Source organism: Acartia tonsa, chromosome 7, assembly GCF_053477335.1.
Source record: "Acartia tonsa isolate MP-2025a chromosome 7, ASM5347733v1, whole genome shotgun sequence".
In the NCBI taxonomy this organism is placed as follows: Eukaryota; Metazoa; Arthropoda; class Copepoda; order Calanoida; family Acartiidae; genus Acartia; species Acartia tonsa.
Genome location: NC_137266.1, coordinates 52,803,474 through 52,947,652, shown reverse-complemented (window position 1 = coordinate 52,947,652; position 144,179 = coordinate 52,803,474). Strand labels below are relative to the sequence as shown.

Below are 144,179 nucleotides of genomic sequence, written 5' to 3'. Positions count from 1 at the left end.
AACAAATGAAAATCGCCGCTATGTTATGCTTTGTGCTCGATTTTTAACTTTAAAATCCTTTAATTATGCGATGTTTGTCCGTAGGTACTAAATGACACAAAAAATATCTCCTCAAATCACGATCCCCCTTTGAATGGCCCTTACTCGGTAGTTTTTCATCGTAAATCAATGAAATTTTAAACATACTTAGTTTAAGTAGTTTCTAGTACACACAAAAATTTTTATTAATATCGAAGCAATACGAAAAAAGTTATCGCTTTCGTAAAAAAGGCACTAAAAACGATAAGAAAACAGCATTATAAACTCTCTCAAAACTGGTTTTTATCTGTACCTATTAAATTAGCTTAAAAATAGCATTAAATTTGACGATTTTAACGTTAAAACAACGTTGAAAACAGCAAAAAAGGCCGTTATTCTATAGCCATTACATTACTTTAAAAGTATAGTCAAAAAAATGTTAAAAATCACGTTTTTTTATTCACCTATTGGTCTGTATTAATTCTCTATCTAGGGACTTACATCTATTGGGAGTAAAATCAAGAAAAAGTTAAAATATTTGTTTAGTTTAAAAATTCACACATAGATGTCTCCAAGTTTTAAGGAAACTTAGACTTGCCAAATTACAATATGACCATACAGGCATTAAAAACACATAACAAACACCTTTAAACAAAGGTTAAACTATTTTATCCTATACTTTTATCATTTTAATCATCTTTTATATGTGATCAGAGCCTCCTGCTACTTCTATCTAGTCCTTAACAAGGTATTAACCACTCGTAACCAACCCTTTCCCCTCTTTAAAATAGAATTGGGGTCAAAGATGATTATTAGTCTAGAGGAAATTCGCGCGAGGAATGACCTCAATAGACTTGACCCCCCCCCCCCTGTATGTGTCAGTTTTGACACCCAGTACATGTCCAAACGGACACCCCCCTACATATTGATATATAGGGGGGTGTCCATTTTGACATTTACCGGGGGTCAAAAATAACGCATACGGGGGTATCCATTTTGATACACACCGGGTGTCAAAATAGATGCATACCCCCGGGGGGGGGTTTAATTTTCATGATACCGGGTATGTCCACTCCTAAACTAGGATTATCCCAGGTATTTTTACACATTTTATCAAAAAATTTATTTTCCGACTTTTTGTACTCTAAACAGAACCGGTTTTCCCTTGTTTACGTTGTTTCAACGTGCAATTCACATACCATATTCCATTGCGTTCTACACGAGTAAACAGTGTGTTCACAATACAGTGAATTTAGTTTATAGTAATATTATATTTAAATTGTTTTTGTTTGTCTTTAGATTAATTTTACTTCATTTCTCCTAGTTTTTGCTTATTAAATACTTATTTTAGTTTTTTTTTGATAAGGAGGGAGGGTTATATTAATCAATTTATGTTTTATAAAGGATGTTTGAATCACACTTTTTTGACCAGCTAAGCTATGGAAGCCTTCCTGAACATGATTACAGCCTAGAGGGACCAAGTTTTGGGTTAGGAAGATAGTAAATTGTTAGCTTAGTTAAGTATTAGTGTAGGCATTTCTGTCATTAAATACACATTTACAGTCATTCAGTTTTATAAACTCCTATTAAAAGTGAATTTGATAAGAAAAAAAGGATCAATTAAAAAAAATATTGATCAAAGCAGTTTGTGCATCTAGCAATACTATATTTTTTGTTTTGAAGTAACACCTTGAATATTTTGGTGTAGTGAAGTAATTCCCTGATTCTTAACTTTATGGTTGAGTAGTAGATCCTTATTATCTGATTTATTACTTGGTCTAATTTTATCAAATTATTTGTATTTCTTTAGCATTTCTTTTGCCTTTAGCAAATTTAGTGTTAATAGATCTTTTAATTTGTCTAAAAACTGACCAAGTACACTGCTTGATTCAACTACTTTACCTTATTTTTATACATACTTATTTTAGGAAAACAACTGTTATACCAACTGGTCTTTCTACAAAGCTGAATAGTTTTTTTTTATCATTTGCTTATTAATTTGTTTACTATATTTTGTAATCTAATAATTTTTGGAATATATTATTTATAAAGTTATAAATTGTTTATTAATTAAATATTAGTAAATTGATTTGAACTCTTGGTTATAAAGCTACTCTATTTTACTTTGTTTTGATTCTCTTTTATGCTTTCTTTCAAATCAGCCCGTGAAACATGAACATTAAACTAACATCATGGAAGTATTGTTAATAATGAACCAATCATTTCATCTATCAAAGTGCAAGGGATATACAGACCAACCACTTCACATCTTCATGAGGTGTTCCATGCTCTCAAATTTATCAATCAAGATGTCAATGATAATGATTAGAAGATTGAAGATAATTGGATTTGAAACTACTCATGTTGCAAACAAACCTCCAAAATGAGGGCTGGTAAGATTGGACAAACTTGAAGAATTAATATAGCAGAAGCTGTGGACATTATTAGAAGATCCAGAAACTTAGTTCTTGATCTTCTTTCAAGAGTTAGATTTTTTGTTTATAATTCAAAACTTACTTTTGATTAGGTAGAAATTCATAGTGTGCAATTGTTTCTGTTTTCTTTCTTTTTAATATTAAGCTTTAACTGAAATTATTATTTTTTTTCAGTGAATTCAAACCATTTTGGAGAGAAGCTTACACTTCCCTAGACAGAAAGAAATTTGACATAAAGTTACTATGGATTCTGATACTATTGTGTCTGCTGTAAAGGATCAATAATTTGATGTATATGAAGACTTGCTACTCCTATTTTAATAAAGTATTAATCATTGCTATATTAAATACTTTTTGAAGCTTACCTAATCACAAATTCTACAAGGAAAATGGTTCTATGAGCAAAAATTCCCATGCCGGAACAATCAGATGTCAAAAGGGTTGGAGGTAACATTAAATGCAACGGATGTAATGAACAGTATTCAGTTGATTGTCTGGTACATCATGCTGAGAATTTCCTCTACCCTGCATTTTTGTCATTCATTCAGCCTATTTAATTGTATTTTACCTACTAGTGGGAAGGGAAAGGGCATTGTTAAATATTTATGTTATGCTATAAATTAAATATTTATAACCCAAATGTTTAAATGGTTAAGTTGGCATTACAATGATTCATAATTTTTATATTGAATTTTGCATGACATAGGCTTTTCATTATGACTTGCTTAAGTAATAATAAAACACTTATAGAAAATGGTGTAAACCTGTACATATCATGCCCAAGATCAAGCCTGCTGAGGAACCCAACTGTAATAATGATACAAGTAAGGTGCTGCACTACAATGTGGAAGAGAGGGAATTGAAGTTGGTGTGCAGTCCTAATCTTCCAGAGAAAACTTTTGTTAGAAAACTAATCAATAGTTTATTAGTGCAATTTATTTATTCTGAATTTATTTTAGTTTCTTCTTGTATTTTTTCATGTATGTAAGTGATTTGTGTGTTTTTTACCTGTGTAAATGAATGTATTAATTATAAATATTCCAATCCAAACAATTTCACAATGCCTTCCCCATCAAAATCATGGTCAAACAGTAAGCATAAACTTGGAATCAAGAAGTCCTAGAGAACCAAGTCTCCGTGTACCTGTTGCCCATATTGTAAAGCTCTAAGAAGAGTAATTATGGAAAACACCTACAGAGCACCATGCATCCACCTGATAAAGCAGCTGTCTTCAACCTGGATTTTAGACCTACCCACTCCATGGGACCCATAACCCTTTATTACCAGGATACCCTCATTGGGACCACCCTGCTAGCGTATTCACCCACAGTTAATGTTCTGCCCCCTGCAATTTCACCACTTCCACCCTACTACCCTTATAAATTCATCTACCCTAAGACACATGATGTCCACCCCAAGAAACAACATTAACACATAGAGAAATTTAAATACTGAGTCTTATGTTTAGATATTTACTCAATTACCTTTCTTACTTATTAACCCTATCTATTTATCTATGTTTAAAAAGAATTATATTTATGAAAATTAAAACTTATTAAAACTTTTAAAAAAATAAATGATTGTTCTTTAATCAACAGTCATCTTATTGTTTTCCTGACATTTTGCAGTGTAACACTGCAACAAGTAAATAGCATGGGAAAATGGAGACCCTGTCATAACAAAATTAATAAGGTTGTTCTGTGATAAAATGTGTTGCATCATGGAATAATTTCTTAGATCTTTCTTGGTTTTCTATACTTTTCATGCAGGTAAAATTTTAAATAATTTGTGTTTTCTCGCAAAGATTAGATGGAGGCATTCCTGTTCTGGTACTCCATGCACCTAGGCAGATTTAGGAGACAGTGCCAGAAATTAAATGGAGCACCAGTTGACAGAACATTGCAAGGAAATGTTGGAGGCCTTACCCATAGAGAGACCCTAAAATTGTCCAGTTTAGGAGTGTTTTTGATGGTAAGAACAAGCAGGAATTGAGGCATCACTATCTTAAATTGCTTAAACTAATTTGATTATTTGTATTTATATATGCTACTATGTTCATGTTGATGTTATTATTTTAATAATTGTTATTAATTATGTTTAATGACAATTCTATTTAATTTACATAGTGATGATTAGGATTTCAAGCCAGTGTTTCTTTTTGAAAATTATTATTTTCAAAACTCAACTTAAGCCCTGGTGATAGGAATGCTGGAAAGTTTTGTTCAATGTTATGTGATTATCTTATCAGACTAAACCGATGTAGATTTGAGCGCGGTGAACCATTTTTAACTATACCTGATATTAGTTATCAATTTGAGTCTTTGTAGGGGCAAAAAAAAGTTTAAAGATTTACGTATGCCTGATTCTAGTAATCGTTTCATAAACAAGATTTCAAACCAATCTCGTTCTCAAACTGCTTCAAAACAAAACCACCTAGGCCAAAAGATAGGTACTAATGAAGGTCAAATTTGCCAATATATTAATGAAGGTTCTTGTACACGACTTCAGTTGGAAAGTGGTAAGAAATGCTAGGGCTAAAAAATTCAACAGGGTAAAAATAAAGTGAAGTTAGATGTATTTTTCCACTGCAAATTAAAATAAATTCTAGCCAATTCATATCATGTTTTATTTAAAATATATAATAAGAAAAGTAATAAATTAGTATAATTCTTAAGATATTTTATTTAGTAAGTATATTAAATGTACTTCTTCAATTAAAGATTTAATATTTAATAAAATATCTTTATTTCAGTTTTATTTATAAAGATGTCGCTCCCTTCTCTCCCTAAGGAGTTTTTTGATTATTTTATTTCATTTTATAAAATCTAACATATAATTATGTGGGTTTATAATTACAAAAAAATTGGGGGGGGGGATGAATTTTTTTTTTTTTTGGGGGAGGGTATTTTTATTTTTTTGGGGGGTTGGGTGTGTCCCACCCCCCAAGAAAATAGTTATAAACCTTTCCATGACCTATGAGAAGCTACCCTGTAAAGGAGAATCTGAATGGTTTAGCGGTTAGCGAGATCCTTTGCTACAAACAAACAGACAGACAGACATCGTTCTACTATGTATTATAGATAATTATATGTTGGTTTGTATTTTTAACGACAGAGAAATAAGCAAGTCGTATATATAAGCCTAGATTACATTCATTGGTATTTGAAATTGGGAAAAACAGTTTTCTGGAACATCACGGGTAAAACATTATGGTTCATAATTATATAACATAATATTATCAGTATTATTTTAAACAATATAAACAATTTAACTTAATAAACAAATCTTACTTTTAATTCTCTCCATTTAAACAAATAACTGTCCCCATAACTATGACGCTAACTTACACTATTGAACATTGTGTGTCCTTTCCCTACCTACTAATGAGTTGCACAAAATCCCTATAAATTAGGTTGGATGAACAACATCAATGGGTGGAAGTTCCCCATTGTAGAAAAGGTTCTATGCTATAACAATAGCTAAAAGAGATTTTAGTTCTATGCGTAAATGTAACACACCATGCTTGTATTCACAAATAAACAATTACTTAATACAAATCATACAGAAACAAGCTTTTATAACCTTTGGATTTTCATTTGTTTACATTTTAATAACCGGTTTTATAATTATATTTAAGTTGGAAAATAAGACACTAATATATCACTTATTAATTGTCGGATCTTTTTTTTAATGTTTTAGTAAGATTTAACAAAATTAGACCGTATTATAACTTGATAATTATTTTACGTCTTTAATCATCAAAGGGGTAAATCTATTAGAGTTAATGACAAGTGACTAATCACAAATTATACAGCATTCCCCGAACAAGATTGGTGTCTTTATATTTTAATGGATCTTTTGGGTCATATTTGGAATCTCTATCACTCCCTCCAACACTGCCTGGAACATTTTTACCTTCTTTCTTAAACTGAATGCAAACTTGTCAAGGTGACCAGGTTCTTTTATTGACCTCTTTAGTAGGCTCCAGGCCTTCTCTGGCTATGCCAGTATCAACCTCTCCAAAACACTGTTGTTCTTTAAAACTGTATAGGATGCCAGCAGTTGATAGAAACTGTAATTGTCAGCTTTCTCCACACTGAGAACTTCCACACTCTCCTCATCCAAATCTTCGTCAATAATATCAGAACATCTTCTTGACTTCTCCCTTCTCCATTTTCTTATCATAGGAAACCTTGTCCCAGATGAGGGAACAAGGGACAGATATCAAATTTTTACAGAATACCTATTCCAGCATCTAAACCTTCTATTCTGGTGTAGTGATTGGTTGTGCTAAACACTTTGTAAGGAGGGTTCTTGTTCATGACTCCGTACACCTGTTCATATGCAGAGGGAATGAACTTGCACACATCCTCCATGCTGAGCTTAGATACTTCCTTGGTTGCATCTACATCAGGGAAATTCTGAAGTAACAGCAGAACAAAAAATGACTTGATACAATTTCTTGTACTAATAAGCAAATCACGGGTGTGCAATCTGTAAACATTTGGAAGCTTATCAAAGCTAAGATGATGGAAAGGTGAGTTTGATAGAATCTCCTCCTGGCAGACTAGACCACCTGTGAACACCTAATTCATTAATGGAACTGACCAAGCATACTTAACCCAAATGCCTGAATAACGAAACATTTCTCAAAGGTTAATAGTATATGGCTTCACTGGCTTGCCGTTAGCTACAGATATTTTCCATTGATGCATGTGATAGAGCCATTTACCAAAATGCAGACAGCATGCTTGCCTCACAGGTTTTGTATCCTGGCCCATACAATTTAGAAGAAACGCTGCAGCAAGTCAACATGGACAAACAACACTAACCACAATGCCCTGGATTGTGCCTAAGATGTACATACATTGATACACTGAATGGCAGCCAAAAACAATCTACTCTTTTCAACCATGTGTCAAAGATACCAGGTTTGAAAGAGGATTTTAATTTGGTTATCACATTCCTAGTCACTTTATAGAAAATTTTCCAGAGTCATTACCAACATGGGAAAATGAAAACCCTGACACGTAGCAGGTTCCTCATATATTGGCTGATTAGGAGGCATTTCTACAGGATACTCTGGCAGTGCTCTATGCACTTAGGCAGATTTGGGAGGGAAATTACTAGTAGGCAACAGTAAGGTGCTTCACTGCAACATGGATGAAAGAGAATTGGAGACCTAATCAACAAGAGTAAACATTCACTATGTATGAGAAGCCCATTAGTCTTCATCCTGTTAGATAATAATATATTTAATCTACATGAGAATCTGCCTACTTTTCATCAAACTAATCAAGATGTTAATGATACTGGTAATATCAAAAATATAATTTTGATATTATTAAAGAAATGATATATATAATTGTAATAAAAAACTACCTATGTCGCAAACAAACATTCAACAATAAAATCTGAAGGTGATGTTAAACCTTGCCAACATGTGAATGAGAATGGAAAATACTCTCCTCCTGAGTGCATGAAGTCCTGCCAGTGTTTCCTTGGGACAATGCCTTCACCTAATCCATAAATTAATGGACCTGCTATGCATCAGGGTCTTCATGTGGCCAAGCCACATTTCTCCATGCCTCCACCTTATTCACTAATGTTTAATGATGTTGCAGTTTATCAGTACTATAGCTGTGCCTGGCCTAAACCCTGCCATCCAACTGCTCTTGGATCATTCAACACCCTCTTCTTTCTGAGGCATTAGAGCTATTTGCATATATTATAAAAAACAAGTGTTCTATGCATCCATTGCACCCCAGCTTTTAAGAGTGATAATGTATTCTGTAGTGAAGGAATTAAGCTCTCAAAGCTGTGCATTTCTGGGCTCTCTTGAAAAAAGTTTCCTTGCTGGACAAATTCCAGACTCATTCAATAATATTTTTAAACCAATGTTATCCAACAGAGTAATGAAATTAAAAGTACCTTTACCTAAACATAAAGCTCTAGAAACTTTTCCTAATGTTTGCTTTGTTAAAATATGGAACAACCTAGACACTACTATAAGGTGTGCTAAAACTAAAAATTCCACTAAACATCTCATCAAAAAGAAAGCTTTAGATAAATATAATAGTTTTAATTGTAATAAGCAAAAATGTTCTGTCTGTAAAAATAATTAAAATTTGCCTTAATTTACTCTAAAAATTTAAATTTCTCTAACCCCACTGTATCATAGTGTAAATAGCATCATTAATACCTTACTATTTGTCATTCTATTTAAACCTGTTTATATGTATATATCCAATATAATTATCTGATTAAAATTTCTATGTAGCTAGAAACATTAAAAAATTATTTGAATATGTTTGTCTTAAATCGGTACTTCCAGCTTTTGCAATGGCCAACCCAGGTTATGAAAGTACCAAACTATGCTTAAAATTATGTAAATATTTGTAAGAAATATTATTATCATTTTGTATGCTTATGTTGAAATACATCTATCTATCTCTTCTGCCTTCCAAATTGATAAATAACATTGCACTTTATTCTTAGCTGTAGGTGCTTCTCCTGCAATTGACTTCATCCTTGCACTCATCCTCAATGGTAATCACATCAATGGGCTCATCTTATATCTCTGGTCTATAGCTTAATTCCCCCTTTCTTATCTAGGTAAACAAGGTGAGAGGGCAACTCATCCAGTAATTTTTTCGTAAATTTGTCTTGAACCATCAATCCAGATTTCTTGCATATTGGACACTTAATCATGCTGTAGTGGTTCTAGGTGAGGTAGAAGATTGTATCAGTGCTGGCCACTGTAACTAGAGTGTGTCCAGCCCAATTGCTTAGTCCAATAGAAATAGAAGAGTAGAAGAATATTCTGAACCCTTTTTTCGTCAAATCTAAGAGAGAACATTCCTAGCAGACAAAAGTATTGTTTACTTTCGACTCAAGCTGATGTGGATTCTTAAAAAATGATAGACTCGCTATTCGATAGTGAGGCAAAATTATTTTTGTGAAAAATCATCCAAAAGCACATTAAAAATCTACAAAAATTAAACAAAATCATATGTTAATAACCCTCTTAAGATTTTATTTCATTTTTGTAAATTTTTTTATTCGATTTTGGAGGATTTTTCACAAAAAATAATTTTGCCTCACCAGCGAGTTGCCAGCCTAACTTTTTTTTTAAGAATCCAACTTTGTTTCAAGCTTTCAAATTGTAAACGAAATTTTTGGGCAATTAATTCTGATTCCGCAAAGCTTTCTACTAAGAAAATATACTGTTAACAGCTGACTTTTATGTATGTATGAAATGAAAAAAAACATGCCTTCGTAGGAAAATGTGTACATAATTTCAACCAATGAGATCCAATGTAAATTCCGATGCGATTCTCCTATTGGCTCAATCAGACATTCCCTCTCTTTCTTAGTACCTTTATTCTTAGTCCCTTGTTGGATGAAGAGAACAAGATTTGTTCTTTTTGTCAGAAAGTTGTGACTTTATCAAAACCATTGGAAAATTTTTTAGTGGCAACTTAAAGATTTTTTGTGTGCTACTTTCATTTCATTAAAACAATATCTGCTTATTCTCTTTTTATGTCTTTTATAATTTAATTATAATCTTTATAGTTCTACAAATTTATTTATTTTTATCTTATAATGTGTAAATTAAATCAATATGATTTATGTCATTTAGACTGAAGAGGGTGCAATGTCCATCAAAATATATTTCAATAAACAATGACTAAAAAGTATCAAAGACTTTTTCACTCAGTGAATTTATCATATCATAATCATATTTAAATACCTACAGGGGGGGGGGGGGGTTAGTGAAATTTTCACACACTTTAAAATCCTAAAGATCTAAGACAATATTATCTAATACATTTTTTGCACCATTATTCTTTTACTGGAAATAATCCTTAACAGAACCTATAGAAGAAAGAAACACGGCCATCCAAATTATTGATGAGGATTTTGTCCACATGCCTGAAACACTCATGCTTGCATTTGATATTTTTTTTCATTGTGTCATCCTGCTAGGAAATATATGGCTAAAGAGTGGAAAAGGAGCATTTGAGGTCTGCCAGTTTGAGAATCTAAGATATCTTGGCTGGAAGATTAGGTGTCTAAATTAAAATTATAGATATTGTAGTGCATGGAATCTTTTATATGTATTAAAGTCTTAATTTAGAAAAAAAGCTATTCCAGAGATCTTAAGTGTTCATAGTGTTGTTGTAACCTGTGATTCCCTGGTGTTGCACTGTACTCCATTCACACTCTAAACAGGTGTTTTATAATTAGCGAGAAATGCCTGGCTTTCGACAATTTTCAATCTATTTTTATGAATAATCTATGTAATTTTAAATTTTAATTAAGGAAAGAAAAAACTTTATGTTAAATAATAGGTATTTTTACACATTTTATCAAAAAAATTAATTTTCCGACTTTTAGTACTCTAAACAGAACCGGTTTTCCCTTGTTTATGATTATTCAACGAGCAATTCACATACCATATTCCATTGCGTTCTACAAGAGAAAACAGTGTGTTCACAATACAGTGAATTTAGTTTATAGTAATATTATATCCAAATTGTTTTTTGTTTGTCTATAGATTAATTTTACTTCAATTCTCCTAGTTTTTGCATATTAAATACTTCTCTAAGTTTTCTTTGATAAAGAGGGGGGGTTAAATTAACAATTTGTATTTTTAAAGGATAAACCAATTCAGAAGAAGGATGTTTGAATCACTGTCTGTTGACCAGCTAAGCTATGGAGGCCTTCCTGAACATGATTACAGCCTAGAGGGACCAATTTTTGGGTAAGGAAGATAGTAAATTGTTAGCTTAGTTAAGTATTAGTGTAGGCCTTTCTGTCATCTAATACATATTTACATTAATTCAGTTTTATAAACTGTCTATTTAAAATGAATTTGATAAGAGAAAAATGATTAATTAAAAAAAACTATTGATCAAAGCAGTTTGTGCATCTAGCAATACTATATATTTGTTGTTTTGAAATAACAACTTGATGATTATTTTGGTGTAGTGAAGTAATTCCCTGATTCTTAATTTTATGGTTGAGTGGTAGATCCTTAATCTGATTTAATTACTTTATCTAATATTTATTTTAATTATTTGTATTTCTTTAGCATTTCTTTTGCCTTTAGCGAATTTAGAGTTAATAAATCTTTAATTTGTCTAAAAACTGACCAAGTACACTGCTGGATTCACCTATTTTACTTTATTATTATACATACTTATTTCAGGAAAACAACTGTTATACCAATTAAACTTTCTACAAAGCTGAAAAGTTTTTTTTTGTTATTTGCTTAATACATTAATTTGTTTACTATATTTTGTAATCTAATAATTTTTGAAATATATTATTTATAAAGTCATGAATTGTTTATTAATTAAATATTGGTAAATTGATTTGAACTCTTGGTTATTAAGCTACTCTATTTTACTTTGATTTAATTGTCTTTTTACTTTCTTTCAAAACAGCAGAATTCCAAAGGTAGGAATCAATAAAATTTTTGTTACGTTATCCCTTTTTTGCAGATTTTCAGATTTTTATGGATTTGTTGAATAGTCGCAATTTCTTGTATTGTCCAAAGAATAGGATTCCTCTTTATTTTGCTTCAGAACTATTTGTTTTATTCTGTTGTGAAATTCCGTTTATTCCTGGATTTTGGAGTGAATTGTTTCATGCCATTTCCATATAAAATGTTGACTGAGCTCTGGAAAAATCTAAATGCTGATATCAGAAAATGAAGACCTACGATTGGGACACCTTTTAGCCAGCTCTTTAACACAGCATCTCCTTAAACATGCCATAGATGGGTTAGAATGTTGATTTGTATCATGGTAGAAATGGCAATGAATAGACCAAGATATTTTCTCATTTTCTTCAAATTGGCCTATTTCAAATACACCTGCTAAGCGTCATGGTCATAACAATCTTCTAAAATAATACCTTTCGAAAGGCTAGTTTTGAGGCATAATTTGTTGAAATTATGATTTTATAATATATTTGAAACATAATTGTCTCATAATAGGTTTTCCAATTTTATAAAGTAATGTTAGTGTGCTTATAATGGATTCATGTCATGTTACAAATAAAGCTATGAGTACTGAATATTAATTAACCCTCCCCCCCATTATACTTCCATAGCTAAGCCACACACACAACTCTCATTCTGTAGAAACAAAGGATTCATAATTCTTTTCCTATGTAAGTTCGAACAAGATAATCATTGAATAATTAAGAATATAAATCAAGTTGAAAAAAATTGCGAAACCTTTCTCACATATCTCTATATTCCTATTATTTTTACTTTTTAGCATGAATGACAGACAAAATAAATAACAAACGCTTATTAGTATAGAGAATCTTCAAATTAAAATTCAGCCGTCTATCTTAATAAACAGCCAAGAAAATACAGACGATGTGCAATATAGAGTAGCTTCGGTACTATAACATTAATATCAATACAAAACACAAAACAGTAATTTAATTTTATTATTTTATGCCATAACATATAACTTAATAAAAGATTGTTATGTCTCCTCCTATTATTACCACTGTGATACCGGTGATGATTAAAAACAAGACATTCCAGGGGATCATATTTGGCAAACATTCTTATATATTTAGAAGTAACTGCTCCAGTAACAGGTTGACAGGTACAGGCACTGGTTGTCTTGCAAAACTATCACCAAGACCATTGATTCTCCAGAAAGGTACTACATATGAGTAATATGCATGTGATAGATGTGTCAAAATTACCAAGGCTAAAATATAATTAAGTTATTAATCATCATGAAAATTATAAATTAGTTAATAGTTTTTTTGTTTTAAAAATGTTTATTTTCCATCAATTCTCTGCTGTTCGCCTTGTTCCTGGTCAACAATCCCTTCAAGGTCAGGTAGCTGCTGTCATTTGCATATTCTTTAACTTTTCAGAGGATTTGAAGGCAAATGTACATTTGCTCTCTGTACATCTTTGATATCTGCGCAATATTAATAATCTTTGCAACTCTGATGTTTATTTCTATCATTGTTTTCTTATATCTTCCGTATATGAATTGTTTAAGAATGTAGGCCCTAGCTTACATAATTAAGGACTATTACCTAAAACAGTAAAAAATTCTAATTCATTTTAAAAATGTATTTACAAGATAGCAAAATATTAACCCTTAACAGTCGGGCCCCTTGCCGCACCTTAATCAGTCGGGGGGGGGGGGGGGCGTTCAACGCCCCCCCTCATTATCTCAGTTCCTATTAGAGCTAGAGAGCTAAAATTTTTTGTGCAAGTCCCCTTTGTTATGGTGAATTTCCGACCTTAAGTAAGTCAAGGTCAATTTCCGCTTTCTTCACCTTTTTATTTAACAACCTTTGTTTTTAGGTCCTTTTTTACTTAAAAATTTCAAACGGCTGTAATTTTTTTATTTTTAAAGCTAGAAGAAAATTTTTTTTGCAGAAAATGTTTATTTTATTTAAATTTTATTTTTTAAATATCAAAACATAAGTTTCAGCGGCCGCAGCTGTACTTGGCAGCTGCCAGCCGCCGCAGCCGGCGGTCGGCGGGAAAACGGCGGCGGATCTTTATGAAATTTTAATACATTATGAAGACATGTAAGAAAAGCTTAAGTTTAAAATTTGAAGTCTCTAAGTCAAAAATTGCGGCCACAGGAGCATTTTAAAGATTTCTGGAGACCTGGAGGATCAGGACCTGCAGGATCATACCTGGAACCTGAAATTGACTTGAACATTTAATGTATGTGTATGGACTGTATTTAATATGATGATGTACTACTAGAGGATATTTTAGTATTTTGGTAAGATAAAATGCTTTGTTTAAATCAAAAACAAATTTTTGTTCTTTACCTGGATGACCCAGCCAGGTTTGCTGGCATCCTGTGCCCGCCAGGATGGAGATATTCAAAAAATTCCAACTCTCAGTTATGTGTCATACCCATACCTAAAAAGTCAAGCAGTTTGGGCTCTTTATCTTTCACACACAGAAAATGAGATAGAAAAAACCGGATGGGGGACGCCCCCCCCCCCCCCCCCGACCGTTAAGGGTTAACAATAAAAATATAAAAAAAGTAAACTTTACAAATAATGGATTTTAGCAGCAAGATGAAGATAAGTGAGTACATTTAATTTATAGGGGTATTTCAGGTTAATACAGTGTGTTTTTTTATGAGAACTTTTTTTAAAGCAATTTTACCCCACTTTAATTTAATGATTAATGACTTATTTTCTTTGTTTTTTAAGGCAAGTAATAGAACAACAAAAAAATATTTCAGTTTTTATTTAAAAAGTCCAGTAAAATCTAAATTTCAAAACTTAGGTGTCAACATATAAAAATGGTTTTCGCGCATTTTTCTTAAAAAAATGGATTTCTGTAGTCAACTTTGGGGGGCCAGTACTCCCTCCCTGGTTGAGATATGACCTTCAAACTTTGATATGTTCTAGTACATGTCCCTAATAGTATCTGTATACATTTTAGCTCTATATCTCAACTTAGAAGTGTTTAGCAGCCATTCTTGCAAAAGGTTGATTATTTGAGCATAAGAAAAATGCGCTAAAACCATTTTTAGATGTTGACACCTAAGTTTTGAATTTAGATTTACTGTACTTTTTAAATAAAAACTGAAATATTTTTTGTTGTTCCATTAATTGCCTTAAAAACGAAGAAAATAAGTCATTAATCATTAAATTCTGATAACTAATAAGTGGGGTAAAATTGCTTTCAAAAAAGTTCTCAAAAAAAAACACACTGTACTAGGGCTGGCCCAACAGTGTACACTTTATCTAGGCACATAGACATAGGACATAAAAATCTATGCTTGGGTGTTATGAGTTTTCCTGTATTGAAACTCACTCTCAGTCATCTACATTTTTATCATCCTCAAATGATATATTAACCAGGTACTATGCCTGCCACTAAGACACCTGCCCTTGAAGCCTTCAACATTTCCTTTTTTAAGTGCCACTAGCAACTATTTGCATTATGTACATAAAGCTGTTCTTTCCATCCATAGCACTTGTACAGTATCCTCTTTTTTATCTGGGCTTGGTGCCAGCCATTTTGCCAAGTCAAACATCTTACAATTAGTATTGTTATGTGCTATTTGTCCATCACTAGTGGCTATGCCCCTAGAGGCCTCTAGAGGCACTTGAGGAGGGGGGAGTGGAATTTGAAAACCCAATTTCTTATTTTAGTTTTTAAAAGAAAAAGTAAAAAATATATTTTAGGGGTAAAATATTTTTTAAAAAGGGTTAAGTTTAGTTTAAAAATTTAAAAAAAATATTTTTTGTGGGGTTATTTATCATTTTTAGGGGGGTTGGGGGTGTTTCAACCCCCAAGAAAATAGATTTAAACCTTTCAGGGACAGAGAAGCTACCCTGCTAAGGAGAAAATGATCAGTTCAGCGATTAGCGAGATCCTTCAATACAGACAAACATCCTGCTACTTTAGTATAAGGATTGCAGGTCATTAACCGCAGTAGGTTGGTTGACTTTTGTGAGAGGTAGATAAATGAGGATAAGCAATACCAACAGTTTTCAAAATGGCTAGATAGAATTTGCAATAGTGCAAAAAACTAATAAAACAAGGGTAAAATTATACAAAGGTGTATCAATCTCATAAGCTATTAAAATGTAATTGTTTCATACCAAGTTTTTGAAGTTGTGCCATCAGTTCTAAGTTGGAAAAGTTTATGATTGCAATGTTTTTTTGCAATAAGGTGCCAATTAATTAATTCAGCCTTCCTTTGGTACTGTCTTAAAGGTTTAAAGTGCCATGATTAGTAGACTTTATAGAAAATGGTATTTTGGAATAGGTGCATTTCTCAAGTGCATGGATTAGCCTCCTCTTCAGCCAATTCATTATACACTGACCATCCAGGTCTTCATAAGGCCCTTGCCACAATCTAACATAGAAAACTCAGAAACCCTAAGATTCTTCCACCAAATTAACCAATGGAAAAATTCCTCTATCAAAATACAATATTGCAGTTACCAGGCAATGTGCCATTCTTAAAATGTTAGGGTTCAAAATCATTGGCAGATGCATTTAATGCATTGAGGCTTTCAAGATATTGTAAGTGATGGATTACTTTAATGAACAGCATTAATGCATGGAGATGTATTATTCTTTGAGGATTATTTGCTACATGAGCAGTTTCATTTTCATCATTCTTGAACTTTTTAGAGGATTTGTAGGCAAATGCACATTTGATGTCTTTGTACATTTTCTGTAATCAAAATTAATGTTATCTTTGTTCTTATTTCTGTTTCAGAAATGTTAGCTCTAGTGCAATTAAATAAGTTTTAATACTTAAAACATAAAACAAGTTTTTTCTTTTAATGGGAGGTATCAGAAAAAAACGATAAAAAGATCCATAGATGTTATACTATATTTATGCAAGTATTTATTCTACCTTAACACTGATAAATCTCATCTGTTGAAAGTAAGTTTTTTTCCTAAGGTCAAGCTGGGGGATCATTCCATTTTATTATCATTGAGGAGATGAAAGCAATGAATGATATATCCCTAGGACTGTTCTGTCAAAAATTTCATAGCTGATTCCATTTATGTGAAGATAATTTTATACTTCTTTCTTCAGAGACGGCAATTCATTGATTTCAATTTTGTCCCCATAATGCAAGAGATCTAAAAAGCTTATTTTAAGAATAATACTGTTCTGTGTCTAAGTGAATTGAATTAAGCTTAGTCAGTTTATACATAAAATATTTACATGATAGCAAAATATTAACAATTACTATATAAAAAAGCATAAATTAATAATTCTACCAATAAATAATAAATGAAAGATTTTATGACTGATGTAAAGGGGCAAATTGGTGCAGCATGGGACATGGAGAAGAAAGCCAGTATATTCATTATTGCTTAATATTTCTTCAATGGCCATTGTGCCAATTGCAGGACACAATCAGACTTGGCCCTCAATTCTTGCTACATGAGTAGTTTCATTTCCAATTATTTATGCACCACTTTCTTTATAATTGGCCAATCATGGTGCTATTTGAGGGGCACAATTGGGCCTTACCATCTGATCCTCATTATTCCCCAGGACTTAGGTTTGCAGTCTTATAGTCACGTTTTGCTATAATAGAAAAAGTCTATATGAAAATTTCTAGCTTGCGCTTTTTAGGGAAAATCCTCAAAATATTTTTTTTTTATTTTTGCCAAAAAAAAGTTTTCAAAAAGATAAACATTTTTAACATGCATAGTATGGTTTTAAGGTTTATTGAAAATGTGTGTTTAATTTTGATATAGTCAGTTTTTTTAGCAAATATTAACAAAAGATAATAATACTACTTAGAATGGCACAACAATTTGCAAAATAAATTACATGTAAACATTATTTTATTTTCAAAAACCTAGAATTTAAATAGCCTTCCTGTACCATGTTATGCCATGCTGAAGGCAAACCTAAGATTACCTATGGCTCTTTTATTATAGTGAGGCAACCTCTTGCTTGATGGACAACAAAGTCAACTTAAAGCTGTTCTTTCCATCCATAGCACTTGAATAGTGTCCTAGGTAATGACTGGATTTAATGCTGATCATTATGCCATTTGCAGGACACAATCTGGACAGCCTATCATGCCATCATTAAGCTCCAGGCATTCTCTTATTAGTGAAGGAATGAGGTTCTCAACACATAGCAGTTAAGAGTAGCTCTTTGACTGATTGAAGATGAAATTAATTTAAAACATTTATTAACAATATTACAAAAATTAACAATAACTATTTAAAGTATACACTAATACAAATATTAGACAATAAAAAAAATTAGAAAAATTCAGGTATTTCCCATGGCAGGGCTTTACTTGGTTGATTGTTTTACTCATAAGTAAACTCTCCACAGGTGTGATCTCTTGTGGTAGTGGATTCTCAAATTTTAGTTGTGATGAAAACATCTGTATTTTCTATTAGACATAAAAAATTCCCACCCCTTTTATTACAATTAGTACAAAAAATAAAGAGAAAAGCACTTGTTTGTCGTTTAGGACACAAAAATTTCGCCTTTGCTAGGTTTTATTCTGCCATGTTGCAATTACCAGGCACTTTAACTGTGCTTTGCTGTAACTCAACTATGAACACAACTTCTCTTCAAGCTCTAAATACTTTCTTTTAAATGAGGCATGTTGGACAATAAGGTCAATTAAAGCTGTTCTTTCCATCCATTGCACTTGAACAGTGTCCTGGTTGTTGACTTGAATTCATGCTGGCCATTGTGCCATTTGCAGGAGACAATCTGGACAGCCCATCTTCCTCATAATGCTCCAGGCATAATTGGAGGTGGGAGGTTCAAAAATTTTAAAATTTGAGAAAAAAAATTTCTAAGAAAACACTTTTAAAACTTTGGCTAATCAGCGCCTGGAAGTCAGATTCAAGATAGTTTTAGTTAAATGAATCCTCAATACTATTTCCAGAATGACATGCATAAAGGTACAACTGTGGAATTGACTATCTGCTGTTAGTGAGTCCATAATGTTATTGGGAAGACAACTAATACAAATGCACATCTAGAGTATACATAGTTTTGTTTGTCTGTTGGTCGGTCATGCTTAAAAATACATAAACAATTAGGTATTAAAAAGGTTTTTGTGATTTTTGTTGATTCTAAACATCTGCATTGAATCCCACTATGTTCGTTTGTAAATTTGTTTGCTCCATGCTGGATGTTGTCATCCTTGGTTTAGAATTATATATACTTTTCAAACGGAAAATTAACAAGTTATGTTTTATTGTTTATATTAGTAGTAGTTTTGTTTTAGATTTTAGCATGTAAATTAAATGTGAGTTTGAAAATTGTTAATGTAAGTATTAGCAAGAATAATTATGTTTAAATGAAGCGCAGAAGTAATAGTCAGTAGCCAGTAAACTCTTGTGGATCTTGAGATATCTGATAAGTTCAAAGACATTGTTTCTGGCTGATCAGTTTATGGCCAAACCAGCAAGACAGGTAGACACCTTGAAAATGGGGAGTTAGTTGTACTTCAACTACTTTTTGAGGCGCAGTAAATGAAATATTTTTGCAAGGAATTGCTCATAATACTGTACACAATGCCATCGAAGGTGATTTGACTTTTGTGTCAGAACCTGAATTGGGACATAGTGCATTTCATTACCCTAGGTTAGGTAACTTCTTTTCACTTTTCAATAAAATCTAAAATGCAGCCGTTTTTGCAGGAGGTACCATTTTCTGTGAAAATTTTAGAGGAAAATTAAACAGTTTTTAGTTAATTTCTACTTCTATTTTCAACTGAAGAAAAAATCCTTTTGTGTATATACAGAATCATTGTTGTTACTTAATCTTATCAACAAAAAAAATTTAAAAACTAACCCATAATAGCCGATTTTTCATTTTGTTCAATATGGGTAAAATAAAAATATTACCATCTCCAAAGGGTTAAAATCAAAATTTCAAAGCTCTAAAATGTTGTTCATCGAAAATAAATATCAGTTTATAAGGACTTTTTGCATCCATCTTCTCATTTAACAGGGGAAAAAACCAAAAATAGAATCTATTTTTTCAGTGTTGACATAAAAAAAGCATTTGATAAAAAACGATAAAAAAAATTATTTTTTAAAAGTGCTAAAAAGTAATACAGACTATTCAGTCTTTACCTCTGACATTGAAATAGATGTAAAAAAAGTCAATTTAGTATAGCAGCCAATTAAAATAAATTTTCTTATGGAAATTCTCATCAGAGCATTACTGATAAACCAAGGTCTTATTGGATAACATACTAAATGCTCCTTTAAAAAGTTGTATTCTATGAGAAAATCATGTTTTGAAACGGACATTTCAAATTAAAGAGTAGCTTCAAGTGACTAGCTGTTCCCAGAGTGAGAGATACCAATGTTTATTACACTAGTCCTTAAAGTTTTACAATTATGTTTCTTATTCGTTGGTTTTACAACTTTGAGGATTTTTTTTAATTGGTTAGTTTATTAAGTTGACTGTTCAAACGTTTCAACCACTAATCTTAAGCTCCAAAGAAGGTAGTTTTGTGTTTCAATATTGGGGATGTACATCAATTTATTGGCCTTTGTCTTATCCCTTTAGATCCATGAGTTGTTTTACCCTTTGACTTTAGGGCGATATTGATCTTGAAAATAGTCTAAAACCACACCAAAATAAAAGTGCAACCAAGTTGGACCAGCAATTTCCGAGAATTTTGGATACAAACAAAAAAACCTTAGTACTGTATGTATATTAGAATGACAAGATTGAATGTTTAATGTCTATTTTATAGGTAAAATTGTCTCTCTAACTCACGCTCTCTTATGCTCCCTCTCTCTCTATCTCTCTCAACCAATCTCCCTCTCTCTCTTTGTTTCTCTATCTCTTTCTCTCTGTATTCAAGGGTGATAAAAGGGAAATGCAGTTCTTCATAAAATGTTGTTTCAAGGGGTTGTATACATCCCCTTCTGCATGCTTATGATCCAAAATATTGCAGACTATATTGTAACATACCCTTTTTCCAACATGATCATGTTTATGGGTTGCACTTGTTTTTGAGAGAAGGCATTTCCCCTACTTTTACTATAAATACCGCTCATCTGACAGAGCAGCAGTAGGTCTTTATTTTGTCTTTAGTTATGAAATTTGTTTAGGCTAAGATTCGTACCTTTCTCTACCATGTGCAGATGTTGCACCAGATTTTCGTGTACTCTAATATAGTAATTCTCACGGCCAGCTAAAGTTACAATACCCCAATCCACCCCCTGGATGAACAAACTATAATAAACGAGGTACATATTAGCTAGCTAAATTGGTGACAAATTTTCCCTTGTTAATATATACATGTATTCTATATACATTGCTAAAGTAAACCAGTTTTAATAATATAAAAAAGATAAACGGACATTGGAATTATAGAGTAGCTTCGCTACTAATAATGGATATAATATTATTTGGATTTTCATGTTCTCTAATAAGGCTAAATTAACATTTCCCCCTCTACCACATTTATATCCTGCCCTCTTTCTGGATGAACAAACTGACCAATACATGGGTTTCGCACTGGTCGCCAGAAGGGAAAAGCAGTTTTTTGAAAGGGGCTATCTGAGATTATTACAGATTCTGATATATACATATTCAGACTAATGAAAAATGCAAAAAACGAAATCAAAAGCGTTCCTTCTTGGGAGAAAATCCGGGAAAAAGATTTTAGCTATTTTTTGCCTAAAATTCACATTGGCAAGCCTGCAAAAAATATAAAGACATTTTAAACATGTCATTGCTTAGCACCTAGAAGTGGTAGAAAAATGCTACACATATCATTGGAAAGCTCATAACCTCTAGTTTTCATAAAGGTATATAACCTTTTTGTACTATTATTAGTTTTTGAGCTATCCTATGAAGTATACACAAGTTTTAAAAATGCAGTTTTTTCTTGAATTTTAAGTTTGATACTTGTTACACAAACCTTTTTAAAACTATATTGCTTAGCACCTATATATTATTTTATATAGGTATATTTGTATATTTTAGGTACTTTCAATTTAAGCTTTGAAATGTGTATAGTTTTTAGTAAGAACCAAGAAAAGAGGGGGAAGTTTTTACACTAGTAAATGAAATGCAGTATAAAATTTTGCTCTGGTTTTTTTGTTGTTATAGTTATTGACCGGATTCTTTTTGTAAAATCTTTTATATGATTAAATTCACCAGTAAAACTCTAAAAATTGAATTTTGGCACTTTCCTTCTAGGGGCTAGTGGGGTAAAACCAACCCCAAAACACTAAAATTATAAGATATGAGATTATTTTCAAAGACATTGTGTTAATTTTTTTAATGTAAACATTTTTGGACATATTTAATGTCAAGCTAATTTTTTTAATGTAAATTTTTTTGACATATTTTAGTAAAGTAGTCACTAAAGATTTCATTTGGGCACTTTCATTCTTGGGGCTAGTGGGGTATTTCACCCTCCAAAACACTAAAATTTTAAGTTATGAGCCTATTTTTAAAGATATCAAGATGATTTTTTTAACTTAAAATTTATTCTCATAATTTAGATATGTAGCCATATGTGGCACTTTCCTTCTTAGGGCTTCCTGAAACATATTAAAATTAAAAGTCAGTATCAGATTTTGCCCTGGCTGTTTTAGACTTGTTGTTACAGTTATTTTTTTAAAGTTGGTTGTGCGATGTGATTGGTTATAAGATATGAGATTATTTTAAAGACATTAAGCTAATTTTTTCACATAATTGAACTAAGGAGTTATTACATATTTCATTTTGGCACTTTCCTTTTAGAGTCTAGTGGGGTAAAACTTCCTTAAAATACAAAAATTATGAGTTCTGAGCTTATTTTGAAAGATTTCATGTTGAACTTTAATGAAAACTTATTTCACATCATAGAAAAAAATAATTTAGTCCTTCAAAGAGGTGCCTAATTGAAATCTATAGTGATTATTTAGTTAAGTTATTTGAAGAAAAAAAGTTTTCATTAACAAAATCAGCCCAATATTTTTAAAAATAAGCCCAGAACTTTTTTTAGTAGTTTTGGGGGAAGTTTTACCCCACTAGCCACTAAAAGGAAAGTGTCAAACTTAATGTTTATTGATAATTAATCTTATAAGAGATTTTACAAAAATAATCAGGTAAATAACTATACCAACTAGCCCAAACATCCAGAGCAAAATTTTATACTAAATTTCATTTCCTATAAGTGTATAAACTCCTCCCCTCCCCTTCCTTGTATTTTATAACTTTACAATTTTGGGTTGTTTCACCCCACTAGCCCCGAGAAAGAAAGTGTTAAAATGAAATCTTTAGTTGCAACATAGCTCATTTATGTGATTAATTTACATTAAAAAATCAGCTTAATATCTCTAAAAGAAACCTAAAGTCTTAAATTTTAGTGTTTTGGAGGGTGAAATACCCCACTAGCCCCAAGAAGGAAGTTGCCAAAATGAAATCTTTAGTGGCTACCTAGCTAAATTATGCAAAAAAAGGAGTACATTAAAAAAATTAGCTTGATATCTATAAAAATAAGCTCAGACATTAGATTTTAGTGTATTAGGGGCTGTTTTACCCCATTAGCCCCTAGAAGGAAAGTGCCAAAATTCAATTTTCAAAGTTTTACTGTTATATTTAATCATGTAATTTTACAAAAAAAATCAGGTTAATAACTGTAACAACAAGCCCAAAAACATCTAAGGCAAAATTTTATACTGCATTTCATTTCCTATAAGTGTATAAACTCCTCCCTCCCTCCCTGGTTCTTACTACAAACTATACGCATTTCAATGAAAATTTTTAATTAAGCTAAAATTGAAATTACCCAAAATATACAAATGTACCTAAAATAAATTTATAACAATATAATTTTAAAAAGGTTTGTGTAACTAGTATCAAACTTAAAATGCATGAAAAAAACTGCATTTTTAAAACTTGAATATACTTTAGAGGATAGCTCAAAAACTAATAATAGTACAAATACGTTATATACCTTTATGAAAACTAGAGGTTATGAGCTTTCCAATGGTATGCGTAGCATTTTTCTATCACTTCTAGGTGCTGAGCAATAACATGTTTTAAATGTCTTTATATTTTTTGCAGGCTTGCTAATGTGAATTTTAGGTTAAAAATAGCTAAAATCTTTTTCCAGGATTTTCTTCCAAGAAGGAACGCTTTTGATTTCGTTTTTTGCATTTTTCATTAGTCTATATATGTATAAATCAGAATCTGTAATAATCTCAGATAGCCCCTTTCAAAAAACTGCTTTTCCCTTCCGGCGACCAGTGTTCGTGTTAGCAAGCTTAATTGACGACAATTTCCCCCTGTCATAATATCCATGTATCAGTGTATATTCTACATCCATTATTAAAATTGTGACTATTTCTAAATTATGTTTATTTGGGATTAAGTCGGACAGAAAAACATTGTTTTAAATCATATTTTGTAAAACTAGGGGATGCGCCACTAGCATCTAGAAGCTTTTAATTCAAAGGGATGGGGAAATTTCTAAAATCATTCCGGAACCAGGTAAAAGCAGTTAGTGAAAGGTTAGTAGAATAAAACCTTCCATCACATTTTCTACCGAATCCAACTTTTGAATAACATAGTTTAAATTAAGCGACACTTTTCAAGTTCGAGAGTTTAAACAAGAACTATTTATAAAATAGTCTACATTTCTAATTATATACTGCCATGCTAGTCATATATATGTCAATATAAATTCAAAAACTTTTTTATTCTTTATTTTAATTCTTTAAAGATTATATAGATTCTACTTTTTAAAAGCTACTCTACAATTTTAAATGTCCATTTGAAAACATGATTTTCTTATAGAATACATTTTTTATAGAATCTTTTTACAAAGGAGCATTTAGTATGTTATCTAATAAGTCCTTGGTTTATCAGTAATTCTTTGGTGAAAATTTTGTAAACAAATTATCATAATTGTCTGCTATAATAAATTGACTTTTTTTTACATCTATTTCAATGTCAGAGGTAAAGACTGTATTACTTTTTAGCACTTCTTTAAAAAATTATTATTTATATTTTTAATCAAATGCTTTTTTTATGTCAACACTGAAAAAACAGATTCTATTTTTGGGTTTTTTTCCTGTTAAATGAGAAGATGGATGCAAAAAGTCCTTATAAACTGCTATTTATTTTCGATGAACAACATTTTAGAGCTTTGAAATTTTGATTTTAACCCTTTGGAGATGGTAATATTTTTATTTTACCCATATTGAACAAAATGAAAAATCGGCTATTATGGGTTAGTTTTTAATTTTTTTTTTTGATAAGATTAAGTAACAACAATGATTCTGTATATACACAAAAGGATTTTTTCTTCAGTTGAAAATAGAAGTAGAAATTAACTAAAAACTGTTTAATTTTCCTCTAAAATTTTCACAGAAAATGGTACCTCCTGCAAAAACGGCTGCATTTTAGATTTTATTGAAAAGTGAAATGAAGTTACCTAACCTAGGGTAATGAAATGCACTATGTCCCAATTCAGGTTCTGACACAAAAGTCAAATCACCTTCGATGGCATTGTGTGTAATTCATGTGTTTTCATCCTATTTCATGCAGAACCTGATGGATAGTGGTGTAAGTTTTGCCAAGAAATGTTTAAGGAAGAGCTTAGTTGGAATCATGGCTAGTATAAAACTGTTAGTGCCCATCAATCTAAATAATGCTCAATATGCTTTGACTTAAATTGACCATACTGAAAAAGCTGTTAAATATTATGATAGCCTAAGATTTGATCCTGGTACCAGACTTGAGCAGCTGAAAGAGTTCTTTTCAACAGTGCTTATTAATTCAAATGCTGTGGTTGAGATAGATTTATAACTGTCAAAATATTTTAGAGTTCTATCAAGTTAACTTTTTAATCATGTCTCTCGCCATTTTTTTATTAGGAATACCTTCAAAGAAAAATAAGATGACTTCATTCATAAATAGTGAAGCACAAAAAAAAAACATGGAATAAGTTACTTATAGATCTGAAGTTCTAATGTGAACAATTAGGAAAAAAAAGTAAGAATACACAAAACTGAAAGAAAATCCCAAAACCATTATATAACAAGGTTTAAGTCTTTTGTAGCTTGAACGACAGACTGACAAAAACAATCTCTTGACTTGATGTAATGTGTTATAGGAATCTTCACTGAAAATATCAGCTTTCTATCTTCAATAGCAGCTTAGAAATCACATTTCCCTATACGATAGACTGATAAATTAAAAATTAGCTTTACCCCTACTATGCATTTGCAGAGAGAGAAAGGCGACAATGGGCTGTCCCCAAAGTTTTATAATAACGTTTCCTTTTCCTTGGCTAAACAACTTTGGAGACAAAAGTGGATAAATAAAAGGTAATTTTGTGTAATATCATTGGGGATGTACAATGTACATGATTTTATTGACTATTATCTGTCTGTTTGTTAGCAGCTTAAAAACTTTGGGGACTTTAGTGAATTTAGTCTGTTGGATCATTACGTTGAGTGTTCAAACATTTCAACCACGAATTTTAATCTACTTAAGTGAATTTAGATTGTTTGTATCTTTATTTTGAGTGTTCAAACGTTTTAACCACTTATTTTAATCTACTTAAGCGAAAATTTTGTGTATTTTCATTGAGGTTAAACATGATTGTTTGCCATTGTCTTTTTCCTTTAGATCCCTGAAACATTTGACACTATAATAAAATAGAAAGCAATTTATAAGTGGGCAAGAGATACATTAAGAGTTGGCAACTTACATAGTAGTAGGCCTGACGGGGGGGTCTACCCAAATATTTACCATACCTCCCTTGGGAGATCAAGACGGTGGGGGGGGGAAGAGAAGTGGGGAATTAAGAGAGAGAAAGGGGTGTACTACTAAGAAGAAAGATGCATTATCAAATTTTGGGTTTAGTTCGGGAGTCATTTTTCCACCCGTCGGACATATAAACCTAAACATTTTTTAGCTCAAAAACCGGTTTTTTTCAGTTATTTGTGTAAAAATAAGTGATGTTAATAATAAAAGTTAAACTATAATATTTATATTGTTTATATTTAGTTTTAAAATGATATATTTTGCGTTTTTGGGGTACCCATTTTTTTTAACATTTTTGTCCGTCTTTGTATTTCTTTATGAATGGGTGAACAATAGTAATAAGCAGGGAGGGAGGGGACATTGGGCTGTTTATTACACTAGTCCCCAAAGATTTATGATAATATTTTTCTTATTGTTGGCTTAACAACTTTGGTGACTTGTATTGAATTTCTAATAGTTGGTTCATTAAGTTGAGTGTCCAGGTGTAATCTAGAGATGGAGTAATTTTGTGTATCATCATTGGAAATTTAAATCAATATATCGGCCATTGTCTTATCCCTTTACATCCCTGGTAAACAATAGTAATAATGTATACAGTGACCGCTTTACAAGGAGGGAGAGGACAATGGAAGTTAAATATATGTACATCCCCAATAATGATACACAAAATTACACCATCTATTGATTATAATTTGTGGTGAAAATGTTTTATGAACCAACCATCTAAATTAAATAAGCCAATGAATAAGAAAATGTTATTATAAAACTTTGGGGACTAGTGTAATAAACAGCCCAATGTCCCCTTCCTCCCTGATAAAATACAATAATACAGGATAGCCTGATATCTAGTTGCCGAAAGTGTACGCAGTTTCCTGAGTGTTTCCTCATCCTAGCTCAATATTTACTACTAGCTAAAAAAGCTTCAAACTTCAAAAAAAAAAAATCAAAATTTAAAAAATTCAAATTTATAATGTATATTGTATAAATCGTTTACACATTCAAATTTTGATTTTTTTAAGGGAAGTTTGAAGATTTGTAGCTAGTAGTAAATATTGAGCTAGGATGAGGAAACACTCAGGAAACTGCGTACACTTTCGGCAACTAGATATCAGGCTATCATAATACAGTGACCGCTTTACAGGGAGGGAGAGGACAACGGAAATTAAAAAAATTTTCTAGTATGGCTTTGTAACCGAATAATATCCGCTGGATTAGAACCTGTTCTCAGTCATAATGAAAGATCATGTATATCATTGTATTACAGACAATTTTCTACGAATATAAAATAAAAATCATGTGATACAAGTTTTGTTAGCCCGGTCTAAAATTAAAAATCCTTACTACTTAACAGCAAAAATCAACAAAAGCAAAAAAATTTGTAAATAATAATACACAAAATTAGACAATTTTGGTCACTTTGATCCAAACTTTTTAAAAGTTATTTTGGAGTATTTTTAAAGGCGAAGCTTTTCTATAATTAGGGTTGGTCCGTTTATCCGTCCGTAAGTCCGTCCGTCCGAGATAGATAGCTTTTATTCGTTAATTTAGGCATGTTAGAATTGTCCTATCGATTTCAAATTTTGCATGGTGATTCCTTTAATAGTTAAGTACGATTTAGAAAGCGTAGCAACTATATAATCATCACCAAAATGTCCGTACGTCCATTTTAAACATGTTGATTTTTTTACTTTTTTAACAACAAATTGTTATGTGATCTTATTATCCGATTGATCTGATTTTTGGTATATTGATTCCTGGGACAACAAAGTATAATATTATAAGCGAACAACTCTATAATCAAAATGTAAGTATGTCCATAAACATTATCCTGTATCAAGCAGTTTTTCAACTAATTTACTTACAATTTTGCTTCAAATCTTATACATTTATATTCTGATAATTCAGTTCTGACACTGTACAAGTGTTGATGTCTGTTTGTCCTACCATTTCAGTGCTACGCTTTTATGGATGTTGTCATACTTGTTTTTCTAAACTTATCTTTATAAGATATTGATAAATATATACCCCCACTAGTTAAAAAATATTTAATAAGATGATGATTTTTGCAGTTATCTAAAGGGATAAGACAATGGCCGATAAATTTATGTATAACCCCAATGATGATACAGAAAATTATCCCTTCTCTAGATTACAATTTAAGGTTGAAACGTTTGGACACCCAACTTAATGAATCAACCAATCAAAATTTAATAAAATGTCCTCAAAGTTGTTAAGCTAACGAATTAAGAAAAGTTATTATCAGCTTTGGGTACTAGTGTAATAAACAGCCCATTGTCCCCTCTCTCTCTCTTTCTGCCAAAAAAAAAATGAAAATATAAATAAATCTTGATATATCTATATATTTCCATCTTATTGTCAAAAGTAGAATTACTTAGAGCTTTAAAAATCTCTTTTTTGGATTTTTAGAGTCCTTAATTGACAGGTTTCAAGCTATTTTTGGGAGGATTCTCCACCAACTGAATAGAATGATGTTTTTTGCCTATTTTTGGGAAGCCAAAAAATATGAAAATATAAATAAATCTTGATATCTATATATTTCCTTCTTATTGTCAAAAGTAGAATTACTTAGAGCTTTAAAAAGCCTTTTTGGGGATTTTTAGTATCATTAGATTATATGTTTGACTGTCCGTCTGTACTCTATGATAATCTACTGTTCTTATTAAGTTTTTAATAATACTAAACAGGTTTCAAGCTATTTTTTGGGAGGATTCTCCAACAACTCAAATTTCAAATTCAAACTGAATAGAATGATGATTTTTTTGTCAAAAAAATAGCTCTCTCTCTCTCTCTCTATCTCTCTCTCTTTCTCTCTCTCTCTCTCTTTCTTTCTCTCGCTCTCTCTCTCTCTCTCTTGCTACTATGGGATGTTATAACCTGTGTTTCTTTATTTAGCACTCTAATAAACTCTGTTGTGTATGTGGTACATATTTTATTCTTATTTATGCAGGGAGGGTTATTATTGGTTGATTTCAAAAATCTCAACCAATAATTTGAATCTACAGAAGGGACAATTTTGTTTTTAATAATTGGAGGATTTACATCAATTTATCGTTCATTGTCTTATCCATTAAGATCCCTGGCATCGTACTTATTTTATTCTTATTTATGCAGGGTGAAAGTGGTCATTAGACTTTTAGTTACATTATTACCCAAAGTTTAATAACTATGTTATCTTGGGTACTTTTATGAAATTTGATTTGTTGACTCAGTTCCATATAAAAATGTCCAAACTTTTCAGCAAATAATTTGAATCTATAGAAGGGTTAATTTTGTTTATCATCAATGTAGAGGATATATATCAATTTATCGTCCATTGTCTTATCCCTTTAGATCCCTGGCAACGTACATATTTTATTCTTATTTATGCAGGGAGGGAGGGGTTATATTAGACTGTTAGTTACATTAGTACCCAAAGTTTTATAACCATGTTATATTGGGTATTAGATTTGTTGACTCAGTCCCAAATAATAATGTCCAAACTTTTCAACAAATATTTCAAATCTACAGAAGGGGTATTATAGTTTATCATCATTGGATATGTACATCAATTTATCTTCTATTGTCTTATCCCTTTAGATCTCTGGTATCTGTACATATTTTATTCTTATTTATGCCAATATTTGCCACGAATTTTAGAGATATGTAAATGGGAATCAAATTATTATTATAGTTCTATAGTGGCATCAGCATTTTGGGTACTTAATTGAGTAATCCAAACTAGCAGTGTCCAAACTTTTCCACTTATAATATTAATTTAGTGGTTATATTGTTTCCAGTATGACTTCGAAACCGATTTCTATCAGCTGGATTATAACCAGTTCTCATAAAATCTCCGATATAGCTTCGTATTACAGACAGTTTTCCACGAATATTGAATTAAAAAAAAAAAAATCTTAAATTTTAATATCCGCAGTAAAATGTCTTTAATATTATACGATAAATAATTATTTAATTCTCATTTAATGGCAAAAGCATTTTTGGTCCTTCGATGTACAGAAGGGATAATATTGTTTATTATCATAAATAGGGGATTCCATCAATTTATTGTCCATAGTCTTATCCCTTAAGATCCCTGACTTTATATGATCACTCATAAGATCCATGTAGGGAGGGGACATTGGGCTGTTTATTACACTAGTCCCCAAAGTTTTATAACAATGTTCTCTTATTCGTTGGCTTAAAAATTTTTGGGACTTAATATTAGATATTTATTGGTTCGTTCAATTTGTTGAGTGTCCTTACGTTTCAATCACTAATAGTTTCTATAGAAGGGGTATTTTTGTGTATCATGATTAGGGTTAGTCATCAATTTATCGTCCATTGTCTTATCCCTTAAGATCCCTGACTTTTATATGATCACTCACAAGAGCCAGAGAGGGAGGGGACATTGGGATGTTTATTACACTAGTCCCCAAAGTTTTATAACAACGTTTTCTTATTCGTTGGCTAAACAACTTTGGAGACTTTTATTAATTTTTTTAGTGTGCTTACGTTTCAACCACTAATAGTATCTACAGAAAGGGTAATTTTGTGTATCATAAACAGGGGGTGTGCATCAAATTATCGTCCATTGTCTTATCCCTTAAGATCCTTTTCTTAATATGATCACTCATAAGAGCGATAATCAATTATATGTTAAATTTTCTGAAGTTATGGTTGTTTGTCCGTTTGTTTGTCTGTCCATTATATTATATCCCTATAACATGAAGTATAACGTTTTTTGTTTGTTTGTCCGTTGAGTTAACCATTTTAGAAAAGCTTCGCGGAAGTCGTTGAATTATTTAAAATTATTTCAATGTTGAATATAAGTATTTTAGTGGTTTTAGGCTATTTTTGTCCGCGTCTTTCTACAGAAAATCTGAATGCTAGGGCCGCAGTCGATGATTGTCATATAAAAGTATCAGGATTGCTGTATGTCTGTGTGTACAAAAGTATCTCGCTAACCGCTGAACCCATAGGGTTCTCCTTCACAATGAAGCTTTTTAAAGGTCATAGGAAGGTTAATAACTATTTTAGGGGAGAGTACCTTCACCTTCCCAAAAGAAATAACTGAATCGAAAGGAAAGCTTAAAATAGGTCCTTTGATGATTTTATTTTATTATCATATTTAGGTCGTTGGGATGGTTTCAAGCTATTTTTCAAGCCCCCTATCTGCCCCTATGAATACACATTACCTAGAAGCCGCTGGTAAATTGTAAAGTAATACAGCAAACTAATTAATACATAATAAAATTAAATGAGTTTAAATTCTTACTAATTCTGCAATTAGTAAAAATTTTGAGAATTTAATATTTTTCAAAAAATTTGTTGAATTTAACAATTTATTCCCTTTACATATAATATTCAGGGATCTAAAGGGATAAGACAATAGCCCATAAATTAAAATTACATGCCCAATGATGAAAAACAAAATTACCCTTCTGTAAATTACAATTGAATTACAATAGGGGTTGAAATGTTTTGACACTAAACGTAATGAACCAACAAATTAAAAAGTTACTAAAGTTGTTAAGAAAACGTTATTATAAAACTTTGGAGACTAGTGTAATAAACAGCCAAATGTCCCCTCCCTCCCTTCCTTCCTATGATATTATATTATATTTTAAATAGAAATATGTAATATGTCGATTTTAGGGGAGTTATTTGTAAAAGTGAAGTATTATATAATTAGGGTACGTTCGTCTATTTGTTACAAATAGCTTTTATTGTAATTTAGGCTTGTTAAAATATTCCTACCAATTTCAAACTTTGCATGTTGATTCCTGTACCAGTTAGGTACAAAGTGTAACAACTTTATAATCTTAAACTGAACGTGCGTTTGTCCATTTTATCTTTTTATCCTTTTTTGGGAGGGTGGAGGAGGTGCCCTCCCTCAAAATAATCTTTTCTGAACCTTCACTGTAAGAGAGGATTATATCGGTTCAGCGGTTAGCGAGATCTTACGCTACAAATAAACAAACATTCATCCTGCTACTTGAATACAGGGATCAAAAGGGATAAGACAATAGTCGATCAAATGGTGTACATCACCAATGATAAAACAGAAAATTACCCCTTCTGTAGAATAAATTAAGGGTTAAAACGTGTGAACTCTCAACTAAATTAACCAACCAATCAAAATTCAATTTTCAAGTCTCCAAAATGTTAAGCCTACGAATGAGAAAACAATTTTAAAAACTTTGGGGAATATTTGGGTGTATTAATATGTAATAAGATATGTATGAATATACATTCATAACTCTTTCTTTCTAGCTATGTATAAAATTAAAACTTGTTAATTCAGCATTATTAAGTTTCTCTTTACTCTATAGGAAGCTTCACTGTAAAGGAGAACCATATTGGTTCAGTTGTTATCAAGATCTTATGATACAAACACACAGACAGACATCATGTTACTTTAATATGTAATAAGAGATGTCTGAATATATATATTCATAACTCTTTCTTTCTAGCTATGTATAAAATTAAAACTTGTTAATTCAGCAATTTTATGTTTCTTTCGCTTTTATCTATAGGAAGCTTCACTGTAAAGAAGAACCATATTGGTTCAGTGGTTAGCAAGATCTTACGCTACAAACACACAGACAGACATCCTGTTACTTATGTAATATGATCTGTCTGAATATATATTAATAACTCTTTCTTTCTAGCTATGTATAAATTAAAACTTGTTAATTCAGCATTTTTATGTTTCTCTTTTCTCAATAGGTAGCTTCACTGTAAAGAAGAACCATATTGGTTCAGCAGTTAGCAAGATCTTATGCTACAAACACACAGACAGACATCATGTTACTTATGTAATAAGAGATGTCTGAATATATATTCATTACTCTTTCTTTCTAGCTATGTATAAAATTAAAACTTGTTAATTCAGCAATTTTATGTTTCTCTCTCTTTTCTCTATAGGAAGCTTTACTGTAAAGAAAAACCATATTGGTTCAGTAGTTAGCAAGATCTTATGTTACAAACACACAGACAGACATCATGTTACTTGAATATATAATAAGAAATGTCTGAATATATATCAATAACTCTTTCTTTCTAGCTATGTATAAAATTAAAACTTGTTAATTCAGCATTTTTAGGTTTCTCTCTTTCTTACTCTCTATGTCTCTTACACTCTATCCCTCTCTCTCTCTCTCTCTCTCTCTCTCTCTCTCTCTCTCTCTCTCTCTCTCTCTCTCTCTCTCTATCTCTCTCTCTCTCTCTATCTCTCTCTCTCTCTCTCTCTCTTTCAATCTATCTATTTAATCTATCTGTCTATCTCTCTCTTTTTGATTTTATATCTCTTTCAGTCAGCAACATTTGTAACTATTTAATTTATCTCTCAATTTTTATTGGAATTTTAGGCATGTTAAAATAGTCGATTTCAAACTTGTTAAGTTGATTACTGCATAAATTAGGCTCAAAATTAATATTGTAGCAACTCGATAATCATTACTGTAAAGTTCGTATGTACATTTTTAATAAGTTGACTTTTGGTTTTTTTAAAAAAAAACTAAATTTTTTATGATATAATCATCCTAATCAAGTAATTTTTAGGTAATCATAAGGTATAATATAATGTCATTTAAAATGTTTATTGCTATTGTACTATTTTACATGTATTTTAGTTTGTTAGTTGTACATGGGGGGGGGGGTGATTTTAATGGTAAATAACGGTGCCACGTCGTAAAAAAAACTAATTTCAATCATCCTGAATTTTAAAGATGAATAATTGCTTTAAAGGAGTCTTGATAGCTCTTATAGTTTCTGAGATAAAACGGATTTGGGGGTGGTTCTCCCCCCCCCCCCCTTCCGGAGAAATATTATCCCCCCCCCCCCCAGGAAAATATAGTTAATGAAGCACTTAATATTCGGCCTTGCAATTAGTTTTATGGACTAAGCAAGAAAAAGAGGGATGTTCATATAGTTCTGCTAAAAAAGCTTTATATAAAAAAGGAGCTAGATTTAGTAATATATGTATGAATAAGTAATAATTTTATGTAAGGTTTAATCACTGAACCGATGAAGTTCCCCATTTTTAATGATGCTACATATAGCTTTTGTGATACTTTCCTAGATTGTCTTGGTAAGGTTTAAGGCTATTTTTACAACTTTAAAAAACTCAATATATATGCTTACTATAACATTTTATTTATTTATAAAAAAAAAGTTAGTTTATAATGCTTAATCATGACACTTTAACGTCAAGTCCAACAACAAAGGATAACTAAGGGGAGCTATATATCTCCCTTTATGTCAAAACAACCGGGGCATTAGGTTAAGTAACACCTTACAACAAACACATTGATTGCACGACCTTTGTCTGGAAGCCTAACTGTACATGGTAATCGGTTATGTCTGTTTTGAGCCAAGGCATATAGCTCCCTACTCTGTCTTTAAATATCGCACATCTGATATAGCAGCAATAGGAACAACTTTTAACGTCTCTACTCTTAAGTTATGACGCGGTGCTGAGCTAAGTCAGGGAGGGAGAAAACATTGGGCTGTTAAATACACTGGTCCCACAGTTTTATGATAACGTTTTCTTATTCGTTGGCTTAACAACTTTTAGGACATTTATTGAATTTTGATTAGTTAAGTGTTCAAACGTTTCAACCACTAATTGTAATATATATAAAGTGTAATTTTGTCTATTTTCATTGGGTATTTACATCAATTTATCACCCATTGTCTTATCCCTTTAGATCCCTAACTAAATATCTATTGCTATTTTTTGCAGTTTTATGAAAATTGTTGCATATAAAATACTGTTAATATAATAATGTAAAGAACAAAAACTAGAAAAAGGACAATTTTATCCAAAATGAGCGGAGCTTAAGCTATATTTTAAATAATATAAGTTATAATAGAGTAAAATTATATAAAATCGCATGATACTTTCGGTAAATGTAAAGTTAAAATGACACTTCTTTAAAACTGAAATATCACCAAAGATTCGTTGGCTGAAAAACTTTGGGTACTTTTATTATTTAATGATTAAATGTACAGTCGGTCCAAACTTTTCGACCAATAGTTCTAATAAGCAGAAGGGGATCTTTTGGTAATCATCATTGGAATGTAGATTAATCTATCATCCATTGTCTTATCACTTAAGATCCCTAGCTTTTCCAGAGTGACGTACAGACGGACATACGTACCTAATTATAGAGTAGCTGCGCTACCCCCGCTAGTAAACAACAAGGGCAATCAATGTAGATGTTAGTGCGCATTATCTGAATCTATTCCAGAGTGACGTACAGACGTACGGACACACCCTAATTATAGAGTAGCTACGCTACCTCACTAGTAAACAACAAGAACAATTAATGTAGTTGTTAGTGCGCATTCTCTGAATCTATGTATGTGTGTGCATTTGTCAGGGATCTTAAGGGATAAGACAATAGAATATATCCATTGATAATACACAAAATTACCCCTTCTGTTGAATAAAATTTTTGGTTGAACTAATTTTACTAAAAGTACCGAAAGTTTGAGGCCAACAAATAAAAAAAAGGCTGATTTAAAACTAGTACGAAAATATCCTTTCCCTTCCTGGCATTCTTATTTAGATAATATGGATACAGAAAGGGAGGGGACATTAGACAGTTTTTTTAGATTAGTTCCCAAAGGGGGGGAGGGGGGCTGATTTAAAACTTTGGGTACCAAAATATCCTCTCTCTCCCTGGCTATTATATTTACATGTATACTAGGATGCGCTTCTTACACTTTATTACAACTGCAACAACCAAGGGTGTAATTCAGGGGGTGGGGCTGATTTTCTAATTTTATTATAGTAATAAGATATGTGTGTGTGTTTGGGTAATCTGTTTAAAAATCCCTCAGATCGACAGAAATTTTAATTAAAGATCTACAAATTGTCCGAAAAAATAAGCCTTGTGACGTCAATAGATCCATCTCGTTTTAAGGGGTTTCCTTTCCCACTTCTCCTCTCATCCCCCATTTTTATGACGTCACACTGCTAGTTTTTTTGGACACTTTTTAAATTTTCTTTTAATTTTAATAATATTAATGACAAATAAAATTTAAACAAACGCACAAATATCATGTGGAAATAAGTTGTAAAAGCGGCTTAAAGCGGCTGCTTAAAACCTCGCTATGTATGTCTTATAGACGGACATTTATAATTGTAGAGTTGAAATTAATCCAGTTATTAGATTAAGGCCTAGGGCGAAGCACTTTTCCAAAAGAATTAAATATTAATTAAAATATACCCCCTCTTAGGGGTAGGAGTGAGTACCCCCCCCCCTCTAAACAATTTCTGGGGGGTAAACACCCTCCAAAATAAAAAATCCCTAACAAAAAAGTTTTTGCCGCGTTATGCGCGCATTTTTATTAATATTTTATTATTAGGGAAACAAAATTTACCCCTGCCAACAGATTTCAGGGGGGGGGGGGGGTTGTTATCCCCCTAAGCAAATTAACCCCCCCTTAAAAAAAATTTACTCCCCCCAAATAAAAAAACTTTGACGCCCCTGGTCCTATCATTGAATATAATATATAGAAATTGCAATTCTGAATATTTTTTGTTTTTTCCTAGTATCTATTGTTTTTTAACAATATAAATAGCAATTGTGCTTAAAGCAAAAAATAGCTTGATACTACGCTAAAATGTTAATTGACAAGGATAACAACATCCATAAAAGCAAAGCACTGAACAGTAGGACAAACGGACATTAACACTTTTGTTGTTAAAAAAGAAAAAAATCAACATGTTTAAAATGGACGTACGGACATTTTGGTAATGATTATTGAGTTGCTACGCTTTCTAAATCGTACCTAATTACTAAAGGAATCACCATGCAAAATTTGAAATCGATAGGACAATTCTAACATGCCTAAATTAACGAAAAAAGCTATCCGTTACGGACGGACGTACGTACGGACGGACGGACGGACCGACCCTAATTATAGAAAAGCTTCGCTTTAAAAAAAATAATATCACTTAAAATCATCCCGAGACATATGTGAATCTTCCCTTAAATGAAGAACTCAATCGGTTTAGTAATAACCGAGATCTTTATGGCCAAGAAAAATTTAAACTTAATATTATAGGATTAATAGCGCAGCTACTCAATTATTTGAACATGTTCATAAGTCCATACGTCAAAATGACCAAATACCGTCTCACAGTATACAATTACTGTATTATAGTTTTTTTTCTGTTTACTTCTGATGATGAAATACATAAAAAGCTTGATGTAGCTGCTCTATTTGTTGAGAAAATCAGCATTGTTATTTTGATAATATTAAACCACAAAATGTCTTTAAATTTCTGGGAGCACTATTACACAAAGTACCTTCTAGATCACTGATAACCCCCCCCCCCCCCACCCACAACACATTTATTTACACTAAATTGAAAAAATAAACAAGGGGGGGGGGGCAGTTTTTAGTTTCTTTATTTAATACTTTTGGACAGGATAGGTTATGTTTTCTTTGGTGCTGGGCAACGCAGGTTTAGACACTGCAGGGTTAAGACTCCTGCAGAAGTTATACATCGGAAAAAATGTATTTTACTCCCTCCCCCACCCTTATTATTTTAAATTTATTTTAGAAATAAGGAGGGTGGGGGTTAGAGTGCTCAACCGGCCATTTGTGAGAAAGTATCAACTTCTGTTTCACTCTACTTGTTTAAATTTTCAACAGACACCTATTTATCAAAAGTGTTTTTAGCCTGTTGACAAAATTTTAATCCTAGAAAACTGAAAAATAAAATAGATAAAAAGCAGGAATCTAAAGGCATAAGAAAATGGCCGATAATTTGATATACATCCCCAATAATGATACACAAAATTACCCCATCTGTAGATCACAATTAGTGGTTGAAACGTTTAGACACCCAACTTAATACAATAACCAATTTAGTAAAAGTCAACGAATAAGAAAACGTTATTATAAAGCTTTGGGTACTAGTGTAATAAACAGTCCATTGTCCCCTCTCTCTCTCTCTGGAAAGCATCAGTTTCTGTTACACTATTGTTGTTAAAGAAAATTTAAAATTTCAGCAAACACCTATTTATCAAAAGTGTTTTTAGCCTGTTGACCAAATTTAAAATGCTAGAGATAAAAAGACTAAAATTCATTTGTTGAAAACTTCTATATATAATAGTTATTTCTCGCATCGTATTATAAACAGCTTTCAGTGTATATAAAATGTTCAAACATGAGATAATTAATCTTTTATATTCGTAGAACAATTAACATTCAACGATGCTAGACATATTTTTTCAGTATGGCTGAGAGCTGGTTCTAATACACCGGATTTTAATGGGTTTCGAAGCGATACGTGAAATGAAAAAAAGGTGGGTTCTTTCCCCCTCCCCCATTCCCTTTCACCTACAGTTCCCCTTTACCCTTATAGGGGCATAGCCGCTGTTAATAATTAAAAAGACAAGGAAAAATACTGAGGGATCTAAAGGGAAAAGACAATGGCTTAAAAACTGATATATATTCTTAATGTTAATACACATAATTACTCCTTCTATAGATTACACTTAGTGGTTAAAACGTTTGGACACTTAAATTAATAAACCAACCAATCAAAACTCATTAAAAGTTTCAAAGTTGTTAAGTCAACTAATAAGAACACTATTATAAATATTTTGATACAAGTGTTATAAACAGCCCATTGTCCCTATCCTTTCTGAAAAATAATACTTATAGATAGAAGCGAAGCCTATAGTTCGTGAATAAAAAAATGAAATTACGAAGGATATTTTAAAGCAGCTTAACTTTAGCAAAATATTTGACTAAAATATCTTCATATTATTTAATATTTCTATAAGTAAAGCTTTTATTTTTAGGATCATTTTATAACTTGAAAGAAGAAAACACGTTAAAACATGATGTGAAAAGTTTAGAAAAATATAGTTTGAAAGCTCATAACGTTTGATGCAGTTTAAGCCGAAAATCATTTTTCAATTTTGCCAACTTTTTTCTTTTACAATATAGGATTTGAGCAGACTCATGTGTTCTTATGTGGAGTTCCATGTGAGAAGGATGTATTATAGCCCTAACCCCATCTTAGTGATAAGTTAATTAAATAGATAAAGTGATTTTTAAAGTTTTTCTTTAATTATGGCCCGTCCGAAACGGTTAGCTCTTTTCGTTATTTTAGTCGTTTATTTCGTAACAGTATCTTAATCGTTGGCTTTACAACTTTGGGGACTTTATTTGGATTTATTAAGTTAATTGTCCAAACGTTTTTTGTATCATTATTGGTGATGTATAATTATATCAATATATTTGTCTTATCCCTTAAGATCCCAATAAACAAAATAACCTAACCTAAAGAAATAAGCAAAAAACGAAAACCACTCCCCTTCCCCCAAATTTTCAACACAGTTTAACAATTAATTTTTATTTGACAAGTCCAATAAACAGTATTTAATTGTTTAATTTTGATAATATTCAGTTGGTTTATAAATAAAAAGTGAATGAGTAAACAATATATATTGATTATTACAGCAAAAGATGCATTTTTTTATATATTGGATTTTTTGAAAACGCCAAAAATCCTTCAAGTACAGAAAAATTTACACAAATTCCCCACTACTTTACCTTACCACTAGACTTCATTCATAAACTTTTCCAGTATGGCTTCCAATCCGATTCATATCCGCTGGATTAGAACCGGTTTGCAGCCATGCTGAAAAATCACGTATGGCATCGTGTTACATACATTTTTTCACGAATTTTAATATAAAAAACTATAAAACTAATACTAGTTTCGTTAACCCTGTCCTTTGGCTTCTCAGGGCTAAAAAACTGGTTTTAATTTTCATATCCGCGGAAATCTTTCTATAAAACGATGCGATAAATAACTTTTCCTGCGTGCTTAGAAACTTATAATATGTTAATTTTAAAACAAGTTTTAATATTTTGTTAAATAGTACATCTTCTATATAACTAATAGCCGTTCATACGTTTTCTCGATTTATTCAAACTTATTTATTCAAGTTTGGGATATCTAATAACTATATTTTCAAAAGGGTAAAAATTTGAAAAAAAAGCCTAAAAGACTTAAATATAAAAATAGAATAGCCTTAACCCACCCCGGGACCTTTTTGAAGTACTGTAGTTATCAAAATCTTAAGCTTCAGACAAATTGACTAATCAATTGAATCCTATAATAATTAGGTTAAAAATATTTTATTGAAATACAACTTTATTAAAAAAAGTATTTGCTTATAACTGTGAGAATGATAAAAAATAATCTAAAAACTATGGAAAATGATATTAATTTTATTCTATATGACCAAACAAGGATATGAATGTTCAGAAGTAAGTAGCGCAGCAAATCAGAGAGATGAGACAATGGACTGGTTTTCTACAAGTTTTCTAATAACGTTTTCTTATTTGTTGTCTTAACAACTTATGGAACTTTAATGAATTTTGATTGGTTGGTTTATTAAATTGAGTGTCCATACGTTTTAACCACTAATTATAATCTACAAATATGGTTATTTTATGTATTAACATTGGGGATGTACATCAAATAGTCATTGTCTTATCCCTTTTTGTGCCTGCGGGCCAACTAATAGGCCAACTGAACAGAACTAATTATAGAATAGCTACGCTACTAGAAACAAAATAATAATGTGTTGACTTGACGTGTTGTTTAGTTTTGGGGGAGTAAATATTTTGACATGTTGTTTTGGGGGGTAAATATTTTTATAGCATAATCTTTTCATTTTTATCTCGCATCTACGGATAAATAAATAGACAAAAATACAGAAAGATGTAAATCCCCAATGATGATACACAAAATTACCCCTTCTACTCATTTAAATTAGTGATTAAAATGTTAAGCCAACCAATAAGAAAACTTTATTGTGAAACTTTTGGGACTAGTGTAATAAACAGCCCATTGTCCCCTTCCTCCCTGTGTTGGGGGGTAAATATTTTTTTGTGATAATCTTTTCATTTTTATCTCGCATCTACGGATAAATAAAGAGACAAAAATACAAAAATATATGAGAAATCTAAAGGGATAAGACAATGGCGGATAAATTGATGTATATACCAAATGATGAAACACAAAAGTTACAAAATTAGTGGGGTGAAACATTTCAACACTCAGCCATTCAAGTTCACTAAAGTCTCCAAAGTTGTTGAGCCAACGAATAAGAAAACGTTATTATAAACTTTGGGGACTAGTGTAATGAACAGATCATTTTCCCCTCTCTCCCTGCATGTTTAGGGGTAAATATTTTAATAGCATAATCTTTTCAATTTTATCTCGCATATTGAGATAGATAAATCGACAAAAATATTTTTTAAATTTTGTAGTTATTCATGACCTTAAGTGTTTTATCTGTTTGCCTAATATATATTTCAGTATGGTTTAAAACCGATTAATATTCGTTGGATTTGAACCGGTTCTCAGAAAAACTGCTACATGTGTAACATCGTATTACAGACAATTTTTCACGATTATCAATATAAAAATAATATTAAAACAAGTTTTTTTTAGTCCCTACTGTTTTACCTCTAATGATTAATATATATAATGTATAAGTTTTAAAGTTTTTATAAAGAATTTTAATGTTAGAGGTAGATTTGAAATCTGCATCAAATTTTAAAGATTTTTTTTTATAAAATTTGTTTTTTGTATAATTCTTTATTTAAAAGCGCAAATACAATTTAAGTTAATTAATTTTGACATCTGTGATAGGTGGATTAAAAACTACCTGCGCTCCAATTGGTTGAATTATGTACGACACTTAAGCTTCTCCAATCAGAGCGCAGATAGTTTTCAATCCACCAATCACAGATGTCAAAATTAATTAACTTAAATTGTAATTCCGCTTTTAGATAAAGAATTATACAAAAAACTAATTTTATATAAAATCCTTAAAATTTGATGCATATTTCAAACCTACCTCTAACATTAAAATTCTTTCCAACTTATATATCTTACTAAATATGTTGATACTGCACGAATTTTGTACAAAATTATACTTGTTAGGCTTTAAAAATGCAAGTTTAAACGAATGTTTTCTAAAGATATTTAAGACAGATAAAAGACAATTTGTAGACTCACACACATAGAGAGGGGACAATGGGCTGTTTATTACACTAGTCCCCAAAGTTTTACAAAAACGTTTTCTTATTCGTTGGCTTTGGGGACTTTTCGAGTGTTCGAATGTTCAAACCATTTATTATGCCATCATTGATCAAGTTTATCGAATTATCGGTCATTGTCTTATCGCTTTAGATTCCTAAGTTGAATACTTTCTTTAATAAAACAAGAGATTTTTTTTGCTTTATTAATCTTGGATTCTAATATTTTAACTCTATCGTCGGAACCGGGCTGTCTTTGGGATTTAGGCTTTAAGCCACGAATAAAGGACAATAGACGATAAAATATATTTGACACCAAATGTGTATGAGTTGTGTTAGTTTGAACAATCTATCCTTATAATAAAGTAAAAGGATGTTTATTTGTCTGTCTGTACCGAAGGATCTCGCTAATCGCTTAACAAATCGGATTCTCCTTAACAAGGTAGCTTCTCATAGGTCCCGGGAAGGTTTATAACTGTTTTGGGGGAGGGTACCACCATCACTAGAGAAATCGCCGCTAAGAAATAAAATAAAATAAAAAATGCCCCCCCAATTTTTTTAAAAATCTAAATTTTAATCTAGAGGCCTCTAGGGGCGTATTATAACGAGATACTAATGTTGAAATAATAGCTACAAAATTTTTTTACATAATAATAATATAATAATAATAATAATAGAACTTTTATTCAATAACTCTTCAATCCTGTTATGAGTAAATCACATAGACAATTAATTATTATATTGAAATTACATGTTAATATTTCATAATATATCGATAATAATTATATGTTTTTATTGTTACTGGTAAACATAATTGCGGAATTTGATAAACTAGGTGATTTCTCTTGGCAGCCCAGGTGTGGCTGAGCCTACTTCGGGCTGGACTGTGGTTGGTGTCGGTACCACTTTCGCCGGCCGGTAACCGCCAAATAAATGCAGATCAGAAAGTTATCCGCTCGTGGTTCCACCGCTTTACCATCTGCGAGCTCGCCTTCACATCAGCTTTGCCTGCAACCCCTTCTCCATAACCTCCATATGTCAACCTGTACAGCAATGTTAGTACGTGACCGGTCAACGAGTTGACCGGCTAGCGATTAGACAGATAGATGGATTTTGCGCCCGACATGGGAATATGAACCTAATCATGACATATAGACATTTCGTGTGACTACTATAGTAAAAATTGAAAACAAGGAAAATTTGGAAAGAAAGAAACTAAAAAAACTGCGAAAAAAAGAATTAAGATTAAAAAGAATTTTGATTAAAAATAGGAATTAAATTGGAATTAAATAAAATTTGTGAGAATCTCAGCAGGTTTCTAGATGCGCTCCCCCGTAAAAGTAATTTTATTAAGTTGAAAAAAATGAAAGAAAAAAATTGCTAAATTTTAAAGTTAAATGTTTTTGTGAAAAAATTTATTGAAGAATAAAAATATTGAAAAGAAGCTGCCAAAAAACTGATAAAAAAACTGTAATGTAAGAAAAGAGAGGTTGTAAGAATTTTTGTTGAATGAATTTAATTGCAGGGGTTAACATCTAGTAAGAATTCTATTTTGAACGACGACCCGACGACGGGGATGTAGGTATTTAGGTCGGACTCAAAGGACACAATGTACGCCCTCCAGGAGCTCCTGGTTGTACTGACCCGGACAAGGTAGTCTAAAATAAATTAGATAAATTAATTGAAAATAAAAATAAAATTAAGTTGAAAAAGAAAATGAATTGAAATTGAATTTGAAAATGAAAAGTTAAGATTAAAGAAGAATTTCTGTGTGTATTAAGTCCTAGGTAGCTAATTTAATATTAATTGGTCACTTGTATTTAACGTTCCCTGGCCGTTTACAAAAACCCTGTCGTCCTCGAATTAAGTTTCAACCCTTGCTAAATTTCCAATGAATCCCTTAGTCCCTGAGATGACCATGTATAATCCCAATGAATGAAAAGAAGGAAAGAGAAAAAACGTTGCTTGAAGGCTTCAAAATTTTGGTTGAAATTTAGGACAGAATGATCCGATGCCATAATTAAGTATGTCAAACCGATGCGTGAAATATTTAAAAAATGTACAAAAGAACTTCCCAACCGTACACTCATTTTAAATATGATAGGGATAAAGATTCCAAAAAAGGAATCCTTGTAAAAATTTAATACTTGAATCCAACTTAAACTGCTCTGGTGATTATGAGTATGAGTATGATGTTATGATATATTGTTGCCTGCATAAAGTGTAAAAAAATAAACTATTGATAAATTTAAAAAATAAAGATAAAAGATAAGAAAATTAAGAATGAAAATAAAGAATGAAACCATTATATTGAGTTTAATACAAAGTAAAAAGCTTTTCGTTTAAATTCCAGGAATGTAGGTATAGTTTTTAAATTTTCAGGTAATGTGTTCCAAAGTCTTGGGAAAAAATGTAATGGTGAATTAAATATAAAATTTCTATTGGCTTGATCTACTATAAAATTATTTCTAAATCTGGTTTCATAATCGTGAATTGTATCACGTGTGTTCCAAACACCATCAAATACTCTTGGCTGCATATTGTTTTTATATTTGTACATAAATAAAAACACTTCGTATTCCATTTGTTTTCTGATTGGTAAAATTTCCAATTGTTTAAATAAAATATTTGATGGAAAACGGCGTGGTTTTTTTGCTATTAAGCGGCAGCACTCCTTTTGGAGCTTTAAGATTGGCTCCAATAAGATGTTTGGAACAGCAGTGAATACAATTAAACAATAGTTGAGAACAGACTTTATGTAGGCAAAATAGAGCAATTTAAGATGTTGCGAGTCAAGTATATGACGCATTTGACGTAATGAGTATACGATTTTTAAAATTCTTTTGTGCATTAAATTAAAATGGATTTTAAAAGACAATTTCTCATCGATTTGAATACCCAAGTGCCTTGCGGCTTGTTCCCCAGGGTTACTATTCGAGAAAGTTATATGATCTAGCTTCTGGATTTTTTCTGGAAGGTTTTCTCCTTCATGATTAGAATTGATAAAAACTGGAAACTGTTTTATAAGATTTTTTTCCTCTTCCGTGAAATTTTGTCTTGGCGATTGAAACAAAACAACCTTGGTTTTTTTGCTGTTTATAATAAGTTTATTACTGTTGTACCATTCGGTAATTTGAGGAAGAGTATTTTCAATCTTAGTAAACAGATCCCTGATGTTGTCAGCTGTTAAAAGACAAAATGTGTCATCTGCAAAAAGAGACAGCAATGCGTCTCTAGTGGCAGAGTCTAGATCATTAACTACGATAAGAAAGAGAAGTACACCGAGTGTACTTCCCTGGAGAACACCGATAAGGATAGATAGTACATCAGAAAATTCTCCCCCAAACGCAACCTGTTGTGACCGTCCTTCAAAGTAGCTTTCGAACCACCTCAGGACCACTCCACGGCAGCCATAATGCTCGAGTTTTTTCAACAAGATGTTTCGATCTACAAGATCGAAACACTTCTTGATATCAATTAATATCCCGGCGCACACTTTCTTTTCGGAAAGTGCCGCCGTGATACGATTGACAAGATCAAGAACATTATGTGCCGTGGAGAGTCCTGGGCGGAATCCGAATTGCCGCGTGGAGAAAAAGGATCTTTCATCTAAAAATTCATATAGTGTTTTATACATGATCTTCTCGAGTGGCTTCGAGAATGTGTTGATGATAGAAACCCCCCTCCAGCTATCTAAGCTGGTCAACGGCCCTGATTTATAAACGACTACATTCTTACTCACTTTCATCCCTGAGGGAAAAATTCCCTGTGAAAAGCTAAGATTATATATGTGCGTCAACGGCCGCAGCAGGTTTGCGGCACATTGAATTAAGAGTTTACAACTTACATCGTTCACGTCCTTGGCCGTCTTGGGCCTGCAGCTCGTTATTATGTTAAATACCTGGAGCTCATCCAGGGGAGGAATGAATATACTATCATTAATGGGGGGGGGTAAATAATCCCTAAAATCTTTTGATGTTTGGGGAATTTCAGGGGTAAGGTTCTCACCCAATTTCGCAAAGTGGGAATTAAAGGCGTTGGCTATTTCCTTTTTGTTCTCAATTTTTGCTCCATTAATTTCCAGATATTCAAGATCACTTGAATACTTGGATTTACCCATTACCTCCCTTAATACTTGCCATACTTTGCGGCCATCTTTGCCCGCTTTTTCAAGCTCAGATTGATAGTATATTCTCTTTCTCTCCCTGCAAGTTCTCTGGTAATTATTACGGTAAGTTGAGTACCTATCCTTATTTTCTTCTGTTGGATAACTCAAGGATTTCCTATACAACTTATCCCTAAATCTATTGCACAGCAGAAGGTGTTTAGACATCCATGGCGACTGCGGCATGGTCCTACGATTATTGCGAATTTTGTCCTTGGGACAACAAGAGTTGTAAAGATTAAAGAAAATTGAAAAAAATTTCGCATAGGCTAAATCAACATCCTCTGTGCTTAAGACCTCATCCCAGTTTTGTATTGATAGTTCATAATTGAGGTTATCAATACATTTTTGATAAGGTTTATCAGAACGAAATAAATGAATATTTTGCTTGGATATTTTGTAATTAAGTTTTCTGTGTAAAAATAGGAAAGAAAAACCTTTTATTTGCGAAATTCCCCCCCCCCTCACACACATAAAAGTAAATTGTTTAAAATTCATACGGTTATGTCAAATTTGTTTAAGGGAATAGGGCTTACATCTCAAAAATATGGGATTCTACCAATGTAGTTTTCTACAAATAGTTAAAATGACCGCAATCTTAGAATATATTCGGACGGGCGATGTTTCCACACATACACACAATATATATTTTTTTATTAGCTAAACTAATACTGTCATTTATATATTGTTTAGAATTTAGCTGGGAGGGAGGAGATATTGGACTGACTTTATAAACACTTCTCATTCATTAGCTTAAAATCTTTAGATACTTTTAATAAATCATGATAAATTTATAAAAAAAAAATAGCAGTGTAAAAACTTTTCTACCAATAATTTTCTATTTAAATGATTAAAATTTTCATAATTTCATTGTCTTATCCCCAAAGCTCCGATGCCGAACTCAGGGTAGGCGGTCAAACAATTATTCTTCTGTTTGCTAGGTAACAATTAAGCAAATAAAAATTTTAGCAAAATATTTAAATTTTGTTATAAATGTTTTCCCTATTTTGTAGTAGTAGGGCAATTTTATACCTTTGTATATACGTTTATACAGATAACTAAATCTTAACTTCAGACAAAAAACCTACTACTTTAAATTTTTTAAAAATATAGCAAATTATTTCTGCTACTTGGCTGTGTAATATTCCCTACAGTTACACTATTTGTAGATTTCTAAAGACCCAATTGAGAGTTGGCACAAGATCCTTAGGATGGGGACATATGATGGGGAATATGATATAAGATTCTTTTTATTAACATTATATAATTTTTTTTCTATTTTGTTAGCTTATTCTTCTAAGTTTGGCTAATATTGTCATTTAAAAATTTGCAATTGTTTTAAAACTCTAATTTTTTTGAACACACACAACGAACATATTTAAAATGAATCCGAGCATACTTTTTTTTGGGGTCTTTGACTTTTATTGTAATTCATATTGACATCAGTTTGTTGTATTGTTTTTGGTAATTTTACTAATAGACAGCCAAAAAAATAATTATGTCTTTAAAGTAGCACAGCAACAATAGCAATATTTTGCCAAAAGTACCCAAAGTTGTTAAGCCAATGAAGGTAAAACTTTGGGACAATTTTAATATTTCTCATATTATTGTAATAAGTCACTAAAAGCATTAAAATTAAATATACATTCCATTGTCTTATCTCTCGCTTTCTAGGGTTTTATGGGGCTTGGCCTTGATTTAATAGTCCCCAAAATTGTAATCAACAGCCCAATGTCCCCTCCCTCCCTCCCTGGGTGACTTACTGATAATAAATTATTGAGGGCTTGACCCTAATTAAACTTTTAACATTATAATTGAGAGAAAAAAGATATATAGATCAGAGAGAGAGAGGGAGGGGAAAATGGACTGTCCCCAAAGTTTTAAATAATAAATTATTGGGTTCTGAACTTAATTAAACTTTTAAAATTATAATTGAGAGAAAAAAGATATATAGATCAGAGAGAGAGAGAGAGGGAGGGGACAATGGACTGTTTATTACACTAGTCCCCAAAGTTTTAAATAATAAATCATTGGGTAGAGAGAGAGAGAGAGAGACAGAGAAAGAGAGAGAGAGAGAGAGAGAGGGAGGGGACAATGGACTGTTTATTACACAGGTCCCCAAAGTTTTAAATAATAAATTATTGTTGCTTGACCTTAATTAAACTTTTAAAATTATAATTGAGAAAAAAAAGATGTATAGATCAGAGAGAGAGGGAGGGGACAATGGAATGTTTATTACACTAGTCCCCAAAGTTTTATAATAACGTTCTCTTGTTAGTTGGATGAGCAACTTAGTGAATTTTTATTTGTTGGTTAATTAAGCCGATTGTTAATTTTAATCTACAGAAGGGTTAATTTTGTGTTTCATCATTGGGGATGCACATTAATTTATCGACCATTGTCTTATTCCATTGGATTCCTGCTAATTAATAATGGGGCGATTGCTTAATGAAACTTAGAAGTAATTAAACGCACATGCTCCATTCAACCTCCCCCCCCCCCCCCCCGAACTTTTTTAGCAGCGATGATACTATATAATTCCAAAGGACCTTCTGTCCGTCATATACATTTTGGGGAAATATGTATTTAATAAAGAAAATCATTTGAGCATTTACCCAGATCTTAAACTTTAGATAGACAGACAGACATCATTTACTTTGAACAGCTTTATTTTTATCTTGGATATGGAAGGGCAGAAAAATAGCCTAAAACCATACCCAGAGTTATTTATGAAAATAAAATAGCTTAAAACCATCTCAAGACCTGTAAGAAGCTTAACTTAAAGGGAGAATCATATCGGTTCAGTGGTTATCGAGATCCTTCGCTATAGACAAAAAAAAGCTTACTTCTTTATATAATAGGATATACAGGGATCTAAAGAGATAAGACAATGGCCGATAAATTTATATACATCGCCAATGATAATAAATAAATTTATAACTTTTCTGGATTAAAACACTAGTATTTTTAAACTAAACATTCAAGATACAGAAAAAGTTACCAAAGTTTTTTTAGCGAACTAATATAACTTTGGGTACCAGTGTAATTTACAGTCCAATGTTCCCTCCCTCCTTGATTTAGTTATAAAGTTAAATACATTATCTCTATTTGTAGGCTTGTTACAGTGTATAGTACCCAAACTAATAGAATTTTGGGTACTAATATATATTTACAGCCCAATGTCCCCTCCCTCCCTGTTTATGTTATAAAGTTAAATACATTCTCTCTATTTGTAGGCTTGTTAAAGTGTATAGTACCCAAACTAATATAATTTTGGGTACCGCTATAATTTATAGTCCAATGTCCCCTCCCTCCCTGACTTATAGTTATAAAGTTAAATACATTCTCTCTATTTGTGGGCTTATTAAAGTGTTTTTACAAAATAAAAATTTTTAATCCGATCAACATCCAATAGATTAGAACCAGTTCTAAGCCATACTGATATATCATGTATAATAACATCGTATATAAGACAGTTTTCTATGTATAAATTTTCAAATAATATCATTAAATTAGTAAAAGTTTTGTTAGCCCGTGCTTTCAAAACAAGTTTTAATCTTATAATTTTTTATTTTAATAACCGCGGAAAATTTTCTTTAATACGATGTGAGTAAATGATTTGTTTAAGTGAATATTTTAAATAGGGTATATTTCTCTTGGGTTGGTACCCTCCCCCAAAATTGTTTTTTTAAGAAGCTCTATATCGGTTTAGCAGTTAACTTGATCTTTTGGTAAACAGAGATAGATAAATAGACATACTAATACTTTTATACAAGGATTAACTTATTTGTGGGAACGTGTTTTAAAGTTTGTTTTGTTAGGTATATTCAATTCCAGACACGAATCTTAAGGGATAAGACTATTGCCGATAAATTGATGTACATCCCCATTGATGATACACATAATTACCAATTCTGTAGATTACAATTAGTAGGTTGGATCCAAAGTTGTTATGCCAACTAACAAGAAAACGTTATCATAAGACTTTGGGTACTTGTTAGTGTAATAAACAGCCAAATGTCCCCTACCGCCCTGGTATAGTCTATTCTCTGTGTTTATGAATATTGTTTAAAACTTTGGTGATTTCCCTCAAATAGTTAGAAAACCATTGACTCCCCCCCCCCACTAAACAATTGCTTATTTTTTTTTATAAAAATATGTATTTTTTAGGTTAGGTTAGGTTAAGATGCGCTGACATAAAGAAAGACAGACAGACATAAAGATAGACAAACAAACAATACATGCAGACAGACATGCAGACAGATATGCAGACAGACATACACACATAGAGACAAACAAACAGACAGACATATAGTAAGACAGATATACAGACAGACACACAAATAAACATACAGACAAAGGAATCTAACCTAATTTTAAGTATCTCTAAATTTATACAGGGAGGAAGGGGACATAATCACGGTTTAGTTAATTTACAACCCTTTTATCCCTCGAAAACCAGCTTCCAAAGACAGAATTTCATGCATTATCTTTGGGGGCGAGATAAATTTACTATCAATTGTACCATCCCTTATTCTCTTTAATTTATGGCATATTATTGAAATGGATGTATAATATATGTGGATATTATGACAGGGAAAAGTTGTAGTCAATTTAGGTTGCTAATATAGAACTCATTTATTGGTCAGTTCGTTCAATTAGTAAGAGAAATGAGGATGGGGTAAATGTGATGTATATGGGTGATCGTTATTTGAGCCCGATGCAAGTTTCACATGAAAGTCTGGTGTAACATCCATGTAGTAATATATCTAATGGTATTATTATTAATAGCTTTATGTCAATACCAGATTTCTCAGGAATGTTGCTTTAAATTCACAGACATGGACGTACTAGTTTATTCTAGAGAGGGAGGAGGGAGGGGACATAAGACACAAATTACACTGGTATCCAAAGTTTTATAAAGACGTTATATCAATAGTTTGGCTAAAGCATTGGGTACTTTGAATTTCGATTAAAGCTTGGTTTTTGGTTCAAACTTTTAATGGTTTTAATATACAGAAGGTGTAATTTTGTTATTTAAAGGGGTATATGATTATAATCAATTAAATTTTTTACTTTTTATCCATATTTTTTTAATTTAGTAACAACCTTATAAATATACAATGTTAAATAATATTTAGAATATTTTGGGTAATATTAAATAGATAAACAAAATTCTTTCTCAGAATATGTTTTAGGTGCTTAGTTTAGACACATTTTTAAAAACAAATGTATATATGTTCTTTATGTTAATTTAGGTATGTTAGATTTGTCGTACTGGCATCAAACTCTGTCTTTCGATTCCTGTAACAGTTCGGTACGTTTTACAAAGTTGTTCAAATCGTCACTTCAAAGTCCATACGTCCATTTTTAACGGGTTGAATTGATTTTTTAACTTTTTCTTGTTTTTATGGATGTTGTCATCCTTGTTCTTATTAAAACAAGATATTGCAATGCTTAATAAAATTTAAAGTATTTTTAAAATATTTGGGGGTAATATTATATGGTTAGATAAAATTATTTTCTCAGAATTTGTTTAATAGGAGTAGCATCTCTTGATAACCGCGGAAAGCTGTCCATTATACGATATAATGAATAAATATTTTTAGATCGGTAGCATTTCTAAGTGACTGCTTCCCTGATTTTTTCCCAGAGATATTTTCTTGGTATTTCATATACATTTTCTTATGGAAATATAGCTGCGCCCTAGCAGTTAGTGGCTCTGTATTCAAAGGAGCTAGACAAATAGCCTAAAAACTTCACAGGAACCATGTCTAGAATATAGACCCCAATTGTTTTAGTAGTTATAGAAATCTTAAGATTCAGACAAAAAAAACTTGCTATCAAATACAATAGCATTTGAGGAAATGTTAAGTTTTGATGATTTGAAATATTTATAGCTTTTTAATTCCTTAAATGTATATGTTTTAATGGCTGCGCATTTACGAAAGTTTTCATTCTCGCTTTATACCATTGTTATATTAACAAGAACAAATATTTCACACATAGCGCAGGTATAACAGATAGTATAAGTAACCAAAAACCTTAATTTTGAGTGGAAGATGCCTTGCATGGGTAGAAATAAATATAAGGTGGGGGATGGAAGGTTTCAGTGGACAAGAACTGTATTTGGATGTAAGTACTGTAAATTCATACACCTTCGTAATGCTGTCTTTCTGCAAATCTTATTTTTACCTATTGACTAACGGACATATATTCTCAATGTATAGAGTAGAAAAGCGCTTCTAAAAAGTCTATAATGTAAAACAAACAAAAAAGCTTTTGTCATCATTTTTTCTACCTTTTATTGTTTTTCTTCTATTTATTCATTTTTTTTTATATATTCAGCTATGTAATATATTTTTTACTTATAATTAAAACTATGGGAGCTCTTGAGAGAGGGAAGTAGTGAGCCCTCTTTTTTAATTTTTTTTTTTTGGTGGTGGGGATTTCCTCTCATTATGTAAACTAGTTACAAACCTTCCGTGGACCTATAAGAAGCTTTACATTAAAGAAGAACCTAGCTCGGTCCAGTTATTTTATTGTTTTTCTTTCATTTATTATTCATTTTTATATATTTAGCTGTGTAATATATTTTTCTTTGTAATTAAAACTAGCGGCTACTCCCCTAGTGGCTTCTAGGTTTTTTTTAGGGAAGTGGGGTATGGGGGAAGGGGGAAGTTAACCTTCCTCTTTCAATTAAAATTTGTTTTAAAAAGGAAGTTTAGTTCTTTGTTTTTTTGGGGGGTTTTTTTTATGGAGGGGGGCTATAATTGGCTTTTAAGTTTAAATAGTTTCAAACCTTCTTTGGACCTATAAGAAGATTTACTGTAAAGGACAACCATATCGGTCTAGCAAGACGGTTCACACATACAGATTTACATCCTGTTACTTTATATATAAGGATAAAGGCAGAGGAGATTTTAAAATATACATCGTCTTATACGTTGGCTTCAAAACGTTGGGTACTTATTTTATAGAATCTTTATCCGAACTGTTTGACCAACAATTTTAACGTACAGATGGTTTAATCTTTTATTTAGGATGTATATCAATTTATCGTCCATTGTCTTATCCCTTTAGATCCCTGTTAATTCCCCTGTAATTTTTACCTTTTGATTTTTAATTTATTTGGCCTTTAATCCAGGGATCTTAAGGGATAAGACAAAAGACAATAAATTGATCCCTCAATTATGATATACAAAATTACCCTCGCATTCAGATATGAGTTATTGGTGAACACATCTAGCACAAAAAGTATTTGAGCCAACGATCAAAATATCTTGGTTCGAAAACTTTGGGTACCAGTGTAATTTACAGTCCAATGTTCTCCCTCCTTCCCTGGTATTAAACACATTTTATTGTCTTTGTTATTCTATTTTTGAGTTAAAAAGACAAAGAAGGCGATAAATTAAAATTAATTCCCCTTGCTCTTTGATATTTTGGGCTTTTTTTTAGTAGCGAAGCTACTCTATAATCAACCCACCTCTCCAAAATAAATCTTCAATTTAAATTTATTACCCACCCACCCCTCTTCTTTATTTTAAAAAAAGTATAGTTAGTAGTTATGTAATTTGTCGTGTGTTTGTGTTTTACTTTAGGTCAGTTAAGGTTATTTTGAGTAAGGATAGCCCCCACTGGGTTATGCCACTGCAGGTAAAGGCCCCTGCAGGGGTTAGTCATAAAGAGAAAAAATATCAATTTATCAAAAAAGGGACTGGAAGGGGTTTATGTGTTCGCTAAGAACATTTAGGGAAAGCACCGCATATGCAAGTGATCTATCTATCCATCAATCTATCAAAAGTTCATATCCCCTTGAAATGGAAAGGTATGAATTTTTATCTTTACCTTTCTCCGCCTACTTTTATCGGTGTGGCCACATTTCCGCGAAAATAATAAAATACCTACTTTATTTATTAACATTATATATATGTTTTTTAAAAAAGGATGATAACATTAATAAGTTGATGTTGAACTATCTTAAACAAAGAAAAAGAAATATAAAATCAAAGCAAATCACAAAAAAAAATGAGTTTTGTCTTTTAAAATACATATTTTCTTAAAAACAAATTATAAAGTGATAAAGTGAATTACAAAGTTGGTTCCTCAATAAAAATAATTTTTTTTACCTTTTAATTGCTGCTTTAATTTTTAAAAAGCTATCATAAGTTTCAGTAAATAAGTTATTCTGTCTTTGTTAAAATTTCTTGACGTTTTTAAGAAAACACTTTGTTACGAACAGGTGCTCCTTTTAACTTTACGAGAAAGGTGCGCTAGCACTTTCGCCAATATGTTATATTATTATCTAATTATCAGAACAGTTTATTTTAGTACTACATCACAAATAGCCTAAAACCTGCCCTAGTTTTTGATAAAACACTTTGTTATGAACAGGTGCTCCTTTTAACTTTACGTGAAAGGTGCTCAAGCACTTCCGCTAATAGAACATATTATTATCAAATCAACAGAATTTGATGATATTAATATAGCACTAAATTTACCTTTTTATTACTTTTTTTTATTTGCTGCTTGTCTTTTTTTAAATGTTTGCAAATGACCTAAAACCAGCTATAATCGATAATCAAAATTCCCTGAAATTTTGTCAATTTCGGCGTAGTCGTATAAGATATCCTAATGAAAATAGAGACAGTCAGAAAGACGTATAGAATTCAGCTAGACTTCCTGTTACTCTAGCAAACTTTAGAGGGAGGAAAAATAGCCTAAAACCTTTAAACTTTATAAAAAGGAAAATAGAATAGGTTGAAAAAACCATGGGATTTACTTAAAGCTTTTCTTAAATTAGGGGCTTAATCAGTTGAATAGTTAGTAAGATCTTAACGGACAAATAAAATAAACCTTACTACTTTATATAATAGGACTAGCGACTTCGCCTTTCGCCTCTAGGGGGGTAATTTAAAAAAAACAGCTTAATACCATCGCAGGACCAGTAGGTATATTCACTGAAGAGTAGAATCCGATCGGTTCAGTGGTTACCGAGATCTTAAGGAATAGACAGACAGACCGACGGACGGATAGACATCAAGCTACTTTGTATTGAAGATAAAAAAAAACTTTGCCAACATGAAGTAATGTGGAAGTTAGCGGACACCTTCAAGTAAAAGGGGTGTTAATAGAAAAGTTACGTTTAGGCAGGCAGGGAGGGAACATTGGACTGTTTATTACACAAGTCCCCAAAGTTCTTTACCAACGTTGGGGACTTTTATTGAATTTTGAATGGTTGATTCATGAAGATGAATGTTCAAATGTTTCAAACATTAATTGTAATCTACAGTAGGGTTGTTTTGTGTATCATTATTGGTCATTGTCTTATCCCTCTAGATCCCTGGGTGTTAAAAGCGAATAGTTACGTCAGATGTGACTTTCCATTTACGAAGCAATTCATATTCGCAACAAGGATGACAACATCCATAAAAGCGAAGCTATAACATAAGACGGTAGGACACACATACATTAACACTTGCAGAGTGTCATAACATAACTTAATAAGCAGAATATTAATTTATAAGTTTAAACTAAATTGTATTTATTTATAAGATTCTGTTTAAGGATGTAATTGAATTTTTGACTTGATTACAGAGAAGCCTCGCTTTAAATATTGTATCTTGTTTTCCTAGGAATCATTGTTCCCAAAATCATATGAATAGGATAATAATAACATACAAAAAGCATGTTTTTAATGGACGTACGGACTGAAAACGATTTAAGATTTGCTGTGCTTTCTTTCTAAATCATATCTTGTTTTTACAGGAATCATCATCTACACTTTAAAATTGAGCTAACCGTAAGATACGGACGTACAGACACTAATTATAGAAAAGCTTTTTTTTAAAAACAAAGGTGGGGAGGTTTTTTATTGAAGGTGTTGAATCAAACGGGGGTTACTTAATTTTCTGCTGTAATCCAATCCCTGTGTGCCTCTAATAGTCTCCAAAGTTTTCAGCTTTTAAGATTAGTTTACTTTCTTAATGTAAAAACTTTTAAAAGTGATGACATATTATCCTTATAATACAGTAACAGGATGTCTGTGTGTAAAGAAGGATGTCGCTAACCACTGAACCAATATGGTTCTCCTTTACAATGTAGTTTCTCATAGGCTCTCATGGAAAGGTTTAAAACTATTTTTGGGGGAGGGTTTCACCACCCTCCTAAGAGAAATCTACTCTCCCCTTGATTAGGATAAACAAATTTACCCTTTCTATAGATCAAAGTTATTGCTTTTTGAAAAACTTTGGAACCAACCTATCAAAATTCAATAAAAGTTTATAGCCAACAAATAATATAACGAGGTTTTCAAACTTTGGGTACGAGTTTAAACTTTGGGTACCAGTGTAATTTACGTTCTAATATCTTTTAGTTTTTAGAGCTATACATTACTTCAAAACTAACAATTGAATGCTTATTTTATTTTCAGATATTATAGAAATGTAAAAAATGAGTTGAATTTCTTTTGCTTGAGAGTGTTTTTAGAGGAACAAATTTTAGTGTTAAATAAAGGTAATGATTAAAATTAGTGATTAAAAAGTTTAAACACTCAAATTAATGAATCAACCAATAAAAATTCACGAAAGTTCAAAGTTGGTAAACCAACAAATAAGAAAAAGTTATTATAAGACTTTGGGGACTAGTGCAATAAACAGCCCGGAGTTTAATTTTTTTGCTTGAGAGTGTTTTTAGAGGAATCATTTTAGTGTTAGATAAAGGTTATAGTTATTTATTGCATCGTATCATAGACAGCTTTTCACGGATAATAAAATAAAAAATCCCAGTTTTTTTTAGCCCCGAGGGGCCTTAGTCCTCATATAACAGACAATTTTGCTCAAACTGAAATAAAAATAAATTTGTTAGTCTTTGGGGCTAACAAGTCTGGTTTAACAGGGGACTAACAGTTTTAAACACGTTTTCTTCTTCGTTGGATCAAAAACTTCGAGTACTTCTCATGAAATTCGATTGGTTTCCCAAACAAGTAGTGCCTAATCTTTTAAACTAGTAATTATTTATCTGTAGAAGAGGTATTTTGTTTATCATAATCGGGGATGTATTTATTGTATTTATATATATCGTCCATCGTCTTATCCATTAACAACTATTATAGAGTCAGGGAGGAAGGGAGGGTACATTAAGCTTATTACACAAAAGTTTGTTAATAACGTTTTCTTATTCGTTGTCATAACAACTTTGGGTACTTTTATTAAATTTTGATTTGTTGGCTCATTAAGTGGCTAAACGTTTCTACCACTTATTATAACCTCCATAAGGCGTAACTTAGTGTACATCAATTTATCGACCATTGTCTTATCCCTTTAGATCCCTGATTTATAAGAATTAAGTAAAGTATTCATTAAACAAAAAAATTGTTTTGCACAAAACTGGACGTTTTAAACAACAAGTTAATATTTTTCAGAGAAGCGAAGCAACAAATTTAACATCTTTAGTTATGACGCGTCTTTTTGTCGCTCTTCAAAACTTATACACCGTAAACACATAACAAACGATTATGCATAATATACAAGAACTAGCGACGGAGTATGGTACTGACATACAGACCTTTTAAATTATAGAGAAGCTTCGCTGCTGTTGACATTTGACGGACATTGTAGTGTTCAGCAGAAAGTCTTTGATCTTCATTTTTAACAGCGAAGCTACTCTATAATTAGCAGGTTTGTCTATCCGACCGTCAATAAGCCGCTCCACATAACATTAAAGCAGATACAAAGCTCAAAACTAATTTTAAATAAATTTTACAATCCACAATCCACATATCAGTTTTTTTCCTTTAAATCTAGTATATTAATGAATTCTTTAAAAAGTAAGATTTTAAAAGCTTTTTTGCGCTTTTGATTTTGTAATTCTTGTTTACTTTAAGTTGGATTTTAGGAAGTAAAAAAGATTCCAAAATAGTTAAGGTATAATTTTAAACATGTTATTTTTAAGACAAAATGTTACTATTTTTGGTTTTGTGCTTTGGATATTGTACTACTTGTAAAATTTTAATTTATTTAAAAACAAGCACATACTATTTTTCAAATCTATTTCCTTTTCAGTGGACAGTCTGTAGTTTTAAAATTGTAAGTTATGTTTTTTGTATGTTGCAATGCTTGTTTTCATTAAGTGTCGTGTATAAATGTTTCAACCAATAGCCGAATCTACAGAAAGGGATAATTTTGCGTAAATTCATTGGGGATGAACATTAATGTATTAGTCATTGTCTTATCCCTTTCGATCCCTGAAAAAAATACAGATTGTCCTTTTAAATTCTTCCATGTCTTTGAAGTTTGTTGATTTACTGATAAATAACACAGGAAGTATCAGGGGGGGAGGGGACATTGGACATTAAATTATACTAGTACCCAAAGTTTTATGATTTCTTGAAGTTTGTTGATCTTTAATGATAAATAACAGGAAGTAAATGCTAGGGTTCGGCAGCCGCGTGTCAGCAGCTACTTGCTAGGGCTCGGCAGCTGCGTGTCAGCAACTATTTTCCTGGGCTCGACAGCCGCGTGTCAGCAGCTTCTTGCTAGGGCTCGGCAGCTGCGTGTCAGCAACTATTTTCCAGGGCTCGACAGTTGCGCGTCAGCAGCTACTAGGCCTAAATTTGAAACCCGCTTGCATGCTCAACATTTGTTAGCGTAATTCTGTAAAATTGGGTTTTAAGTTGTAGCCAAATGCTCTTATTAGGTCAAACTGTTCTTAATTATGGACCAGTTCATATATGTATATTAGGGCGGGTTCATATTGGAATTAGACAAAGAGGGGATATGCAACAGATAAAATAACCTTAAAAACATTTCTGACCGAAAAAGAATTTTTAAAAATTGAGTTTTAGAACGCGACCACTAAAAAATATATTTCATTACTTATTAATATGCAAAGACGACATTCAAATTTTTTTAAAAATCAGAATTATGGCTTCATGGTGCTCCCTGGAAAGGCCTTGAGGAGCTGAATCAGGAATTTTTGTCCTTTTCAAAATATCTCGTTCCTAGCCTTAGAATTCACTAAAAAACCACAATTTTTTAAGGTTTATGGAGAAATGTCTAATTTGTAGAGGTTTTTTAGATTTTCTCAGGCTAGGAACGAGATTTTTTGAAACGGTCAAAAGTTCCTGATTCTACTCCTCAATGCCTTTCCTGGGAGCACCATGAAGCCATAGTTCTGATTCAAAAAAATTTGACTCCCATTTACAAATAGCTATACAATTGAATGTCTGGTCGTCAGCGGTTTTAAGACTTAGGATAAATTTTAAATCATCCAGAGGTGTATTATACTCATAAAAATCATTTGCAGATCCCCGCTTTGGCCTCAGAAAAAATGTCCAAAATCGACCCACCCTAATGTATATTACACTTGGTTATATTTAAGAACACTGACAAGCCTTGGTAAATGCAAATACGATTATAAACTGAAGGCCCAGTTTATTTTAATCAAAACTGATAAAAATATTTCACTTCTATAAGCTGTCTATAATACGATGCGATAATTTTTGTTTATACTTCTAAATAATGCTAAATATTTATTTTACTGTTTAACAGATTAATGTTCTTTTTTTCAGATTGTGTTAAATAGTGTGAGGCTATAGAGTTTATATTACAATGACCTTTTTGGAATGCACTACGTTCTAACTGCAGGAAATCATTTGTTTAATAGATTTATTATGCCATAGGTGCTTAATTAGACACAATAATACGTCCATACGTCCGTCTGTACATCTGTCCATACGTCACATTTAGCCCTTGTGGTTTATTAATGCATGTTAGAATTGTCCAATTGATTTCAAACTTTGGAAGATGATTTCTTAACATTTGGATACTACGTATAAAGCGTACAGAAGTCTGTACACTAATTGTAATCTACAGAAGGGGTAATTGATTTTGTGTGTCATCATTGGGGATGTACATCAATTTATCGGCAATTGTCTTATCCCTTAATATCCCTGAATGATATCTCATAACAAGATAATTGTGTAGAGTTATAAAAGTTTGAAAACTATAGAAAACATGTAAAACATAAGGACATACGGACCATATTCTTTATAGAGTAAATTCTCAACTAGAAATAATATCGAGAGAGAGAGAGAGGGGACAATGGGCTGATTATTACACTAGTCCCCAAAGTTTTATAGTAACGTTTTCTTATTCGTTGGCTTAACAACTTTAGTGACTTAAGTTAATTTTGTTCAACCGTTTCAACCATTAATTATAATCTGCAGAAGGGGTAATTTTGTGGATTGAAGATGTACTTAAATTTATTGACCATTGTCTTATCCCTTCAGATCCCTGAGATAATTGTGTAAAGTTAGAAAAGTTTGAAAACTATAGCAAACAGCTTCACTTTAAAACTTTTCTAACAAAAACGAGAACAAATATGTTTCTAAGTAGCAAAGCAATAATAATTATTTATATCATCGTATTATAAACAGCTTTCCGCGGATATTAAAATTATAGGATTTACACCAGTTTTGTCAGACCCAGGCTAACAAAACTGGTTTTTTATTTTATTTGAATATTCGTGGAAAATCGTCTTTAATTTGATGCTTTATATTTTTTTTAGTAAGGCTGAGAACCGGTTCTAATCCTAAACCTAATCCAAATATCAATCGGTTTCGAAAAGACTAACTAAACCTTAGAAAAAAGTGAATCTAAAACTTTTAGAGACACAACACCTTGAATAGTAAAAATTGCAATTCTTGCACTTTTCAAACAGATCAAAACTTTGTTTTTCAAGTGATGTTGAATTATCAAATTTTCAAATAATGGATGTAGCATACGTGGATAAAATGACAGGGAAAATATTTGTTGCATATTTAGGTTGCTAATATGGAGCACATTACTTGACAGTTTGTTCATTCAGTAGTAGGGGAGGTCATATTGTAAAAGAGTGGATGTGGGATATCATTATTTTAGCAAGTTGCGAGTATTACTTTATTAGCTTACATGAAAATGTGGTACAACATCCAAGTAATAATATATATCTATTTTTCAAATAAAGTTGTTCAAGCATTCAAGTAAAATAATAGAGAGGGCTTACGCTAAATGTAACTAAATGTCCCGATTTTGTATTTGATATTTAGCCAATATCGTCGGACATTTAAACACAGCCAAGTCCCTACAAAAGCACAGAACGCAATTTGCTAGCAGACGAATAGGGTCTCAAATTCCAATGCTTAGGCCAGATAGCTGTCTGGGTTAAACATCAATACTTATACATTTATTGTTCAAGCCCGGAAAGCTTACGATTATGAAAAAAGGACATATATTTCCATAAGTACCGCAACAAATAAAACAAATACAATCAGTCAGGATTCTTAAGCAATAAGACAATGAACGATAAGTTGATATTCACCATCAATTATGATGGACAAAATTAACCCTTATTTAAATCGAAAAGTTTATGGAACAAAAATAAGAGTTTATAAAAGTAACATTTTATATGGTTAATTTGGCTTTTTTCTATTGGCTGGAAAGTAAGAACATTTATTTGCATAACACGATCACTCCTCTTGGTTCGAAAACTTGGTGTGTATTCATTTCCCCAAAGTTTTATAATATTTTTTTTGGTTGGCTCCAAAAAATTGGGAACCTTTACTTAATGTTGATTGGTTGGTTCATTAAGTTGAGTGTCCAAACCATTCAACCACTAATATAATCTACAGATGGGGTAATCAATTTATCAGCCATTGTCTTATCCCTTTGGATCCCTGGCCACGGGCCCTTTCTATTGGTTGAAAAGTAAGAACATATATTTGCAAAACACGATCACTCTAAGTTCGAAAACTTTGGTGTGTATTTATTACCACAATTTCTTTTTATTGAATTGTCCCCAAAGTTTTATAATAATTTTGTGTATAATTATTGTGGATGTACATCAAAATTATAAAAGGGGTAATTTTGTTTATCATCATTGGAGATTTAGATCAATTTATCGGCCATTGTCTTATCCCTTTAGATCCTAGGCTACAAGCCTTTTCTATTGGTTGAAAAATAAGAACATCTATTTGCATAACACGATCACCCTTGAAGACTTGATGTGTCTTCATTATCGTAAATGTAAATTTAGCAAACCACCAAAACCGCAAATTATTACAAAAGCCTCTAGTGGCATCTTAAAATATTGAAGGCTCTGTCGTCTAATTTTCTACACATTTAGCGGTCTCTAGCGTCATTTTAATATATTTCTTGATTTCTCTTCCGAGGGTGGTGGTTCCCTCCACCCAATATAGTTATAAACCTTCCCAGGACCTATGAGAAGCTACATTGTAAATGAGAACCATATTGGTTCAGCGGTGAGCGAGATCCTTCGGTACACACAAAGTTCCTGTTTCTTTTGTGTAAGGATCAATTTTCATGAAACAATACTTCTTATTCAATTGCTATTGTGTCTTTTTTTACGAAAATGAAAGAACATAATTTTTGCGTAGAAGAATTCACACCTGATAAAATGTTTTTCAGGGATCTAAAGGGATAAGACATTAGCAGATAAATTGATGTGTATCTCCAATGATGATACACAAAATTACCCTTTCTATAATTACAATTAGTCGTTGAAACGGTTAGAAACTCAACTCAATGAGAACCAACTTATTAAAATTCAATAAATTCACTAAATGTCCCCAAAGTTGTTAAGCCAACGAATAAGAAAAAAATGCTATAAAACTTTGGGGACTAGTGTAATAAACAGCCCAATTGTCACCTTCCTTCCTGAATGTTTTCCAACAATAAAAATATCTCAAAGTTGAAGTAGAAATTTAGACAATAAATCTTTTAAAGGAAGGATAATTTAATGAAAGATAGTTTTATCCTGCCAAAAAATCATTATATTATTCCTTGGCTCAAAACCTTGGGTACTTCTCTTCTATCTGTTACGGACGGAACATAAGTTTAGAAATGCTCTGTTTTAAAATAAAAACTTCAGGAAAGCTAGTTTCAAACAAGCAGTTTCCAAACTTTTCAACCAATAAAAAAATAACAAATGATTAAAAATTGTAGAATCAGGAAACCCATCTGGCAACCAGTGGATAGCAATGAATTCTGAATACTCCAACTATAACAACAACCCTAGAAGTCCTAGGTTAGTTTTTTTTCCAGAAGCGAAGCTACTCTGTAATTTGAAATGTCTGTCAGTCGAAATTTCCGTCTGTCTGTAAGCTACGTTTTAGGGAAAACTTTTTTATCCCGGCTCTACCGATGCGAGTATCGATTATATAATTTAAATAGTTTTCTCGGATGCTATTATAGATATACGGCTGATTTTATTGGTGAAGATTCTCCTAACTAATAAGCTTCTACTCTACAACTATCACTCGGTTCGTCAATATGTCTGTAATGCGCTTAAGAATTTCAAATTTATTTATCAGAAATGTGTTATACTCTTCTGCTTTTAAAGATTTTCAAATTTTCAAACACCTTATAATATTCGTTGATTCATAAACTTTTTGGTGGTTCACATTTATTTTTGATTGGGTTGTACAATCTAACAACATCAAAACTTTACATCAATCATTTTAATCTATATACTAAGATGGTTATTTTGATTATCAAGATTATGGGGGAGGAAAGGTTTACATAATTTTTTATCCATTGTCTTATCTCTTATGACTTTATGACTAACATCCGACTAACATTAACAAAAACTGATTAATATCCGGTTCTCAGCCATACTGAAAGATCATGTATAGCATTGTGTTACAGAACATCTTCCCACGAGTATTGAAATGAATCATAAGATTAAGACTAGTTTTTTGTTAGACCGGTACTTCGGATCAAATGGGCTAACAAAACTGGTTTTACTCGTATTATTTTAATATCAGTGGAAAGCTGTCTATAATACGATGCGATAAAAACTATTCTGAAACCTACAGGCAAAGAAAATTAAAAATCTAAAGAAAATGGTGAAGCTATGCAAAATTAGATCTGAAAAGACACACACACATCCTAATACACATTTGCAGATTTTTTAATTGGTGTAAAAGAATAAACATTTTCTCAGGTGGCTCAAAATAGGTCCAAGATGTACCCTATAAGGAAAATGTCTTTATAATTCTGTAGTATATTTAAGTAGGAAGGAAACATTGGACTGTAAATTACACTGGTACCCAAAGTTTTATAAACTATTAGTAGTTGGTTAAAAATTTGGGTACTTTTATTGAATTCGATTGGTTAATATCAAACTATTGGTGCCGTAACTCTTTGAACAATATTTTTATTCACAGAAAGGGATGTATATCAATTTATCGACCATTGTCTTATCCCCTAAGATCCCTGGGAATAATATAAATAATTCAGAGAGAATTTGAGCCGTAGGAACAACTCAATTGACTTATATAACCATTTTTTTCAGTTAGGGAACTTAAAATTCTTATTATAACTTGGACATTGTTACATAGAAATTTATGTCGTCAATTTAGGTTGCTAATATAGTCCTTAGATATTGGTTAATGCAATTATCCATGGCTAGGGGAGGATAAGTTATTAATTGGACTCTCTAGAGGACATTTGACTGTAAATTACTAAGGTACTCAAAGTTTTAAAGCCATATTTTTTCATTGATTTTTGATTGATTTTAAAAAAACTTTCTAACAAATAATTGTATTCTAAAGAAGGGGTAATTTCGTTTATCATCATTGGGTTACGTACATCAATTTATTGTCCATAGTCTGATCCCCATGTGTTTCAATTCTCAGCTACCAAACTGAATTATAAGTTATTTATAGAGGGGAGAGAAATAGAAAGAAATATATATTTCTCGTATTCATTCGAATCCGGTGGATAGGAACCGGTTCTCATCCATACGAAAAAACTATGTCTAGCATCGTATTATATCCAGTTTTCTACGAATATAGAAATGTACAATCATAAGATTAAAACCAGTTTTTTTAGCCGCTGCCTCCGGCACCTCGGGGCTAAAAAAAACTAGTTTTAATCTTATAATTGTACATTCTATATCCGCGGAAAGCCGTTTATAATACGATGAGAGAAATAACTTTTATATGCCTTTGATAAATAAAGTCTACAATCTTCCAGGGATCTGAAGGGATAAGACAATGGACAATAAATTTCTATACATCCCCAATAATAATAAACAAAATTAAAATTGGACAGCACCAGTTTGAAACCATCCAATCAAAATTGATAAAAGTGTCCAAAGTTTTAACAATTTAAGCAAAAACTTTGGGTACCAATTTAGTTTTCAGTCCAATAACCCCTCAATTCCTGACAAGATCTAATGAAAAAGTTCCATTTGCCTTTAGGTGTTAAAAATGAATATATATGAAGCGTAGGGATAAGGGATCTAAAGGGATAAGACAATGGCAGATAAATTGATGTATATCCCTAGTGAAAATAAATAAAATTACTCCTGCTGTAGATTACAATTGGTGGTTGAAACGTTTAGACACTCAACTTTAAGAATCAACTAATCAAAACTCAATAAAAGTCCCCAAAGTTGTTCTGCTAACAATTGATAAAACCTTATTATAAAACTTTGGGGACTAGTATAATAAAAAGCCTAATGTCCCCTCCCTTCCTGAATATATAATATGGCATAGGGCTACACATAATATTGTGTAATATATATTTATGGTCATTTCAGGGATCTTAGGGATAAGACAAAAATGATGTTCATCCCCAATGATGATAAACAAAATTATCCCTGATAAGTAAAATAAGTGAAATGCTTGAGCTATGATTATTTGTGACAACTAGTTAAGAACTAATAAAAGTATTCAAAGTTTTAGGCCAGAGAGCTAGTTTATAAAATGATGGGTACCACTAAAATATTCAGTCCAATGTCCTTTCTCTCCCTGTTAGTTCATACATAGTGATATTTACAATTTACCATTGGTTGATTACAATGTTTACTGGCCTATCATTGGTCATTTGTATTATATGACCTCATTTTTATTGGAAACTTTACACTGTTTCATGTATTACTTTATTTAAATGGAATAAATTCACTGGATATTTATCCTAGCTGTAAAATTAGAATTTACATAAAGAATGGAATATTCTATTTTAAAAAGTTATAAGCTTTTTTGTCTGTAGCGAAGGATCTCGCTAGTCCAGGAAAGGTTAATAGTTGTTTTGGGAAGGGTATGTCCACCCTCCCAATGAAAAAAAACCACTAAAACAAAATTACCCCTTTTAAAAACTTTTGAGATGGTTTCGACTTTTCCCTCCACATTGAGTGCTCCCAGAGACAAGGATAACAACAATCATTAGTAGCAAAATAGATATTATTTATGATGATTAATTAGAAATTTCGGAATTCTATTTCATACAGAAGCAATGAAAATCATTTATCCCCTGCAAAATAAAAAATATATTTCTTGATAGTTTGATAGGTTAAGCGAGTTCTAGAGGAATCTCCATACCCAAAATCAGCTGTATTGTTCTACTTCATAGTGAAGCTTCTTTCAGGCCTGAGAAATGTTTATAACTATTTTGGGGAAGGTATCTTCATCCACCCAAAGAGAAATCAATCCTAGAAAAAAATTACCCTCCAACAAAATTTTTTTCATTTATTTTATTAAAAATTGGGAGGGTATTACCTCCACTTCCCCATCTTTAGTGCCCCTAGAGGCTTCTAGGGGGCATAACTGATAGTATAAAATTTATAGTAGCTGCAAAGTATTGAGTGAAATATGGAAAGAATAACAATATATTATTGCATCCATATTCCCACATTCTCACCAGGAATAGGTATAACCAACAAGCGAAAAAAATCTAAAATAATATTTAGGGGGCAAATGGAGAGGTCGTCAATTTTACGATGTGTTGCCCCCTAACGACAGCTGAAAAACACGTATGAGTTTTGTGATTTTTTTCTGAGTTAATTTTGTTATTGGTATAAGCTGCATTCTCACCAGGGATCTCAAGGGATAAGACATTGGCCAATAAGTACATCCATAATTATGATACACAAAATTTCCCTTTCTGTAGATTACAATTAGTAGTTGACACTCATTTTATTGAACTAACAAATCAAAATTCAAGTTCCCAATCTTTTGGTACTTTGGGGTGTAATAATCAGCCCAATGTCCTCCCCCTCCCTGAATATTCACACACTTGAGACAACAAATTATGCAAAGCATAATGGTTCTAATCTGTGGCAATTTTGAAACATAAAGTTTCAATTCAGCCATTTATTTAAATTTCATGCTTGAATTTGTAGAGTTTTTAGCATGATGAAAAGAATAATCTACTAAATTCTAAAGTTTGTTAGTTTTTTATATGTTTGATCATGTAATTGGCTATAACTCTGTCAAAAATGCATTCAAAACAGACCTTTTTCGACCTAAGATACTGAAACAATTCCTTTATAAGCCCAAGTATCTGTTTTGTAATATCTTTCTAGTTAATGGAAAACTAATGAAAATACCAAAAATGCGCAAATTTGGGTTTAAGAAAATGTATGATCAGACTTTACATGATGTTTTCCCTTTATCTTCCAATTTATTCTCATTATATCAGGTTTCTTGTCTAAATTGGCCATTCAGTTAAATATATATCTTTGTCAATCTTTATAAAAAGAAAATATTCTACTGTAGCATTCCAAAATGTATTTCAAGTAAAAAATATTCAATATTCTTATCAAGTTTGTTTACAGGTTTTAAAGAAAGTTTAATAAAATTATCATAAATCAATTTACTTCTGCTGAAAAAAAAACGGTTCTACAATGAATTATGTTTAATAATACCTTTAACCATTTGACCAATAAAACATATAATGTCAATTTAATTAATGATAATTTATTAATTTAGTGTTAAAAAAGTTAAAAATCAACTTATTTATTATGTACGTATGGACATTCTAGTAACGATTATAGAGTGGCTATGCTTTTTAAATTGTACCTAACTGGATGAACAGATCCTAATTATAGAAAAGTTTCTCTTTTAGAAAGTATGTGAAGACTTTATTATGTTTCTAATCTGTTGAATGTCCACAACCTTATGGTTGTGTGGAAAGATTTATGGACAAACATTCTTCCATTTGTGCAAGATGTAACCCACAAGTACACACTTGCTAAGTGTGTATGTGATGGTTAGGATGGAACTTGGAGCAGTTTTCATTCATTTTATTCATAACAAATCTATAGGTATAGACATATAACCCAGACAACTACCTGGATCCAGTGTTAGGGAAATTCTTTTGTATGCTAGCAAATTGGCTGCGTTAATATTTCTGATGCTATTAGTTGATCCAAAGACCCAATTGAAAGTCGGTACAGGGTCATATATGTTCTGTAAGACCTCATTTATGTATAATGATAAAAAAAATCCATTGTTGAAGAAAAGCAACAGTTTGTTGAGAAAAAAAACATTATAACTAAATAATCAATCAAAAGGCATATTTTTAAATTAATCATTTGCAAACCTGGACTTTAATTTTCAATAAAGTGGGAGGTGTATATTTGAAGGTATGTTTTAAAAATTGACAACTTTGATTCATATGAATTTTATCACGTACAAATAAAAACATATCTTTGAAAGTTTGAAACAGATAAATTTTTGATGTAAAAACAATGCAGAAAACACTTACATGATGTGCAATGTACATGCTGACCTAAAAAGTTAATCACCCACTCTACATAGATTGCATTGTACTTTATCAGTTAGGAATATAAACAAAGATAATACTTGTAGGAAAAGTAATACATATGTGTGTTGTAATTTCTCCTTGTGCAATATTCATTACTAGTTGCTTCGCCCCTAGCTTCTATGGAAGGGTGGGTGAGATACAGAAAATTGCTTTAAACCAACTGAAGACATTTATAAAGCTTCTTTGAAAAGTACATCCTAATCGGACCAGAAATTTCATATGTCTTGAGCTTCAGACAAAAATAAAACCGTACTACTTTATATTCAAAGAAACATTGTTTAACCTGCCAGATCTGTAGATGAAATTACAGTTTCTTAATCTGAACACACCTGTAACTCTGCTTTCCATGACAATTTAATGTCAGGTCCAACAACCAGGGATAACTAAAGGGAATCAATATATCTCTTTCCGATCACCCACAGTATTGAGTTAAGTTACACAAAAAAAAACAGACAACCTTCTCTTAAATTGTATAACCTTTGTCTGGAAGATCTAATGATACATAATTATAATAATAAACAAATAATAATAAGACACATTTTTAACAACGATTAATGTTGCACACCCATGAAAGTAGCAGTAATGTTTTTAGTTATGATGCTCTTTGGGTAGAGATTCAAGGCAATCACCCAACCAAAGACGGGCTAAAGATCTCAAGCTAGTCATGATTAAGGTATACAAGTAGTAAGCTTTTTGTCTGTAGCAAAGGATCTTATGAACCGTTGTACCGATATGGTTCTCCTTGACACTGAAGCTTTGTAAAAGTCAAGGGAAGGTTTACTCTGGGGGAGGGTATCTCGTCCTTCCCAAAATAAATCTCTCCCTTCCCAAATTTTTTTTATAGATTTTAAATGAAGTGGGAGGGTGGCGGGACGACTCCCCCCCCCCCCCCCAAAAAAAAAAAGGCTTCTAGGGAACGTAGAAGCTAGTGTAGCAAAGGAAACTATGATAGCTGTTCAACTTTTTGGTACAATATTAAAATACAATGATGTTTCATTCATCCAACTGTTAAAAAACTCCAACATGCTTCTAGCCATTTTTGCCTCATCATTCTTAATGAGTCTAGAGATAAAATTTACTTAGAAAGAATGAATGCTTAATGTATACACTGTGCTACCATTCAAAATAAGTCAAATAAAAATATTGTAATTTATTTTTTAGAGAATTAAAATAGTTTTCATTCTTGCTACTGTTTTTAATGTTATTGTTTTTAATGATTTTAGTATTACTCATTAAGTCCTTATATTCATGATTTTATCAATTTGCAGTTTCTCTTCTGAAAGAAATCTTTCTTGGAAATGAGAAGCTCGTTTTCAAAATTATTTTATATTCCAGGCCAGTGTGTGTAAAACCTTTTCCTTCCCCGCTTAACTTTCATACATTTTTATTTTTACTGAAAAAGTTCTTTTTGTGAAGTCTACATTCCACAGGGATTGAATGTCTTTTTGTATGTAGAAAAGATTATGTTAATAATTTTTCCTATTGCTTGTATGTTATGAGCATGTTACTAATATAACAAGGAATGCTTTGGCACATGTACACACTCAACATTTTATTATATAGTAGGAACTTCTAGACTAATATAGTTGTCAATTGTGTATTAGACCTAATGGCTCAAACTATGAGATCATAGCATACACATAAAAAGTTTTGTATTTGAGATTTTGGTTAAATTCTAAATTGAACTTGATCCAAGTTTTTACTCTTTTTACCTAGAAGTATAAGGTAAATAGAAAGTGAGGAGTGGTTAGGTACTCTGTACTGATTTTGGAATACTGATTCCTAGGACAACAAATTCCAATGTTATAAACAAAGCTACTCTATAATTAAATCCTAAAAATGTAAGTATTTCCTTAAACAGCATCCTGTATTTCAACAGTTTTCAACAAATTTACTAACAATTTTGTTTCAAATCTGTAAATTTATATTCTGATTATTCAGTTCTGACACTCTAAAAGTGTCAATGTTCATTCGTTCTACCATTTCAGACCTTTGCTTTTAGAGATGTTGTCTTTCTTGTTTTAAATACCTTTTAAAGAAATATTTTAGGTGAATAGTTTACATATTAGGTTTATAAAACAATACATTAATATAAAAATATTTTCAATATGGATGGGACTCATCCATATTCACTGAATTTAATTGCCATTACAAAACCTCAATGAATTTAGGAAATTGTGAACAAAACAAAAGTTTAGTATTATATTAAAAAATGCCCACTAATTAGTTTTTATTTCATTACTTTGAAGTTTTTTTATTATAGTTCACTGAAGTTAGTTTGAGTACATAACCAAAATGTGTTGGTATACATTACTAATGTATTTTCCCTACCAGAACACTTTACAATATTTGTGTACCTAAACAAGAATAGTTAAGTGTTATTACACTCATTACAAATATTTGTTCTCTACCAGTATACTCAAGTTAGTTTGTGTACCTAACCAAGAATAGTTAAGTGTTGGTACACACTTTTCTCATTAGTTCTTACCCTCTACACTGAAGTTACTTTGTGTACTTAACCAAGAATAGTTAAGAGTTGGTACACACTTTTCTCATTAGTTCTTACCCTCTACACTGAAGTTACTTTGTGTACTTAACCAAGAATAGTTAAGTGTTGGTACACACTTTTCTCATTAGTTCTTACCCTGCTAATTATCCCAGGGATAAAGGGATAGATTGATGGACAATAAAATAATCTTCCCCCCAAAATTCTCTAGTTAAATAATCCACCTTAGAATAAAATAAATATTGATAGAGAAGTGGAGACTAATTTAACTGTCATTGTATACCTCCTCCCTGATAACTATTCATACTGTGAATACATTAACACAGGGATCTATAGGGATAAGATAATGTCCAATAAATTGATGTAAATCCCCAATGATGATACACAAAATTACACCTTCTGTAGATTACAGTAGTGGTTGATATATTTAGCTAAATAGCCTGAAACCTAACCTAGAACAGTACCATGAAAAATAAAATTGTTGACCCAAACCCCTATAAGACCATAGTCCCTAAATACTAGGGACACAGTCGCCAGACAAGAAAAAATAAAGAACATTTTTTTTGGAATCCTACTCAATTGTAACTAGTTGGCAATAGAGAGAAATATAAAGTCATAAAGTCATGGATAAAAATTATAAAGAAAAAACAAGTATCAGAATGTTTGTCTGTCTATCTAAAGCTTTATATAGGTCCAGGATAGGTTTTTAACTATCTTTGTGAGGGCGGGAAAACCTTCACCCTCCAAAGAAAAATCTGAAAAAAGAATACATACTCCCCCAACAAAAAAGTTTTTATGTTTAGGTTGTAAAGTAAATCTAAAACCAATCTCCCTCTAATTATCATCTCTATAAAAGCACTGAACTTGCTGGTAGATCATTTATTGTCCATTGCCATATAACTGTATCTTTGTCTAATATCTAGGGAGAGAGGGAATATTTTACTGGAAATCACACTGGTACCCAAAGTTTTAAAACCTTGAGATTTTTCATAATATAGATTGGTTGTTGCCAAACTGTTAGTTACCAACCTTTTCAATCGATAATTTAAATCTACAAAAGGTGTAATTATGTTTATCATCATTGAGGATAAACATCCAATTATTTTACATTGTCCTATCCCTTCAGATCCCTGGAGATATGAGTGACCACTGCCAATGCATCGAGAATTATAATCAGAATTAATACAGGGATCATAAGGGATAAGACAATGGTCGATTTTCAACAAAATTACCCCTTATTAAGATTAAAATTAGATATTTTAAAGCATTGCCACTTCTTGTTTGAACCAACTAATCAAGATTTGACTAAGAAAAAACTTAATCCTGTAAAAACCAGTAAAACCGTGTTTACGCTACTATTTTTTTGAAAAGCTTCCTCGTCCAATATATGTCTCTATCTGAGATAAAAATAACCTCAAATGACACGTCATACAGCTGAGCCTTTTTTCCGTAGATATTACAAAGATTTATCCAAAGGATGAAGGATAAAAATAATTTTTTATACAAATTAAAGAAATTACTTCAATTATTTCATAGAACTACTGGGAATTATTTTATCTATTTATCTGTCTGTCTTTTATTTGTCTTTTTGTCTGTCTCTCTTTCTGTCAATCTTTTTCTCTGTTTCACTGTCTGTCTTTCTGTCTCTCTTTTTGTCCGTCTTTCTGTTTGTTTTTGGCGAATATTCCCCTTGCTCCATCTACCTATCTATCTATTTATCTAAATATCTACGAAAAAGAATAGATGCATTTGATTCTTTTAAAAACTTTAGTTTCTTAAAAATAAGGATATATTTTTTATGTTTTATATTCACTGTTCATTACTGTATTACAATTTACTGTAATTCACCTTGTATGTCTAGCAGGTTAGCGAGATATTGAGCTACAAAAAGACAAACAGACAGGCAGACATCATGTTACTATTATATAAAAATATCATTTAAGTTAAATACAACCTAAAGTCAGACAGCTGTCTTTTTGCGATTTAAAACACTATGCTGGTGCTATGAAAATATGTAAAAGTAGATGCATTGACAGATGGACTTTCTGTTATTTTTATGCATTGATTCTGTCTTTTTGTGATTTTAAAACACTATGCAGTTGGTATGATAATACGCTACAGACAGACAAACAACATGTTACTTTTAAATGACCTATAAAAAAATGACATCATACAATATAAATTATCAATGATAGGCCAATATACAGACTAAATTACCAATGGTAGGCCAGTATGATGTCAAAAGTTTCTATAAAACGCTACTTAGACATAAAGATATACACATAAGAGACATCCTGTTACTTTTTTGTAAGAATTATGCAGTAGGGGATGGACACTTGCTAGAGAGTGATGACATCAAATTCTCTGGACTTTCTTTAGCTGACATAATTATTTTTTTAGGAGCGCAGCTACTCTGTATAACTATAGGGTATGTCCGTCCGTCCATACGTCCGTCTGTCGCCTACGAAATTGGATGCACACTTGCTAGAGAGTTATGACAACAAATTCTCTGGACTTTCTTTAGCTGACATAATTCATTTTTAGGAGCACAGCTACTATATATTACTATAGGGTATGTCTGTCCGTCTGTTACCTACGTAAGTGGATGGACACTTGCTAGAGAGTGATGACATCAAATTCTTTGGACTTTCTTTAGCTGACATAATTCATTTTTAGGAGCACAGCTACTCTATATAACTATAGGGTATGTCTGTCCGTCTGTTACCTACGTAAGTGGATGGACACTTGCTAAAGGGTGATGACATCAAATTCTCTGAACTTTCTTTAGCTAACATAATTCATTTTTTTAGGAGTGTAGATACTTTATAACGAAAGGGTATACCCGTCCGTCCGTCGCCTACATAAGTGGATATACACTTGCTAGAGAGTGATGACATCAAATTCTCTGAACTTTCTTTATTTAGCTGACTTTATTCATTTTTTATTTAGGAGTGCAGCTACTCTATATATAACTATAGTGTATGTCCGTCCGTTCTTCTTTCGGCTACGAAACTATGAATTTTACTGGTACCTAAAGTTTTAGTTTTACATTTTCTTATTCGTTGCCTCATAAACCGTGGACCCTTTTTTGAATTGTAAATCTAGTAGTGTCCAAACTTTTTAACCAGTAACTTTATTCTTCTGGTTATTGTTATTTAAAGTAATTTAATTTATCTTCCATTTTCTTATCTTTTAACATAAGATTGACAATGGACAATATATATTGATTAAGATCCCCAATTATGATTAAACAAAATACACCTTTAATAGATTAAAATTATTGGTTTAAAAGGTTTGACACTAATATTTTGAAATCAACCATTCAAAATTTAATAAAATTACTCAAAGTTTTTAAGCCGATAATTAAGATAACGTAGAAATTATTCCTATGACGATTAGGCACTATCCTATTAGTGAAGCATATGTTATTTGTGGATCTTCTCTTTTATGAATATTTTCATTCTTGTTATTTTATTTTTTTTTCAAGAAAACTTTTGTTTTAATCTTATTCATTATTTTAACTCAGTTAAAAGTTAGAATTAATAATAGTTATTTATTGCATCGTATTATAAACAGCTTTCCGCGGTAATAAAAATTTACAATCATAAGATGAAAACCAGTTTTGTTATAGATTCTGAAGGCACGGGCTAAAGAAACTGGTTTTAATCTTATTAATACATTTTAATAATCGTAGAAAATTGGATATAATACGATGCTAGACATAATTGTTCAATATAGCTCAGAACCGTTTATAATCCAATAGATATCAATAGGTTTCGAAGCTTTACTGGAAATATTTTAAAAATATGTTGACAAACAATTTATAGACCGCGGATACTCTATATAAAAAGTTATGATAATTGTACAAATACCTTTTTAATGCGAATTCTATGATTTTTATTTGCGTTTCTATGGACATGTTATGATTTATAAGACAATGGCCGATAGATTTATGTACATACCCAAAGATGGTACTCAAATTTACCCCTTTTATAGATTAAAATTATTAGTTGAAATGTTTGAACATACAACTTAATGAATCAACCAATCAAAATTCACTAAAGTCCCCTAAGTTGTGAAGCCAACAAATAAGAAAAGGTTACATAAAACTTTGGGGACTTTGTAAAACAATGCAAGATATGTTTTCTTTATTACGGCTGCCATCTGTTATCAAGGACATTATCATTTTCGATTTCAATAAAGCTAATCTTTTATTTTATTTTAGGTCCAATTATGCTTCATACAATCCTTCCTCTCCTAGATCAAGGCAAGGACAATTTACTTATGGTTGCTAATTGATCTGCTATTACTTGGATATTACACCAGATTATCATGTACTCTAATAAAGTGAAACTTGTAGCGGGCTAAAATAACGATTATTCCTTCCACCCCCTTTACCACATCTCCTCACCTCCTACTAGAGATCTATCTGACCAATAAATTAGTTCGATATTAACAAGCTAAATTAATAACAATTTTTCCCCTGTCATAATATCCACGTATATTCTACATCCATTTATAGAAATTATTTTTACTGACCAAAAGTAAATTGTCTGCTTTTCAGGGATGCCTTCAAAAACTATGCTGTATTACCACCATATCATAATGACTCAGGTAAAGACATACAGACAGACAGACAGACATACTTACAGACAGACAGACAGACAGACAGACATACAGACATACAGACATACAGACATACAGACATACAGACATACAGACATACAGACATACAGACATACAGACATACAGACATACAGACATACAGACATACAGACATACAGACATACAGACATACAGACATACAGACATACAGACATACAGACAGACAGACAAAGACTATGCTGTTCTACCACCATATCATAATGACTCAGGTAGGGGAATATTCGCAAAAAAAGGTTGATAGACAGATTGACATATAGGAATACAGATGAACAAACCGACCGACATACAGACATAAAGACAGACAGATAGATAGACAAAAAAAAACCCATACAGAAAGATAATAAAATAGAGATTTTGATAGACAGATTGACAGACAAACTGACAGAAAGACAGACAAATACACCGAAAGATAGATAGATAACATATTTTAGACATAGCAGACAGACTTATAGAAAGACATAGAGACATAAATACACCCATACAGAAATATAAACATTTAGACAGACAGAAAGACATACAGTTGCAGAAAGACAGATAAAATAAAATACAGTCAAAAAAAGACACAAAGACAGACATACATATAAAAAACCTAAAGACATACCTACACAGACATAAGAACAGGCAGACAAATAGACAGAAAGACAGACAAATATTTTTTTTGGTTAATTTCAAATATTTTTCAGGTCGTCTGAGCCCTTTATCAGATTATTCTCTTAGCAGGCAATTATACACATAACAATAAAAATATTAGATTTATGTAGCTTTTGATAGGTTAGGTTAGGTAATGATTGTCCCGTATGGTTAGGAAATAGGAGAAAAGCTACTGAGCCCCTTATCAGATTATTCTCTTAGCAGGCAATTATACACATAACAATAACAAAAATTGGAAAGAAAACGAAGTAGCGGGTTTTGTCGTATTTTCACAGTGGATTATTTGAGGTTGGGTAAATATTAATGATTGTCCTGCAGGGTTAGGAAATTGGCCACGCAGAGTCTAGAAATAGGAGATAAGCGTCTGTGTCCTTAGATTATTCTCTTAGCAGGCAATAATACACATATTAGATTAAAATAATGAACCATATTAATTCAACAAAAAGTGTACATAATGCATATTTTAGGTTAAGTAAGGTTAGGTAGTTATAGTTGCAGGTACTAGAATCACGTTTAGAAATAATGGGTTGAGTAGAAGCAGGCCTATATTAGAGCTAGAGGTGTAATAATGAGGGTCATTTTTTGCGAAATTTCATTAAATTATATAAATACTAGCGGCTTCGCCCCTAGCCTCTAGGGGCTTTGCCCCAAGAGGTTTGATCAACCTAATTTTTAGTATTTTAGATTGAAAAAGAAGAAGTAAAAAAAAAAATTTTTTGGGGGGGTTATTTTTCATTTTTTTGGGGGGTTGGGGGTTTCCCACCCCCCAAGAAAATAGCTTAAAACCATCACAGGACCAGTAGGTATATTCCCTGAAGAGTAGAGCCCAATCGGTTCAGTTGTTACTGAGATCTTAAGCTTCAGACGGACAGACAGACATCGTTCTACTTTGTATTATAGATATGAAATGGTCCATAATTAAAACTTTATGCGAAAAAATGAACCTCTTTTTCAAATTTAAATATTTTTCGAGAAAATTATCCGACCATGAAATAATTTTTTCTTTTACCACTATATTAAGCAACCTTTGTCTGTTAGTACTTAATAAATAAATCATAGCATTTTTGTATAAAGAGTTGATCTTCTATCAAAATGAAATTGTGTTAAGAGGGGCGTTGTCTTTTAGTTTGTCTAAATTTAGAAAATATTGTTTACTTTTTGTGTATTTTATTTGACGTAGAAAAAGGTATAAGCCTATCAGACGTTTATATTTTTACAAAAATGTTGATTACAAAAGATTTCTATAATATAATGGCCAAAAAGGCGCAAATACATTTTATCTTTTTTTAGTTTTTAGCTAATTTAATTGAGTTTTATTTTATTCATGTTATTGTGTTTATTCTTGATCTTTGCCGATTTGAATTTCAATTTTATCCGAGGGGGTGTTGTTCTTCCTTATTATTTTTAAAATTTTTCAAGTTTCATATCTTTAAAGTTGGGGGGGGGGGGGGAGTCCTACCCCCTATAAATAGCCTTATTACTTTTATAAAAAGATGATTCAAATTTTTAATGCCTTTTTTTTGGTTAAAATTTAAGTTTGCTATTTTTAAAAGTTAAAGATAAATTGCTTAAAACCAGCCCTAACAACCAATGTAAAGCTTACCCAAAATTGCAAAAAATAGAAACAGCTGTTTGAATATTTAGCTAATTTATTACCTTTAGTAATATTACAAAAACGTATAAAAAAATCTTTTTCTCCTTCTTTTTGGCAGACGGAATAAAAACAAGAATTACATTATCCAAAAAAGAGCGTATTATATCCAACTTTTGGCTTCCAAATATCATTAATTCAGGAATCTAAAGGGATAAGACAGTGGCCAATAAATTAATGTACATTCCATAAATTAATGTACATACACAAAATTACCCCTTCTGTAGAATATAATTTGTGGCCGAAATGTTTGAATACTCAACGTAATGAACCAACCAATCAAGATTCACACAAGTCCCCAAAGTTGTCAAGCCAAAAAGATATAGGAAAATGTTATTATAAAGCTTTGGGGACTAGTGTACTAAACAGCCTATTGTCCTCTCTCTCTATGATTAATTACACTTTTCATCAAAGTTTTGTAATAACGTTACTCTTATTCGTTGGCTGAACAACTTTGGGTACTTTTATTGAACTTTGATTGGTTGGTACATTAGGTTGATTGTCCAAACGTTTCAACCACTCATTGTGATCTACTGAAGAAGTAATTTTCTTAAGGATCATTTTAAGATTTAAATCATCTTAGCACTAAAGATCCTCAGTTTTTACGAATATAGACTTTTGCTATTTTCGTCCGATTTTCTAAACTTTTGTTGTCTCAATCTCCTGAATAGGGCTATTTAAACCTCTTAACTATTCTTGTTTACAAATAGAAGCATTCGAAAGCGGAGTGTCAAAACTCCCCTGAAATATTAAATTTAATCACCCCTTATGGTTTCCCCCCCCCCCCTTACTAAATTACTGTGCACGCCACTGTTTTAAAACACACTTCCATGAAAGTTAAAGCAATTTTGCTTCTAATGGACATTCAGGGATCTTAAGGGATAAGACAATGGACGATAAAGTGATGTACAATCCCCAATGATGGTATACATAATTACCCTTTCTGTAGATTAAAACAAAATTTATAAAAAAGTACCCAAACTTTTTAAAGACAACATTGATATAAAACTTTGGTTACCAGCTAAAATTACAGTCCCCAATGTCCCCTCCCTTCCTGATTTAATCCCCATTTTGATTTTAGATGTAAAATAATTTTAAATTCTCTTTATATATAAAATAGAAACAAACACAAATGAAATCTATTTTCGGATTAGACATAAAAATGGATATATTATTACTTATGGATGTTGCACCAGATTTTTGTGTACTTTAAATAAAGTGATTATAGCAACTGGCTAAATTAACATACCCCCTCACCTCCGACAAAAAAAACGAACTGATCAATAATGAGGCCTATATTAGCAAGCTAAATTGAAGACAAATTTTTCCCTGTCAATATATCCACGTATATCTTATATCCATTGATATAAAACTTTGAAACATTTCTATTTGAAAAACAAATAAAAAGTAAAAACAAACTTGCTTTTCTATCATGGGTTTAGCGTTAGATAAATTATATTTAAATAATATAAATTAGGTTAGGTTAAGCAAGGAATAGAAGAAACTCACATTCGTATAATTTTTTTTAAATGGAGTGATCGGGAAAGTGTCAATTTTTAGGTTTGCCTCCTATACAGGAAGAGAGGGAACATTGAGCTGTTTATTACACTAGTCCCAAAAGTTTTATAATAACGTTTTCTTATTCATTGGCTTACAACTTTGGATTTTTTTGTATTTTGATTGGTTGGTTGATTAGGTTGAGTGTCCAAACTTTTCAACCACAAATTATGATGTACAGAACGGGTGATTTTGTGTATTGTCATTGGGAATTATAATCACTTTTTCCAGGGGTGATTTCTCTTGGGAGAGTGTAGGTATATAACCTTCACCAAAATAGCTACAAACCTTCCCAGGACCTATATTAGAAGCTATATTGTAAAGGAGAACCATAGCATTTAGTGATATCCTTCGGTACAAACACACAGACAAACATTCTGTTACTTTTATTTGGAACATAATCTAACATTTTCACTTTTTACTGATCAATTTATCTCAAAATTGTTTTGTAAACATCATAACATATAAAATAGAATTAAATATACACAGAAAATAGAAAAATAATAAGCAAATGAAAATGAAAAAATAATACTATATATGAATGAACAACACGTTTAATCAACAAGGAATTTATGTCCCAAATGATTATTTACAAAATAACCCCTTAGATTAAAGTATATTTTGAATTATTGGTTCACAAATTTGGACAAAGCTAGTTTGAAAGCAACCATTAAAGATTCAATAAAAGTACTCAAAGTTTGAACCTAAGATAACGTGTTAATAACTTTGGGTACCAGTGTAATTTACCTTCAAAGTATCATCAGGAAAGTTGGGGACATTATACAGTAAATTATACTGGTACCCAAAGTTGTACCCTCCCCAAAAATAATTATAAACTATCCAAGGACCTATGATAAGCTACATTGTAAAGGAGAATCATGTCGGTTCAGTGGTTAGTGAGAAAGACAAACATTTTGATACTTTTATATAACAAGCTTGCAAAAAACTTTGGGTACTTTTATTGAATTTTCATTTTTTAATTCCTATCTATTAGTATCCAAACTTTTGAACCAATAATTATATAGTATAGATATATCATTTTATGACTTTAAAACTATGGGCATTTTAAATAACCCTTTTAATAGCCTAAACCCATTACGGGACCTATGTAAGCTTCCTTTTTTGTAAGTCCCGACAGGCCCAAGGCCCGGGCTAACAAAACTGGTATTAATATTATGAACTTTATTTTAATATTCGTAGAAAACTAGATATAATACGATACATAATTTTACAGTATGACATAGAGCTGGTTTTAATCTAGCGGATATTAATTAATCGGTTTCGAAGCCATACTGAAAAAAAACATTACTACTTTACAAAATAGAATATATCTGTACTTAAACTATTTGATCTAATTGAAAGATTAAATTCTTTTAATTATCTAAAAAATGTGGAGTAGAAAAAAATAAACAACGATTTTCAAAATAAATACACAACACAATGGATATATTATTACCTGGATGTTACACCAGATTTTTATGTTGTCTAGTAAAGTGAAAAACGCAGCAGGCTAAAATATTGATTACCCCTACCCGTACCCTCCTACTGAATGAACGACAATTAAATGAGTTCCATGTTAGCAAGCTTAATTGACTATAATTTTTCCCCTGTCATAATATCCACGTATATTCTATTATACATCCATTTACAACCAGGGATCTAAAGTGATAAGACAATAAAAAATAAATTGATGTATATTCCCAATGATACTACACAAAATAAACCCTTTTGTATATTACAATTAGTAGTTGAAACTTTTGTACATTTAATTTTATGAACCAACTAATCAAATTCTAGTAAAAGTCCCCAAAGTTGTTGGGCCAATGAATAAGAAAACGTTATTATAAAACTTTGGGGACAAGTGTAATAAACAGTCCAATGTCCCTGCACTTTGGGTACTTTAATAAAACTTTGGGTACCTTAAAAATGTGTATAATAATAATAATTATGTATTATAGAAATATCATCATTATAAATATGACGCCAAATTATCACAAGTTTACACCCTGCACTTTGGGTACTTTATTAAACTTTGGGTACCTTAAAAATGTATATAATAATACTTCTAAATTATAGAAATATCAACAGTATAAATATGACGCCAAATTATCACAAATTCACCCCCCTCCACTTGAACAACAACCATAACAGCAATCATAATAATGGAGGCCTCAACAACGATATTGACCGCGGAAACGTTGGTCATATGACAGGTTTTCATCATGCAATACAATAAATAGTTACCACAAGGACATTTGCATCCACAATAAAACATTGAAAACAAATTGTAAGTAGAATTTTTATGGTCTGAGAGTCATATAAAGTATAAATATAATCACAAATTTTAAAAATGGAAAAATAAAGAGAAAAATTTTCGTAATGCACGTCATGTTATGGCTTCTCTGTAGTTTAAACTGATATTTATTTATAGCATTTTCATAATATTGAATGGGTATTACAAATATTTTATCAATGAATGATCACATGACAACTTAAAATTGCAATTTTTACATGTGATCATTTTATTGTCAAATTAATTTGGAAAAAAACACAGTAATAGTGTCTGACTGATTATGACGTAACAAAAAAAAAAAATTAGCCAATGAGAGGCCGTTATTGACCAATGGTAAAATTTATAGTGGCCTCTCATTGGCTATTTTTTTTGTTACGTCATAATAAGTCAGACACTATTACTGTGTTCATTTGGAAAACCTAATACAATGTGTTAAATACTACATTAATGTGTTACATATTTTTGTTTCTGTTTTTAACCTAAAATGTATGATAAATAGATATTGGCAATCCCCTAACAAAACAGACATTCAGAAGGAAAGCTTTTCTTTTCTACTAGAATATAACAAGTATTGCATGCTCACAAACAAACAGTGAACGATCATCGGGCCGTGCGGGGTAGCAGTCATATCAGCGGCGGCGGCGGGCAGTCACATCAGACAGCCGTTTCCATGGATGGGAGATATAACTATACCCAGGTATCTATCTATTTGTCTGTCTGTCTACCTATCTATCTATGGCGGGCAGACACATCAGACAGCCGTGTCTATGGATGGGCGCTACAATTATATATATATAATACACAATTATATATAATTATATTTATAACCTAAGTATCTATATATCTATCTGTCTGTCTATCTACTTACCTACCTATCTATCTATCTAAAAAGTTGTAACTTTTTCAAAACTTTAGCTCCTAAAATCTCTGTTGTTAATAAAGCAAAAATTTGATTTTTATATATTCTAATGTGGAAGTATATAGAGAACAAGGACATACACAACTTTTAATAAAACATTAGGAAATAAGGGCTTTGCATCATAAAAAATACTTTATTTGTGGGTCAATCTGTATCTATCTATCTATCCACAGGTGAACCTAGTAGACCGCGGACACGCAGAAGATTGGCCGGATAACACCACTATCCTTAGCGGGATGTCAGACACTGACTTGCAGCCGATCCGTGAAACTAGGCACATTATTTGGCTTGGTTCTATAGTGCAGCTACTGTATTAGTAAAGTTTGTTGGTACGTTCGTCCATCTGACTATGCGAATATGGTAAATGAATATGGCTAGATCGAATACCATTTATTAAACACGTACGGACAGACAGACAGACAGCCAACAAAACGATCCTTAGCGGGATGTCGGACACTGATCTGCAGCCGATCCGTGAAACTGGGTACATCATTTGGCATTAGAAGTGCAGCTACTGTATAGATAGGTTATTTTGGTACGTTTGAGCGTGTGTGTTACTGTCCGTTTGATAAAGGCATTCAATTTTTGTTTGTTAGACTTTCGGTCGTGCTTTAAAGAACTAAGTTTTTTTAAAGAAAATTCTATTTAATCCGATAACATGTTGTATAATTATTCGGCTATCTTTAAGTAATTTTGTCCGGCGGTTTCTCAGTAATGCTTGGGGGGAGGGGGGGCATTAAAAATCTAAAAGTTGAGCTTCACTATTTAGGATGATGAAATCCTTGTTTGTCATAATTTTAGACAAATCTTAGAATCATTTATGCTCTATATAATTCTCTAATTTTAACAAAGAAAAAATGTTTTTACCGTATTGTATTTCAGCGTAGCTTGTCTAAAGTACGTCAGTACGTTAAACATTGTTGCATTTGGCCACGGTCAATATTTCTATCTATCTCTATGTATATCTATCTTTAGGTCTCTCAATCTAGCTATGTGTTCATCTATCTATCTGTCTATGTATCTATCTATCTTCATACGTGCCTGTCTATCTATTTGTTCATCTCGTCTGTTTTAGTTGTTTTGTGTCATGATTCTAGTTTGATAAAATTCTTAATATATATGTTTATCTATCTATCTATGTATGTGTCTATCTATCTATCTATCTATGTGTCTATCTATTTGTTCATCTCGTCTGTTTTTGTTGTTTTATGTCATGATTCTTTAGTTTGATAAAATTCTTAGGTTTTGTCTACATAAAGTGCATATACAAAACAGTATAAGATTTAGATAAAAAAAAATTATAGATCTGTCTGTCGGTTATGATCTCCTAAATCATTCACTGGGAAGCTTCTTATGTGTAAGGTTTTAAGCTATTTGAAGATGGAGTGGTAAGTCAAAAAAATACTTATTCCACTAAGTCCATATTCCCTGTAAAAATATGCATCACATTTATAACAGGTGTTTTTGATATCTCTAAAAGCAATAAATCTATCCCCCTCCAAACTTCCCAAAGTATATATTTTCGTTTTTAAACCATCATGAAATATGTTAGGGTAGTTTCTTAATTCAAAGACGTCAAAGAGAGTAGGTAAAGGGTGTAATAACCTCATCTTACCCCCCCCCCCCAATTAATTTATGGCTATATATTTTTTTTGCAGCATTGAGAAAACTTCTTTTTGTTGTCTACATATTTATTATTTACATTTTCCCCATGCAAAATTCTACTAAATTAGATTATCTTTACAAATTAGTTTAAATTCAGGGATAAGACAATGGGCGATAAACTGATATAATCCCCATAGGGTCAAAAATTTAGAAATGATTAGTTTCGAACCAACTATTGTAATTCAATCAAAGTACCTAAAGTCTTTGAAAGTCTTTGAGCCAGCAAGTGCTTATGAATTTTTGGGTACCAATTAAATTAACAATCCAATATCCCCTTCATTAGTTCTGATTTTGATACAATACATTGTTTACTTAATAGATATTTGTTAATTATATAATATTTATTTATCGCATCTTATTATAGATAACTTTCCGCTCATATTAAAATGAAAAATTAAAAGATTAAAACCAGTTTTGTTAGACCGAGTGGCAGAAGTCTTTCGGTAATATAACTGTTTTAAATCTTATGATTTTCATTTAGTTTTCGTAGAAAATTGTCTGTAGTACGATATGATAAAAATTTTTCAGTATGGCTTAGAATCTAATACTGCGGATATTAATCGATTACGAAGCCATACTAGAAAGGTCATTCTAATTTTGATATTATTAAAGGGAAGGGGTTGATATTGACACCCCTCTACTACAACCCCCTTATGAAAGATCTATGCCAAATTGTGTAACCCCCTAGGGGCGATATGTTGCACCACCAGATGATTCGCCAAGACTTTGGATTCAGGAATAGATATAAAACATTTAGATGCTTAATCTGACAATATATTTGTCAAAAATAAAAAGATACTCCTAGCCGACAATAACCTTTTTGCTTATTTCTAACGACAAAATTTTTCACTAATAAAATTTCCAGAAAGCTAGCTTTATACCAAGAAATAAACTATTCAATAAGTTGTCCTACATTCACGAACTATGAATAGCTGATTTATGATTCATTTTATATGTATCACATTATATGAACAACGAAATTTTTCGACGATATAAGTTTCCAAAAGATAGCGTTATCTTTAAAAATTCGACTATTTAAACCTGACTTATTATTCGAATTAAACAATAACTGCCCTATTTATCAAATTCTGTACACTTTCTGACCAATAGTATGATCGGATTATTCCTTAACTGTTTTATTATTGACAGATCAACATATCTATAGTATCCCCCCCTCTTCCAATGACCTTTTTTGTATGCTAGCAAAATGTTCTCTGCTACTTGGCTGAATTTATATTCCTGACAGCATTGGTTGATTTTTAAAGACCTAATTAAGAGTCGGCACAAGGTCATTGCGATATTGAAATACGGTTATTTAACCCCTTCCCCATCTACTGTTTTACTCTAATGACTTATTCATAGAGTACATATCTAGATCTTTTATATCTATTGAACCATTAGGGTCCAGCGATTTGGAGGATTTTACACCTGCCTAGTGCTGTCAATATTGTCGTTCTTGTCTCCCATTCTTATGGTTATCATACCCCAGCTGCCTATCTACACATTCAGGTAAAATTATTGGTTGAAAAGTTTAGACACTTCTATTTTTAAACCAACCAATCACTATTTAATAATAGTACTCAAAGTTTTTGAAGCCAATGAATAAGAATACATGGTTATAAAACTTTGGGTACTAGTTTAATTTACATTCCAATGTCCCCTCCCGCACTCTTGTAGTTGTATATGCTATCATTCACTTTTCCCTGGCTTCTAGTTATGTTAGATTCATTGATTGGATAATTTTATCTTAGATCCCAATCATCATGCAGGGATCTAAAGGGATAAGACAATGACCGATAAATTGATGTACATCCCCTATAAGGATACATAAAAGTATTCCTTCTGTAGATTGCAATAAGTGGATGACACTCAACTAAATGAATCAACCAATCAAAATTCAACAAAAGTCCCCAGAAGCTGTTCAGCTAGTGCAAAAAAAAAAACAGCCCAATGTCCCCTCCCTCCAATTATCATCAAGAAATTATTCGTTGGTTCAAAAACATTAGGTCCGTTTGGTTTTTTCTATACTTACAGTGTACAAAATTTTCAACCAAGAATTTAAATCTACAAATATGGGTATTTTTGTTTATCACCAATAGGTTTGTTCATTCCCTTCCTGAATTATGCTGGTGTGTTATCATTCCGGAAAAACCAAATTTATAAAATATTAAAAATTACAAAGAGCTAATTTTGTTTCTCTAAAAGTTATCATTTAAGTTACCCATTTCATTTCTAAGTCTTTTTTAAATGCTATAAATTTAACAACAAACGATATGTTATAAGTAATATATAACATGTTGATTTCGAATTTTTTTTAAAGAATGAAAACAACCTGCTTAATTGAAAACTCACCAGCCTTACTTAATTGAATTATAGTGGATCATGGATTGATCAAGGGGACAAGGGACTATAAATTGCACTGTTACCCAAAGCTTTATAACCAATTTACTCACTAATGAGCTATGAATGTGTTCTCAGTATTTGGGATAAATCAATTTATTTTCAATATCCAATTCCATCGTTATATTAATATGATATTTTTTTAATAACCTACTTTTTAAAATTTAAAGTTTTAAATTAAACGGACCATTCTATCTAGAACATCGCAGCTGCGCTGTGACGTGGAATGCGATGGGCTGCTAATATCCCTCAGCTTCAAGCTGATGTGCCTTGCGGCTGGGGCCTGGGCAGTTTTCTACAGGAAACCTAGATCTACACTACCAAGGTAGGCATTTTGTGGTAGACTTTTTATTGAACAACTTTTGTTTGTAGGATACTATATTGAAAATGCTATAGAAAAATTAGATCTTCACTGCAAAGGTTGATGTTTAATTTCACAACTTTTGTTTGTAAGTAGTATATTTAGAAGACTATAATAAACCTATACCTACAGTACCATGTATCTTATGGTTTAGCTAACCACTGAACCGATACTGTTCTTCTTTCAAATCAACCTTCTTATGGGACCAATGGAAGGTTTATATCTATTTTAGGAAAGGGTACCTACTCCACCCTTCCAATAAAGATATAGAGATAAGAGCAGGAAGGGAGGGGACATTGGGCTGTTTATAACAATAGTCCCCAAAGATTGAAAATAATGTAAATTGGCTTAACAACTTTGGGTACTTTTGTTGAATTTGGTTGAGTGTCCAAATGTTTCCACCATTAGTTTTAATCTTCAGAAGGGTTAATTTTTGTGTATCATCATTGGGGATTTACATCAATTTATCGCCCATTGTTTGACCCCTTCTGCACGTCCTTAGTCATATATGCGATAAATTTGTATAGCTTGGTGATAAAATTAGGTTTATAACAGGGATCCAAAGGGATAAGACAATGCCCGATAAATCAGTTTACATCACCAATGATTATACACAAATTTACCCATTATATTTTATATTACAATTAGGTTTTGAAACGTTGTGACACATTATTTAATGAACCAACCCACCACAATTTAATAAAAAGTCCCCAAAGTTGTTAAGCCAACGTTATTATCAAACTTTGGGGACTAGTGTAATAAACAGCACAATGTCCTCTCCCTCCCTGGGTTTATAACTTTATATTGCTTTCAATATAGGCATAAAGCTAGCAAATTCCACATGTTAGCCAGCTTATTAATGTAATGTTATAAATATAAAATTAATATCTATAGAACCAGGCTAAAGTTAGTAACCGCAACCACTATTCTATATATTCTATAGAGTTTACACTTTCAGGGAGGAAGGGAGGGACAAACGGGCGTTAAATAATGTATTTATATTTTTGGAAACACGTTCTCTCATTTGTTGACTTAAAGACTGAAGTATTGATTGGTTGGTTGAAAATATAAATTTTCAAATTACAGAAGGCATAGTTTTGTTAATTATATATTGTGTTGTACATCAATTTATCGTCCATAGAACTATCCCTTTAGATCCATGATGTTATATACACTGCTAATAGAAGGGAGTTTAAATTGGCTTAGCTTTATCCTATAATTTAAAGTTTTTTTTTTGTGAATCCGTTATATACAAAGGTAGTTAAAACCCTAAAAAAGGTATATTAAGGGGCAAGACAAAAAAGGATAATTACATTAACAACAACATTTATGATAATCATAATTATATTATATAATATAATTAGTAATTGAAAAATTTTGATACTGCTTTTTTTAACCATCCAATTCAGATTTAATAAAAGTCCCCAACAGTGTTAAAACTATTGTCTTTAAAATTTGGGTACCAGTATAATTTTCCAACACTTCTTGTGTCCAATACAATAAAATACCCAATGTATTAGGAGTAGATTCAAAGTCCCCACTCTGGTATAAATTCTATATTGTATGAACAGTTTATAAATGCATTGTATCAACAAATAGAGTTATTTTTAGAGTAGCTTCGCCCATATTTTTTAATGGGGAGGAGGGGGGATGGAGAAAAAAAAATTCTGAAGAGGGGTTGGTTCTCATGTGTCTCTTAAATAGTCTGAAACCTTTCTAGGGACTATAAAAATAAAGAAGCACAGTACCTACAAAAAAAAAGTCCTTTCGTTCGTTCAACAGACCTTATATCGATGCATCTACTTAAAATACGTCCATAAGTTCGTCAATATTTTTCTTATATAAATGGAAGTCTAAAATGAATTTGTGCTAAAGGTATATTGTACATTGTGTATTTTTAAGGGAAATAAGGGTATTTCTCGTATTCATTCGAATCCGGTAGATAGGAACCGGTTCTCATCCATACGAAAAAAAACTATGTCTAGCATCGTATTATATCCAGCTTTCTACAAAAAAAGAAATGTACAATCATAAGATTAAAACCAGTTTTTTTAGCCAGTGCCTTCGGCACCTCAGGGCTAAAAAAAACTAGTTTTAATCTTATAATTGTACATTCTATATTCGCGGAAAGCTGTTTATGATACGATGCGAGAAATGACTATTATCACAATGATTTTAATTAGTTTTAATTACACATAAACCATTTAGTAATAGAAATTTAGCTATTCTATGTCAAGAGTATGTCCGTCTGTCCTAACCCACTCAGGGGGGGGGGGGAGTATCAACCTCCCTTGATTTTGCCAATAATAATAATTGTTTAATTAGAAATTCTTTTGTTAGAAAACAAAAATGTTAAACACTATAATAAAGTCAAGCTGTTCCAAATTACAATAAGATATTAACAACAGCTGAACCTATATGGTTCTCTTATACTGTGAAGCCTTTCATAGGCCCAGGGAAGGGGAATTAAGCGCCACCCTTTTCAGAGAAGTCAACCCTTGAAACACTGACAGACAGACAGATAAACATCCTGTTACTCATAATTGTCCGTATTTTTTAGGTTGATGCTATATCGTGGATTTGTCTGTTTGTTATTAATACTGGTTGGTCTAGCTTTCTGGCTGTTTTATATTTTTAGGTAAGCCTTATATATATCTATCTATCTATTTTTCTATCTGTCTATCTATCTATCTATCTATCTATCTATCTATCTCTCTTTCTACTGGTTGGTCTAGCTTTCTGGTTGTTTTATATTTTTAGGTAAGCTTTCTATTTATCTATCTATATATCTATCTGTCTGTCTATCTAACTATCTAATTATTTATCTATCTATCTATTTTTGTTTGTTATTAATACTGGTTGGTCTAGCTTTCTGGCTGTTTTATATTTTTAGGTAAGCTTCCTATCTATCTTTCTTTCTAAATCTATCTGTCTGTCTATCTAACTATCTATTTATCTATCTATCTATCTATCTTTGATATTAATCCTGGTTGGTCTAGCTTTCTGGCTGTTTTATATTTTTAGGTAAGCTTTCTATTTATCTATCTATCTGTCTATCTATCTATCAATCTGTCTATCTATTTATATATATATGTTTGTTATTAATACTGGTTGGTCTAGCTTTCTGGTTGTTTTATATTTTTAGGTAAGCTTTCTATCTATCTATCTGTCTGTATATCTATGTATCTATCTATCTTTGTTTGTTACTATTACTGGTTGGTCTAGCTTTCTGGCTTTTTTATATTTTTAGGTAAGCTTTATATCTATCTATCTATCTATCTATTTATCTGTCTGTCTATCTATCTATTTATTTATCTTTGTTTTTTATTAATACTGGTTGGTCTAGCTTTCTGGTTGTTTTATATTTTTAGGTAAGCTTTATATCTATCTATTTATTTAACTATCTATCTATCTATCTTATTGTATGTCTATCTATCTATCTATGTTTGTTATTGATACTGGTTGGTCTAGCTTTCTGGTTATTTTATATTTTTAGGTAAGTTTTCTATCTATCTGTGTATCTGTCTGTCTGTCTATCTATCTATCTATCAATCTTTGTTTGTTATTAATACTGGTTGGTCTAGCTTTCTGGTTGTTTTATATTTTTAGGTAAGCTATCTATCTATCTATCTGTCTATCTATCTATCTGTATATCTGTATGTCTATATGTCTATCTATCTATGTCTGCTTGTTATTAATTCTGGCTGGTCTAGCTTTCTGGTTGTTTTATATTTTTAGGTAAGCTTGCTATCTATCTATCTATCTCCCTATCTATCTAATTATCAATCTGTCTATATATTTATATATGTTTGTTAGTAATACTTGTTAGTCTAGCTTTCTGGCTGTTTTATATTTTTAGGTAAGCTTTTTATCTATCTATCTATCTATTTATCTATCTATCTTTCTATCTATATATCTTTGTTTGTTGTTAATTCTGGTTGGTCTAGCTTTCTGGCTGTTTTATATTTTTAGGTAAGCTTGCTATCTATCTATCTATCTATTTATCTATCTATCTATCTATTTTTGTTCATTATTAATACTGGTTGGTCTAGCTTTCTGGTTGTTTTATATTTTCAGGTAAGCTTTCTATCTATCTATCTGTCTATCTATCTGTCTATCTATCTGTCTATCTATCTATTTTTGTTTGTTATTAATATTGGTTGGTCTAGCTTTCTGGTTGTTTTATATTTTTAGGTAAGCTTCCTATCTATCTATCTGTCTATCTATCTGTCTGTCTATCTGTCTATCTATCTACCTTTGTTTGTTATTAATACTGGTTGGTCTAGCTTTCTGGTTGTTTTATATTTTTAGGTAAGCTTCCTATCTATCTATCTGTCTATCTATCTATCTGTCTGTCTATCTGTCTATCTATCTATATTTGTTTGTTATTGATACTGGTTGGTCTAGCTTTACTAGTTGTTTTTTTATTTTTAGGTAAGCTTCCTATCTATCTATCTATTTATATATCTATCTGTCTTTCTGTCTATCTATCTATCTGTCTGTCTATCTTTGTTTGTTATTAATACTGGTTGATCTAGCTTTCTGGTTGTTTTATAATTTTAGGTGAGCTTTCCATCTATCTATTTATCTATCAGTTTATATATTTAACTGTCTGTCTAACCATATATTTATCTATATGTCTGTTTATCTGTGTATCAATCTATCTTTACTTATTTATTTAATTCTATATTTATTTATCTTTGTTTAGAATATCAGAAGATAAGAAAAGAACATCATATAAAGAAATAGGTAATCTATTAACTTTTATATTCTATCTATCTTTTTTTTCTATCTATATATTGATATATCTATCTTTCTATCTATCTATCTCTTTATCTTTCTATCTAACTATCTATCTTTCTTTCTATCTATCTATCTATCTCTCTATCTATCTATATATCTATCTATCTATCTAGTAAGCTATAGTATGTGCTACCTGGATGCCCTGATAGTCCTCCATTATCTATCCCTCCTGCTAATCCATCTGAGACATCAACAACCCGCGTTCCTTATCAAAATTGTGAGGTAATACATTTAAAACTTTGGGTACCAGTGTAATTTACCGTCTAATGTCCCCTCCCTCCCATCCAGCCTATATAATCAGAGATAGAGGGGACAATGGGCTTTTTATTACACTAGTCCCCAAAGTTTTATAATAACATTTATTCGTTGGCTAAACAACTTTGGAGACTTTAGTGAATTTTGATTGGTTGGTTTATTAACTTGAGTGTTTAACCGTTTTAACCAATAGTTTAAATCCCCAGATGGGGTGATTTTGAGTTTCATCATGGGGAATGTACATTTACTTATCGACCATTACCTTATCCTTTTAGATCCCTGTTTTCTATCGGCTTTGCTTCTAGGGGAGGAAGGGTAGTACAATAGTCCTAAACGATAAAGAATTCAATCAGTAGTTTTTGGGATCTTAAAGAACAAAAAAAAAACATTACTACTTTATATAATAGGATTATAATATATCTATCTATCTCTGTATTTTATACATTAAACATATCCAATCATCTTAGGGAATATTAATTCCTACTTATATGTTTTTACAATATAGAAAATCTAATCAAATATGGTAACAGGATGCATTTATGTGTGTGTATGTGTCCCTAAAGATCTCGTATGCACATTTTTAGATTTATTTAGTAATGGTCCAAGTATGGTTTTAGGCTAGTAGGTAAAGCTACAAGAGGGTAGGAGGTTTATTTTATTATGTAAATTAAAATTTCCCTACAAGTACAAGTTCAAAAATACAACTTATACGAGTTTTCTTAGTTTCATAACAAAATTACCTAATTTATTGGCCCAAAAACTTCTAGTACTTTTGCTGATTTCATTAGGTTGGTTTCAAACTATTAGTTTCCAAACTTTTCAACAAATACTGTAAATCAAATCAATGAAATATTTTTCTTCTAATGTCTTATCCCTTAAAATCCCTGCACATTTTCTGTTGTTTTGAGTGAAGCCTAGATTGTTAATCTAGACATTACCAGACATTTATAACACTCGCTCTACACTAGACAAAAGATATTAGAGTAAAGTAGTATTCAGTCTAGATTAATAATCTAGACATTACCAGACATTTATAACACTTGCTCTACACTAGACAAAAGTTATTAGAGTAAAGTAGGGATCAGTCTAGATTAATAATCTAGACATTTATAACACTCGCTCTACACTAGACAAAAGTTATTAAAGTAAAGTAGTCATAAGTCTAATGTAATGGTAATGTCTAGATTAATAATCTAGACATTACCAGATATTTATAACACTCGCTCTACACTAGACAAAAGTTGTGAGAGTAAAGTAGTGATAAGTCTAGATTAATAATCTAGACATTACCAGACATTTATAACACTCGCTCTGCACTAGACAAAAGTTATTAGAGTAAAGTAGTGATAAGTCTAGATTAATAATCTAGACATTACCAGACATTTATAACACTCGCTCTACACTAGACAAAAGTTGTGAGAGTAAAGTAGTGATAAGTCTAGATTAATAATCTAGACATTACCAGACATTTATAACACTCGCTCTGTTCTAGACAAAAGTTATTAGAGTTAAGTAGTGATCAGTCTAGACTGTTAATCTAGACATTACCAGACATTTATAACACTCGCTCTGCACTAGACAAAAGTTATTAGAGTAAAGTAGTGATAAGTCTAGATTAATAATCTAGACATTACCAGACATTTATAACACTCGCTCTACACTAGACAAAAGATATTAGAGGAAAGTAGTGATCAGTCTAGAATAGTAATCTAGAAATTACCAGACATTTATAAAACTCACTCTACACTAGACAAAAGTTTTTAGAGTAAAGTTGAAATAAGTCTAGAATAATAATCTATATATTTATAACACTCGCTCTACACTAGACAAAAGTTATTAGAGTAAAGTAGTTTAGAGTCTAGATTAATAATCTAGACATTACTAGACATTTATAACACTCACTCTACACTAGACAAAAGATATTAGAGGAAAGTAGTGATCAGTCTAGATTATTAATCTAGACATTACCAGACATTTATAACACTCGTTCTACACTAGACAGAAGTTTGTCAAGAAAAATATCAAAATGTTAAATTTCGACCAATAGTTCTTTAAATCCTTTCTATTACAAAAATGTAAAGCCTTTAGGGGCGTAGGCGCTAGTACTTAGCAAAAGTCAATATACATTGAACTAAAAGGAGGAAGGGGATATTCGACAGAAAATTTAAATGAAACCAAAGTTTAAACTTAAAGATTTGTTGGTCTAAAATTTCCTTTATCATCATCGGAGATGTATGTAACATTATAGTTTATTGTCTTATCCCTTAAGATCCATTGCATTGTATTGAACAACTTTTGTGTAATAAATTTGCCCTACGGATCAAACACAGAAAGGCTTCGAAAAATGGATATAGGATATATGTGGATATATTGACAGGGGAAAATTTATCTTCAATTTAGCTTGCTACCCTGGACATTATTTATTGAACTATTCAATCATTCAGTAGGAGGGGAGGGGATGTAATAAAAGGGGGGGGGATGGGGTAGCGTTTTTATAGCCAGCTGGGAGTAATGCTTTATCATAGTACATGAAAATGTGGTGCAACATCCAAGTAATAATATATCGAAAACACAGAAAAAATTATAGAAATAATGTACAGAACACTAAAACCAATATATAGGCCGGATGAAGGGAGGGAGGGGACATTAGAGTGTAAATAAAAGACAATATTTTATTGTGTAGTTTTAAAATTTTGGGTACTTGATTGGGTTGTACAAAACTTCAGTGTCCAAACTTTTCCACCAATTAATTATTATTCATTGTCTTAGAAGTCGCAGCCTTTATTTTGTTAGTTTAAACCAACAAATTAAGATTTATAAAAAGCCTCCAAAGTTTTTTAAAAAAACCTAATGAAATACAAGTATCTATAATACAAAAGAGAACGAGGTCTGTCTGTCTGTCTGTCCGTTCGTCCATCCGTCCGTCTGACCCTTAAGATCTCGATAACCACTGAACCTATCTATTGGTCCTGTGGTGGTTTTAAGCTATTTTCTTGGGGGGTGGGACACCCCCAACCCCCCCAAAAATGAAAATTTCCTCCTCCCCCCCAAAAAAAAAAAATTTCTGGGGTACATCAAACTACGGGCAGCACCAGTATTACTTTTTTTATTTTTATTTTTTTTTGATTACCTCTTGGGGCAAAGCCCCTAGAGGCTAGGGGCGAAGCCGCTAGTGTGTTTATAAAACGTTGGGTACCAGCATAATTTAAAGTTCATTGACCCCTCTGTGATAGTATACTTTTTGTTATAATTATTCTCAGAACCCGTTGAGCTAGAGAATTTATGTATTATTACTTGGATGTTGCACTAGATTTTCATGTACTCTAATAAACTGATACTTGCAGCTGGCTAAAATAACTTTAACTTCCATCCACACCCTTTATAATATCACCTCCACTCTTACTGAATTAATTAACTGACCAATAAATGAGGTCAATATTTGCAACCTAGATTGACGACAAAAATTTCCCCATATATCCACGTATTATATATCCATTATTAGACAATGATTATGTGCTTCTGCTTTTATTCACAGATCTTGAGGGATAAGACAATAGACAATAAATTAATGTGTATCTTCAATAATGATAAAAAGAACTTTTTGTGTGAATTGAAATTATTGATTGAAAAGTTTTGTACATTCTTAAATTTATTTATTAAAAGTACCCAAAGTATTTGAGCCTGTGTAAATTAGAATATATGTTTGGATACTAGTATAAAATATAGATAAAATCCCAATACTCATGGATAAGGGAATAGGACAATGAAGTTTTTTTCACAACTATTACAGGGATCTTAAGACAATGAATGATAATTTATTGTTTATCTCTAATGATGATAAATAAAACATCTTGTAAGTTGATTATTATATTTATTGGTTTAAATTATTTGTGTTAACGTTTTGTTCATTCTTAATTTGTTTTAACAAGTTTTTAAGCCCAGTGTCTTCTTCATACCTGGCTTTATTATAGAGGGATAGGACAATGGATTATTCTCTTCTTCCCAACTATATCAGGGATTTCAAGGGATAAGACTATATTCTTATAAACATAATAAGTCCGGATGGGGAGAGAAGCAGCTTTTTAATTGAGGCCATGTCAATTAAATAAAAGTACCCAAAGTTTTGAGTCAGTAAATGTTTGGGTACATGTATATTTGCAGGGATCTTAAGGAATAAGACTTGATAGTTTTTGTTTTGTTTTGTTTTTAGAAGTCCGGATGGAGAAAGTAGCAGCTTTTTAATTGGGGCCATGTCCATCCAGCAGGCCGCAGCTAACGTACTGGACAGGTATACAGATAGATAGATAGATAAATAGATAGATGGATAGATAGATATGTAGATAGACAGATAGATATGTAGATAGACAGACAGACAGACAGATAGATAAATAGATAGGTTGGAACCATGTCCATTCAATAAGTCGCGGTTGATGTTCTAGACAGGTATACAGATAGAAAGATAGACAGACAGACAGATAGACAGACAGATAGACAGATAGACAGATAGACAGATAGACAGATAGACAGATAGACAGATAGACAGACAAACAGATAGACAGACAGACAGATAGACAGACAGACAGACAGATAAACAGACAGATATATAGATAGCTATATTATATCATTCTTGTTTTAGGTATTACTCGAGTTTCGGAATCTTCAACCCCTATCTGGAAGAGCTGCCAACCTCCAGAGAGCGGAGGGACGCAGCCACTGCAGGAGGAGGGGACTCGAACTACAAGTATTTTAACCCTGGGCAGGACGGGTATGGGAACTATCATGAGAAGGTAATAGATAGATAGATCAGACAGGTTGATAGATAGATGAATGTTTCCCCATTTCTCATTGACCCCACCTATCACATAAAAAGTTTAAATATTTTTTAGAATTAAAAAGAAGATAAAATGTAAAGGAGAACCAAATCAGTTTTGTGATTAGCAAGATCCAATAGTACATAGTACACATAGACAAACAGACATCATGTTACGTATTTACCTTATTAGGAATTCCATGTTGGATCATCAGGGTTTATCAACAACACTGAAATCCTGTTGTCATCTTTGTTGTTACTTAGGTTTTACTTATCGGATGGCCAAGGTTTATAACAACACTGGTATCCTGTTGTCCTTCTCCTTGTTATTTAGGATTCCCGAGTTGGATTGCCCGAGTTTATAACAACACTAGGTTCCTGTTGTCATCCTTAATATTTTGGATAGCCCGGGTTTATGACAACATTGGTATCCCTCATAGCATCCTTATTTGTTTTAGGATTCCCGAGTTGGATCGCCCGGGTTTAGAAACAGTACTGGTAGAAAAGACTATGGCCACAATGACCTGTTTTATGATGAATATGAGTATGAACGGAGGTAAAATATTATTTCTAAGTGGACAGAGATCTGAATAAGACAATGATGATTAAATTGATGTGCATCCCCAATGAGGTTAACACAATGGCAGCTTTTGAAAATGAAGAATATTGATTTGATATTTGTAACATTACCAGTTTGGAACCAACCAATAACGATTTACTAAAAGTACCCCAAGTCTGTGAGCAACCAATAAAATAATGTCATTTTAAAGTTTTAAGTTCTGGTGAAATTTACAGTGCAATGTAACCTCCCTCCATGGTTAGCAGCTAAGTCCAATTGTCATGCAGTCATTATATTAAATGCAATCTTTGAATAATAAACATGATTGGCAATATTTTAAAATTTCTTTATAAATATTAGATGAATACTAATGCAAACTTTAATATTAATAGAACAATTTTAACATGCATAAATAAACGATAAGAGCCATCAGTTGCGCATCAAGGGACTTAAGGTCATACAATATTCCATAAGTATAGGAAAGCTTTTAAAAAGATATACTAGCATTAGATATAATCACCCTTGTTTACTATCAGGTTGAAGAAAAGACGTGCAAGACTCATATCAGCTACAGATGAGGCATTCTCACATATCCATAGAATTAATAACATGGACAATAAAGGTAGACTTTACACTTTAAAAATTAGATTTTAATTTAAATTTAAAATGGTTTTTCTAACTAAAGTGGTTAGAAAGGTAGAATTAACAGGGTATCCCAAATAAAACTTATTAAAAAGGTTAATTTTACAGGGTGTCCTAAAAAGTAGCATTTAATGTAAAATATACAGGGCGTCTATAAATAATTTACAGGATGTTCCAAAAAAATAACTTCAAAGGTGAAATTGACAGGGTATCTCAAAAAAAGTTAATAATATATGGGTATTCTAAATTAAAGTTTTTAAAAGAAGAAATTTATAGGATTTCTAAATGATAAATTAAATTACAATAAAAAGGAGTAGAAATTAGTATTTATAAACTATTTAAAAATAATTTAATTTATGTTATCCTATATGAATTATGTATGCTTCTTTTTCTATCTTATTTTAAGCTTCATGTTAAAATTTAGGGTTTTCAGCCGAAAATTAAACTTTTTAAAAAATAATGTTTCTGTAGTTAGATGTTTTAAGTATCCTTTCAGTGTGAATAAATGTTTAAATGATTTTCCTTTACAGTTCAGAAATGGATTATTTTCCAATGGAATCAAACCAGTTCTTATACAGCTAGAAATATAAGCTTTTTTATGTTAAGTAATTTCATCTAATAATATCTTTTTTAAAATCCCAAACCAATTCTAAGCCGTGAAGGAAAACCATGTTTTGTTTTCAGGCTTTTAATGTTTCCCTGCTTATACCTAATCATTATTTTTGTATGTGTGGACAAGAACTATCCTAATTAATCTTCAGGTTACCCTGCCCCCTCCTACCTGCTATGTTGTTGTTTACCCTGTACAACAACCACCTATCAACAGGGGGTAACAAGTTCAGGGCCCAACCGCAATTGCTGGTCCAATAAGCGCACAGACTTTTCTGCCACTGACTACACCAAGTGGAAAAATAACCATATTGGTAATTGTTGGAGTTGCGTCACTTCCGCCATTAATATCTACTAAACCCGGGCAATCCAACACTTCTAAGGGCCAAATCAGTAGAGCGTATAGATTATGCTTGCACAAAACTTTAACCTTCAAAAGCAGGCCTACAAATAATCTGGAATAGTCATTATTTAATAATGCACAGTTATCTCGCAGTTCAAATAAATGCCAGAAAAAGACTAATTTTAAAGTTTTTTCTTTAGTGAAGCTTTCCCTGTGCATCATTGGATCTTGGCTATTCAAGATTATTTGGAGGACTTCCAATGTCGCTTAGAACGGTGTGCGGGCATGACATGTACGTTCAGCCGTTTGGCAGCTAGCAGCCTTTAAAGTTTATAGATTTTTTGGAGATATTCATTACCAGGAACATTTTACCATGAACTGTACTATATCAAAAGGAAGTCTGGTGACAGAATACAGGTGTTGCTATAAACCTGGGCTAAACCCAAAATAGCAAATTATAACAACAGCAGAAACATGAGCGGAAGTGATGAGACACTATAATTGTCATGCAAATAGAATATTATTATAGGGTGCTTTCCTCAAAAGTTTTTGTCGAGCACAGAAATACCACCCCTGTCTTTTCTTTTAAATCAAAAATAATTATTTTATACAAAAATTTTCTACCCAAATGCCAGTTTTCTAAAAGGTAGGAAGAATGCAGCAGTAATTTGTATTCACACATTGTTTTCATACAGGCCATATAATAAACAAACTAACGTAATCAACTTACATACAAGAAAGGGGCGGTTTCTCTCCTTAACAAGGCATTTTGAGAGAAAACACTTAATTATTATAGAATACATTACAGCTAAAAAATTTATTACAATTGAAGGAAAGCCAATAGAAGCATGGTAACTTTAAAATAGATACATATGACTAGCTAATAGATATAATCTAAAGACATACTATCTAAATCAGCCAATTGGAGAACAGTGGTGGTACATTCCAAACGTGTCATTGGCTGAAATTATGTACAGATTTTAGTAGGAAAGGACATTTTTTTTTTTCATTTCGTTCGCATAATAAGTCAGCTATAATTTTGGGGCTTCTTAGGCTTTTCTTTCAAAGACGGCAATAACGAAAAATTTTAATAATATATTTATTATTATCCTATAATATAAGGTAATAAGCTTTTTTGTCTGTAGCGAAGGATCTCGCTAACCGCTGAACCGATATGGTTCTTCTTTACAGTGAAGCCTCTTATAGGCTCTGAGATGGTTTTAGGCTATTTAATTATTTTTAAATAAGTCTGGGTATGGTTTTAGGCTATTTTTCTGCCCTTCGAATATAGAGCCCCTAGATGCTTGGAGCACAGCCGCTAGTTTTTATATAAGGAAAGAATGAATTTAGTTTAGTCTAGCTATTATGTATCTGTAGTTTTATATCATTATATATACCTACTAAATTGTATGCCCTAGAAAAAAAAAGAAAAAAAAGTCATTAAATAGCTAAACAAACAGCTTGCATTAGAGTTAAGTGTGTTTGCACAAGGTTTTTCCAGGGTGGGTTGCGCTAACTGCACCCGCAATTTTTGTGCCATTACCCTTAAAGCAAAATCGTGATGGTTGTAACTTTTAGGCCCCCAGGGGTTGAGGATTTTTTTGTTGGGAGGGTTATTTTTTAGAGGCGATTTATCTTGGAAGGCTACCCTCCTTTAAAATAGTTAAAAACCCTCTTAGGGCATATAAAAAGCTACACTATAGAGAGGAATCACATTGACTCAGCGGTTAGTGAGATCCTTTAGTACACACAGTTTCAGGGCTATCCTGTACTTTTATAAAAGGATGTCTAGAATAGATTAGTGCATGAAGTATTTAATTGCATATAAAAATTAGATTAAAATAAAACATGAATACTGTCTTAAATATTTTAAAATCCAAGCTTTTCTACATTTAGTACGTCCATATAGATTTCTGTACAGATAAGGTACAATCTTAAAATCATAATAACTCAATATTAATAGCCAAAACGTCAAATTAGCTACTTTTTCACTTAACCCATTAGTGATGAACCGGCTTTTAACGCCCGGTTCCAGAAAATGCCGAAAAAAACCGGTTCTCAGTTTTAGGATTGCATCATTCTCAGTATGAATCCCCCCTCTACTACCCTGGTTTTCATTTCCCCCTGGAGCAGGCAGTTTTGCTTACTTCTGTTTGCCGGTATAGCTCAACAAAATTTGAAAACCAAGAAAAACGAGGTGATTTTAAAATACCCCTCCTAACTTTTTTGTTTATGAAGTAAAGTTAGTGATTTTTTTCGTGAAATTTAAAGTTTATTGGCAACTACATTCATTTGTGAATTCGTTTTATTCAAATTATTATTTTTTATATGATTTTTTTATCGTTTTTTTACGTTCTATATAGCTCCGGTTCGGCGCGAGTAAAGATACCCGCTAGTTTTATTGCCCTGCTCGGCGCGAGTAAAGATACCCGTCCACATATAATATCAAAGTTTTAAAACTTCCTCGAAATGGGCTTTTTTAACCGAAAAGGGCGGTACCTATAGCCAAAATCTTAAATGTGATATAAATTGTTTTGTATGTTAGTTGTAGCTCTATCAATTACATGAGGTTATGTAGTTTTCAATTACGGATCGTATCGTAGTTTTAAAAAGTGTTCATCTCACTTCGGGCGTTCAAATATTACATTTTTAAATTTTTGGGCCAAAAAACCGGGTATTTAGGACAAAACCGGGCTTGAATGCCGGGAAGCACCAAAAAACGCCAAAAACGGCTATTAATGCCGAACGGTTTCTTTACTCACGCCGAACCGGGTTTTCCTGCAACTTTCCTGTGCACGCCACTAGAGCAAAACAAAAAAATTGGAATTCCGTTTTTACCATAACAAAGCTTCCCTGAAATTTTCAGCTCGATCGGTCCATAAAAGTGGCGCTCGGCACTAATGGGTTAATATGAAATTATATAAGATTTTTTTTTTAAATTACTATTCTTAGGACAATGATGGTTTATTGTTTATTGAGCTTCGCGTTTTAATGATGTTGTCATCCTTGTTTTTTCCAAAATTTCAAAATATTTTTTCTCTTTTTAAGGTACCAGTTCTCCAATGGATTCTTATGAAGTGGCCCAAACTATTTTCCCTTCAATTGTCAGACCCCTGCAGAAGTATCTTAGGTTAGTAGCTTGCATTGGGTACAAATTAACTGGTACCCAAAGTTTTTATTGGTACCCAAACTATTTTCCAAATCAATTGTCAGACCCCTGCAGAAGTATCTGAGGTAAGTAGTTTTGCATTGGGTACAAATTATACTGGTACCCAAAGTTTTTATTGGTACCCAAACTATTTTCCCTTCAATTGTCAGACCCCTGCAGAATTATCTTAGGTTAGTAACTTTTATTGGATACTAATTATACTGGTACCCAAAGTTTTTATTGGTACCCAAACTATTTTCCCTTCAATTGTCAGACCCCTCCAGAAGTATCTTAGGTTAGTAACTTTTATTGGATACTAATTATACTGGTACCCAAACTATTTTCCCTTTAATTGTCAGACCCCTGCAGAAGTATCTGAGGTAAGTAGCTTGCATTGGGTACAAATTATACTGGTACCCAAAGTTTTTATTGGTACCCAAACTTTTTTCCCATCAATTGTCAGACCCCTCTAGAAGTATCTTAGGTAAGTAGCTTACATTGGGTACAAATTATACTGGTACCCAAAGTTTTTATTGGTACCCAAACTATTTTCCCATCAATTGTCAGACCCCTGCAGAAGTATCTTAGGTTAGTAGCTTACATTGGGTACAAATTATAACGGTACCCAAAGTTTTTATTGGTACCCAAACTATTTTCCCTTCAATTGTCAGACCCCTGCAGAAGTATCTTAGGTTAGTAGCTTACATTGGGTACAAATTATACTGGTACCCAAAGTTTTTATTGGTACCCAAACTATTTTCCCTTCCATTGTCAGACCCCTGCAGAAGTATCTTAGGTAAGTAGCTTATACTGGTACCCAAAGTTTTTATTGGTACCCAAAGTTTTTCACGTCAATTATCAGACCCCTGCAGAAGTATCTTAGGTAAGTTTCTTGCATTGGGTAAAAATTATAATAGTACCCAAAGTTCTTATGAAGGTACCCAAACTAGTTTCCCTCAATTGTCAGACCCTTGCAGAAGTATCTTAGGTAAGTAGGTTGCATTGGTTACAAATTATTTTTTATTGGTACCCAAACTATTTCCCCATTAATTGTCAGACCCCTGCAGAAGTATCTTAGGTAAGAGAGGACATTGGGTATAAATTATACTTGTACCCAAAGTTTTTATTGGTACCCAAACTATTTTCCCTTCAATTGTCAGACCCCTGCAAAAGTATCTTAGGTAGATATCTTACATTGGGTACAAATTATACTGGTACCCAAAGTTTTTATTGGTACCCAAACTATTTTCCCATTAATTGTCAGACCCCTGCAGAAGTATCTTAGGTAAGTAGCTTGCGTTGGGTATTAAATTATACTGGTACCCAAAGTTTTTATTAGTACCCAAACTATTTTAACCTCAATTAACAGACCCCTGCAGAAGTATCTTAGGTAAGTAGCTTACATTGGGGTACAAATTATACTGGTACCCAAAGTTTTTATTGGTACCCAAACTATTTTCACGTCAATTGTCAGACCCCTGCAGAAGTATCTTAGGTAAGTAGCTTGCATTGGGTACAAATTATAGTTGTACCCAAAGTTTTTATTGGTACCCAAACTATTTTCCCATCAATTGTCAGACCCCTGCAGAAGTATCTTAGGTAAGTAGCTTACATTGGGGTACAAATTATACTGGTACCCAAAGTTTTTATTGGTACCAAAACTATTTTCACGTCAATTGTCAGACCCCTGCAGAAGTATCTTAGGTAAGTAGCTTGTACTAAGTACAAATCATACTGGTACCCAAAGTTTTTATTGGTACCCAAACTATTTTCACCACTATTTAAAGCCAACAAATAGAATAATGTCATTATAAAACTTTGGGTACAGTGTATTTTACAGTCCAATGTCCCCTCCCTTCCTCCATTGGGGAGAAAAGACATAAACACTGACTTTTTGATTTCTTAATGTTGGAAAACATCCATAAAGAACAAATATAATATTGTTCTATAGTGTCCATTCCTTGCCGCAAATAATCACATTTAAGATTCAGAGGGTGAGTCATTGGACTTGAAGTACAATCTATTGGGTTTAATAAAAGTCTTGAGATCTTATGCTTCAGAGACTAAAAATCTTACTAGTTATCCTATTATATAAAGTAGTAAGTGTTTTTTTTGTCTGTCACGAAGGATCTCGCTAACCGCTGAACCGATTTTGTTCTCCTTTACAGTGAAGCTTCTTATATGTCTTGGGAAGGTTTTAAACTATTTTTGGGGAGGGTGTCTTAACCCCCCTCCACCCCAAAAAATATTTTTTTTACTCTTTTGAAAAGTAGAATGATGTCTGTCAGTCTGACCGTCTGTCCTTTAAGATTTCAGTAACAACTCAAACGATCAGATTCTACTCCTCAGGGTATATACATATTGGTCCTGTGGTGGTTTAAGCTATTTTCTTGGGGGGTTGGACTTCTCCAACCCCCCCCAAAAAAAAAAAAAAATTCCCCACCATTTTTTTGTTTATTCGGAAGTTAGTTTACATTTTAATTACCTCTTGGGGCAAAGCCACTAGAGGCTAGGGGCGAAGCCGCTAGTAATATATATAGGATGTAACATGATATCTTTCATCTTCTTTTACTAAATGATATTTTTAGTCAGATTGTATGCCTACCTTTTTAAATGTGTTAGAAGGGGGGAAATAGAAATATATTTCTAACCTATTCCAGAATTTTATTCAGAGAGAGAGGGGACATTTTGCTGTTACAATAGTCTCCAAAGTCTTATAATAACGTTTTTGCATTCGTTGGCTTAGCAACCTTCGTGACTTTTATTGAATTTTGATTCGTTGGTTTATTTAGCTGAGTGTCCAAACGTTTTACCATTAATTTTAATCAACAAAAGAGGTAGTTTTGTGTATACTCATTGGGGATGTATTTCAATATCGGCCATTGTCTTATCCCTTTAGATCCCTGCATTGTTCACCTATTTCAGAATTATATTTCCGTTGGGTTAGGTAATAAAAGGGATATACATACAATGCCTGTAGGGGTTTTTGGGGATGATGAATTGATTTACATACCCATTAATGAAAAATAAAATTATCCCTTCTGTTTATTAAATAATTGGTTGAAAAATTTAGACACTTCTAGACTGGAACCAGTATCAATCCATAAAAGTACCCAAAGTTTTAATAATTAAAATAACATGCATGGTTAACATGAAACTTTGGGTACCTGGATAATTTACTTGGGATCTTAAGGCAAAAGACAATGGATAATAAAATATATATACAATACATTCCTAGTGTTCCAGTTTGTTGACTAATATTACTGGTTGAAAAGTTTGAACACCACCAATCAAAATCCGATAAAAGCACCCACATTTTTTGTGGTAACGAATAAGATGACATGGTTATAAAACTTTGGGTACAAGGGATCTTAGGGTAAAGACAATGGACGATAAATTGATATACATCACTAAGGTTGTTAAACAAAAATAAATCCCCTTATTTGACTATTAAGTTGAAAAGTTAGAACACAACCAATTAAAATTTGATAAAAGTACCCAAAGTTGTTATTTTGACACATAAGATAAAATTTGAGATAAATTTGTTATTCGTAAAATCTGAAATATTATATCTTTTTATCTATTTTGTGATTTATATTACATAAATTTTATCTAAATTATACATTTTTATCAGTTTCGCTTTTTATAAAAATTGTATAATGCTGTTTCAAGCTGAATTTTTGGAAAATAATATCAAAGAATAATATTTAAATAACTAGCAGCTGCGCCCATTGTCTCTAGAGACTTCATAATATAGACTAGCGGCTGCACCATTGAAGGGTACAGTCAATATTGTAAAGCTTCCTTGAAATGGAGGACTTAATCGATGCAGGGGTTGCGAGATCCTTACAGGCAAACAAAAATCCTAACATTTTATACACAATTGGGTAAGAAGAAGTATACACATGATATTTCCACCATTGATATAAAATCCCAATGTTGTTAAATAAAATTACTCCTTCTGTAGATACCTGAATAGTTTTAATACTTTGATTTGGAACACACCTATTAAAACACCACAAAAATACGAAAAGTCTTACGCCAACTAATACGATAAGTTGTTATAAAACTTTGGGAACCAGTGTAATTTAAGTTCAATATCCCATCCTTCCACATATTGGTTTCGAACCACGAAAACAATAAATGCAGGTAAAACTTCACTTCCGCTTAAACATGTTTGATAAAATCCCCCCAAAAAATAGAACCATTAATTTTAAATTAGCCATTTTATAATATTTTTTTGCTATACATAGAGTGGAATAAGAAAAGGTGATTTTAAAACATTTGGTAATTTTGTGAATCATCATTGGAGGTATTGATAGTACACCCAAAATGCATACTGCATAGCGTGTGAATGTGCAATCATAGAAAAAAAATATTTTGTTGAAATCGATATTTATTTTAGTAGTGCAGCTACTCTATATATATATAACTATGCGTTATGTTCAACAGACAAACAGCATAATGGATGTTGTTATTCTTTTCTATTTTATTTTAGAACATTAAACTTATTATGTTATAAAGATAACTGTTTTATTTATACACTAGTCTCATATCATAGAATCTAGGGGCTCTGTGTTTATAATTAATATGTAGCCTAAAACCATCATGAGACTTAAATCCAAGATTGTAATATCCCAAAACCTTAAAACCTAAAGCTTCCCTGAAATAAATATCTCAATCGATTCAGTAGTAATTAAAATGTTAAGCTTTAGAGAAAAAAAATTCTACTTTATAAAATAGGATATGTGTTTCGCTACTTACCATTGGATAATGTCTTTTTCTATTTTAAAAAGGGATGTTTTTTTTAAAACCAATCTTGTTTTTTTTCTCTAGACATTACTATATAGTGCCAGTCAATTAGCCCTTTCTTTCCTAGCTGCGATTTAAGATATTAGGGTACCTGAAAATCTGGTGCAACATCCAAGTAATAATACATCCATTGTTTTAGGATTACGCGACAGCAGCCCCGGTACACACTGTCCCATCTATTCAAAATTATCTATTATTTATATCTATCTATCTACTAATTTATATATCTATCTGTCTATCTATCTATCTATCTATCTAGAATCACACGACAGCAGCCCCGGCACACAATGGATTCGATCCTGTCACATCTGGCCAATATTATCTATCTACTTATCTATCTATCTATCTATTTATTTATTTATTTATCTATCTATCTATCTATCTATCTATCTATCTATCTATCTATCTATCTATCTATCTATCTATCTATCTATCTATCTATCTATCTATCTATCTATCTATCTATCTATCTATCTATCTATCTATCTATCTATCTATCTATCTATCTATCTATCTATCTACCTATCTATATATCTATCTATCTAGGATCACGCGCCAGCAGCCCCGGCACACAATGGACTCGATCCTGTCCCATCTGGCCAATATTATAGCTATCTATCTATCCATACATCTATCTATCTATCTACCTACCTATCTATCTACCTATCGATCTTTCTATCTATCTATCTATCTAGGATCACGCGCCAGCAGCCCCGCCACACAATGGACTCGATCCTGTCACATCTGGCCATTATTATCAATCTATCTATCTATCTATCTATTATATCTATCTATCTATCTATTTATCTATCTATCTAGGATCACGCGCCAACAGCCCCGGCACACAATGGACTCGATCCTGTCATATCTGGCCAATATTATCTATCTATTTATTAATCTATCAATCTATCTATCTATCTAGGATCACGCGCCAGCAGCCCCGCCACACAATGGACTCGATCCTGTCCCATCTGGCCAATATCATCCACTACGATATGTCCCCCAAGGCTTTTCTGGAAAAGTATCTCACTGTCAGGTAAAGTTTTCGAAACCGACCAATATCCGCTGGAATAGAACCGGCTCTCATCCATGCTATCCGCGGAAATCTGTCTATAATACAATGCACCTGAAATATAACTTTATACTATTTAGAATAGAAAATAAAAATGAATGCGGTCCGAATTTTTTTATTGTATAAAACCAATGTAAAAGTAAGGAATTCCGTTCTATTTTACATAAAAATAGTAGGTTGGTAGGACATACACTCTTAAAAATTATTTTTTGGCCCACCTTCCTTATTTTTTATCAATTGAGAATAAGGAGGATGGCTGGTGGAAATTTGGGTATAGTCCCGTTCGTGCAACACCTCTTAAAGGGCGTTTAGTCGTATTTTCACATTAGTTTTTATAGGTTATTCTAGGTTTATGGTTTAAGCCCCCCGTAGTGGCTAGAAATAGAGGAAAAGCTACTGTTAATAAACGACGAAACGCCCCTTGAAAGGCGTTGCCACGAAAAGGACTAAACCTAGAAATATTTCGTTTTTGTTTATTCACTTTGTTCGTTTGTCCTTCCTAGCATTTTGTGCTTATGGATGTTGTCATTCTTGTTTCCTATTATGTATTTTTAAGAGTGTTTTGGTGTATTATAGAAAATATTTGGCAAAGAAATAGGTTTTTGGATCTATCAAGTATCAAATAAGGTTTAGATAGATGGATCCAAATATTCTTTTAGTGGCGAAACTATTCTACATTTCAAAATATCCGTCTTTATGTCCGTCTGTCAGTATGGAAGATTAATGGGGAAAACGAGATTTTCTAGAATTCTATTCAAGATATACAAATGAAATTTATGCTTCCATCATTATGTGATATATTTAATTAAGTAAAAAACATCCATGGCGGTCAGACTGCTTTTAGGAAGACTTTTTAGCCGCTTTTGTAACTCACTTTTTCATATCTTTCGTGTTTGTGGCCCAATTTTCAGTAATTCTGTAAGTAATAGTATTTTTTATATTGAATTAATTTTGTGTCTATAGATTTTGTGTTTTTATTTTCATAAATTTTCGGTGTTTTGTTTTTATACTTTTTTGAGTGAGGTTAATTTGTTCTAGGGGCGATTTTTTTCTTCGGAGTGTAGTGGTACCCTTCCCCGATATAGATATAAATTTTCCTAGGATCTATTAGAAGCTACATTGAAAAAAAAGAACTATATTGGTGCATAAATTAACGGTAGAAACATACACCACAGACATCTTGTTACTTTTAAATAAGGATGTACATGATTATCCTAGCTATTTATGTTTTGTTATCAGAGAAGGAGCATTAGATAGTAAACAAAAGTGGCACCCAAAGTTTTATAATCCAGTAATCTTATTCGTTGGGTACTTTGAACAAATATTTTGATTTTTTGGTTCAAAAGAGTCTAAATATATCAATCAATAAATTTAATCTACAAACGTGGTAATTTTGTTTTTCTTAATTGGGGATGTACACTAACATATCCTTTATTGTCTTATCCCTTAATATCCCTGCGTGTTAGTTGTCCTGGTTTATTCAGGGATCTAAAGGGATAAGACAATTGCCCATAATTTGATGTACATCCCCAATACCCCTTTAGTAGATTACAATTAGTGGTTGTAACATTTAGACACTCAACTTAATGATCCAACCTAAATTTAAATTAAGTCTCTAAAGTTGATAAGCTAACGAATAAGAAAATGTTACTATAAAACTTTGGGAACTGGTGTAATAAACAGCCCAATGTCCCCTCCCTCCCTGTGTTTATTATACTTTTCTTCTGAAAAGGCAAAGGCAGACTCAATTACCTGCGGGCAAACACAGGGAGATATATTCTGAAAATTAAATTACTTAAATGGTTTTTATGTACTTTACTAGCGGCTACGCCTTATAGAGTCCTCTAGGGCCACTTGCGATGGGAAGGCAAATTCCGCTGCCCATTTTAAATTATAGACTTTAAAAAAATAATAATGAAAAATTGTTGGGTAATTTTGTCTCTTCTTTCCAAAAATATATATATAAAGTCCTGTGAGAAGTTACATGGTAAAGGAGAAATATATCAGTACAGCGATTAGCGAGATCCTTCGGTAAAAACTGACGGACAGACTCATAGCCATCCTATTACTTTTGTTTAAGGATATTGCCCTAAAAACCCTTTTTATTAGTCTACTCTATCCCCTCTTATTTGAACAAAAAATGTCTTAAATGAAAAAGTAGAAAGATGTGTAAATGTCTGTTTGTACTGAAGGATATCGCTAACCGATATGGTTCTCCTTTACAATGTAACTTCTCATAGGTCCTGGGTAGCTATTTTGAAAATCATGTATTGTATCTTTATATGGAAAACTTTTAATAAAAACAAAGATTAAAATTTGAAAATCCCTTTTTTGATAGTTGGGCCTTTGGTCCTTAGAGGCCAACAACACTGAAATTAATCCTACAAACTTCTATATTACTATTTTCAGCCTTGTCCTTCAGAACGTTATGGAACAAACTTGAACAAATCTTACGAATTTCCATATTAATAACCGCAGAAAACTGTTTAAAATACAATCAATATTAATTTTTTTCAGCCCTGTCCTACAGAACGACATGGAACGTGTGGAGCTACAGTCTTGGTCACTTATCTCTACAGTAGCTGTTACAAGGTATCTATCTATCTATCTATTTATCTATCTATCTATCTATCTATCTATCTATCTATCTATCTATCTTGTCCTACAGAACGATATGGAACGTGTGGAGCTTCAGTCTTGGTCACTCATCTCTACAGTAGCTGTTACTAGGTATCTATCTATCTATCTATCTATCTATCTATCTATCTATCTTGGTATCTATCTATCTTTCTTTCTTTCTATCTTGGTATCTATCTATTTATCCTGTCCTACATAATGATATGGAACGTGTTGAGCTTCAGGCTTGGTCACTTATCTCTACAGAAGCTGTTACAAGGTATCTATCTATCTATCTTGGTATCTATCTATCTATCTATCTATCTATCTATCTATCTATCTATATATATATATATATCTATTTATCTATCTATCTATTTATCTATCTATCTATCTATCTATCTATCTATCTATCTATCTATCTATCTATCTATCTATCTATCTATCTATCTATCTATCCATCTATCCATCTATATATCTATATATCTATATATCTATCTATCTATCTATCCATCTATCTATCCATCTATCTATCGTAGGGACCTGACGCCGGGGGTAACCTTTCAGCTGCGCCAAGGAGATGTGTCCCTAATGTGTGACGTCATAACTCTACCTCACTATAATATAACAGAAGCGCTCCTGCAAACCCCCACCACCCAAAGTTTTATTGTGGATAGGAGCTCGCATCAAGTTTAACTCTAGTTCAGTGGGGAGGTTTCCGCCTAGTTTAACCCAATTTAAGTGGGGATACTCCAATATAAAAGAGCCTTTGCTGCAAACCCCCACTACCCAAAGTTTTATTGTGGATAGGAGCTCTCACCAAGTCTAACTCTAGTCCCGTGGGTAGGTTTTCTTAAAGTTTAACCCTATTTAAGTGGGGATGCTCCAATAATTCCCTATAATATAACAGAGTCATTGCTCCAAACTCCCACCACTCAAAGCAAGATAGGAGCTTTCATCAAGTTTAATTCTAGTCCAATGGTGAGGTTTTCTTCTAGTTTAACTTTATTTAAGTGGGGAAGCTCCAATTAACTTTAGCGCTATTTAAATCTGGGGGGGGGGGGGGGTGAGGGGGCTTATTAAGTTAAGTTTAATCCTATTCAAAGCGGGAAGGCTCACATTAATTTTTAACCCAGTTGTTAGTGTTTCCCATAAAGTTTAACCCTGTATCAGTGGGGGAGGAAACCCATATAGTTTAACTTTAACCAAGTTGGGGGGGGGGGGGGGGCGTCCCATGAACTATTCAAGGGGGGGTGTGAGGTTTTAAACTTTATTGAACTCGAAATAATTTTACCTTTTATTTATTTTCACCAATTTTATTATAATGCATATATTTAGTCAAACTTTTAAAATTTTAATTTATGATTCTTTTGAATGTAACAAAGATTTAAAAGTAAAAACAAAAGTTTATTATTTTGAAATTTTTATATTTCTATTGTTTTTATTATGAATGTTAATAAGCAAAAGATATTTTTTTCATTGTTTTCAGAAAAAGACAAAGAGATCTTATAACTTAACAAACTTACTATGAAATGTTTTTTTCCTATTGATTTTCTTTTTAAAATCCAATATCAACCACTATCAAATGCCTTGTTGAAGTCAAAAACTGACAATATCAAAATTATATTATCAATTAGTTATATTTTAGTCAGGAATCTAAAGGGATAAGACAATGGCAGATTAATCTACATTTACAAACATGCTTAAAAATTTTGAACAATCAACATTATAAACCAAAATTCAAGAACAGTCCCCAAAGTTATTTTAAAACTTTGGAGACTAGTGTAATTTACACCCCAATATCTTTAATTTACATTACGCCCCAAAGTTTATTAAAGCGTTTTTCATTTGTTAGCTTTAAAAAACTTTTATTGAATCTTGATTGGGGTGAACAAACTAGTTTTTTATCATAATTGGGGGTGTCGTTTCGTTCAATTTATCGTCCATTGTCTTATCTCTTAAGATCCCTAAAAAGTCTAATTTATACTTATCCAGCAAAAAACCGCCATTAATTTGAAGAAAGCCTTGTGTCGTCTTTTTAAGCTTTAAAACGGCAGAAATATACGGCTTTTTGGCTGCCGTAAATAATCTAATAACGAGACTAAAATCCACCTTATTTTTGACTGCTTTTTACTACATATTGGCGGTTTCTTTTCGTTTTTTACTAAAAAAAATATTTAGTACTATTTATTTATTTTTTATTTTTATTCAAAATAGAAAAGCTTTTTCACATTTTATAATAAATATGTAGGACATAGTTCTTAAATCTTATTTCGAATTCAAAAATTTATTTCATGTTTTACAAATTAATTATTTTTAAAAAGCTGAAATTGTACATAAAATATTAGTAATTTAATTGAATACTTTTCATAAAAAAAAATAGTAAATAATTTTCAATTAATATTTGTTTGTTTATTGGCCGATGATAATAAAATAAGGATGACAACATCTATAAAAGCGAAGGAAGGACAAACGAACAATGACTCTTGTAGAATGTCTAAACTTAATAAACAGAACTTTTATCTGTAAGTCTAAACAAAATTGTTTATAAACTTGTAGCAAAATTGTGTAAATACAGGATACAGTAAAAAATATACATTTATTTTTTTTAGGATTTGACTATAGAGATGCCTTGCTTTTGATATTGTACCTTGTTGTCCTAGGAATCATTATTCCAAAAATGATATGAATAGAATGATTATATCATACATTGCTACGGTTCCTAAATTGTTATAGGAATCAGCATGCAAGCGTGCCATTTCATAGAGTTGCTTTGCTTCTAGCACAGTATAAGACGTACCTAACTGTTATAGGAATCATTATATAAAGCTTGAAAGCGATAGGACAATTTAAACATCTCTATAAGACCAAACCGTTAAGGAAGTATCATTTGATAGAGTTGCTTTGCTTCTAGCCTAGTACAATACGGAAATCTTAAATTTACAGTAAAATTGTAAATTTATAAATCAATCAATGAAAGGCACGCAAAACGTGTTCTTTAAACCTAAAAATTAACTACTGTAATCTATAAAACAAAGTGGCTTGATGTCTTTTTGTCCGTCTGAAGCTTAAGATCTCGGTAACCGCTGAACCAATTGGGCTCTACTCTTCATGGAATATACCTATTGTTTCTTATACAAAAGTAACTGGATGTCTAACTATCCGATTAACCGATATAGTTCTTCTTTACAGTGTAGCTTCTAATAGGTCCTGTAAAGGTTTATAACTATTTTTGAGGAGGGTAACCCCACCCTTCCAAGAGAAACAAATATGACAGACATATAAACATCCTGTTACTGTTATATAAGTATTTAAATACAGAGGGAGAGAGGAAACAATGGGCTGTTTATTACACTAGTCCTAAAACGTTTATCGTAGCGTTTATTATTCGTTGGATCAACAACTTTTGGGGACTGTTAACATATTTTGATTGATTGGTTTATTAAGTTGATTGTTCAAACGTTACAACCACTAATTGTTATCTACAGAAGGGGTTAATTTTGTGTATTAACATTGGTGATGAACATCATATTATCCCTTTAGATCTCTGATTTGAATATGTATTGGACATTATAATCCTTTTTGACAATAAATATTTCTTATCGTTTTAGTATTTCTTCTGTGATTTCAGTTCTATGTATAGCGAAGATTCTCTACAGATTAATATATCAGTAGGTTTGTCTGTCCATCTGTTTGTCCGTCTGTGTGTTGACACTTGACAATAAATATTTTTTATCGTTTTATTATTTCTTCTGTGATTTCAATTTGTGAGTAGGGAAGATACTCTATAATTTTAAATGTTTGTCTATCTGTAAGAGTAACAGGATGTTTGTCTGTCTCTGTGTATCGAAGCATCTTGTTACCCGCTGAACCGATATGGTTCTTCTTTTCAGTGAAACTTTTCATACCAGTTCCAAATAATAAAGTAATAAACAAACAACATAAAAAATACCCCCCCCCCCCCCCCGGCCCTCTTATTTACTTCATAACCTACGGTGTGGTGTTCTGTGCATATTAGCTCAATACCGATTTCTAGGAAAACAAAGTATGATAATAGACAAAGCATCTCAATAATCAAGTCCTAAAATTGTAAGTATGTCCTTAAAAAGTCCTCTGTATCTAAGCATTTTTTCAACAAATTTACTTTAATTTTGTTTTGACTTCTACATTTATACTCTGCTTATTTCGTTCTGACACTTTGCTAGTGTTAATGTTCGTTTGTCCTACCATTTCAGAGCTTTGCTTTAATGTATGTTGTCATACTTGTTTTAAAAGTAAATGATATGAAACGCAAACAATATTATCAAAAAATGCTTAATTAAATAAAGAAAGCTATACTTCAATTCAAAACGTTGTTTTTCAAAACTTAAAGATAAAAAGTATAAAAACGTTAGGAAATTTTTCAAGCTCAATTTTTATAAAACAAGGATGACAAAATTAATCAAAGCAATGTTTTTAAAAATCAGACAAATGAACATTTTTAATATGAAAGGACATTTCGATAAAGTAAAGTTTAAAGAGTTATTATGCTTACGATTTTGTACCTAATTGTTTAAGAAATCATCCTGGAAATTTTAAAAACCTATATAGCAATTCTAATTTACAGTTACAGCCGACTTTTAATGATATACAGACAGAATTTAAGGCTGAGAGTAAATATAATTTTTCAATTAGAAATACTATTTCTTTTAAAAGACCCATAATTTTAATCTACGAAAAGGGTAATTTATTTTATCTTTACTGTGTTTATAAATTTATCGTTCATTGTCAAGTCTTATCCCTTAAGATCCCTGGATGGTGAAAGAAAGGGTTGTTGATTAATTTGTTAATTTGTTGTACTTTTCCTCCCAAAAGAAAATTTAATTTTTAGGCAGACAGATAGATAGATAAATAAAAAAACGAAGATAGACAGCCATATACATAACTAGATATATAGACAAATAGGTTTTATGAAAAGAAGGAATCTAGTTGCTCTGTATACCAAGGGAGAGAAAATGGGCAGAAAAATAGCCTAAAACCATCCTTAGAGTATGGGTTAGAATCTTGGCACAAACTTCGGCATAAACACAAACATTAAAAGTTGTACCTACTGCTGGTATGTCAGATGCGTGACATTAATATCAAATTGTATTTATCATTATGATATATTGAGCTCCACTTTTATAGATATTGTTATCCTTGTTGAAAGCTTGGTCGGTTCTTATGTAATGGTCAGCTTAGGGACGTTTTAGGAAGTGTAGCAACTCCATAAAGTGCGTACGTCCAGTTTATATTAGCTGATTTTTTTTTACTTTTTAACAACTAATTTTGGCATTCCTTCAAATTGTCACGTCTCAAACCCAAACAGCAATCACACAACAGGTGGTAGGATTTCTAAAAGGAATCGTAGCTCCGCTATTCTATAATGTAGATCACATTTCCACAATAGAATAATGTCTTCGTTGTGATTAATTTATCACCAGAAGACTAAATAAATAAGCAAAGAATGGTATATAGGTCCCGACCCAAACAATATGGAATACTTTTGTTTTTTTAATTTATTCATACTCCAAGATAAAAATATACTTTCACAATAATCTAACCTTTGAATGATCATAAACATTCAAAAACTATTTTTAATTGTGGTATCGATTATAGAGAAGCTTTACTCCTCTCTAATATTAATATAAACAGACAGCTAAATAAGATAATGACTGGATGGGGAGCTGTCATGATATTGCAAGCTGCGGCTTGCAAAGAAATATGTGCAAAGCTAAAGGGGCTAGTTGGTATTTAAATTTTGCATTGCTAGGTTCGCCCTCTGCAGCTGTAGGCTTAGAATAAAGTGAAGTTATTTGATGGTAAGAATAGTGAGTTTACTTTATAATTATCGACTGTCTGCTATACGTCCATAATACATAATATACTATTTTACTTAAGAAATGAGTAAGAGAGTGATATTATGATAAGTTTGACAATAAACAAGGATGACAACATCTATAAGTAGCGAAGCACAAACAATTAAATAAGAATTTAGATATTAGTTGTCAAAAGCATGTATATTAGGAAAAAATTACGAAACCTTTTCAACATTTGTTTTTAATTTCTTATTATTTATATATTCAGTACTATGACTAACAGACTGACGGTCAAAGTAAATTACATACTGGATGTTCAAAACAACGGGAAATTTAATTTTTATATTTTCAGCTACAAAAATTTAAAAAAACGGACCATAAACACCGAAGATATGAGGAAAAATGTGAAAAATATAAAAATAGCCAAAAACCTACAAAAAGGCAGTCTGACCGCCATTGATGTTTTCTTGAAACAACAGGAAATTTAATTTTGATATCTATAACTGAAAATCTTTGGAAATCAGGCCATAAACACCAAAGGTATAAAGAAAAATGTGAAAAATACAAAAATAGCCTAAAACCAGCTTAAAGGCAGTCTGACCGCCATAGTTGTTTTCTTGAAACGACAAGAAATTAAATTTTGATACTATAACTGAAAAAATTTTGAAAATCGGACCATAAACACCAAAGATATGTAGAAAAATGTGAAAAATACAAAAATAGCCTAAAACCTGCTAAAAAGGGGCCCTACCGCCATTGATGTATTATAGTTAATTGTGCTCCTTAATTATGGAAATGTTGTCAAAAAATTTCAGCCTTTTATCTTCTACAGGATCCGAGAAAATCATGTTTCCCCCAAACTAAGACGGACATACGGACAGACAGACATACGGACAGACGGACATACGGACATTTCAAATATTAGAGTAGCTTCGCTACACAAAAATATGATATATTGTACAGAGGGACGTAGGTGTACACAATTAATGTAGAAATACTTTTAAAAGTCTATAAATTTTGTATTAAAAACTGAACACACTTCCAATTGATTCTTCTGTTTTTAGTAGCGAAGCTACTCTATAATTTGAAATGTCCGTCTGTCCGTATGTCCGTCTTAGTTTGGGGGAAACGTGATTTTCTTGGCTCCTATAAAAGATAAAAGGCTGAAATTTTTTGACAACATTCCCATTATTAAAGAGCACAATTAACTATAAAACATCAATGGCAGTAGGGCCGCTTTTTAGCAGGTTTTAGACTATTTTTGTATTTTTCACATTTTTCTCCATATCTTTAGTGTTTATGGTCCGATTTCCAATTTTTTTTCAGTTATAGTATCAAAATAAATTTTCCTGTCGTTTCAAGAAAACAACTATGACGGTCAGACTGCCTTTAAGCAGGTTTTAGGCTATTTTTGTATTTTTCACATTTTTCTCCATAACTTTGGTATTTACGGCCCGATTTCCAAAGTTTTTCAGTTATAGATATCAAAATTAAATTTCCTGTCGTTTCAAGAAAACATCAATGGAGGTCAGACTGCCTTTTTGCAGGTTTTTGGCTATTTTTATATTTTTCACATTTTTCCTCATATCTTTGGTGTTTATGGTCCATTTTTTAAATTTTTGTAGTTAAAAATATCAAAATTAAATTTCCCGTTATTTTGAGCATCCAGTATGTAATTTACTTTGACCGTTAGTCTGTTAGTCAAATTAAAAATAAATGTTGAAAAGGTTTCGTGATTTTTTTCCTAATATACATGCTTTTGACAACTAATATCTAAATTCTTTGTGCTTCGCTACTTATGGATGTTGTCATCCTTGTTATAGTCCTTATCCACATAACCCCTTTCCATTTCTAAGATATCGATGGATGTAAAATATACGTGGATATTAGGACAGGGGAAAATTGTCGTCAATATATGTTGTTAATATGAACATCATTTATTGGTCAGTTTGGATGTTGTTTAAGCCACCCACAACACACTTATTAAATTTAACCAACCAAAGAATTTTTTATCCAATCTTAACCAGACAAATACCATCTAGCTAAAAAAGATGCGTAGATTTCATTTCTGGCAACCAGAAAATCCGCAGAAATCGAATTAACGAGATCCAAAAAAGTTTCATTAAAAAAAACCTTACACCAAAAAGAACAAACAATAAATAAAACGACGACTTAGTTTCTTTTTCCTGTTAAATACGAATTTTTTAAACTAATTTTCAGGCATGCATTTATTTTATAATATTCTTTTCTGAGAAACATAAAAAGGATTTTTAACATGAACAAAAAGCTACTTTTAGTTCTAATGAAAGATACTCTTTTTTTCTTGTAATAAAATTACTTTTGTACATTAAAAAAACCCGCATTGTCTCTATTTTATATTTAAACATGCATGTCGTAATGATTAAAAAATCCAGCCATTTGATATACCTAGAAAGAAAAAAAAGAATATTTTCTCCCTGTGGGCAAAAGAAATTTTTAATTATAAGGGTGAAAAAAAGGTTTTTGAAAAATATAGTGAATTATTAAAAGGTGAGGTGACATAGTAATATAAAAATAATCGGGTGTAGTCCTTTTTGTAACATCGCACCTTATGGGGCGATTCTTTGTATTTAAAACAGTAGCTTATCTCCTATTTCTAGCCCTTGCGGGGGGGCTCTAACCCTGCGGAGCCAATTACCTAACCCTATGGGAAAATCACCTAACCAAATATAACCTAACCTAAAATATCCTATAAAAAGCCATTTTAAAAATATGATGAATCACCCCTTATGGGGCCATGTTATGAAAGGGACGATTCCCAAATAATTAAATATGTTTTTTTTTGTGGGACAGTCATTCATTTAGTAGCGAAGCATTGTTATGAAAATTAAATGCCTTTAATTTTTTCAGCAGCTTATTTGTAATGGCTCCAATACTGTATACTATGTCTGTATGTTTATTAGCTCTCTCCATTTCTTCTTTTTGGTATTAAATCTTGTTAGATAAACTTTTTTTCTGTACTGAGAATTTTTAATTTTTGATTACTTTGTTTCCAAGTGACATAAAACAGGCCTTTAATTACTGATTAAAACTAAAAAGGTTAAAAATGAAAATACTTTGTTTTGTCAGGTATGTCCAAGGGTGTGTTTATTGTTTACCCCCCTCCCCACATACACACACCCAAAACGCATTTGGGGATGTCATAGTCACCATGTATATTTAAGAAGAAAAAAATGTTATTTTACTCATCCCCCCCCCCCCCCCAACCAAAAAATTTACCAACAACCATTTTGGTGGAAGTATTTACCCTCCCTTCCCCAAATAAAATAGGATTTTAAAGAATTTCGTCTTTTTATCTCCCCCACCCAAATAAAAAAGCTTTGATGTCCGTGATCATGGCTCTGAATACAATATAGTTCCACCTGATAAAAACAATGTAATAGTTTGTTGGATCATATGGCCTTTAAAGTAAACAATGCATTGGGTTTGTCAAAACAATGTCTGTATCAAGACATTAATAATATTTTTAGGTGTTTCTAAACAAATTATATTCTAAGACAAAAAGAAGAAGGATTGTCTAAATTATTTTTTAAAAACGAAAAACAGTTAGCTTGCACCATAAAAATATCTGTTTTGATAAATAATCTTATCTTATATCATACAGGGTGTTTTTTTTTAATAGGACAAAAGTATTGCTTAACCCATTAGTGCCGAGCGCCACTTTTATGGGCCGATCGAGCTGAAAATCTCAGGGAAGCTTTATAATGGTAAAAACGGAAAACATATTTTTTTGTTTTGCTCTAGTGGCGTGCACAGGAAAGTTGCAAAAAAAAACGGCGAAAAATGAAAAATGTAATTTTTGAACACCCAAAGTGAGATGAACACTTTTTAGAACTTTGATACGATCCGTAATTGAAAACTACACAACCTCATGTAATCTATAGAGCTAAAAGTAATATACAAAGCATTATATCCAATTTAGTGTTTCGGCTATAGGTTTTGCCGTTTTCGGTTAAAAAAAACCGTTTCTTGAAGTTTTAAAACACACACACTACAAAAAAAGAACGGATCATGGAAAGAAAACAAAGTCATTCCTAATTAGGACAGAAGTCACTGGAAATTGATCTAAGGAAGGCTACTTATGTCCTTCATCTAACAAAATCTAACTTAAGGGAGGTGACTTATGTCCTTTGTCTGACAAATTCTTACATTAGGAAGGCTGCTTATGTCCTTCATCTTGCAAAACTTAGCTTTTCTGTCCTTCACTTAGCAAAACCTCACAAAACATAGCTTTTCTGTCCTGCACATAGCAAATTCTTGCAAAACATAGCAAATTCTAGCAATACATAGCAAATTCTTGCAAATCATAGCAAATTCTTACAAAACCTAGCAAATTCTTGCAAAACATTGCAAATTATTGGAAAACTTAGCTTTTCTGTCCTTCACATAGCAAATTCTTGCAAAACATAACAAATTCTTGCAAAACATAGCAAATTCTGGCAAAACATAGCAAATCCTTGGAAAACTTAGCTTTTCTGTCCTTCACATAGCAAATTCTTGCAAAACATAGCAAATTCTTACAAAACATAGCAAATTCTTAGAAAACTTAGCTTTTCTGTCCTTCACATAGCAAATTTTTGCAAAACATAGCAAATTCTTACAAAAAATTTTGGACTTTACTAAGGATTCGAACTATTTCCCAAATCTTACCGTTGATACCAAGGACACCAGGTCACCGTATCTCGAGAACCAGTGGTCGGATTGCGCTGAAAATTTGTTTTTGAGTTTGGGATCCTTATTGTAAGAATTTGCTATGTTTTGCAAGAATTTGCTATGTTTTGTAAGAATTTGCTACGTTTTGCAAGAATTAGCTATGTGAAGGACAGAAAAGCTAAGTTTTCCAAGAATTTGCTATGTTTTGTAAGAATTTGCTATGTTTTGCAAGAATTTGCTATGTTTTGCAAGAATTTGCTATGTTTTGCAAGAATTTGCTATGTTTTGTAAGAATATGCTATGTTGTGCACGAATTTGCTATGTTTTGCAAGAATTTGCTATGTTTTTGTAAGAATTTGCTATGTTTTGCAAGAGTTAGCTATGTGAAGGACAGAAAAGCTATGTTTTGTAAGAATTTGCTATGTTTTGCAAGAATTTGCTATGTTTTGCAAGAATTTGCTATGTTTTGTAAGAATTTGCTATGTTTTGCAAGAATTTGCTATGTTTTGTAAGAATTAGCTATGTGAAGGACAGAAAAGCTAAGTTTTCCAAGAATTTGCTATGTTTTGCAAGAATTTGCTATTTTTTGCAAGAATATGCTATGTTTTGCAAGAATTTGCTATGTTTTGCAAGAATTTGCTATGTTTTGCAAGAATTTGCTATGTTTTGCAAGAATTTGCTATGTTTTGTAAGAATTTGCTATATTTTGCAAGAATTTGCTATGTTTTGCAAGAATTTGCTATGTTTTGCAAGAATTTGCTATGTTTTGTAAGAATTTGCTATGTTTTGTAAGAATTTGCTATGTTTTTCAAGAATTTGCTAAGTTTTCTAAGAATTTGCTATGTTTTGTAAGAATTTGCTATGTTTTGCAAGAATTTGCTATTTTTTGTATGAATTTGCTATGTTTTGTAAGAATTTGCTATGTTTTGTAAGAATTTGCTATGTTTTGCAAGAATTTGCTATGTTTTGCAAGAATTTGCTATGTTTTGCAAGAATTTGCTATGTTTTGCAAGAATTTGCTATGTTTTGCAATAATTAGCTATGTGAAGGACAGAAAAGCTAAGTTTTCCAAGAATTTGCTATGTTTTGTAAGAATTTGATATGTTTTGCAAGAATTTGCTATGTTTTGTAAGAATTTGCTATGTTTTACAAGAATTTGCTATGTTTTGCAAGAATTTGCTATGTTTTGCAAGAATTTGCTATGTTTTGTAAGAATTTGCTATGCTTTGTAAGAATTTGCTATGTTTTGCAAGGATTTGCTATGTGAAGGACAGAAAAGCTAAGTTTTCTAAGAATTTGCTATGTTTTGTAAGAATTTGTTATGTTTTGCAAGAATTTGCTATGTTTTGTAAGAATTTGCTATGTTTTGCAAGAATTTGCTATGTTTTGTAAGAACTTGCTATGTTTTGCAAGAATTTGCTATGTTTTGTAAGAATTTGCTATGTTTTGCAAGAATTAGCTATGTGAAGGACAGAAAAGCTAAGTTTTCCAATATTTTGCTATGTGATGGACCAAAAACCAATTTTATGCAAGATTTTGCTATGTAAAGGATCAAAAAGCTAGGTTTTGTGAGGTGAAGGGAGGCTACTTATGTCCTCAATCTTGCAAAATCTTTGTTAAGGGAGGCATGTTATGCCCTTTATCTAACAAATTCTCACTTAAGGAAGGCTACTTATGTCCTTTCTAGGAAGGTGACTTCTGTCATAATTTAGGAATGACTTTGTTTTCTTTCCATGATCCAAAAGAACATATAAAAATTGGGTAATACATATCAGAAAACGAGCATAAAAATATTGGAGGACACATATAGAGATTACTAGGGTATACTGATTAGGGTGGCTCAAGAATAATAAATCATAAAAAAATATTTAATGGTTGAAAAGTTAAAACCGGGTAATAAAACCAAAACCGAGCAGGGTTTTAAAACTCTCGGGCATTTATGGCACAGCAAAATTTATCAGCAAAAACTGTTATCAGCTGTTGCAAGCTACTCATCCTTTCATATATAAAAGGAATATTCTTAGGAAAATTGATTACTTTAATTATTTAAAGTTTTATTTATAACCAAAAGTCTGTCTCTTCTTTTTATACATATATGTATGTATGTATTTAACCATTTATATCCTATTATATAAAGTAGTAAGCTTTTTGTAGTAAACCTTCATATGTGCTCTGAAATAGTTTTAGGCTATTTCAGTTTTATATATAAGTCTGGGTATTGTTTTTTCTGCACTTTCATATTCCTTCGATTATAGAGCCCCTAGATGCAAGAGGTGCAGCCTCTAGTAGGTTTTATAATGTTATTTTACCCCCCCCCCCCCCCGAGTCCCAACCCATCTACTTAACCCTTAACAGTCCTAACTGAGAGTTAGATTTTTTTTGTATATCTCCACCCTGGCGGGCACAGGATGCCGGCAAACCTGGCAGGGTTATCCAGGTTTTTATCTCCAACCGCCGATTTCGGCGGCTTGCAGCTGCCGAAATTTATGTTTTGAGATTTCTATTATAAAATTTACATAAAAATAAACATTGTATGAACAAGATAAAATAAGAAAATGACAGCTGTTTTAAATTTTTTTTGTATAAAAGGACCTACAAACGAAGGTTATTAAATAAAAGGGCGAAGGAAGCGAAAATTGACTTTCACTCACTTATAGTCGGAAATTCATTATCAAACAGAGAGCATGCACAAAAATTTTAAGCCTTTTAGCTCTAATAGGAAGTGAGATAATAGGGGGGGGGAGGCATTGAACGCCCCCCCCTCCCCCTGGCCGATAAAGGTGCGGCAAGAGGCCCAACTGTTAAGGGTTAAGCTTTGGAAGGGGTCCGACTGTTTAGGTTAAAATAATTTCCATTTATTTATCTCTAGGGGCTCTGTTTTCTGAAGGGTTAAGAAGGGAACGTAAAATAGCTTAAACCCATACCGGGACCAATGTAAAGTTTCCCTAAAATGGAGAACTCAATCAGTTTAGCAGTATCAAACCTTAAGATACTGACAAAATATCTTACTAAGTTTATATAATAGGATAGGCCCAACAAGTGTTATTTATTATTTTAAATTCTATCAGTCTAATAATAAAAGCGGAAAGAGTTTATAAAGACGACACAAAAACATTTATAAAAATTACTTATTTTTTTCTTTTTTTAGATTCTTTAATGAATTTAACGTTTTTATTATGTAAATGAATAAAGTTTTATTCAAACTTAAAGGATTTAATCTTTTTCTTTGAAATTTATATGTCTAAACAGTAAAAATATGAAGTTCTTTATTACGAAATCTCAAATCATTAGATTTTAATTAAGTTTATTTATAAAAATAAAGAATAAATTTGGCAAAAAATATAGCTACAAAAAGGATTACTGCTTTATAAAACTACCTTGGTTGTAGAATTGCATTGATTTTGTTTAATAACTGTAAAAAATGAGTTTTTATGTGATGCGTTGCTTATAATCAAACCTAAAAGTGCATTTTATTCAATGATAGAGTGAAAAAAACATATACCTTGTTTTATAGTTTTTTTTCTCTCTCTTTTTATTCATTTATATAATATGTATATTAAAAATAAAAAGTATTTATTTCTTTAAATATTCATACTTTGCTAAAATGCCCTGGTTACTTTTTGCAATATATTCGCTCTAAAAAGGATTCAGTATCTGACTTTTGCATTTAAAATGATAGATTTTATACCAATTATTATGTTTACTGCAGAAAAAAATTATTTTTGTGTTTATATGCAATTTTCTATAATAAAATGTAAGAAATGCCTTTTTTCACACGTAGGGCGAAAAAACTAACACTGAAAATAAAATGTATGTCTTGAACATGTCCTAAACTCATAGATAAAAACTTTCATAAGAACATTTATTTCAAAATATGTCATTTAAGGCATGAAATTAATTTTGCAAATTAACATTGCAAATGTTTGCAAATAACTTTTGAAAATGATTTCTGCGGATTTTCTAATTTACATAGGTGTTTTCTGCACATTTTCCCCTTTCCAAAAATACCTTCCTCGTTAAGATTGGCTTCAAGAAAGTATTTACTTTTTAAAAATGATATGTGACAAGTATATGATGTGACTAGCTGATTTTTGGAATACTGATTCCAAAACAACAATGCACAATATTGTAAGCGAGGCATCTCCATAATCAAGTCCTAAAAATGATAGTATGTTCTTTGTATTGCATCCTGTATTTACGCAATTTTGCAACAAATTTATGTACAATTTTGTTTAGACTCACATATCAATGGGTTGCTTATTAAGTTCTGATACTTTACAAGACCGAGTTATTGTTCTGATTTTAGAGCTATACTTTTATAGATGTTGTCATCCTTGTTTTATAGCACTCTATTAAGTTTCAACAAGAATCGGCTTTTTCCATAATATATGTTAATATTTGTTTTATCATAAATTTTATAAAAAATCTTATTTACAAAAACATCAGAAATTGCCAGGAATATATATTCTTCATAAAATTATGATTAATAATTTTAATTTGGTATGGTTTTAGGCTATTTTACTATATTCTAGAATGAGTGTTTTAATGAAGAGGTTAGGTTTTTGTTTGTTAGTTCGTTAAGATATCATTAATTACGGAAAATTCAATTCATATAATTTATTCAAGCTTACATACGACGTCCCACAATAGCTTAGACTATTTTATCTTTAATAGTTATTTCTTTCATCGTATTATAAACCGCCTTCCGCGGATATAGAATGTACAAATATAAGATTAAAACCAGTTTTTTTAGCCCCGAGTTGCCGAAGGCACGGGCTAAAAAACTGGTTTTAATCTTATGATTGTACATTTTTATATTCGTAGAAAGCTGGATATAATACGATGCTAGACATAGTTTTTTCGTATTGATGAGAACCGGTTCCTATCCACCGGATTCGAATGAATACGAGAAAATAAGTTCTGGGATAGTTTTAGGCTATTTTACTGTACGCTCTCATCTTTATATTAGGAACTAATTTATTTCAGTCTTGGGATATGTTTTTGGTTATTTAACTGACCTCCCTCCCCTAGATGCTGGGAGCGCAGCCGCTATTTATTGTTCTACTATTAAGGATGGGAGTATATTTCTATCTAATGGCGATTTCTCTTAGAAGGATGTAGGTCCCTCACAAATAGTTAAAAACCTTCCCTAGGCCAATGAGAGGTTTCCCTGCATAGGATAACTTTATCGGTCAAGCTGTTAGCAAGATCTTACGGTACAAACACACAGACAGACAAACACACAAACATCCGGTTACTTTTATATTAAATACAAAGAATATATAGCCCTGAGGTCAGATTTCATTAGTAATGATAAGAGATTTCAGATAATTCTTCACTTTTTAATTCAGTTCTTTTATTGTTGCCTAGGGAATTACTCAAACATAATTATAGCGTAGTATCTCTATCCTATCACATAAAATAGTAAATTTTTTGTCTGAAGCTAAAAATCTCAATAAATACGTAGGAGGAGAAAGTCACTCAAAAATCAGACACGTGACGTCATAAAAATAGGGGAGATGAGAGGAAAAAATGGGAAAGAAAACCCCTGAAAAAGATATGGATAATCCCTCATTTTATGACGTCACGTCACACATGGCTGATTTTTGAGTGACTTTCTCCCTGTACAATATATGCTGATCTGATTTGATTCTCTGTGTTACATGTAAACTGTTGGCTTTAGGCTATTTTCGGCCTATTAGTTTCAAAGACCTAATAAAAATCGGGACAAGATTGGTCCCCACACCACCCTGTGGCCAGAGTTTCTATGCTTTTGCTTTAATTCATCATTCCCACTTTTTTAATTAAATCTTTAAAATTGAATATTAATATAATGCCAACAAATTTTACAGGGTTAATCAATCTGTGTATAGCACAACCGCTTGTTGTCAAGGGGGCGATAAGTTCGAATCTCCCAATACTGAGCCATAATTTGATAAGTCATAATTCTAATCACAGATTATTCTTGCTTCTTAGCTTTTAGTAAAAAAACTTCTAGCTTTTTAAAAATACTAGCGGTTGCGCCCCTAGCGTATAGGAATTCTTTATCAAATGGTCTAGAAAATAGCGTAAAACCATCAAATGACTTATGTGAAGCTTACCAAAATAGAGAACCCAATCAGTTCAGCAGTTATTGAGATCTTAAGCTTCGGACAAAATCTTTTAATACTTTATATAATAGGATTTTTATGTATTTTGTGATCTTTTTTATTTTGTAAATAAATTTGGTGAAAACATTAACTAAAGTTGATTTCCGTAGTCATAATGCACATTAAATATCACAATAAAGTTATATAGCAACTAAGTTATTATAGTCTAATGTAACAGTTTTATATAAATCATTCTTAGGAATTAATTTATTTAGATTCTGAAAGTTTAATAAATTATCATTGTTGTTAACAGTTGGGGACTTGAATGTTATTTTAAAATCCTATTTTTAAATAACAATTTTAAATATTGAACAGAATAATAGGCATACAAATATATCTGAATGTATGTGTGTAGTAAACATTGTGCAATAAAAGTGTTAGTTGTCTGCTATGTACTTTACCACAGGTATGAGGTGAAGGACCAATAGGGTTGTCATATTTTCAAATAATTTTTTTTAATTTGATAGAATAATAGGCATAAAAATATATCTGAATGTATATATGTGAAGTAAAGATTATGCAATCAAAGGGTGGTTGTCGGCTATGTACTTTACCACTGGCAAGAGGTTAAGGACCAAGAGTCTAGCCTTTAATTTACTGTTCAGTCTAGGTGCAACTCATCAATACAACATTATCATGTGTAGTAAGATCTAAGATAACAGCTGGAAAAGTTTAAATAATAATTTCTACTCAAAAGGTTACCCCACAACTATTAATAAATTCATTTATTCTTTATTGTTTTTTATTGATTAATTTGATGGCTAAACATTATCGAAATATCTACATGTCCAATATATTTACATTTTCTAACAATGTCTTAAAATATTGTTATATACTTTGCAAAATTCTAATTAAAATATGCTAAAACTTTATTAAATTTTTCTAACCTCTGGTATGTTATATAAATTCTTCAAAATGTCAAGCAGTTAAAATCAATTTACATGAATACATTTTTGGAAATTTCTTTTAGCATTTTAGAAAGTCACATTTAACAGGTAAGTGATGAAAATTTTCATGTAGGTCAATCATAGTAATAGAAAACTATAGATTGAAATTACTATTAAAGTTAGATATTGAGTTATAATATGGCTTTGTTATTAAAATAATTGTTGCTAAAATATTTTAATCAGAAAAATATTATTATGAACCCTTTCATCTATTTAATTTATAGAATGTCTTATTCTGTACAAATTCTTGCTAGCCATAACATTAAAGTAAAAGAGTAGAGGGGGCACAAGTATTAATTAACTTTAACCCTAGAATGAGGGACCTGTGATAACTTTCAATTTGATCTTTAGATATCACAGCCAACTCCCTACATTAGATCAGAAAGTAATTTACCAGCAGACAATAAAAGACCTCAACAATTGGGTCAGGTAGTAGTCTAGGTTAAACATCTATACTTATATATTTATTGCACTAACTGTCATCCTTTCAGAGAGATTTCACAACACAATGTTTGGTGGAAAGTATGAGGGTGTCTCACAGGGGGGCAGGGCTGGGGGGACAGAAAAGTATGACCAGATTGAAAGGAAGACAATTAATCTTCAGGTAGAAAATGAATAGATAGATACATTGTACAAAATTGTTTACTTCAAAAATAAGAATGATGTATTGCATGTTTTTAAAACGTATATGCATGCAATACAAATAAATAATATCAAAATCATATGTGAATTTTAGATAGGTGTTTGTTATTAGTTGAGTTTTATAAGTATTATACATTTTATGATGTCAAGAAATAAAAATGTATTAATCATTACTTTAGGCAAGACAGATTTTAAAATATTTGGTACAAGGTTGAAATTAGGATGTTTTTGTTAGCTTTTCAAAATTCTATTTAATCAATTTATTTAGTATATTTTGATGATCTTTGGAATAGCTTCAATGTTGATTGCTCTAGCAAATTTCAGTATTTGTGTTTGGATTAGGTAAGTGAATTGCTTTTTATCCTTATAAAAAAGTAACAGAATCTTTGTTTGTCTGTACCAAAGGTATCCCTAACCGCTGGACTGATATCTTTCTCCTTTACAATAGATCTCATCTCAGATCCTAAGAAGGTTTATAACAAGTTTGGGTGAGGGTACTTTTACTCTTCCAAAAAAATGCCTATAGAAAAGAAATACAAAAAAATATTTGAAAGTAAGGCTAGAGGTTTTCATTGGATTTTAGGGACATAGCTGCTAGTAATATATAAAACCATTGATTCAATAATCCATAAATTTTATGAACTTCCATTATTTTTTAAAATTAAGGTTTGATCTGGACTTCTGGGAATGGATCTTAGAAATAGAATGGTACAGATATTGGAACTGTACATATGTTGTTATGATTGCAATGTTTTTAACAGCATTTAATTCAGGTATATAACATTGTTGTCTTTATTTTGTTTACTGATCTATTTTAAAACATATGAAAGCTGAAACTCCCACAAATTTAAACTCTCATATTGAACTGTTTCTTGATCTTTCTACTCATTTAACTAATTATAGTAATCATTTTAGACAAGTTTATGCAAGTCCTGGGAATGATTTTTAACTATCTATCTACCTCCCTTTTCCTTGGAATATGGGGCCATTATAACCTATAGGGTGCAGCCACTAGCATATTATTTTGAACAAAATGATCAATAAATACTTCAAGTGATTACTTATTCTAAGTGCACACTCACTCACTCTCACCTCACGGGTATTTTCTACCAGAATTTTGATTCAGGTCTAATGGTTTATGGAATTTTCTCTGAAAACAGATTCATCATTCTTCTGACCTTAATACTCAGGTATAGATGGATGGTCTGAAAATCCTGTTCTTATTTATTTCAATATTTGGCAAATTTGTATTTGTAAGTAAATAAGAAAGTCTTAAAAATTTAGCAAACTCTAAAATTTTAGATATTTAAATAATTATTAATAAAATACCTTTTATACTCTTTTATTGGAGGCTTCTTGTAAATTAACAAAACAAATAAGGTATTGATTAATCCTAAATATAAAAATATAAATATATGATACTATTGACCTTAATCCAAAGGTGGAAATTCAATCATCATTTGCAATAGATCAGGCATTTAAGGATAGGACAATGAATCTAAAATTTAGATGTTCTAGTAGTCTTTGACTTTCAGGGCAGAATTTGAATTTTATCATTTTTTGGTCATTTTTGCTCTTATCAGCTAATCTTAAATATTTCATTTTTTGATTGAAAACAACCTTCTAATTATTATTAACTAGAATTATCTTTTTTTTTTCTCCCAATAAATCTGGATTTCAAGATGATCAAGCATGACTAACATTTGTTTCCATTATCATATCTCTTTATCCTTGCAATTGATAGATTATTTTAGGGATTTAAAAAGAAAGAAGAAATGAAAGATAGAATAGTTATTTATCATATTTTCGTAATATTGTGAATGCTAGAAAGGATATTAAAATTATTTCAACAATTTTGGTCATGTGATCAAAATTTGAATTTTCCTTCTACTATTGCCCCCTCTGGGGGCGAAGTAGGTGGAAATTTAAATTTTTGTCACTTGACCTTAATATTGGTGAAATAATTTTGAATGACCTTTCTTGTATAAGCAATATTAATAAAATACGATACTTGGTTTTGTCTCATTCTCAATCTTTTTCTTAAATTCAAAAAAGTCTATCAAAAAATTTACATCATCTAAGGGTGAACAATAAATATCTCTGTCTATTTTTCTCTATATTTCTTCCCCCTCCCCCCTCCCTCACTTTTCTGTCTATTTCCTTCTCTCTCTCCTCCTCTTTTGTACGTTCATTTATACAATAGAGATAACCTAGAGACAGCACAAGGGAATTTTGTTTACATTATGTATCAGCTATAAATTGTTGAATATGTTAGGTTAAAGCTTTCCTTGGGTGAAATATTTGAAGAAAATATTTCTTCCATCATATAATGTGAAGCGTATGACACAACATATAATAAGTTAGTTATAAATGATTTAATTTCTTATAATAAAGTTATCTTTCTAAAAATTATATCATTGCAAAATTTAGTTGCAAATAATGTTGCCTATAGGGCTGTATTTCATATACAACAAAAAGTGAACAAAGGTTTCTTTTTAAGAAAAAAATGGGGTCAGATTGACCATCTATGTCTAATGTTTATACCCACATCAAATATTAAATTATAACAATGTACAGTAGAGTGGATCAATTTTGGACATTGAATTTGTAATCAACATCTACAGTTTAAACGTCATATAAGAAACCTAAATATAAAAAATTGATTTTGTCCTTGAGGGGAAATGGGGGGGAAGGTGTTTCCATGCATTAAAAATTTTAGAAGTTTATTCTGGAGGTGCAACTTTTTTCTTTCAAAGTATTGCTTTATGCATCTTTTTGAATTTGTCTTGTTGATTAATATAAGAATATCAAATTGGTTTTAAAAATATTCATCCAAGCATGAAAAATCTTAAATTAAATGTAAAATCTCTTGGTTTTTAAATTTATTTATGGATTTTTCTTGCTAGGATCAATAGTTTTAAAAACAGATTTTTTATTCTTATTCTACTCTTCAAGACAAAATTGGGAAGGTGCATAAAGCTATACTTTGAAAGAAAAATAATTGCCCCCCCCCAAAAAAAAAAAAAAAAAATTCTCCCCACAAGTGTCTTTCTCAAAGTTTACATGCATCAGCGAGCCTCCCCATTATTCAAAATATTTTCTTTTCATTTTTTGGTCTCTTATATGATGTTCAGACAGAAAGTGTATGTAGCACATTTAAAATTAGAAAATCATTGAAAATCAAGCCACTCTAATGTACAGCATTTATTTCTTCAATTCCACAGTACAAAATTATTCCTGTATTTAAATTTAACATATCATATAGGAAAAAATATTCTTGTATTTAAAATTAAAAATCATGTTGGAATTTATTTTACAATTTTTAAGTTTTTTAATAATGTACAGCAAATTATTTCCTTTTTATCTCATGTTTTGAAATTTATAAGATAGTTAGAATAAATTACAGAAATAATGAAAGATTTAAAGAAGAGAGCGTCAGGGGGGGGGTCGAGGGGGGTTTCCCCCCTCAGGAGAGGGGGGGTTGAGGGGGGTCTCCCCCCTCAGAAAAAGCTTGGGCTTAAATCTTCAACAAATAAAGAAAACAAAATTATTTTAAAAATTTCTTTTTTATGTTAAATATTATTATTTTTGTGACACTTGATTTTGAATGACAAAAAATGTTGAAATAAATATTACCCACTGTATGAAATGTTAAATTAGAAATCAATAATGATGTTGGAAAATTTATTCTCATTTTATACTCTGAAAAAAGGAATTGACAAAAAATAATAATTTTTATTCCAAACTTTTAAAACAGCATGCCTATTTCTTATTGGTTGACACTCGAATTAAAATAAAATAATGAATATTATTTCAAGACCAGAAATAAATTTGAAATAGATAATTTTCTTTCCCCTATATTTTGTATTCCAAAATGCCAAGAATTAATTTTGAAATAAAATAATTTTCTTTCCAATATTTTTATTCCTTTTTCTTATTGGACGTCATTTTGTGTCCAATGAGAGACTAGTGTTTAAATATTTTAAAGCTTATTACAGCATTTATTTTGAATATGATAATATCAACATTCTCACATTAAATGTGATAAAGAAATATTACATAATTCTGTATAAGTTATATAAACAAAATCATTTGATGTTCTATGGGCATATTTAAAAGATATTTCTGAAAATTGTCAGTTTGATAGATTCATTAAGAAAAAGATCTTTGGTTTTGTGCAAAGATCATATTTAGTCAGAATTGATTTGGAGCAACCAATTTTATAGTCACTAAAGTAAAATCCCTAACTGTAACCAATTCTTTTAGATGTTTACTGTGGTGTTTGACACTAGCTGGAGCAGTTATCATTTGTGTTTACGGAGTGGAGGAGAGTGATATTCTTACCCATGAGCTTGATGTCCTGTTCAAGGGTCTTATCAGCAGGGAAAATAATTCATTATTATTCTCCTATTATATAAAATTTTAAGTTTTTTGTTAAAGCAATGAGTTCTCTGGATGCTTCACATAGGTCTGTGAATGCTTTTTGGCTATTTTATTTTTAGATCTACTAGGTCGTTGTATGGCTTTAGACTTTTTTACTACCCTTCCCTTCCCCTTTGATTATAAAGATAAAAAAAATGTTAGTGGCTCAGCAAATAGTATATTTAACAGTAGTAAGTCGTATGTACCTGATGAAAGGCCGCTAAGATCTTGAAAACAGAAATTTTGCATGTAAAAGATGAAATTGTAAAAAATTATTAAAATTGCTTTTTTCTAGTAACAAAACATATTTGTTGCATAATAGAGATTAAGAACTTAATGTAGGAAGAGCGAATACTTTTTGTGATTTACTGGTAGCTATGGCTTTTACTAATGTTACAGTCAGAAATAAGACTAAAAAGCTCATTGAAATTTGCAGATTACCTTCAATTTAGCAAAAATTAAAAGATTATAATCATGAATTAATTTTGACTATCAGATGGGATGAGGATGAACGAGCCGCTAGGGTCATGCGAATGATCCAGGAATACATTGGATGTTGTGGTGCTAGTGGAAACAGGTATGATTCCTTCAACAATTAGACATAACAATAGATAGATATATAGTTGTCAGGGTTATGCGCATGATCCAGGAATATATTGGGTGTTGTGGAGCAAGTGGGAACAGGTGTGATTCCTTCAATAATTAGACGTAACAATAGAAAGATAGATAGTTGTCAGGGTTATGCGCATGATCTAGGAATATATTGAGTGTTGTGGTGCAAGTGGGAGCAGGTATGATTCCTTCAACAATTAGGCATAATAATAGATATAAATAACCTTAAGCAAGGGTCATACAAATGATTCAGAAATATATTGGGTGTTGTGAAGCAAGTGGTAACAGGTATGATTCTTTCAACAATTAGGCATAACAATAGATATATATATATATAGAAGCCAGGGTCACACAATGATCCAGGAATATATTGGATGTTGTGGAGCAAGTGGGAACAGGTATGATTCCTTATACAATTAGGCATAACAATAGATATGAATATAGTAGCTAGGGTCTTACAACTGATCCAGGAATATATTGGATGTTGTGGAGCAAGTGGGAACAGGTATGATTCCTTATACAATTAGTCATAATAATAGAAATATATATAATCTTAAGCCAGGGTCATGCGAATGATCCAAGAATATATTGGATGTTGTGGAGCAAGTGGGAACAGGTATGATTCCGTAGACAATTAGACATATTAATAGATATATATGTATGTATAGTAGCCAGGGTCATGCAATGATCCAAGAATATATTGGGTGTTGTGGAGCAAGTGGAAACAGGTATGATTCCTTCTACAATTAGACATAACAATAGTTTCATAACTTAAGCCAGGGTCTTGTGAATGATCCAAGAATATATTGGATGTTGTGGTGCAAGTGGTAACAGGTATGATTCCTTCAACAATTAGGCATAACAATAGATAAGTAAATATAACCTTAAGTCAGGGTGATTATTTCAAATTTTGCACATTGTTTTCAAATTTTGTTCATATGACTATTAATGTTATAGGAATTTGTTTACTTTTTGATGAATCATTTTATCCCCATATAAAATGCATATAAATTTTAATACTAAAGTAAATAAAAACTTAATACCTTAGACATTTTGAAAGAAATTGAAAATAGGGTGGGAAGGGGGGGGGGTTAGGTTATATTACTTACAAGTGCCCTCCACGATAAAGGCATAAAAAAACCTCCTTCTTATTTTAATTGTTTTTTTAATAGATTGGTTTTAATGTAATTTATTAAGCGTGTATAAAAGACAGATTAATATTTTTTTCTTTCTGAATTTTTAGCACCTACCACTCTATGATTCATTTTGTCTGTCTGTCTATCTGTTACGCTTTTTTAAGCTGCCTATTTTTTCTAGGGATAACGTCAGGCGTTTCGTGTTATGAATGCTGTCATCCTTTTTTTATTAATTCAAAAATATTATTTACAATTCTCTATATTTTTAACACAATAATGAATTATATTTTTATGATGCTTTATCATGAATCATTTAATTTTAGTATTAATAAATGGATAAAAAGTTACTGTAAAAATCATAATTTGTTATTCATTTTTTATGTGAATTTTAAAATTTAAAGCTGTAATTAACAATTTTTAGGTTTAATTATAAATTTTAAAGAGTCTACAATATAATATTTTAAAAATTTATTAGAAAATTACTGTAAAAAAGTTTAAAATCAAATAATTATTTTAATTTTAGAGATGATTACTACCATATGGGCAAAGTGATTCCACCAGAATGTAGACATCCAGTTACAGGTATAGATACTGCTACTATATCAGACTTCTAGATATATTAGATATATATAGATAGATAGATAGATAGATAGATAGATACCACATTGATAAAGTGAATCCACCAGAATGTAGAAATCCAGTGACAGGTATAATACTGCTACTGTGTCTGGTGTTAATTTAGATAGATAGATAAATAGATACCATATTGTAAAAGTGTTTACATTAGAATGTAGAAACCCAGTTACAAGTATAGATAGATAGATAGTTAATTAGATAAATAGATAGATTTATGTTTTTCCCAATACCGATAGACGGACAGACATTTCGAATCAGTGCAGCTTCGCTATTGATAGCATTACAATACCTTTTTTCAAAAATTATAATCTAAATAATGAATATTACAAAAAAATACATTTTTTCAGGCAATAATTATGGATGGGGCTGTCATCAAACACTGGCATATTGGCTAGAACCATGGACAGCCTGCCTGGCTGGTATTAGCCTATTTTTCACGTAAGTATCAGGGAGGGAGGGAGGGAGGGAGGGGACACTAGCCTGTAAATTACACTGGTACCCACACTAGCAAAAGGGTAATTTTGTTACATATCTTTATTTCTATTAAATGAAGTTTTAAATGGAAATTCACTCAGATATAACATGATTTAAATTGCTGAAAATCTAATTCTGTAGCTTTATCACATTGAGGAAGAGGACATTGGACTGTTTATCAGATATCTAAAGGGATAAGACAATTGCTGATAAATTGATCCCCAATGATGATACACAAAATGACACCTTATGTAGATTACACTTAATGGTTGAAACGCTTGGGCACTTAACTAAATGAACCAAACAATCAAAATTAAATAAAAGTCCCCAAGGTTGGTAATCAAACGAATAAGAAAATGTTATTATAAGACTTTGGGGACTAGTGTAATAAGCAGCCTAATGTCCCCTCCCTCCATGGTAAATAATGCTGGTGCCAAAAATTCGTTAGCTTAAACACTTTTATTAAATCTTGATAAGATTCTAAAAATTAATTAAAATGTTTCTACTAATAATTTTAATCTACATTACGGATAGTTTTGTTTATCTTAATTGGGGTTGTTCCTTGACCTCTTTTTCCATTGTCCTATCCCTTAAGATCCCTGCTTAAGCAGATGTAAATTTAGTTAAAATTACATTTTTACTGCTTTCAATTGTAAAGCAACGTAATGTGTAAAACTTCGCTGGGGCTATGACTTCCGCAAAAGTTAAGTAAGCGCTAATTTATAGCGAATCTAAAGGGATACAGGGATCTAAAGGGATAAGACAATGGCTGTTATATTGATGTACATCACCATTGATGATACACCAAATTATTCCTTCTGTGGATTAAAATAATTGGTTGAAACGTTTGAACACTCAACTTAATGCAGCAACCAATGAATACTCACTAAAGTCTCCAAAGTTGTTAAGCCATCGAATGAGAAAACGTTATCATAAAACTTTGAGGTCTATATTGTAATAAACAGCCCATTGTCTACTCCCCTCTCTGTTTGCAACGGATAAGATAATGGAAGATAATTTAGTGTACATCCCCGAATAAATCTAGCTTAATGAACCTACCAATTAAAGATTCAATATGTTTATTAAAAGTCTTTCAGAATGTCACTTCGGGTAAATTTATCTATATTTTTTTTAAATCAGAAGTAAAATTTGAGAATCATCCCACTCCTTCTTTGAGTGCCCCTAGAGGCCTCTAGGAGCGTAGATGTTATTTGATGATGTTAAAATTAAGGGGAAGTATGACAAATTTGAAGAACTATTCACTTTTGACAATGTAAAGAAAATTTTTTTTTGCAGAAATGGTGTTTCACCAGCCTAGTTTTCACGATTGTGTAAAATAATTGTAAAATTAGACATATAAATAGATAGAAAGATAGATACAGAGGCGTGCTAAAGGGGGGTGTACCCCCCCCCCCAAACAAATGAAAGGTTGGGATAGACCCTTAAACAACCCCCTTGGTCAATCGAATACACCAATAAAACGTCTGATAGAGCTTTTTTCCGGGATCTGACTTTCTTTTGGAGGTAGTTGTTACACTCCCCAAAAAACAGTTAAAAACCTTTCCTAGACCAATTAGAAGTATTACTGTAAAGGAGAACCATATCGGTCAAGCGATAAGCGCAATCGGTTGGTACAAGCAGACAAAGAGACATATTTTAAAAAAAGGATATTTAACATTTATGTTCGGTTAAGCGCAAAGAGTGAGAGTGGACAATGTACTATGTATTACACTAGTCCCCAAAGTTTTATAATAAATTTTTCTTATTCGTTGGCTAAACAACTTTGAGGACTTCTTGATAGGCTGATTCATTAGGTTTAGAGTTCAAACGTTTTGAAAGAGTAATTTTGTGTATAATCATTGGGGATGTTCATCAATTTATCGGTCATTGTCTTATCCCTTTAGAATTCTGAGTTAAGCATCAATACCGACAAAACAAATTGATATAAAAACGTCGAGAAGCTTTGCTGCAAAAAAATATACAATTTTAAGCCAATATATGTTTTCTTTAAATATTTGCATAAAATATTAATTTTATGGCTTATCTCTTGAACAAAAGATAATATAATATTTTTTTGTGCTAATTATTTGTTTGTGCTAAATTCTTTATCGTAGCAGTTTTAGGAGCGAAGATTTCTATATTTTAAATCTAGTCTGTACGTTAGAACCAGGGAGGAAGGGGATATTGGGCTGATTATTACACTAGTCCCGAAAGTTATATAATAACTTTTTTCTTATTCGTTGCTTTAACACCTTTGGGGACTTTTATTAAATTTTTATTGGTTGGTTCACAAGTTGAGTGTCAAATCGTGTCAACCTCCAATTGTAATTCTCAGAAGGGGTTATTTTTTTTATAATTGGAGATATACATCTATTTATAGGCCATTGTCTTATCTCTTTAGACCCCTGCGTCACAACAGTCTACTGTAATGCCAGAGTTATTCAGGGTGGGAGGGGCAGGGACTTTGGACTGTAAACTATGTTGGTACCCGAAGTTTTATAAACACATTCTCTCAATGTTTTCCCCATTGTCTTACCCCCTAATTCTTAGTTAAATTTTATGTAACTAGCCGCTGCGCCCCTAAAACCTAGGAGTTTGGTAAATTGTATAAAACCATCCTAGACCCAAAATTCAATAACAAAATAGACTAAAACCATTTGAAACCTATGTGAAGATTCTTTAAAATTTTGTAACAAACTCATGTGCAATTTTGTTTTAATTTACAAATGCTTATTAAGTTCTGATATTCTACAAGAGTTGATAATCGTTTGTCCTACCATTTTAGAGCTTTGCATTTTTTGATGTTTACATCCTTGTTTTTTTTATTAATTGATATTTTATATTTTTAGTGCAACGGATCCGTTTGTAGTTATGTCCAATATCAAACTCAGGTATTTATATTTAGAAGCGTAGCTACTTTATAATTAAGGCCTTATGTATGTATGTCCGTTCATTTCGTTCATTTGTCTTCATTTCATCTATATACTAAATCAGCTATAAACAATTGAATTTCTCGTAAAGAGGATACATAAAGAGAATGGATAAAGAATACGTGGATATTATGACAGGGGAAAAATTGTCGTCAATTAGGGTTGCAAACATGGATATCACGTGTTGGTCAGTTTGTTCATCCAGTAGGAAGGGAGGGGATGAAGTAAATTGTGGGTGGGGGGGAGAGTCGTAATTCTAGCCAGCTACGGGTGTCATTTAATTAGAGATGATCTTGTGTAAGATCTAAGTAATAATAAATAATAAGAATTGCTTTAGGATTAAATAACAACAAAAATCTTTGTCTGCTAGAAATTTATATCAATGACTCGGATTGATCATCTAGGATAATAACTCTATTGGACAAAATTATTTTATTTTTATTTTTAGGCGGCTTATGCTGAAGCTTCAAGACAGTTAAATCCCGGGAAGGGAGAGAACATTGGACTGTAAATTACACTGTTACTCAAAATTAACGTTATTCCTTTGCTTGAAAACTTGGGTACTTTTACTGAATTTTGATTGGTTAGTTCTAAACTGATAGTGTCCAAACTTTTTAACCAATAATTTCAATCTACAGAAAGAGTTTTCTTGTTTATCCTCATTCTAATCAAATGAAACAATATGTATTGTACCTGATCATAGAAAGTTTTTATTTTTACAATATTCCATAGTTTGACAGTTTCAATAAGAAATATACAGTTTCCCATAAAGTGCCTAGTCGAGTACAGACCACCCCCCCCCCCTACTCTCCCCATAAAATTTTAAAAGAAAAAATTAGTTTTTGTTATTTTATTAATTAATTCAGGTTAGGTTAGGTTAGGTTGTATTGGGTACAGGATATCCACACAGGGTTAAGGCACCGCAGGTATTGTTTGGGCCCCTCATAGGTTAAAATCAACCCGCCCTCCCCCGCCCCCCACTTATCTTTCAATTAGGGTATCAATGCTAAACAGTCACTTAGTATGAAATCACAAATATTTTATCTTTACTCCAGTAATTTAAAACAGGGCTCGGCAGCCACGCGTCAGCCGCTTGTAAGCCTCAGGGAAATCAACCTTTTACAAAAACTGCGTCAAGTGCCTCAAAAAATTGACTTCATACGATAAAAATTACTAATGAAAGGCCAGTATTAATTTTACCATATTGGTCAATTACAGTGTTTACTGGCCTCTAATTGGTCAAATTTATTGTATGACGTCATTTTTTGGTGGCACTTTAAGCTGTTTTCCTTTTACAAATGTATAGATATATGTATATAGATGTATAAACCTGACCCAAATACGACAGTCTCTTTTTTTTAACAATAGTTTTAAAGCATCCAGTCGAGATTAGATTTGAGGCTTAGTCGCGGGTGTCGAGCCTTAATTTAAAAAAACAGCTATCATTTAACGTTGTATAGTTTTCTTTAAACTATTCTTATTTATTTACTATGTAAACAAATCTTTATCTTATGCTATTAGTATTATAAAATATTTTATAAAAAGTGTTAAAATGTATTCTTATTATCTTTTTAGATAAATGTTATAATTTACGTATATTTTATTATTTATTAAAAGCGAAGCTTTTCAATAATTAGTGTTTTTACGTCTTCCGTAATGGATTCTTTTAAATTAGGCGCATGTAAAAATCTTCCTATCGATTTCAGACTTGGCACGCTGATTCTTAATTGGATTTGCTTTATTTATCTAATTTTATAACATGGTATAAGCAAAGCATCACTATAACAATATGTTAGTATGTCCTTATATAGCATCCTAAATTCAAGAAATATTGCAACATATTTTCATGTTTTTGGCATTATAAATGATATTAGATTTTTTCAAGAGCTCTCAACTCCATGTCAAATTCCATTGTACTATCCCTGCAGGATTGAAACTTGTTATTCAGAAGGACATTGGGTTGTTTATTACACGAGTCCCCAAAGTTTTATTATAACGTTTTCTTATTCGTTGGCTCCAAAACTTTTATTGGAATTTGATTGGTTGGTGACAATCCATTTAAGCAATAATTTCAATCTGCAAAATTTTCGGCCATTGTATTATCCCTGTAAATCCCTGACTACTGCTGCATATGCTTAACAAAATGGTTTTATTTAACCTTAGTAGTAATATTCATGGATCTAAAGGGATAAGACATTGACCGATAAATTGTTGTTATTCCCCAATAATTTTTTACCCCTTCTGAAGATAACAATTAATGGTTGAAACGCTTGGACACTCAACTCAACTCAACAACAAAACAAAATACAATAAAAGACACGAAAGTTGTTAAGCCAACGAAACATTGTAATAAAAGTTTGGGGACTAGTGTAACAGCCCAATGTCCCTTTCTCCCTGGGTGCATGAATGGTTTTATTTAGCCTTACACAAAGTAATATTGGGTGGCTGGGGGCGTGCCAATCATTTATTTTGGGGGGTTCAAAATTAACGCAAATTAAAAAAAGGATTATTCACAAACTTTCTGTATAGAAACGTTCTAATTCCTAGGGGTATACAGAAACTCGCCCTTTACAAGTTACTTGAATTTTTTATCTGATAAGATCGAAGCACTAAAAATTGTTATGTGGAACGTCATAAAAATACGTCTAAAATCCATCTCTCTTTTAGGGGGGTTTCCTTCTCCACTTTTCCTTTTGCCGTATTTTTTACGTCACACATGGCACTTTCCAGCGCTTCTCTGAAAATATTGATTTTAAGGAATACTATTATTTTACCTGGACAGGGTTTAGGCTATTTCATAGGATTTTTTGTGTGATGGTGGGGGGGTACTTCCCCTAGTTTGAAATAAAAAGAACTACTGCAGGTTAAATTAAACATTTAAAATAAAAAATTTGCACACTTTGGCATCTGCAATTACAATCTGCCATTTTCCAGGGAGTTAATGGGATAAGACAATGGCCGATAATTTGATGTTCATCCCTAATGATGATGCACAAAATTACCCCTTCTATAATTTACAATTAGTGGTTGAAACGTTTGGATATCCAATATAATAAACCAACCAATCAAAACTAAACATAAAAATTTTGTACACTTTGGCATCTGCAATTACAATCTGCCATTTTCCAGGGAGTCAAAGGGATAAGACAATGGCTGATAGTTTTATGTACATCACCGATGATGGTGCACAAATTGTACCATGTAGATTACAATTAGTGGTTGAAACGTTTAGACACTCAACTTTAATGAACCAACCAATCAAAATTAAAATAGAAATTGTGCACACTATGAAATCTGCAAATTTAAATGGATTTGAAGGGATAAGACAATGGCCGATAACTAATGAACATCACCAATGATTTGCCCCTTCTTTAGATTACAATTAGTGGTTGAAACGTTTGGATATCAAATATATTGAACCAACCAATCAAAATTTAAAATAGAATTTTTGCACACTTTGGCATCTGCCATTTCTCAGGGATCTAAATGGATAAGACAATTGCCGATAAATTGATGTACATTGTACATCCCCAATAATGATGCACAAAATTACTTCTTTTATAGATTACAATTAGTAGTTGAAACGTTTAGATATTCAATGTAATGAACCAAACAATAAAAATTTAAAATAAAAATTTTGCACAGCTTGGCATCTGCAATTACAATCTGCCAATTCTCAGGGATTCAAAGGGATAAGACAATGGCCGATAGTTTTATGTACATCCCCGATGATGGTGCACAAATTGTACCTTATGTAGATTACA

General features: G+C 31.6%; 3 protein-coding genes across 4 annotated transcripts; all 3 read left to right on the top strand.

The window, feature by feature from the left end:
• Positions 1-63,989: 63,989 nt before the first annotated feature.
• LOC145324627 (uncharacterized) lies at positions 63,990-84,160 on the top strand. The gene is made up of 7 exons (XM_080167209.1): positions 63,990-64,073; positions 76,333-76,374; positions 76,672-76,721; positions 77,456-77,492; positions 82,708-82,844; positions 83,518-83,621; positions 84,017-84,160. Exons 1-7 carry the CDS (start codon positions 64,027-64,029, stop codon positions 84,158-84,160), a joined length of 561 nt encoding a protein of 186 aa, XP_080023335.1. The 5' UTR covers positions 63,990-64,026.
• Positions 84,161-86,198: 2,038 nt separating this feature from the next.
• Positions 86,199-112,972, top strand: LOC145324626 (vang-like protein 2-B). The gene is made up of 14 exons (XM_080167208.1): positions 86,199-86,245; positions 86,911-87,017; positions 88,108-88,233; positions 90,830-90,907; positions 92,978-93,018; positions 93,186-93,294; positions 97,538-97,615; positions 97,964-98,114; positions 98,596-98,693; positions 99,233-99,318; positions 103,339-103,420; positions 109,173-109,286; positions 111,840-111,914; positions 112,478-112,972. Exons 1-14 carry the CDS (start codon positions 86,204-86,206, stop codon positions 112,632-112,634), a joined length of 1,344 nt encoding a protein of 447 aa, XP_080023334.1. The 5' UTR covers positions 86,199-86,203; the 3' UTR covers positions 112,635-112,972.
• A 17,086-nt stretch (positions 112,973-130,058) lies between these two features.
• LOC145324381 (tetraspanin-2A-like) lies at positions 130,059-141,213 on the top strand. 2 transcript variants are annotated; one of them, XM_080166983.1, is made up of 11 exons: positions 130,059-130,167; positions 130,474-130,547; positions 130,872-130,978; positions 131,332-131,395; positions 134,472-134,588; positions 135,124-135,147; positions 135,799-135,855; positions 136,899-136,957; positions 137,359-137,449; positions 140,335-140,376; positions 140,864-141,213. In XM_080166983.1, the coding sequence occupies exons 1-11, from the start codon at positions 130,072-130,074 to the stop codon at positions 140,892-140,894; spliced, it is 762 nt and encodes a 253-aa protein (XP_080023109.1). In that variant the 5' UTR covers positions 130,059-130,071; the 3' UTR covers positions 140,895-141,213. The 2 variants fall into 2 exon arrangements, with proteins under 2 accessions (XP_080023109.1, XP_080023108.1); XM_080166982.1 differs by lacking the exon at positions 135,799-135,855 and having other exon boundaries at positions 135,124-135,204.
• The last annotated feature ends 2,966 nt before the right edge of the window (positions 141,214-144,179 follow it).

Bases quoted from the DNA above. Each gene is read 5' to 3' on its own strand.
- LOC145324627 (XM_080167209.1), top strand. From the start codon at position 64,027: ATGAATTCTGAATACTCCAACTATAACAACAACCCTAGAAGTCCTAG. The intron at 77,493-82,707 runs GCAATTATACAC...TCTAAATTATAG, and splicing joins TCAGATTATTCTCTTAGCAG to AAATATCAACAGTATAAATA. The intron at 83,622-84,016 runs GTATCTATCTAT...ATCTATCCACAG, and splicing joins GGAGATATAACTATACCCAG to GTGAACCTAGTAGACCGCGG.
- LOC145324626 (XM_080167208.1), top strand. From the start codon at position 86,204: ATGTTGCACCACCAGATGATTCGCCAAGACTTTGGATTCAGG. The intron at 93,019-93,185 runs GTAATCTATTAA...CTATCTATCTAG, and splicing joins AACATCATATAAAGAAATAG to TAAGCTATAGTATGTGCTAC. The intron at 103,421-109,172 runs GTTAGTAGCTTG...CTATCTATCTAG, and splicing joins CCCCTGCAGAAGTATCTTAG to GATCACGCGCCAGCAGCCCC.
- LOC145324381 (XM_080166983.1), top strand. From the start codon at position 130,072: ATGTTTGGTGGAAAGTATGAGGGTGTCTCACAGGGGGGCAGGGCTGGG. The intron at 134,589-135,123 runs GGAAAATAATTC...TTTGACTATCAG, and splicing joins TTCAAGGGTCTTATCAGCAG to ATGGGATGAGGATGAACGAG. The intron at 140,377-140,863 runs GTATTTATATTT...TTTTATTTTTAG, and splicing joins ATGTCCAATATCAAACTCAG to GCGGCTTATGCTGAAGCTTC.